Source organism: Mercenaria mercenaria, chromosome 9 (assembly GCF_021730395.1).
Source record: "Mercenaria mercenaria strain notata chromosome 9, MADL_Memer_1, whole genome shotgun sequence".
Classification (NCBI taxonomy): Eukaryota; Metazoa; Mollusca; class Bivalvia; order Venerida; family Veneridae; genus Mercenaria; species Mercenaria mercenaria.
Window position 1 is genome coordinate 82,091,617 of NC_069369.1, and position 144,179 is coordinate 82,235,795.

A 144,179-nucleotide genomic window follows, 5' to 3' on the forward strand; every position below is an offset into this window, starting at 1 on the left:
AAACCTGTTCTCCGAGAGTAACTGCTAACTTCCCTACAGGAATCAGAGGTGGAGGACGAATGATTTCAAACACAATAGCATTTATCAAACCGTCACGGAGAACATAAGACCCGCCGGAGGATCGGACTCACGATCCATTGATCTGCTTAAAGATAAATATTTAAATCTATTGTCTGTCAAATATAGATAATTATTTGAATACCCAATCATTGCGTTATATACACGTGCGAATAGTGAAGATTTTGATATATTGTCCTTAAATTTACAATGTTCAACAGGCCAACGCTAAAGACCACTGCACCATAATGGGTGTTTTCAATGGTAGTACAGATATTAATTATTGTATTTCGACTGGGAAAGCACAGTTTCAGTGAAGTATAATAGTATTGAGAATAATATACATAAAACTTTACAGAATTATCACTCAAAATAGAAAGTCAGATGTCATTCAAACACAAAAACATGACAAAACCCCATAGATTTTATAAAAAAATTGTTGCCTTTGTATGTAACTAAAATTGTTCTACAAAATAAAGTGCACTTACAATCTTTATGAGAGTTATGATAGTCACTGCGACTCAAAACATCGAACAGTTATCCTAAGTCAATCTGTTCACATGTCTGTAACCAACAATGCCAACAAGGATATACTCATAAGCGCAAACATGAGTGGCTTGATATCAACTTTATTTGAGCAAAGTTGTCATGGAAGGCTGGAGTTGAGTTACACAGTATAACACCTTGGGAGCTTAATTGTCTCAATAGGAATGTCCTTAAAGATACGCATTGTAATAAGTCAAAATGTATGTAATTATATCTTATTGTTAATTCGATTGATAGATATCAATCTTTCGGACACTATAGACTCAATTTTAACAAATCGTAAAATAGTCCTTACTTTTCGATATCAGTACTTGAAGTATTAATGCCATTAAATCGAATTAAAGATATTAATTTAAGAAAATATTACATTTCGCTAAAATTCATTGTTAAGAAACATTTTGCTTGCTTCATCCACAGTGACCGTGTCATTCTTTTTCACGTTATACATATACTAATAAACCTCAGTTTGAAAACAATTTTATTACGACCTGGTTATGTTTCCTGCACGGATGTCAACAAACAATAGCTTAAAATGTTTCTAGGTTGAAAAAAGGACCGTTGAATAAGTCGGAGATATATAAAACCTGGTTCATGTTTGTCCAAGTAAAAACGGGGTATAGGTTTGCCAAAATGTAAACCAGAGATATGAAACCTGTCATGTGATGACATAGTGTGTACAGACTTCGAATACATTAAATTTAGTCTAGCAGTTTCTGAGAAATGCTTACACGCAGACCTTTTGAATGTATTCAGTTGCATACTTTTGAGAAAACCTACTTGCATGCTATACTTAGTTAAAAAGAGGTATAAGTTTTCTGAGTAATATGACTTGTCATGTTAGATCACCGCAAAATACAAAAGACAGGTAAGAAATAAATATTATGAAGATTATAGTACTGTAATTATTGTCGTCAAAAATAAGTCACCTATGTTTATGTAGTTTGAATACTTACCAACCTAACATATGTTAATCACTCTGTTAAATATTAGCAATAATTGAGTGATCACAATATGTGACACTATATTATCAACTTGCCCGCTAACATTCTGTAATTTTACATTAATCTGGTGTTCAATCGGTATGCATGTTTCCTATAGTACCAATAGCAAAACTGTTTATTTAAACATGCATTTTAATGGATATATTTTCGCAAGCTCACACGGAAGAATTGAAATATTTCAGGCAAACTCTTGTAATGTACATTTGGTGATTCTACTATAAAGGCCACCATTTTGATAACGAGTTTCCATTTTGAGCCTGTCTTTTAAATTCCTCATCGAACGTGAATTGATTAGTCCGGTGTATACCTGGTATTTCCTCTAAATAAGAATAGTTTCATTAAATATACATATACTTTCTTCTGTGCAGATCTGATATTTCTACTGTAAAATTTGAAAGATAAGGGTTGATTTTCCGAAAACACAGAGCATAGCAAACTCAAACAGAGCTATGCATCGTAAAGTAGACCTGCATCAAATAGAAACTGTAATGGAAAGATGAAGTAAACAGGATGCTTAAAACTCTAACAACATGTACATTATGAATATATGCAAGATGCAAGATGGGGATGGAGTAGAAAAGGGTTGGGGTGCTTGGTGAAATAAAAAAGGAAGAATATTCAAAAGGGAAAGCCGTGCTCCAGAAGCGCCCCAAACCACAGAGTAAATATTATGCTACTGTGCATCAGTAAGATTATCTTTTGACGCTTCTACATGAAAAACAAGATTCAAAGACCAACGTAGATTCTATAATAGGACATCAGTAAACTAACTTGACCTTACTAGGCTGCATGGAATAATACGATAAATTCACTACATTACGGTACATGGATCTTACTTAAATGTATTTTTGCAGGAGCTGTCTAAGCTAAAAGGTAGGAAAAAAGAAAATAATTCATCTAAAGTTCCCACTGGCAATGTTCATCTCTCCTACTTAGAGGCATCTTGACATAGACTTTTCAAACGTTTTTTTTTTCAAATTCACATTTGTTGCCAGAGTTAAATATAAAAATAAAGAAATTATTTTCTCATGAAAACTTGATTTTCCATCAGAATACACCATAGTCGTTCTATAACTGACATCTACAGTTTGTCTTAATAGATCAATCAAACCTGAAACACCTTAAGTGTTCTACTCGTGCACAGCTTGATGTAATCAGGTCATCAGCAATGACATTTTAAATGTTCACATGGTCCCACATGACAAAAGGCCGCTAGAGCTATATATGGATAACCTTTTGAGAAAACTTAATCTTATAAGTCATTTGATAAACACCAATTAGTCTATATAATCCTTACATTAACACCTCTTAGATTCACATGTTTGTTCTGCCATCATGCTTTGAAAATGAATCTGACAACTTCTTATGACCGCTTGTGTGATGTTCATATAACTTGGTCAATTGTATTCTTACACGGACCTTTCATTAGCGGCGAAACTCGCAGTACCAGTGCTTAAATCATTTCTTGTTCTTTCTCAACAAACAACAATATTGCTCATCATATCTGCTTCATAAATCCACCTATTATTTGTTCCAATATTTATAGACATTTTCTGAATGTAGTAGCCCTATTCAAATATTTGATAAAGAGAGACAAAATCTTACATGTAGAATTTGGTCTTTCTGCATATGTTTCCCTTTTAATTGATTCGATCCAGACATGAAATTGATAGTTTAATGAATATATAATTACATAAAAACTGCCTGTAAGTCCAACAATGTTAGACATGACTAGTTTTGTAAGTAAACCATGCTACATAAACCATTAAATACAAACACATTGTGGATTAATGGCAATAGGTAATATTTTAGTATGTAAAATACATACAGATTTATTTACATAATCATATTCAACATCTGTTTTTACCAGTTTGATTAGTTTTAGCTGTCGCCGATATATTAAAACGATCGTTATGTATGATCATGGCTTTCTAGTGGTTTAAAGTTGTAAATGCACAGGAATGAACGGCGAGGGCGTTAGAAAGAACCGTAGTTAATTAGACGAAAAACTACAAAAAAAAACTTGTTTATTTTTATTCTTACATTTTCATTTAATCTTTTGATGAAAATATTGCTGGGATTCATTTATCCGAGTAGCAATGAACCGGAAGTCATGTGGCAATTTCATGTCATAATTGACGTCACAGTTCGTTCTACCGGACCGCATGCAAATCGTTGTTTATAGCAGAATATACTGAGCTTGGCTTTCTTTTTTTTTTGTTTTTCCAATTTTTATTTCACTTCAGTACATTGACATAACGGTAATACATACATGATCATTATATAGATATATTACTTATGAACATTATATTTTAACAATACATAGGCTTTCTTATTTGTTTACTTTTTAAGTATTGTCTGAGGTAAAAATGTTCTTTACGTCAACTATCAAAGATTCATGCACTCCTTCTGCTTCGACCAACATTTCGAAAACTCCCTCTGTATGTAACAGACGCGCGTACGACTATGTTTCCAAAAGGTCTTCCTATAGACTTGATTATACAGTAAACACCGGTTATAGCCAACTCCTCTGGATCCGCTGAATTCATTTGATATATCCGAACATTTTTCATAAACATATTACTGAAGGGTATTTGAATACCAAGCTTATAAACAGTGTTATAAATGCGAATTTATTTGTATTTCATTTTATCCCTCAGCTTTTATGAAGAATAGTAGAGCTAATGGACTCGCCAGTACGTCGGCGTCCTCGTCCGCGTTCCGATTTGGTTAAGTTTTTGTATGTAAGCTGGTATCTCAGTAACCGCTTGTGGAAATGGATTGAAACTTCACACACTTATTGACTGTGATAAACTGACTTACCTTGCACAGGTTCTATTTTGCATTATTTTTACAAAATTATGCCCCCTTTTCAACCTAGAAATATTTGGTTAAGGGTTTGTATGTAAGCTGGTATCACAGTACCCACTAATGGGAATGGATTGAAACTTCACACACTTTGATCACTGTCATGATCTGACATGCACTAAGCAAGTCTGATACCTCTTTTTTTGTTTCTTTTTCAAAATTATGCCCCTTTTTTCACTTAGCAGTTTTTGATTAAGTTTTTGTATGTAATCTGGTATCTCAGTATCCACTAATAGGAACGGATTGAACTTCACACTCTTGTTCACTTTCATGATATGACATGCAGTGAAAAGGTCCAATCACTCCACTTTACAAAATAATGCCCTCTTTTCAACTTAGTAGTTTTGGGTTGAATATTTCTATTTGAACTGGTATCGCTGTACCCACTGATAAGAATGGATTGATATTTCACACATTTGTCCTCTGTCATGAGCTGATAAGCACTGTGCAGGTTCCATACAAATAACCCTGTTTTGCATTTTTACAAAATTATGCCCCTTTTTTGACTTTTGTATTCATTCAATTGACAAGGCTTTCGAGTAGCCGGGCGTTGCTGTCCTCCGACAGCTCTTGTTTTTATACAATTAGCCATTTTTTAGCTCACCAGAGCACAAAGTGCTCAGGGTGAGCTATTGTGATCGCTCACCGTCCGGCGTCCGTCCGTCCGTCCGTCCGTCGTCCGTCCGTCCGTCCACACTTTCCTTTAAACAACATCTCCTCCTAAACCAACAGGCCAATTTTGATGAAACTTCACAGGAATGTTCCTTGGATAGTCTTCTCTAAAGATTGTTCAAAGAATTGAATTCCATGCAGAACTCTGGTTGCCATGGCAACCGAAAGGAAAAACTTTAAAAATCTTCTTCTCAAAAACCAGAAGCCCTAGAGCTTAGATATTTGGTGTGAAGCATTGCCTAGTGGACCTCTCTCAAGTTTGTTCAAATCATGACCCCGGGGTCAAAATTGACCCCGCCCCAGGGGTCACTTGATTTTACATAGAAAAATCTTAAAAAATCTTCTTCTCGAAAACCAGAAGCCCTAGACCTTAGATATTAGACATGTAGCATTGCCTAATGGACCTCTACTAAAATTGTTCAAATCATGACCCCGGGTCAAAATTGATCCCGCCCCAGGGGTCACTTGATTTTACATAGGAAAGTCTTCAAAAAATTTCTAAAAATAAAGCAGAAGGCCTAGATCTTAGATATTTCACATGTAGCATTGCCTAGTGGACCTCTACAAAATTTGTTCAAATCAGATCCCCGGGGTCAAAATTGACCCCGACCCAGGGGTCACTTGATTTTACATAGGAAAACCTTAAAAAATCTTCTTCTCAAAAAGCAGAAGCCCTAGAGCTTAGATATTTGACATGTAGCATTGCCTAGTGGACCTCTACTAACATTGTTCAAATCATGACCCCAGGGTCAAAATTGACCCCGCCCCAGGGGTCACTTGATTTTACATATGAAAATCTTCAAAAAATTTCTAAAAATAAACCAGAATGCCTAGGTCTTAGATATTTGACATGTAGCATTGCCTAGTACACCTCTACAAAATTTCTTCAAATCATGACTCCCGGGGTCAAATTGGCCCCGCCCCATGGGCTTACTTGATTGTACATAGAAAAATCTTCAATATTTTCTAAAAATAAACCAGAAGGCCTAGAGCTTAGATATTCGACATGTAGCATTGCCTAGTGGACCTCTACAAAATTTGTTCAAATCTTGACCCCCCCAGGGTCAAATTGACCCAGCCCCAGGGGTTACTTTATTGTACATAGGGAAATCCTCATAAATTTGCTTAAAATAAACCAGAAGGCCTAGATCTTAGATATTCGATATGTAACATTGCCTAGTCGACTTCTACAAACTTTGTTCAAATCATGACCCCTGGCTAAAATTGGCCCCGCCCCAGGGGTTACTTGATTGTACATCGGAAAATTTTCCAAAAAATTTCTAAAAATCATCAGTTTGACATTTGAAACATATTACTCTGGTGAGCGATCCAGGGTCATCATGACCCTCTTGTTTTCAAATTTTGTGGGCTTGAAAGAACATTTGTTTTTTTTTGAGACAAATAAGAACAGGAAAAGCACAGGTCACAGCCCTCGTTTTGATTGTATAGGCCATTTTCTTCTTGCACTGTGAAATTAAGCAAAATTGAAAAAAAAAATGTGGGCACTTTATAAAATAGGTAATATCTCACTTAATGTTATAGGAAATATCAGGTCTTATAGGTTACTATGAATATGTTGTAATATCAGCATTATATAAGCATAAATGTCAAAAACAAATCTTTTTCAAATTTACATGATGAAATAATTACCCCACTCACTTTTCTTAAATAGAATAAACGACTTAAAATATTGAGTGTAGATTTCAAACATATTTTGCTGCTTTAGTGTCGCACAAAAATGCTTCAAAATTGAAAGAAAAAAGTTGACATCACCGTGCATCGAAGAGATATATTTTGAAAAAATAATTTAATAACTGGTGAAATTTGATATTTTCATCCCTTTTTGTATCACATAATACTTGCTATATAACATAAAGTGCTATGTTGAAAACTTTTATTTCAGGTGTAGCTAATCAACATATATATCAGTCAGACAAATATCAGACCCAAACCATTTGACCTAACATATTGTGCATCTTACATCAGATTTAGGCAGATGCCGGCCAAAAGTAAATGTGATTTGTTTCGCAACAAGTCGATTTCTGTTTGGTTAAATGGTACATTATTAACCATATAATGATGATTATCATTTATTTTCGGCATAAATTATGTTAGAAAGAATTATTCAGAGAAACACTTTTCAAAATGGCGGGAAACAAACAAACAAAAAAACAACAATAAAAAAGCTCGTGCATCCTTAAATGTTATTTATTTGATGACCTTTTTATGCAAACTTCTGACATACTGAGAATTATCAGTGAAATATTTCTCGATATCACCCACTGTGCCGAGGTTTTTAGAAATAATATATCTCTTAAAACATATTCTTTAATTACCCCCCCCCCCCCCCATCCCTTTGTTGCCTTTGGGATTACTGGTATTCTATGGTTATTCTAATAGTCAAACCATATGCAAGTCATGTACAGCTAGAAATCATGTATAGAACAAGCAAGTTATTACACTATTACACTAGAGTTTTCAAAAGAAACGTCACATTGACCGTTACAAGGTGGTGCCCCTATTTTCAACTGGTTGTTTTGTCTGTCTTGTATTGTCTGTTGCGTATGTTTCTTGTTTGTTGTTAGCGTTTTTTCATTCGCCCCGCTCCCCCTATTGTCCTCTCTTTTCTCTTGCATTTATGCTACTTTTTGCATCCACTCCCCCTTTACTTTTGGTAAGTTTTCGTGGCTCCCTTTTGTTTTGGCAGCCGAGTCCCAGGGCGGTGCTTGATTGTTTTTCCTGCGTGTGTGGGTGCGTTTGTGTGCTTGTGGGTCTATGCGGTGCCCTGCTGTTTTCTAGGTGTTGCTTGTTCGCTTTTCTGTGTTATTTGGTTGATAGAAGTTGTGTGTTTGTCTTTGGTGCATGGGTGTCTGCGCTGTTGTGGTTTGCGTTGTGGTACGATTGTTTTTAAGGGAACGTGGCGTTCCCTTGTGTATTCGTCCTTGTTCGGCTTTCCCCTTCGGATACCTGCCCCCTCCCCCGCCCGCCCCCGTCCCCATTTCACCCCTTGCCGTTTCCTTCCCCTCCATCAATATTTAGCATAATTTAATATGTACTTGTTGGATGTTTGAAGCAACCCGTCTGAAATAATTTTCCATTACAGCTTCTTTTTGTTGTGGGCCTACTATGTAAATGCGTGGCTCTGGGGCTGTGGTTTTGGTGCTCTGTGCTTCCGGGGACTCTACCCTTACCTATTATCTTTGGTTGCTTGAACTGGTTTTATGTGTGCTTCCTCTACTTTTCATCTGTTTCCTATAGTCTTGTAGATTATATTAGCAATATCACATTCTGTAGGTTGTCATTTTAAAGATTTGATGGATATTTGACGTCTTGAAATTTCAACATCATCCTTAAGAGAACAATCATTTGAATGTGCTATTACTAATATAATCTACAAAACTATAGGAAACAGATGAAAAACAGAGGAAGCACAGACAAAGCCAGTTTCAAGAAATCAAATATACATCGGATCCCTAAATTATTATCATAAAACATCAGCTGAGGTTGGGTATGCAACATAAACAGGTTTAAGCTCTCCAATAGTATTTTGCCACTGATCGTTCCAAGGCAGGACCCACATAATTGATGTCTGCAATTTCTTAGAGACTGAATGAAAAGGTAATTCAGGGTATTTTGCGGCACAATACACGAAAGTGACGTGAACATCAGGGCTCATGACATGCATAAAGGAAACCTATTTCTTTTCAACCATTTAGTAACGTTGCAAAAAGAAGGACCAATGTTTCGCTTACAGTACCAGTTGTTTACATACATAAAAAATCGTTAAAGAATTAAAGAAGGAAAGAAGAGAATTTGCCTAGCAACGTATGTAATCAACACATTTTTCAGTTTTGTTTTATTCAGTCAGAATTATTGTCAGCAAGATGGGGGTTATTTCAACAGTGTTCATTGATATAAGAATGTTGTTTTTGTTTCTGGATTCGTGGAAGTAATAAAACCACAGAATCATATCAATGAAAGATCCATTATGTGCTTGGATATTATATACTTAGGTCTTGTTTCAGGTATTCATTTCACATTGATGAGATCTGTAAATTCTTTTGTTTTCAAAGTTTGTTTCTGTTTTTCTAATTACGTGTTGCTCATAACAAGCAACGGACTGGATTATATAAAGAAATGATTGAACTTGTGCTGAATTTTAATTTCTTTCGTAGTCTATTAAAAGTGTAATAATAAAATTTAGTGAAATATTAAAATCATGCGCCGCTTGTTCTAACGGATGATAAAAAGACAGTTTAAATTGTTTGAAACGTTTTTTACTTCAAGCCTTGAAGCTTTTTAATGGGACGATGCACCAAGAAGGCGTAATTTGTCTCGCATTATCACGTTTTAGATGACAATGATATGAATTATAATTGTGTGGGACTTAAATGATTTGCACAACCAAATGCTGTTTGTACTTGAATACGAATAAAGTTAAAAAAATAACCATCTTGACAAGTTTGTAATAAATATAGCAAATAAAATGAATCACTGTCGGAACGCAGTAGCATAAGATTGAAACACAATGCAAAGTAGAAATAATTCTGGTCATAGGGTAAACTATTACAAATTTTATTTTAATATTTTGCTCAGATGAGCACGAATGTTCGGGGTGAGCTGTTATGATAATTTATTATCCGGCTGGTCTGTCCGTCCGCATTTGTCTTCGAACGACATCTCGTCGGTAACCATTTGGTCGAAGTTGATGAAACTTGGCCTAGTAAATCCTTGGATGATCCAAAGTTGTGAAAAAAACCTTTATTCCATGAACAAGACATCTTCTCTGAAAACAATTGCTAATTTGGCAGAAATGTTCCTGGGGTATTCCAATACCAAGTTTATTCAAACTGTTCCAAGACGTACAAAAATACGCCGCTAGAAGGCGTGGATACTTTTCGTGGGAAACCTGAAAGTCACATTGTCAGAATATTCTGGTCCGATTTCACAGTAATTTTACAGAAACGTGCCTTTTTTGGCTCTCACTTTTCCCTTTATGTGCGTAGTGGCAACTCCAAAATTCTTCTTATCAGAAACTTCTGGTCGGATTTTGAATAAAATTATGAAAATGTTTTAGAGTCAATAGTGCTGTCAGCATTTTTCTTAAGTTCAAAGCAATATTTTCGTTAGGAAAAAATTGCACAAGATTCCATGTTTAAGACCATAGATGTTCGAACAAGATTTATTTTCCTTTAATTTGTATTTAGATTTAGCCCTTCTTGCCTCTTTCAATTACGCTAAAAGTACAAGACAATTTATAACGATCTTGCTTGAAAGGCTTGATTTACACAATTTATATAAACTCTTAGAAATTCAATTAAGGCACACTTCTCTGTTATTGAACGCATCTCTTAAATAGAAGCAACTGAATCTAATATTTACAAAAAGTTTCTTTAAAACAAAGCAGGAATCCTAAACACAGTTAGTAATGAATACATGTAACCAAATCACACAATTTTAATTTATGGATGTAAACATTTCCGTTATAATTCTTTAAAAGATCTGATAATAGCATTTTTATGTGTATTTCTATATTTATCTTTACAAGACTTACGTTAACAAAATGTGAGTACATAAATATTTAGACCAACTGGAAATGTTACTTTTGTCATGATTGCGGATGCTTTAACGCGTTGATCATATATTATTATCATGACCATGAAACGCACCTAAGCATAGCTTTTCAAACATGCATCAATGTATTTATGGTAAATAAAGGTAAATGAAGCGCAATCCGAAATATGATATGGAAAATATAATTTAATATTGTAGCGCGCTTATTTATACTGAAAGTTATCTAGATCCTCATTAATGCTGTTAAAATTATTATATAAATCAACAAGGATTTTAATAAAGAAAGTGTGTAAATGATGAGACACCCAAATTCAACACATTGCACCATATCGAGAATAAAACGACTCATTAATCGTAATAAATGAACTATTTTACCTGTGCAAATTACAAATAACTTACGAAAGTGTAGCAATTTGTTGCAAAGTAGAATCAAAGCCTTGAAATGTCTGATGGTTGCGGGTTTTGGGTAGATTTATTTTCTGTTTAAATGCCAATCTATAAATATACATGAATGAGAAACAAATACAAATTTAATGTGCCTCATATCTAAGATGAACTCTCCCTGACCTAGCTTGTGATGTAACCATGGGCTGAAATACCTTATCATTGATAGTTCATATAATCTAAATGGTCAGTGTGAGTGGATACAGGTTGAATAAGAACTGCTTGTTCATTGATAATTCATCCGCATTGTTCATGAATGGGGCTATTTTTTGTAGCACATGAACATCCTTTGGATGTAATTTGGAATAAAATAAAGATGCTATATGATTGTCAGAAATACACTTGTAACTTTGGTAGCGGGATAAACCCGCAACCAAAAACAATGTATCCTTCTTAAGCCAATCCATTGCATTTAAACTCAGTTTAAAAGCAGTAACTGAATGTGTTTCTTTGATGAAATTTTGCTTTAAACAAATTTAGACTCAATGCCCACCAAAACCTTTTAAAATTAATATAGTTTCATATGAGGTCCAAACATTTTTCTCGAGCTAAGAATATATGTTAAGAAGCAATTAGCTTATCACTCTATAAGACTAACAACTTTTTTTCAACTTACGTTTATGTCTTAATATTATCGACTTTTATGAAAAAATATATATAACCTAAAATAAATGTACATGTACAGGTATAATTGCATTTCTAAGAATTGAAGAAAATGACAATCATTAAAAGACATTAAGTATTATTAACATATGTCTATCAGAAAATGATACATATTTTGTAACGTAAATATCAGACTTGCAAAAGGTAAGAAAATGTAGATTATTAATCATTGAATTTGGAGGCCTGCAAATTTGAGTTCCAAGGTATGTTTGGCATCTCTACTAAAATAGCTCTCATCAATTTTTCCCCTGGCTGAAAAGAAAAGTTTTATACGTTACTTATGCAATATTTACGTTAGTCATTACATTACCCCTCTGGTTATATCCCAAATATTTTAACAAAAACGCTTGCATTTGAACAAGTTTATGTTGTTATCATGTCTCTCAAATCATGAAAAAACATATTGAATATAGAATGAATCTACCCTGTTGTTTAACTAGAATTAAACGTTACGAATAACACAACCGATATTATCCACGTCAAAGCCATTTATCCATCACGTCTGTGTTAATTAGTTTGTTACATAACATTAGTCTGTGCCCATTGTAAAAAGACAGAAACATAAAGAATACATATCACCTTAAGTCAAGAGTTTCTCTTCATTTGAAGCGTTGTACTTGAATACAATATTCAAAATTTTCTAAACTGGAATGTGAAGTTGTAGTTAGTAAAGGAGATAACTAAAAGATATAAGGTAAATGTAGATTTCTTTTAGTATAGTCAGACATATTTATGAGGGATTTTACCATCTCAATAACGTAAATATATGAATATTATATGAGCCGTGCCATGGGAAAACCAACATAGTGGGTTTGCGACCAGCATGGATCCAGACCAGCCTGCGCATACGCGCAGTCTGGTCAGGATCCATGCTGTTCGCTTTTAAAGCCTACTGCAATTAGAGAAACCATTAGCGAACAGCATGGATCCTGACCAGACTGCGCGGATGCGCAGGCTGGTCTGGATCCATGCTGGTCGCAAACCCACTATGTTGGTTTTCCCATGGCACAGCTCATTTCTTTTTCTTAAAAGAGCAAATTTGAACAATATTTTTCTCAAAATAGCCCCTACAGACGTTATTACCATTGACTACTATCGTATCTAACATTATTAAATGTATTAAATCGCTGTTCAGGAAAACATTTGGTAAATATTTCCAAGAAAAGTCAAAGTAGATTTTCATTGACAATATTACTTTAAAACTTGATTTATTGAATGTTTTGTCAAAAAGTAATGTATTAGAGTGTCTCTCGTAATTTGTAAGGTAACTATGCTATTCTTTTAAATTTTATGTCTCCTCGGTCAATGTGAAGTTTAGTAAAAAGTCATAACACTTTGCTGAATTAACTGTTGTTCAATAAATAATGTACAGCAACAGGTGCCGATTGCATTATAATGAATTTAGTGGCAAATAAAGGAATGCAGGGTAATAATAAGTAATGGCACCATGCTATTTAATTTGAAATATTTTGAAACTTTGTCTCGAACTCCAGATGCATTCATCATAGGGCAGAATTGTTGGTCCAATGTTATATAACTGGGTTTAGAATCAAATTTTATTTATTGTTTCTGATGTTAAACTTATAACGACAGGACAGCGTTCTAAGACTCGTCTCAAATCTGAGTTAAGGAACTTCAGACCCTGTACTAATTTACTAGTGAGACAGAAATCGCGATACAATCAAATAGAACAGGTGTGGGTACCAGTAATTGAGAAATTGCGAAACGTTCAAATAGAACAAGTGTGAGTACTAGCTATTGAGAAATCGCGATACGTTCAAATAGAACAGGCATTGGTACCAGTAATTGAGAAATCACGATACGTTCAAATACAACAGATGCGGGTACAAGAAATTGAGATATCGCCATACGTTTGTGTCTACCAGTTATTGACAGAATACACAAAACGTTTAAATAACAGTCTTGGCTTTACTCACTTTGAAATGATCATGATATTACTAGTATGTTGATTTTTGAGTGATATTTTTGTTTGAACTTCTAGGTCCGTTGTCTATTTTTGTGGTGGACAGGTTTAGTTGTCGGACAGCAGCGATAGTGTCGGGAATTTTGTTTACAGCAGGATATTTTGGGACGGTTTTTGCGCCAAATATTTTTGTTGCAATCTTCACTTGTGGCATTTTAGCAGGTAAAGCAAGGATTTCTTTTTATATACAGTTTACATAATCGTCACATATGCTTTATTAATTCGTAGAATAGGATAGCAAGGAAATTTGCCAAATATTGTGAGTAAAATGACAGAAATCAGAAGTTCAGTTGGCATTTTCATATGATGCAGTTACTATGTGACCGGAATACATGCATATCTTAATTTATAGACATGCACGTCTGAAAATTGGGACAAGAAAACTGAGAGATGATTTTATGGACTATACGTTGATTCATAACATCTTGTTTAATTTCAGGGCCAAAATGTTTAAAACTTAAAACTCTTTATTGGTAGTAAACTGTCGCTGAAGAGACAGCTATTTCATTCATAAATTAATTTCATTTCAGGTTTAGGTGCAGGGATATGTTACACAGCAATCTTGTAGTTGTTGGCATGAGCTTTAAAAGACGTCGGAATTTAGCCTTTGGTTTTTCACTTTCTGGTATAGGTGGAGGACTTTTTGTCTTGGCACCATTGATGCAGTTAACATTGGATTTCTACGGCCCAGTGGGATTTTTTATAACTTTGGCAACATCTGCTGATGTAGTCACATTTGGAGTTATGTATTTTCCCAGTAAACTTGAGCTGTATACCCAAAACATGCAGAAATTGGAAGCGAAATTTAACAATTCAAGGGATGCATCCAGTAATTCTTTAAAAGTTTATTGTAAGGCTCTGTTTATCAAACCAATTGTGTGGCTTTGCATTAGTATGTTTGCTTATGGCACCGGATTATATACTATATATTTATACCTTCCAACATATATTGAAGAGACGGGCTTTACAGGTATGCAAGCCTCGTTCTTTCTTTCATTAAATGGAATTATATCCGTGGTTGCTCGATTGATGACCGGAGCGATTGCAACCATCAAATATGTTGATGAAATATGGTTATATCCCGGTTACATGTTTGTTGTCGCTTTGGTGACATTCATATATCCTTTCATATCAAACAGTTTTGTAGGACAAATAGTGTTTGCTTCTTTAATCGGTTTGTCCTCTGGCAGCTGTTATATTATGATGACACCAGTTAGTATACGGTTTGTGGGTATAAAGTTTGTATCGGCTTCGTTTGGAATTCAGCTGTTTTTCTGCGATATAGGATCGATTGTTGGACCAGTGTGCGCCGGTACTAGTAAGTGTCAAACTATGACATTGATGATTTCATTTAACATATGCAGAATTTATTATTTTAATGCAGAAAATGCAATAATTTATCGACATTCTGTCACTTTAAGTATAAAATGAATTTATTTACATCTTGTATCTTGTTATGTAACATCAGTTTCTCATACCAGAAAATACAACCATTCACTAACATTCTATAATTCAAAGCAGACAAAAGACCCCAATTACTTACTAAAATTCTGTTACTTAAGCAGAAATGCCATTATTAATTGACAGGTTGTTTACGCAGAAATAGCAAATTTACACTTTTTCAAATTTCACGATCAGGAATTCTAGTCGACAACGGCGGGACATACAAGCAGTGTTTCATCATCGCAGGTAATACTACATAGGCGTAGGAGCGACTTCAACTTTGGGGGGGGGGGGGGGGGGGGGCAAACCATTGCGGGGCAGGGGGGGGGGTGCGGCAAACCATTGCGGGCGGGGGAGTGGGGGGGGGGGCAAGAGATCCCCGGTGCATTCATGACAAAGCCTTGTCCAGGGGAAAAATGGGCCATAGGCCCCCTCAAGCCTCTGTGTTTTAGCAATCATTGAGTTATCTGCAGCTTGTAACTTAATCGGGCAAAATATGTATTGTTCTTATCAAGTGTGCCACTTTTTTACATTCTTCTGTTGAAGCCCTGGACATGCAATAAAATAGCGCTTATTTGTCTAATTGTGATATAATGTTGTGGAAGTATCATTTCCCTTGAATGGACAATGAAAAACGTAAATACATAACGTTTACATACGTAAACAGGTTAAATGCGTACATCGTTTTTGCAGACGCTCAAACCGGAACTGTAGTGATTGCGCTCAATATTATATTCTTTTTATAAAATGTAATCAAACAATCCTCGGCTCGTATAGGTTTTCAATACACATCTTATGGAAAGAGAGAAGTCAGTCTGAATGCAAGGAAAGGCCAAATGCAAATCAGAAATCAGGTTGAAAACAATTATATGATACAAAGTAAATGTTATAATAGACTGCAAGTTATATCTCTTTTCCAAAATATTGGAGGGGCTAAACTATAGTTCGGCCCCCCTATCCTAGCTTTGGGGGGGGGGGGGGGGGGGGGGGGCTGGCCCCCGCCCCCCCCCCCCCCCGGCTCCAACGCCTTTGTATTATATTTAACATTTCTAAATCATAACTATTAACCACTGATAAATGAGAGAGTTTAGTGGAACGGTTGGTGCATTCAGGAGCTTAGTATCGTATGAATTTTTATGCAAAGACCAAGATTCGAACCGGCATCAATATGGCAGCAATCAGGCCACCATACCGTTTTGTAACAACTACAAGCCCCAGTATCGGACTCGAGGGTGGTTCAAATAAGGTTGGATCTGTTATCAGAATTGAGCTTAAAAGATTAGTACAAACTAAATATGAATCAGTCCGTAGATAATTTAAAATTATTGTCATAGCATCATTTTCCTGTTATTATGGAAACCATAACGGATTATATATTATTAATGTTTTCAGCAGCAAGCATACTTGTGGCAGCAATTTCTAGCGCTTCAACTATTGCCTGCATCTCCAAGCCTATAGAAAGTGAATACACTGACAAACATGTGAACACTGAAGCTGGCGAATTACTCAATGTAAATGAAAGAGAAACAAATTTTTAATCAAAAATTACAATGCGATAACATTTTTTGAGGGAAATGATTTATATACAGCGATAAACAACAGTATCACAAGTAAAATGATATTAGCCTGAAAGCGATCATCTTGCAGCATTTGTCAAAATACAAGAGAAAAAATACAATTGATCTATACAAATGAAGCGTGCATCCTCTGAAAACAATTTTTTTCCTATTTTAAAGTTGCCGGTTAATATTTTTAAGTGCGCATTGATCAAATGGACTGAGAAACTATTTTTAATATGATATTCTTTTCTGCCGATTTTAATAGAGATTTTAGCATAAAAAATAGTAGTAACATAAAATAATGCTGAAAATCTAATTTTAAATAAGAAATCCTTAAAAAATACATATTAATAACTAGATCTACCTATGCACGTGCAAACTATGTAATTTTGCAGGTGCACCCCAAATCTTGGTCATTGAAAGAGTAATTTCCATTTTAGTTTAAACTCATTTTACTAAAATCTGCATTTTCGAACTTGACTAGTTACAACAACCGTTGCCACGGTAATGCACACCGCTACATTTCTACGATCGAAGTTCTTGTACTTAGATCTAATTGTTTTATCATAGATAAAAAGTATAAAAAGTATTATGGGTATATTAGGCTACGTGTGGCAGATATTTTGAAAGATTCCTCGTATAAGGTAAGCCTTGCTGGGTCCAAAATGTTCGAAACCGAGTGTACGCTGCTAGTCGTATACTGCACGCAAGTTTATAATAACACGAAAGGAGATACAAAACATCAACTTATTACTTCCCTTTATTTGCAAACAAGCAGATATAAACCGATATTTTATGTAGATTGGCAATATATTATTTTGGTATTTATTAGAATTAGATAAGTATAATTTTTTCCTCAATAGCAGAAAAAATGACAAAATGTTACGTACATACAAAACCTTATGAATTTTTAATAAAATGTTGTTATATAAGAATATTTTGAAAATATGTTGTCACGCTGATCAAGTGATGACAATTAGTATAACGCTCATCTGAGTTTTTTATACTTTGCAAATTTTGAAGTTCCACCCGACACGGGTGGGCAAGAAGAGGGGAAAAATAACATAGGAATTCACATCGAAATAATAAAGTGCAGGTATCAGCAAATATGAAACAAGGGTTAATCTATTGTTATATGTATGGCAAGTAAATATGAAACAAGGGTTAATCTATTGTTATATGTATCACACCCTATTACCTGATGTCCACCACGCCGAGGGATGCGGCTGCCACAGAGGTAGGAAATCAATAACGATGAATAGTGGTGTTAGTTTTTTGAGCTTTATTTTTGCATTTCGACTTTCTATGAAGATATTCTGGTGCAGGCATATGTGTAAATGCCTAAACATATTATATGATTAATCCTGGTCGCCAACTTTGCGAAATAAAGAAGTATTCAGCTATTTAAATTGGACGTTTATTAAAATTGATGCGAAAATCATATTCAACGGCCCAATTCGAAGTGTTAACAAAATAATTTGATCGGGTTTACCTCACACGTCAAACGATCAATCATCTGGGGATAATCCTGGCAAGTTTCAAGTCTGTCCGTACGTCTACACCGACGTTATGACCCTCCAAAGCGACCCGGGTATAGCCACGTATGATAAACTTTACCGCAGAGGGCATTTTTAAATGATGCCCATCCCACCGAGGAGTCAAAATATAGGATATCGTTTACGACAGAGGGAAATTTTATGTAAAAATGTCTATTTTGGCTGTTTGTTTTGCTTTTGAGACCTGGGAGGTCATGGAATTATTTGCAGTATGCATTGTTTATACTTGTGTTTAATAATGGGCGATTTTCAATGGCGAACACCGCTGAAACACGGTGGTAATCAGTCTAGATTGAACTTCATTCTATCTCCGACGTTGTTTTGCTACTATAAATCTTCGTTTTGTAAACTCAATTTTGTTTCAATTTCTTTTATCATGAAATATACAGAAATAATGATGTCGTAAGTCCTGATGGTATCGGTACTTGCGTTCTTGCTGGATTCAGTATTGAATTTACGGTTTATATTAAATGATAAATCGTTTTGCAATCAGTCTAGATTATATATATATATATATCTCCTACATTGCATACAATCTGATACTGTACAGGTAAAGAGTTGTTTTGCCACTGAAAGTCTTCGTTTTGTAAAACCATTTTTGTTTCTTTTTTATCATAATATACAGACATTTGCTGCCAGCAATGAAATCCTAAGTCCTGGTACTTACGTTCTTGCTGGATTCAGTGTTGAATATAGGTTAATATTAAATATCAAATTGTTTTGCATTATCAAGCTTTCATAATGAGAGGCTACTGATAGTAACATAGTTCTACAAAAAAGATCCGTTAGGCTAGAAAATTTAAATATATTTGTTGTCAGTGGCATAAGTCAAGTGATCGGTTCTAAATAAAGCTGTTATTCATTAATCGTTTACAGAAATGTTCTAAACAATTTATTTTGTATTCAATTTCAGAACCAAAGATGAAGGCATACACGTGCTATTACTGTAACAATGATTTTGAAGTTAACACTGGAGTGATTGACCATTTAGTTAATTGTCATGTCAAGAGAGATCTATCAAAATGCAATGGAAATAACTAAACCATCTGTTATTACCGAGTTACTATCTGAAATGAAGATTTCATTCTGATCGATCTCTCTTGAAAACTTTAAAGATGTATTCAATTTTGATATTTTGCCCTGTAACTTCGATACATTGCCACACGCTGATCACTAGAAATGAATATTTCACCTTCATTTGGAATCACGTCGGTATATGTTTTCTGTCTTATATCCGTATTCCAGTTCCATGTACTTAAATGGTCAATCACTCTAGCGTAAGCTGCAAATCAGTGTCTTTGCTTTTTTTAAACAATTCTCATGCATTTCAAATACATATGTTTAAATATACTACTCGACAAACTGTGTTTAACTATATGATCTGATGTGTATTTAAATGAAAGCTGTATATAATAAATGCCAAACGATTTAATATCTAATATAAACCGTAACTTCAGCACTGAATCCTACAAGAACGCATGCACGTATCAGGACTTAAGATATCATTATTTCTGTATATTTCATCATAAAAGAAATTGAAACAAAAATGAATTTACAAAATGAAATACAATCTAGACTGATTAACACTGTGTTACAGCGGTGTTCGCCATTGAAAATCGCCCATTATTAAACACAAGTATAAACAATGCATACTGCAAATAATTCCATGACCTCCCAGGTCTCAAAAGCAAAACAAACAGCCAAAATAGACATTTTTACACAAAATTTCCCTCTGTCGTAAACGATATCCTATATTTTGACTCCTCGGTGGGATGGGCATCATTTAAAAATGCCCTCTGCGGTAAAGTTTATCATACGTGGCTATACCCGGGTCGCTTTGGAGGGTCATAACGTCGGTGTAGACGTACGGACAGACTTGAAACTTGCCAGGATTATCCCCAGATGATTGATCGTTTGACGTGTGAGGTAAACCCGATCAAATTATTTTGTTAACACTTCGAATTGGGCCGTTGAATATGATTTTCGCATCAATTTTAATAAACGCCCAATTTAAATAGCTGAATACTTCTTTATTTCGCAAAGTTGGCGACCAAGATTAATTATATATGTTAAGGCATTTACACGTATGCTTGCACCAGAACATTTTCATGGAAGGTCGAAATGAAAAAAATTCAGCTAAAAAAACTAACACCACTACTCATCGTTATTGATTTCTGACCTCTGTGGCAGCCGCATCCCTCGGCATGGCGGACATCAGGTAATAGGGTGTGTGTATGGCAAGTAAATATGAAACAAGGGTTAAGCTATTGTTATATGTATGGCAAGTATTTTAATGCGAATTTGTGTGGTCCAAATTGGTTAACAGAAAACGGATAATTGTTGATTGTGTGTGTTATATAACACGTACGGAGGCATTTTCTTTCTGATCTGGTGCCAGTGGTCCAATCATCAGTAAATGCAGTTATTCGTCCTGCGGAAGTTCGCAGTATCTCTAGCTGTGTGGTTTGTGACATTATCCTGTTGAAACAGAGTGATATTGGCATTAGTTTGGGATGACACGTGACACCGCACAACACTTTTGTATATGAACAAGGAAAACAAGGACATTCTGAAGTCAAAGTTTCATGACTGGTACAAGAAACAAGATCTGGAACGGTTAGATCATGAAACCCGTGAGAACTCTTGTGCGGACACTAGAACATCTGTGCTGGAACCCGTTCATGCAAGGTGGTTGATAGAAACTCACGCAGTAATGGAACTTAAACGTGATGTCATTGTGAGAGGTTTCACTAAGGCTCGACTGTTGTAATAATGTATATTGAAATATCGTTCAGTACTATTAAACTGTAAATTTAAATGGCAGGCCTACAAAAACACTGGTCAACTATACAGTCAGACGGTGACTCCTGACCATATATTGGAAGAAGAAGACGAAACCCGTTCTCCGCAAGTAACTGCCAACGTTCTCACATGAATCAGAGGTAGAGGACGAATGATTTCAGATACAATGTCTTTTATCAAATCGTCACGGAGAACATGCGTTTCGAACAGAGTTCGAACTCACGACCTCAAGATCTTGTAATGAGAAAAAGGGTCATTTAAACAGTAGCTCGATCTTGGCTTTTGTATTCGGCTCTCGTGGATTTTGCATGGAGTGGACGGATCACACTCAGCGCTTGTGCACCTCGAGAGATCCGATCTGGCAAAATCCACTCGAACCGAATACAACATCTCATGGCCAGATCGAGCAAACCTTACACGTAAGAGGAGGTAATACTTAAATCTTCTTATTACTTCCCTTTATTTGCTAAAATTTAACAGTATCGGACATGTTGTTACAGGTTAGTAATGATTTGCACTGGTTAGAAATTGTTGCAGTAATGCAGGGTAAGAGTTAATGACTGTATAAAACAAAAACCTTTTTGTAAAAACAAAACTTAAGGAAAGGAAACATAACAAAACAGAAATAACTTAGCAAGAAAACTTAACAAAACAGAAATATGTCCGGATGAGCAGATGAATATTTGGTTACGCACACCTGTTCAAGTGGTATGCATACAACCCGATGGTGCTGTACTTATAGACATAATTATAGGACATACAGTAATTTTCCAGGTTTTGGTGGTGGTAGGCCTCAGGTGCCCTTCCGTGCATTATTTCATAATGGGTCAGCACCTGGGTAAACCACTGACCTTCCTTTAGCCAGCTTGATGGCTTCCAACGCCCCGAGCGAGGCTAGGATCCACATCTATGAGGGACAAATGATTCGAGGTCAGTGACCTTAACCACTCGACCATGGAGTCCCCGCGTTTCGTTTCATGGTGGAGTTAAAGATATATTTACTACATTTGATATCCCTCAGAATGCAAAGAATTATCGTTACATAATATTGTGTCAAATAGTCCTCTTTATTTAGAATGTCGCTACTTATTTCGGCACACAGATGAGTTACCGATATACACAAAATGTCGAAAGCTAAGAAGTTCTCTGAATTATGGTCAAATTTATGTCTTACTCTGCGAATATATTAATGAAGTATCGATAGACAGTGATTGATGGTTCCGTATGGTGCTAGCTTGAACTCGACATCTCCTGTTTATTAACAGGGATAATTTAATTAGGGATAACATAAAACAAACGTTAGAATAAAACAATTCTAAATTTCTACTGAAGCCGGTACAGTAATGTGAACGTTATTTGCCTGTTTGCTAAAAGGGTAGAACATGCTATGTACTTATCACAATAAAACTGATATATAGTCTAGATTTATGATTACTAATCTATTATAATACAAAATTCTTGATAGAAAGGTGGTCACTGCATTAAAGGCTTACTTTTGCAATTCTTTGTTTTCTTACGTTGAACAACGCCTCAGCCATTCTGTAAGAAGTCAAGTCAGTATCTAGGTAGGAATAAAAGCACGTCATTGAGTAAGGAGAGAAACTGCGTGGTTATAACAAGCGTGAAAAGTTTGGCTACAAGATTGTACGGAAGTCAGAGCGGACAGAGGAGAAGCACAGAAAAAATAAGGTAAAATCTTATGCACAAAAGAGAAAATAAACAGAAAGAGTTTTCTAATAGGATCTACTCAAAAACTTTTCTAATCTAACTCAGTACGGTTTTATCTTTCTGTTATTATATTGTTCAAATATGTACATATTTCGAATAAAGTTGGTAACACAAATCCATGATCAGTGAAGTTATATAAAACATAACAACGATACCAATCGGATTTAAGTTCATTTAGCCATGACGGATAAAATAAGAAAACCATAAAATAAAAACTTATAAAATGCTTGAATTTTGGTTTTTGCTCCTATGTGGCAAGGAGTGCCAACTGCAGGATCAAATAATTCTGAGGCCAACTTCACGCTCGTTATTCGGACTTGAGCAATAGTTTTGACTATTGACCGGCTAAATAATTGGTAAGTATATGCTATTTCATTGCAAAATTATACTATCTTCACCGTTTTATTCACATGCCAGAACGACAAATTCTTCACCAAGTGTGTTGGCGCCCCTACCAGAACGAGAAGTGTCTGAACTGTCATACTGGTGCGCTAATTCGTTCTTGGTAATAGTGCCTCACTTTTTCATTTATTTGTATACAGTTGAATGACATATTAGAAACAAAATACGTAGGAGCACACTCTGAATCGGTTATCCCAGTGTACGCGTTACCTTATATATTTTAAATCCATCAAACGATCTGAAAACACCAGTAGCACACATTACACGTTGACATTCATGAGTGTCTTCATATCTGAATTACTATTTATATAAGGTATATTCATAACAAAAATGATATAACACAACGATATTATTGCAAGAACACTTTTAATAACACACGTATTAGGCGTGCAGAATTACTCACTAGATGTCGACGTACTCCATAATTATAATACGGTTACTTTTATATCATGCATGGCGACCCTTAATTTGGCGCCGTACATGAGCTATGAAATAGTGCTTCCCTGTTTCATTTACTTATTTATACATAAAAGACATATGAGAAATAATACATTATAGAAACCGTACCCTGAATCGGTCATTCGCGGCGAAGAACAATTATCTCGTGCTACACTCCAGTCTCGGACTCTCGTATATTAAATATAATAAAACATGGTTCTGGTACATATCATTTCTTAATATCGACGAACTTCTGTTTTAAACCCCAAAATTATCCAGTCCTACATGGCTTAACTGAATTTGCGTAAATATTTCGTTATATTTTGGTCAGTTGTAGTCAATTTAACGAAGTCTTGGAACAGCCAATGACAATTCGTAAATACTGAGTTACTTTCCTTTTTCCATTGACTCCATTTGTAATTTATCAAAACGAAAGTAGAATAAAGGAATATGTCGTAAGACATTCAATTTACAGACATAAATTTTATAAGGCTTCTTTTAGTTCTGGCATCCAAGTTTATCGGACTTGACTGTTAAAGCTGAATTAGAAAATATAGTGAACTGTAAAAACTGTCAATAATAAGCCTATTGAACTATTGAACTTTAAAACGTGTACTCTTGTCAGCTTGTCATTTTCCGAAAATAAAGCCATTAAAGGTTAATAAATAGGAGTGGAGGACAGTACAATTTTACGAAAGGTTTGGTGTAAACGACTCGAGAGCAACAGGTACTTCTGTTTATAGGCATCATTTCACATTTACATATAGATTCAGTAGATGTATATTCAAAACACTTAACAATAAAAAAGGATTACTTCCGTTTTTTTCGGCAGAAAATGCAGTAAATTTCTCGAGAGGATTAAAAATACACTTTGGTATGTATTCAATCAAATTTATGTTTGCAAACAAGTATTGATATCATAAATATATAACAGGTAAAATTATACCAGAACACTGCTTATTCACCGGAGGACTAGACACTTCCAAAAGGAAATACTTCTACTTTTTTCTTTTTTAGTTGGCATGTGATGTGTAGTTTTAGGAAATTCACAAAAGGCAAAAATTGAGAAAGCAATATAGTAAGTAGATCTAGATCTAATTTTCTTTTATTTTCAGTGTTTATAATTAAAATTAAATTAGGTACTTCCTGGTGTATATTTGCCATTAGCATAGACACACGAGACAGAAATTAACATTTGTTTATATATAGTATACGCACATAATTGTATTCTACAAGCAGGGGTGTAGCGCGATCTGTTTGGATATTACTCTGGGGAAGGGTGTGATCCTGTCCTACAGCAGGGTTGGGGTTGTGGGGGAGGGGGTGCGGAAGCACCACTCAAGACATCTGTACAACAAATTAATAGAAATGGTGGCTTTTCTCTTGACTTTTTATACAATAATTTATGCTTCTTCAGGCCAAACAAAATATCCACAAAAGGTCAAATCTGAAACAAGATCAATATTTCACATAAAAGGACACACATTAGACAATTGGAGGTCAGAGAGTGCTGCTGGCATTTTGGGAATACTTGGATTTCGGGGTGTAGATTATCTATTTAGAATCTAGTAAGGTCGAAATTTAAGAGATGACAAACTTTTGTTCACCTTCAAATCTTATTTGTTGTACATCTTCTCTAACATAATTATTTAATAAGTATCAGGAAACAGTCATAAGTAGATCTAGTTGCTCTTTCCGCATCATATGGTTAACAGGGAGCTGATCATGTTTTTCATTTGACTACAATAACGCACAGTTATACTCAGAACCAGGCAGTGTTTTATATTAAGGAAACCCACTGGCTATATAAGTCATTATATTTCACAGGAAAAATAAACAAATATACACTTAACAACTTTTCTAATGCTACCAGTAGCCTTTTCACAATAACTTTAAAACTTATAAATTTCAAAGAGAACTGAATAAATTTTCAGGAAATTTAGAACAATATAAGACATCGGGCTATATTCATAGACAATACTCCAACTCCATTCATTGAGTGCACTCAAATAAATTGCCTTACGGTGGAAAGATTCGAATTTTATTCTTAAAGATGAGTGACAGTGGAGTAATCTCCTGAGAGTGAGTGAAAGTTGAGGGAGGTCCTAAGGGACACTTGGGTGTTTCTCAAATATATTACAATGCAAGTTTAGATGATAAAATCACAATATTTTATTTAATTCATTTCAAGGTAAAATAACAGTGTCCTTTATGTACTTAAAGCAAAAGTATATATTTGTGTAAGGTATTATGGAAAAATATATCATGCTCTTTTTTCATACATTTTGTTGAGGACAACGAAAATGCAAAAAATCAACAAATAAATAGAAAGTAAATTTACTCAAACGATTAAAAATAGATGTAGAAAATTAAATATACATCTACAAAACCTAGCCAAACAAGGGTCATCAGTCACTCCCAGAAACATTTGTCTATGGCATGCCAATTGTCCAATAAAAACTAGGATTAATGATCGTTAAACAAGGTTTTTCGAACATAAATCCAGGTTTTTCGAATACTAACCAGTATTTTTGAGCGAAGGATTACACGCCGTAAAACATAGTTTACACTCATAAACATAGGCTCATGCTTATAAATCCATGTTCACAGTTGTAAACATAGGCTCGCGTTTGTAAACTATGGTTTACAAGCATGAACCAGGGTTCATGAGCGTAAACATAGGATAACGACCATAAACATAGTATAACGACCAAAATTCATAGTTCAATCGAGAAACCTAGTTTCAAATGTAAACCAAGGTTTACAGTCAATATATTAGGATTATAAAATCAACTATGAATTTCGGGTGTGAACATTGGATTACAGCCATGAACTGTAGTTTACAGGCGTGACATATATGGCACTTGTCCAATAATTATGTGAACCCAGGATCACAGTCGAAAAACTAGGATTAAACTAGGTTTTTCGAATGGAAAAGCATGTTAACATATTCTTTCGAGCGAAAACATAGGATAACTATAGTTCACGCTCATAAAAGTAGGTTCACATAAAAATTTGTAAACCCAAATTTACGGTCATAAACATAGGTTCACGTTTGTAAACTATGGTTCACGCTTGTGAACCCCGGTTCACGCCTGTGAACCCCAGTTCACGCTCGTATACATGAGATAACAACCGAAATTCATTGTTCAATCGAGAAACCTAGTTTATTGAATATAAACCATGGTTTATGATTGATATACTAGAATTATCAAATCATCTATCAATTTCGAAACTTTGGTATATGAGCGTGAGCATAGGTTTACGTTCGATAAACTAATTTTCTTGAACAAAACTATGATTTTTTGTCGTAAACATAGGTTCACGTTCGTAAACTATGGTTCAGGCTTGTGAACCCATGTTCACGTCCGTAAACATAGGTTAGAAAAACCTAGTTTATCGATCGTTTATCCTAGATTTTCGACAGTTAACCTGGGTATACGTAATTATTGGACAATTGGCATGCCATACACGTCAGACCGACAAATGTTTACATTTCACAAGCTATTAGTCTTTCACTTTATTTTAGCAAATGTTAGATTAATAACTCTACTTCCTTGTTGATTTACCTGTATTGGAATATAAACAGTGCCAAACTGCCACATTATCATAGTTTATTGTACCCCCCCCTCCCCCGACAACAAAGTTGTAAGTGGGGGTATACTTGTTTCAGGTTGTCTGTCTGGCCGTCTGGCCGTCTGTCCGTAGACGCAATCTTGTGCGCACAATCTCTCCTTATCCCCTTGACAGAATTTAATGAAACTTCACACAAGTGATCAGTACCAACAGTAGTTGTGCATGGGGCATGTTAGGTTTTTTTAGAAAAAAATCTGCAAAGTTATGGGACTTTGTTTTTTTGTTACTATACTATATACATAGACACAAACTTGTGCGCACCATCTCTCCTCATCCCCTTGACACAATTTAATGAAACTTCACACAAGTGATCAGTACCAACAGTAGTTGTGCATGGGTCATGTCAGGTTCTTTTAGAAAAATAATTTGCAGAGTTATGGGACTTTGTGTTTTTGTTACTATACTATATACATAGACACAATCTTGTGCGCACCATCTCTCCTCATCCCCTTGACACAATTTAATGAAACTTCACACAAGTGATCAGTACCAACAGTAGTTGTGCATGGAGCATGTTAGGTTCTTTTAGAAAAAAATCTGCAGAGTTATGGGACTTTGTTTTTTTGTTACTATACTATATACATAGACACAATCTTGTGCGCACCATCTCTCCTCATCCCCTTGACACAATTTAATGAAACTTCACACAAGTGATCAGTACCAACAGTAGTTGTGCATGGGGCATGTTAGGGTCTTTTAGAAAAAAATCTGCAGAGTTATGGGACTTTGTTTTTTTTGTTACTATACTATATACATAGACACAATCTTGTGCGCACCATCTCTCCTCATCCCCTTGACACAATTTAATGAAACTTCACACAAGTGATCAGTAACAACAGTAGTTGTGCATGGGTCATGTTAGGTTCTTTTAGAAAAATAATTTGCAGAGTTATGGGACTTTGTGTTTTTGTTACTATACTATATACATAGACACAATCTTGTGCGCACCATCTCTCCTCATCCCCTTGACACAATTTAATGAAACTTCACACAAGTGATCAGTAACAACAGTAGTTGTGCATGGGGCATGTTAGGTTCTTTTAGAAAAAAAATTTGCAGAGTTATGGGACTTTGTTTTTTTTGTTACTATACTATATACATAGACACAATCTTGTGTGCACCATCTCTCCTCATCCCCTTGACACAATTTAATGAAACTTCACACAAGTGATCAGTAACAACAGTAGTTGTGCATGGGGCATGTTAGGTTCTTTTAGAAAAAAAATTTGCAGAGTTATGGGACTTTGTTTTTTTTGTTACTATACTATATACATAGACACTATCTTGTGCACTATTTCTCCTCATCCCCTTGACACAGTTTAATGAAACTTCACACAAGTGATCAGTAACAACAGTAGTTGTGCATGGGGCATGTTAGGTTCTTTCAGCGACAAAAATTGCAGAGTTATGGGACTTTGTTTCTTGTTAACATACTATGTACATACAGTCTGCATATGCAATCTTGTGCGTGCCTAATCTACCAAACCCTTACACACAATTTAATGAAACTTCACACAAGTGATCAGTACCAACCCTAGTTGTGCATGGTGCATGTTACATTCTTTTAGATAAATATTCTGCATAGTTATGAGACTTTGTTTTTTGTTACTATACTGTAAACATACAGTCTATATACATACAGTCCACATAATTACGCAATCTTGTGTGCGTCAAATTGCAATGTACTGTGTCAGTGCATGCGGGGGGTACATTCATCACCTTTAGTGATAGCTCTAGTTAATATCTGTCTTTCATTCAGTCTGTTTCATTATTTGCTTTGAAGTTAAGTAGTAAAGTAGATATCGGTTAATTCATGCTGACATATAAACATTTCCTCAAATCTAATGTCATAAAGAAAGGCTACAGTGCTTTAGGGTATAGCGAATAGCTAACTAATTTTTCCTACATTCCAGTGTAAAGAAATGAAATTCAGTAGTTTTTTTCTGTATATCAGACTGAAAACAGCTATTCTTTTCAAAACATTCAGCTTCTAATAGAAATGCATGTGTTTATTCTCTCCATGTCATTGTTTACATATGCGTTGATTTAGGGTGTACAAGATAGCTTTGGTCATTTTTCCATTATTACTTTAAAGTCCATATCTAAAAGAACTTCTCAAGACTTTTTTTACTATAAATCAGAATAATAATGTATCCTTTTTTCAAAAACATTCAGCTTTTTAGCTTTTCTGAGCAATGCTCAGGTGATTTTTTGTGATTGCTCGATGTCTGGCGTCCGGCGTCTGTCGTCTGTCTGTCATTTAGCTTGTGTATGTGATACAGGCTGTGTTTTTCAATTGATCTTCATGAAATTTTGTCAGAATGATTACCTTGATGAAATCTAGGCCAAGTTTGAAAATGGGTCATCTGGGATCAAAAACAAGGTAACTAGGTCACTAGGTCAGATCAAAGAAAAACCTTGTGTATGCGATAGAGGCTGTATTTTTCAATTGATCTTCATGAATGTTGCTCAGAATGATTACCTTGGTGAAATCTAGGCCAGGTTTGAATATGGGTCATCTGGGGTCAAAAACTAGGTCACTAGGTCAGATCAAAGAAAAACCTTGTGTATGCAATAGAGACAGTATTTTTCAATTGATCTTCATGAAATTTGGTCAGAATGATTGCTTTGATGAAATTAAGGTCAAGTTTGAATATGGGTCATCTGGGGTCAAAAACTAGGTCGATAGGACAAATAAAAAAAAAACGTTCTGTATGCGATAGAGGCTGTATTTTTAGCTCACCTGTCACATAATGACAAGGTGAGCTTTTGTGATCACCCTTCGTCTGTCTTCTGTCACCAGTCCTTGCGTGCGTCCGTCAACAGTTTCTTGTCTGCACGATAGTGGTTTCATTTATGAATTTATTTTAACCAAACTTGCACACAACTTGTATCACCATAAGATCTTGGTTCCTTTCTTGAACTGGCCAGATCCCTTTATGGGTACCAGAGTGATGGTCCCTGAAAAGGCCAAAATTAGCTATTTTGACCTTGTCTGCACAATAGCAGCTTTTTTATGCCCCCCTTCCAAGAAGGAGGGGTATATTGTTTTGCAGATGTTGATCGGTAGGTCAGTCGGTCGGTCGGTCGGTCGGTCTGTCTGTCTGTCTGTCGGTCGGTCGGTCTGTCAGTCGGTCGGTCGGAATGTAGACCAATCCGTTTCCGGATGATAACTCAAGAACACTTGGGCCTAGGATCATGACAGTTAATAGGGAGGTTGGTCATCACCAGCAGATGACCCCTATTGATTTTAAGGTCTGTATGTCAGAGGTCAAGGTCACAGTGACCCTGAATAGTAAAACGGTTTTCGGATGATAACTCAAGAACACTTGGGCCTAGGATTATGAAAGTTGATAGGGAGGTTAATAATGACCAGCAAATGACCCCTAATGATTTTGAGGTCAGTATGTTAAAAGTCAAGGTCACAGTGACCCTGAACAGTAAAACGGTGTCCAGATGATAACTCAAGAACGCTTAGGCCTAGGATCACGAAAGTTGATGGGGAGTTTGATCATGACCAGCAGATGACCCCTATTGATTTTGAGGTCAGCATGTCAAAGGTCAAGGTCACAGTGACCAGGAACAGTAAAATGGTTTCCAGGCAATTACTCTAGAACGCTTGGGCTTAGTGTCAGGAAAATTGATAGTTAGGTTGGCCATGACCAGCAGATGACCGCTATTGATTTTGAGGTCAGTATGTCAAAGGTCAAGGTCACAGTGACCAGGAACAGTAAAGTGGTTTCCAGGCAATAACTCTAGAACGCTTGGGCCTAGTATCAGGAAAATTGATAGTTAGGTTGGCCATGACCAGCAGATGACCCCTATTGATTTTGAGGTCATTATGTCAAAGGTCAAGGTCACATTGGCCAGGAATAGTTAAAACGGTTTCTGATCTTCTTGTCCAAAACCATAGGGCCTAGGGCTTTGATATTTGGTATGTAGCAAAATCTAGTGGTCCTCTACCAAGACTGTTCAGATTATTTCCCTGGGGTCAAATATGGCCCCACCCCACACACCCATAGAGACTCAAATAGAAAAAACTTCGAAAAACCTCTTGTCCAAAACCACAGGGCCTAGGGCTTTGATATTTAGTATATGACATCATCTAGTGGTCCTCTACTAAGATTGTTCAAATTATTCCCCTAGGGTCAAATATGGCTCCGCCCTGGGGGTCACATGGTTGACATAGACTTATATAGGGAAAAACTTTGAAAATCTTCTTGTCCAAACCACAAAGACTATGGCTTTGATATTTTGTAATGTAGCATCATTTAGTGGTTCTCTACCAAGTTTGTTCAAACTATCCCTCTAGGGTCAAATATGGCCCCGCCCCAGGGGTCATATGGTTCATATAGACTTATATAGGGAAAAACTTAGAACCTTCATGTCCATAACTTACATCATGCAAATTTGGACCACATGTATATTTTTGAGTGGCAAGATGAACCTTGACATGAGTTGACCTTGATCTTGACCTAGTGACCTACTTTCACATTTCTGCAGCTACAGCTTTCAAATTTGGACCACATGCAAATTTTTGTGTACCGAAAAAAACTTTGACCTTGTTATTGAGCTAGTGACCTACTTTCACATTTTTGAAAGTGAAGGCTTCAAATTTGGACCACATGCATAGTTTTTTGTTCCAAACTAAAATTTGACCTTGATTTTGACCTAGTGACCTACTTTCATATTTCTCAAGCTACAGCCTTCAAATTTGAACCACAAGCATAGTTTTGTGTACTGAAATGAACTTTAATCTTGAGATTGACCTAGTGACCTACTTTCACATTTCTGAAGGTACAGGCTTCAAATTTGGACCACTTGCATAGTTGTGTGTTCCGAAATAAAATTTGACCTTGATTTTGACCTAGTGACCTATTTTCACATTTCTCAAGCTACAGCCTTCAAATTTGAACCACATGCATAGTTTTGTGTACCGAAATGAACGTTGATCTTGAGATTGGTATATTGACCTACTTTCACATTTCTGAAGCTACAGGCTTCAAATTTGGACCGCATGCATATTTTTGTGTTCTGAATTGAAATTTGACATTGATTTTTACCTATTACCTACTTTCACATTTCTCAGGCTACAACCTTCAGATTTGAAGCACATGCATAGTTCTGTCTACTGAAATGAACTTTGACATTGAAATTGATCTACTGACCTGCTTTCACATTTCTCAAGCCACAGCTTTCAAATTTGGACCACATCCACATTGTTTTGTACCGAAATGAAATTAGACATTGATTTTGACCTTGAGCTAGTCTTGAAAGTTGGAACATTCAAAAATGGCGCAGTGGATGGTGCCAAGATCACTCTGTAATCTCTTGTTAGGTTAATAGGTTAAAGGTCAAGGTCAGATTAAACCAGAATGGTAGAACTTTTGTTTACAGTGAGCATATAATTTCTGTTCCTTGTGCAATTACCGAATGCATCATTGGGGGGCATTTCGTGTTCGACGAGCTCTTGTTTATGATTTGATTTTTACCAAACTTGCACACAACTTGTATCACCATAAGATTTGGGTTCCTTTTTTGAACTGGCCAGATTCCATTATGGGTTCCAGAGTTATGGCTCCTGAAAGGGCTAGAATTAGCTAATTTGACTTTGTCCGCACAATAGTAGCTTCATTTATTTGAATTTAATCAAACTTGCGCACAACTTGTGTCACCAAAAGATCTCGGTTCCTTTGTTGAACCGGCTAGATCCCATAATGGGTTCAAGAGTTATGGCCCCTGAAAGGGCCGGAATTAGCTATTTTGACCTTGTCTGCACAATAGCAGTTTCATTTATGATTTGATTTTAACCAAACTTGTATACAACTTGTAAGTAATACCATAAGATCTCAATTCCTTTTTATACGCCCGAAGGGACATATTATGTTATCGCCTCGGTGTCCATCTGTCTGTCTGTCTGTTGTTTGGCAATTTCCCTTCCGCTCTGTAACTCTTGAACCCCATGAAGGATTTCAAAGAAACCTGACACAAGTGTTCACCTCATCGAAACGACGTGCAGAGCGCATGTTTTGGATGGCTCACTTCAAGGTCAAGGTCACACTTAGGGGTCAAAGGTCACATGACTTTGTTTTGTGTGTATATTGCTCTGCATTTGCGTTGCATGGCAGTGCTCTTGTTTTTTATTTGACAGATCCTTCTTTTGTTCACTTACAATTATTTTTTTTAGTTACTTCCCTTTTATTTTAAATAGCTTATTTAGTAACTTTTTTTATTACTGGCCGTAAGGAAAAACCGAGACAACTTTTCTGTGGTACATCATGGATGGTACCTCCAATTTTTAGGTGTATTTTGACACATCTCTACCTTGTAAGTTTTTTTTTCTTTTTGGTTAAATTTCTTCCCTTTGTTGTTGATCTTGATTATGATTCTTTGACCTTTTTGTCCTTATATAATAATAACAGTTGAGCAATATAGGACCATTATGGCCCTCTTGATCAATTGAGTTTGATGAAATTTGGTTAGAATGATTGCCTTGGTCAAATCTAGGTCAAGTTCAAATGTAGGTCATCTTGGCTCAAAAACTAGGTCACTAGGTCAGATTGAAGAAAATACACTTGTTTACACTTAAGAGACCACATTTTTATTCCAATCTTACTGAAAACTGGTCAGAATATTTGTTTCCATTAAACCACTGGGTCAAACATGTTTACACTGTTATGGTGTGTTTCTCAGGTGAGCGACCTAGGGTCATCTTGGCCCTCTTGTTAAATTTCTATCAAATAGTTTTCATTCACTGATGTTTTTTTACATACACACTGATTTAGTCAGTAACAGATAGCTTCGATTTTCATTTGATGACATATGAAAAATAACACAACAAGCAAACTTTAAAATGTATGTCAGAATGTCTGTCTGCACAGGGGTCAAATTTAACAATAGTTTGTACTAGCTGAAATTAGCTAGTGCCCTTTTTGATCACTAGCTAAAATGAAAAGCTACCGGCTAAAGTTAATAATATTTAATTACTCTATTAATATTTTACTGACCAAAACTTACTGACTGATCTCTGTTAGTAGCTAGTCACAAACAAAAATGTTTTCTATTGTTGAACAATAAAATATCATAAACATAAATGATAACGTTCCTTTCATGAAGAAAAATGTGTACCTTCAAAACAATTAATCTTTATTAAAGCTCTGAAGACGTTTGCTTGTCATATTATTGACTAGCTGAAATTAGCTAGTACATTTCAAACCCACTAGCTATTTTAAAATTCCACTAGCATTTAGCTTGTATGCTTGTCTAAATTTGAACCCTGCTGCAGAATGATATGAAATTGTATACAATAATTAAAGTCTAAATGCAAAATTTATCAACCTATCCTCTGTACCTTAAAATCCGCTATACCCTGAAGCACTGTATATTTATGTCTCCCCCAGGAGACATATTGTTTTTGCCCTGTCCGTCCTTCCGTCCGTCCGTCCGTCCGTCACACTTCATTTCCGAGCAATAACTGGAGAACCATTTGACCTAGAACCTTCAAACTTCATAGGGTTGTATGGCTGCTGTAGTAGACGACCCCTATTGATTTTGGGGTCACTCTGTCAAAGGTCAAGGTCACAGGGGCCTGAACATTGAAAACCATTTCCGATCAATAACTAGAGAACCACTTGACCCAGAATGTTGAAACTTCATAGGATGATTGGTCATGAAGAGTAGATGACCCCTATTGATTTTGGGATCACTCCGTCAAAGGTCAAGGTCACAGGGGCCTGAACATTGAAAACCATTTCCGATCAATAACTAGAGAACCACTTGACCCAGAATGTTGAAACTTCATAGGATGATTGATAATGAAGAGTAGATGACCCCTATTGATTTTGGGGTCACTCCATCAAAGGTCAAGGTCACAGGGGCCTGAACATGGAAAATCATTTCCGATCAATAACTAGAGAACCACTTGACCCAGAATGTTGAAACTTCATAGGATGATTGATAATGAAGAGTAGATGACCCCTATTGATTTTGGGGTCACTCCATCAAAGGTCAAGGTCACAGGGGCCTGAACATGGAAAATCATTTCCGCTCAATAACTAGAGAATCACTTAACCCAGAATGTTGAAACTTCATAGGATGATTGTACATGCAAAGTAGATGACCCCTATTGATTTTGGGGTCACTCCATTAAAGGTCAAGGTCACAGGGGCCTGAACATTGAAAACCATTTCCGGTCAGTTACTTGAGAACCACTTGACCCAGAATGTTGAAACTTAATAGGATGATTGCTCATGCAGAGTAGATGACCCCTAACAATTTTGGGGTCATTCTGTGAAAGGTCAAGGTCACAGGGGCCTGAACATTGAAAACCATTTCTGGTCAGTAACTTGAGAACCACTTGACCCAGAATGATGAAACTTCATAGGATGATTGGTCATGCAGAGTAGATGACCCCTAACGATTTTAGGGTGACTCTGTTAAAGGTCAAGGCCACAGGGGCCTGAACATGGAAAACCATTTCCAATCAGTAACTTGAGAACCTCTTGAGCCAGAATGTTGAAACTTCATAGGATGATTGTTCATGCGGAGTAAATGACCCCTAATGTTTTTGGGGTCACTCCGTTAAAGGTCAAGGTCACAGAGGCCTGAACATTGATAACCAGTTCATATCAATAACTTGAGAACCACTTGACCCAGAATGTTGAAACTTCATAGGATGATTGAACATGCAGAGTAGATGACCCCTATTGATTTTGGGGTCAGTCTATTAAAGGTCAAGGTCACAGTGGCCCGTTCATGTAAAATCATTTTTTTGGAAATAACTTGAGAACCACTTGACCTACAATGTTGAAACTTAATAGGATGATTGGACATGCAGAGTAGATGACCCCTACTTATTTTGAGGTCACTTGATTAAAGGTCAAGGTCACAGGAGCCTGAACAGTGACTTGAGAACCACTAGGCCAAGAGTGTTGAAATTTAGCTGGATGGCTGGACATGCCAAGTAGATGATCCCTATTGCAGCCAACCATCAGTGTCTCTTTGACTTTCGCTCCTGACCCCTATTAACTTCTTGCCTATAGGACTTTGCATTGGGGGAGACATGCACTTTTTTACAAAAGCATTTTCTAGTTATTAATTCTTTTTTTTAGCTCACCTGTCACACAGTGACAAGGTTAGCTTTTGAGATCACGCTTCGTCCGTCGTCAGTGCGTGCGTGCGTCAACAGTTTCTTGTCTGCATGATAGTGGTTTCATTTATGATTTTATTTTAACCAAACTTGAAGATCTTGGTTCCTTTCTTGAACTTGCTAGATTCCATTATGGGTTCCAGCGTTATGGCCCTTGATAGGGCCAGAATTAGCTATTTTGACCTTGTCTGCACAATAGCAGCTTCAGTTATGATTTGATTTTAATCAAACTTGCACACAACTTGTATCACCATAAGATCTTGATTCCTTTTTATACGCCCGAAGGGACGTATTATGTTATCGCCTCGGTGTCCGTCTGTCTTACAGTCTGTCTGTTGGTTAGCAATTTCCCTTCCGCTCTTGAACCCCTTGAAGGATTTCAAAGAAAGCTGACACAAATGTTCACCTCATCGAAACGACATGCAGAGCGCATGTTTCGGATGGCTCACTTCAAGGTCAAGGTCATACTTAGGGGTCAAAGGTCATATGACTTTGTTTTGTGTGTATATTGCTCTGCATTTGCGTTGCATTGCAGTACTCTTGTTTTTATTTGGCAGATCCTTCTTTTGTTCACTTACAATATTTTTTTTTTATTACTTCCCTTTTATGTTGCTATAAATAGCTTATTTAGTAACTTTTTTATTATTGGCTGTAGGGGAAAACCGAGACCACTTTTCTGTGGTATAACAAGGATGGTACCTCCAATTTTTAGGTGTATTTTGACATATCTGTACCTTGTAAGATTTTTTTTCTTTTTGGTTAAATTTCTTCAACTTCTTGTCCTTAAGTGCAATAATAACAGGTGAGTGATATAGGGCCATTATGGCCCTCTTGTTTTTAAAATGACATCGGAAACATTTATTTTATAAATGATATATTTGTAATAATTGAATTTTTCTGGCTTTCGGAAAACACCAACAATTAATGGCATGGATATAATTCAGTTGTAATAATAAATTTTAATTTTAGCGAGAAAAAAACCAGATGTATTTTTAAGTATGAATTTCATTCTACTAATACAGATAAGTAGACTGACGGACGGATGGAAGGACATATTATAAAACAAATGGACGGGTTGAGGTACAAACATAAAGACAAGTAATAAGATGATAACTTGAGACTACAAAAATAATGATTAGCACTTCTGCATACCTTTGATGTTATTGTCATATGAACCGTTGTAATCCACTTTATCCATTTTGTACAACGAAACCGTAATTACTCAGGGTTAAGATTGAGTGGGATTTATGAATATGACATTCGAACTCCACTCACACTCTGGCAAGATTTTGGGCCATATTGTAAAACTAGCCCACCATCATCAGATGGTGGGCTATTCAAATCACTATGCGTCCATGGTCCGACGTCCTTCCGTCCGTCCTTCATTAAAATATTTATTGTACTAAGAAGAAGCATTTCTTTTAGAGAAAATATAAAGATTGTTTTTGTTTTTTTCGTAGACGCCAATTATGAAAAATTGTTTGAAGTCATTTTTAGCTCACCTGAGCACAAAGTGCTTGGGGTGAGCTACTGTGATTGCTCACCGTCCGGCGTCCGTCCGTCTGTCGTCCGAGCCCACGAATGAACATTTGTTGGGTAAAGAGGACAATAGGTAACGGTAAATTCTATTCATTCCGTAGTATTTATTGGGTACTTTTTGTAGCATATTGGGTACTTTTTAACAAAAGAAATACCCAATAAAGGTCCATCTGTAGGAACATCCGTCCATCCTTCTACACTTTCCTTTAAACAACATCTCCTCCTAAACCACCAAGCCAATTTTGATGAAACTTCACAGAGATGTTCCATGGATGGTCCTCTTTATAAATTGTTCAAAAAATTGAATTCCATACTGAACTCTGGTTGCCATGGCAACCGAAAGGGAAAACTTTAAAAATCTTCCTCTCAAAAACCAGAAGCCTAGAGCTTAGATATTTGGTGTGAAGCATTGCCTAGTAGACCTCTACCAAGTTTGTTCAAATCATGACCCCGCCCCAGGGGTCACTTGATTTTACATAGGAAAATCTTAAAAAATCTTCTTCTCTAAAAACAGAAGCCCTAGAGCTTAGATATTTGACATGTAGCATTGCCTAATGGACCTCTACTAAAATTGTTCAAATCATGACCCCGGGGTCAAAATTGACCCACCCCAGGGGTCACTTGATTTTACATAGGAAAATCTTCAAAAAATTTCTAAAAATAAACATGAAGGCCTAGAGTTTAGATATTTCACTTGTAGCATTGCCTAGTGGACCTCTACAAAATTTATTCAAATCATGACCCCGGGGTCAAAATTGACCCCGCCCCAGGGGTCACTTGATTTTACATAGGAAAATCTTCAAAAATTTTCTAAAAATAAACCAGAATGCCTAGATCTTAGATATTTGACTTGTAGCATTGCCTAGTAGACTTCTACAAAATTTGTCCAAATCATGACCCCCATGGTCAAATTGACCCCGCCCCATGGGGTTTCTTGATTGTACATAGAAAAATCTTCAAAATTTTCTTAAAATAAACCAGAAGGCCTAGAGCTCAGATATTTGATCTGTAGCATTGCCTAGTAGACCTCTACAAAATTTGTTCAAATCATGACCCCCGGGGTCAAAATTGACCCCGCCCCAGGGGTCACTTGATTTTACATAGGAAAATCTTCAAAAATTTTCTAGAAATAAACCAGAAGTCCTAGAGCTTAGATATTTGACCTGTAGCATTGCCTAGTGGACCTCTACAAAACTTGTTCAAATCATGACCCCCGGTTTCAAAATTGACCCTGCCCCAGGGGCCACTTGATTTTACATAGGAAAATCTTCAAAAATTGTCTAAAAATAAACCAGAAGGCCTAGTTCTTAGATATTTGACATGTGGCATTGCCTAGTAGACTTCTACAAAATTTGTTCAAATCATGACCCCCAGGGTCAAATTTACCCCGCCTCATGGGGTTACTTGATTGTACATAGAAAAATCTTCAAAATTTTCTAAAAAAAAACAGAAAGCCTAGAGCTTAGATATTTGACCTGTAGTATTGCCTAGTGGACCTCTACAAAAGTTGTTCAATCTTGACCCCCCAGGGTCAAATTGACACAGCCCCAGGGGTTACTTGATTGTACATAGGGAAATATTTATAAATTTGTTAAAAATAAACCAGAAGGCCTAGATCTTAGATATTTGATATGTAACATTGCCTAGCAGACTTCTACAAACATTGTTCAAATCATGACCCTCGGGGTAAAATTGGCCCTGCCCCAGGGGTTACTTGATTGTACATCGGAAAATCTTCCAAAATTTTTCTAAAAATCATCAGTTTGACATTTGAAACATGTAGCTCATATAACTCTGGTGAGCGATCCAGGGTCATCATGACCCTCTTGTTTATCAAATCCGTCTAAAGACTGCTTTTACCTGTACCCGTGAAACCTCATAGGATAGCTGCCTGTTGGTGGTAGATGATCTCTATTGTTTTGATGGTCAGTAGAGCAAAGGTCAAGGTAACAGTGACCTTGATACTGAAAATGGTTTCCGCTCAGTAACTAAAGCTCAATTTGGTCTGACTTAGGTTACCTTCTGTCAAGGTGTAGGACAGTGTTTCTATTTAAAATATGGTTATTGATTTCATTTAAAACTTTACCCTAAACTGTGGTAACTTGCACGGAGACAGTTACATTTTGGTTTGCTGGCGTCAGTGCCACTGTAACCCATGAGATTTAAAAAAGAAAGAGACATTTTAGTGAAGGTATCCGTTTTGAAAAAAACTTGCTTAAAGATATAAACTTTAATCTGTCCTGCGGTTGACTGAATTTACTTGTTTTCTTTCGCATTTTAGATAACCATTGGAATTATTGCATTTAATAATCCAATTATTATTATTTGTATTTCAGTGCCACAACATATTCTATTTTACTGATTGAAAGTGTACACAAATTTTGACAGATCTGACAATTAAGTTAAAAGCCTATAAAAGAGACTTACGTAATAAATGCTGCTCTTTGCATAGACTGTACCAATTTGAAATGCAGTGTAAAGGAAATATTGAAATATTAGATGAGACAAAAAGTGAGGTGTTGTCATCATGTATCAGAAAGAACGAAGATATTACCAGACTGAAGGGTAATGTAGAGATTATTGATGAGACAAAGGAGAGAGAGGAACATGCAACAGAATCTTCAGGAAATGGAAATGAAGCTTGTAGAAATTCAGAAGGTTCCAGTGTTAATGAGAGCAAAAACGAAAATGTAGAGAATGGGGAACAAACAGGGCAAGAGAATAGGAGTACAGATACAAGAGATAAAAATCGGACACAGGACAAAGATACAAATAACAACACTAAATTGAGTACTGATAAAGAAAGTAATGGAACTGATGATTGTATCATTCCACATAGTAATGAAAATAATAGCTTCAGTTTTGAGGGTAAAGGTATGTGTAGAGAAATTTGTGAAGGAGAAAGCTACATCAGGGATGCGACTTATGCTTCAGAAAATGAACTAAGCAATAATAGTAATACGGAGAACAATGAATTAGCAGATGGTCGTGAAAATGAAAGAATGTTAATGCAAGCCAAATCATGTACCACAGAATCAGGTGCTGCAGCTATGAAAGGAGAACTCACACCTGGGTCAGAACATTCATCCAATATGTCATTTGAAAAAGCATCTGATGTATATGCTGACTCTTGTGACTTTTGTAAAAGTAGTTCAGACTTCATGTGCAAGTTTTGCACATTCTTTTACTGCAAGAGCTGCCTTGACAGAGTTCATCCAGCCATAGGACCATACAAGTCTCACAAAGTCATTCCAGTACAATCAGGGGCCAGAGTAGAGCACCATAACAGATGTAGAGATCATGGTCTTGTTGCACAGCTGTTTTGCTATTTCTGTGAGCTGAACAGATGTACTGAATGTGTTAAAACTAGATGCAGACTCCATTTCAATGGAAGAATTAGTGCAGCAGATATTGAAAAAGAAAAGGTTAGTATCATTAACATGTAATGATCGATCATGTTGTCCAAACATACCTTACTTTTTACAAGCTTGTATACTGTTAAATCATTAAATTTCGTGGGCATGAAATTTTGTGGTTTTGGTCAAAACGGCAATTTCATGGGGATATGAATTCTTGGATATCAACTTTTGAACATAAAATGAACGGGAATTTTACTTGTTCGTTTGGATTAAATTTCGTGGATTAACTCAACCACAAAATCCATGAAAATTAGTCCCCCACGAATATTAATGATTTCACAGTAAGTCTTATTGTTAAACCTTAATCACATTATGAGGTTGTATATTAAAATTAGTATTCGGACCTTCCTTGCTTTATATTAGCTTTTATCTGTGTCTGGTTACACAAATTGTCACACTTTATAAGCTTTTAATTCTTTCTTCACTTAATAACATTGAATCAGTATTGGTGTTCCAGCTTTCCTCACTTTACAAGCTTGTCTTGGTCTTGTTGTTCAGGCTTCCTTCACTCTATAAGCTTTGTTCACAATTTCTTCAATTTATTCACTTATAAGACTTGAACTGGTCTTGTTGTTCAATATTTCTTCACTTTATAAGCTTGAATCGGTCTTGTTCAAACATTATCGCTGCAAGTGTGCCAGATATCGGTCATTTGCACGCCAGGTCAAATGACATATGATGTTTTTACAAGATCTAATATACATTTTTTCTATGAAACAAAGAAGACGGAAACTGTGTTATTATACATAACAAAGTCACTGTTAGTACATGTACGCCACAGGTATAACCTTCATAGTTGTGTGTTAGAAAAGAAAACCACACAAGACAAGCAAATATTTTGTTGATGTCATCAGGGATGTAGATAATAAACAATCAATTCCTGTAAGAAGCAAATAATATATCTTTAACAGATTCTTTTCTTGTTTGTCGGTCAGATACATAGTGTTATATAATTTTTCACATCTGAACTCTAAACAGTGGTTTTATTCAATGACGAATCACTAGATCTAGATGAGATAATTGAGCCGCACCATGAGAAAACCAACATAGTGCGTTTGCAACTAGCATGTATCCAGACCAGCCTGCGCATCAGCACAGGCTGGTCTGGATCCCTGCTGGTCACAAACGCACTATGTTGGTTTTCTTATGGTGCGGCTCATAGATTATTTATTAAACGACACATTATAGTGTAATCATGCAATGGTTATACATGTATATAACCTTCTCGGCACTGCAAATAAAGCACGTACAGACTAAATGTCACTAAGGCATCAATATAATATTTGATTTACTTGCCATCTCATTGAAAGAAATTTGTTTTATTTGTGTTTCAGGAATTATTGGTTGAAGAATTAGAAAAGGCCACAGCTAAATTAGGATTTTTAGAAAAGTATAAGGAGAATGTACAAGATCAAATAGATAATATACAGGTTAGATTTAAGCTGTTCTGTCAAAAGAATTATGATTTCCATGCTGTAGGAAAGAGACAACTTTCTGAGAGAATGCCATAACGGGGTTATGACCATTTGACAATTTTTGACAAGGGGAGGGAAATATAACTTCTAACAGATGTTATGGTGGCTATGGGCTTGTTTTTTTTAAACAGCTCCAAAAAAGTTAGCTTTAGAAAAAGTGTTAAAATTTTTAATCTGAATTGCATATCAATTGTGTGGGCAGTAAGTTTAGCACTTTTGAGTTGACAATGTTCTACTAGGACTATCGTGTCTCTACTTGTTTGAAATTATACATTACTTAAGACAGATGAGCCGCACCATGAAAAAACCAACATAGTGCATTTGCGACCAGCATGGATCCAGACAAGCCTGCGCATCCACGCAGTCTAGTCAGGATCCATGCAGTTTCTTAATAGTTTCTCTAATTGCAACAGGCTTTGAAAGCAAACAGCATGGATCCTGACCAGACTGCACGGATGAGCAGGCTGGTCTGGATCCATGCTGGTCGCAAACGCACTATGTTTGTTTTCTTATGATGCGGCTAAAGTGATGCTTTACAGTTCGCAGGAATGCTACGGAGGGAACAGATAAGACAGGAGTTTGTATCTTTCCATGATCTACTGATACAGAAAGAAGCCAAGATGTTGCAACAGTTGGATAAGGTTCATACTAATTTTTACCTCGACTATTCGAAGAATAAAGAGAGCTTTCCTACTCACCATGGTGTCGGTGTCACACCTTGGTTAAGTTTTTCTTACCAGTAATCTCAGTTTGTCATATAGCTTTAAAACTTTCAACACTTGTGTACCTTCACCATGTCTAACCTTTAGGCAAGAGTGCTTACTTTGTCAAGGATTTTGACTGAATTATGGCCCCTTTTAACTTAAAATCTCGTACCAGTTCATATTTTATGTACACTATTTGAAATTTCCTTTTGAAACTTCTATCACTTGTTGATTATAACAGTCTTTATCTTTTGGCAAGAGTGCATAACTCTGTCAAGGATTTTGAGTGAATTATGGCCCATTTTACTTGGATTCTGGTTCAGGGTACGTAAAAGTCCATTTTAAGTCAAAACCTTTTTGACGTGTGGTTTTGAAAGTTTATACTCTTATCTGTTAGAACAATCTCTACCTGTAGGCAGGCAAGAGTACTTAACTCTGTCAAGTATTTATGTCGATTAATGGCTCTTGATTAAAAATGAAAATGTGTTTGGGAAAACCGGAATTTTGAGATAAGCGAATACAAGGTATCGAGTTTCAACTGTAAAAGATGTTTACACAGTGAAGACAAAAGTCGATTTTTAGCCCACCATCATCAGATGGTGGGCTATTAAAATCACTCTGCGTCCGTGGTCCGTCCGTCCGTCATTCCGTCCGTCCGTCCGTCCGTCCGTTAACAATTTCTCGTTATCGCATCTCCTCAGAAACTACTGGGGGGATTTTGACCAAACTTTGTCAGAATGATGTATTGGTACCCTAGTTGTGTCCCCCTGAAAATCAGACTGGTTCAACAATTTATGAGTGAGTTATGGCCCTTTGTTTATTTCTATAATTTACATAGATTTATATAGGGAAAAACTTTGAAAACCTTCTTGTCCAAAACCACAGAGCCTAGGGCTTTGATATTTGGTATGAAGCATTATCTAGTGGTCCTCTACCAAGATGATTCAAATTATTTCTCTGGGGTCAAATATGGCCCCGCCCTGGGGGTCACATGGTTTATATAGACTTGTATAGGGAAAAACTTTGAAAAACCTCTTGTCCAAAACTACAGGGCCTAGGGCTTTGATATTTTGTATGTGACATCATCTAGTGGTCTTCAACTAAGATTGTTCAAATTATACCCCTAGGGTCAAATATGGCCCCACCCTGGGGGTCATATGGTTTACATAGACTTATATAGGGAAAAACTTTGAAAATCTTCTTGTCCAAACCACAAAGCCTAGGGCTTTGATACTTGTAATGTAGCATCATCTAGTGGTTCTCTACCAAGTTTGTTCGAATTATCCCCCTAGGGTCAAATATGGCCCCGCCCCGGGGGTCACATGGTTCATATAGACTTATATAGGGAAAAGCTTTTAAAATCATCTTGTCAATAACTACAACATTCAAATTTGGACATGTATATTTTTGAGTGGCAAGATGAACCTTGACATGAGTTGACCTTGATTTTGACCTAGTGACCTACTTTCACATTTCTGTAGCTACAGCCTTCAAATTTGGACCACATGCATAGTTTTGTGCACTTGAAAAAACTTTGACCTTGATTTTGACCTAGTGACCTACTTTCACATTTTTGAAGGTACAGGTATCAAATTTGGACCATATGCATAGTTCCGTGTTTCAAAATGAAATTTGACATTGATTTTGACCTAGTGACCTACTTTCACATTTTTGAAGGTACAGTCTTCAAATTTGGGCCACATGCATAGTTTTGTGTTCCGAAATGAAATTTGACCTTGATTTTGACCCAGTGACCTACTTTCTCATTTCTCAAGCTACAGCCTTCAAATTTGAACCACATACATGGTTTTATGTACCGAAACAAACTTTGACCTTTACATTGACCTAGTGACCTACTTTCACATTTTTGAATGTACAAGCTTCAAATTTGGACCACATGCATAGTTCTATATTCTGAAATAAAATTTGACCTTGATTTTGACCTAGTGACCTACTTTCACATTTCTCAAGCTACAGCCTTCAAATTCGGACCACATGCATAGTTTTGTGTACCGAAATGAACTTTGACCTTAAGATTGACCTAGTGACCTACTTTCACATTTCTGTAGCTACAGGCTTCAAATTTAGACCACATGCATAGGATTGTGTACCGAAACAAACTTTGACCTTGACATTGACCTAGTGACCTACTTTCACATTTTTGAAGGTACAGGCTTCAGATTTGGACCACATGCATAGATTTGTGTTCTGAAGTGAAATTTGATCCTTGATTTTGACCTAGTGACCTACTTACACATTTCTCAAGCTAAGCCTTCAAATTTGGACCACTTGCATAGTTTTGTGTACCAAATTAAACTTTGACCTTAAGATTGATCTAGTGACCTACTTTCACATTTCTCAAGCTACAGCTTTCGAATTTGGACCACATGCACAGTGTTGTGTACGGAAATGAAATTTGACCTTGAGCTAGTCAGTAAGTCTTGAAATTTGGAACACTCCAAAATGGCACATTGGTGGGCGCCAAGATCACTCTGTGATCTCTTGTTGACAATTTTCACGTATTTTCACGTTTTTGCATTGTAGTTAAATTCTTTCAGTAAAATATTAAGATATAAATAAGTCGATAGTTCAATAAAATGATAATAATGATAATAGATGCCAGATAGCCACCTATATATATGACATTCAAATAGAGTACCACAGTAGATTGGCAGTCTACAGTCTGGCTTAGACAAGTATATTAAGTAGTAAAGTTCACTTGATCCTCACTGCTGTTGGTTCTAAACCTCACTTAGGGATGGAATTCTTTCGTGTGAGGAAGTCATTTAGCTGGCTGCTTCCGGATCGTTGGAGATTCTTCTAAGGTGCCTGTTCGTGGCTAAAATAATTCCCGGATGGGTACCTGGGGTCTTCCTTCACCATCAAAAGCTAGAAAGTTGCCATATGGCCTATAAGTGTGTCGGTGCGACCTAAATTCCAACCAGAACAAAACAAACATGATTAATGTTAGAACTATAAACACCAACACTCCTTATTCTGTTGCTTTGTCTTTATTATGAGCAGGATGTTGCTGAAAGGGTAGATAACGTGGTGAACACATTACAAACCAGTGTAAGAGCTCTGGAACTTGAAGATGCTAGGCTTACTACTACAGTGACAGAACTTGTGCAGTCGAGGGACGATGCATATTTTATAGAGGTAAGTTATAAACGTGATTGAAATCACAAATGATATTTAGAAAATTGAAATTTTTTTTGTAATACATAAAGTAAGACCTAGGTGGTCTTCCAGCATTACTTAAAACAGACAGCATTGTTTCATCTATTAAAATTTCTCACTCGAGTGAACACAGGTGAACCTAAAATGCTGAACTGTGAATTTCTTGATTTGTTTATTGTTTCACGATTATCCCGATCTTGAAAAGCATAATCGCCAATATGAGAAATTCTGATTGAACTATAGTTTTCACTCGAGCAGAGCCATACAGTGATAGGAATAATGCATATAACACATGGCATCTGCCTTTTCTCTTTCACCTTAAAGGTAACATATTTATCCAATAACGTATTTAGAACTGCTGAAAGAAGAAAGCATATCTTTTATATTAAAAATCTTCATATATACAGCGCATCTTCTGAAAATTTTCATTTAAAATACTTGAAAAAAAATTTGCTTTTTCAATTTTGAGAATATTTCTCGAAAATTAACGGTTTGAAAATCGAAAGTAGAAATTGTAGCTTTCTTCATGGTGGTTAAGATGTAGAGTATTGGACATAATACCAGCTATCACTAGTCATAATTGCATACTAGTAAAAGTTCTGCTTAAGAGTCAGAGTAATTAATATTATGTATTAATGTTCACTTAAAGATCCACCAAATTGTAACTGCACAACTGCGAAAGATTGCTTCACCATTTGGAAAGTCTGAAATCAGGCCATCGCCTTTGACTCTCTAAAAGGATTACATGTATGCTAATGGTCAGTTAGGAACAAAAAGTTTATGATTTGAATTTTCATATCGTTTCCCAATTACCAACCAAACGTTGTGAAAGTTTTGCTTCTAATCCCAGAAATAGACGAATGACACTTCATATACAGCCATAGCAAACATTAAGTAATTGTGTAGAAAAAACAACATGTATATACGCCTACTTTTATTTGTTTTCAGGAATATGTGAATGCTAAAGACCTGTAAGTACAGTAAGACATTTAAATGATATGTAATATAAAAAACAGTGTTTTGTCAAGAGGTGGTCCATATGTTATTTATTTCCTACAAAATACATCATATTTAAGGGAGTTCCCTGGCCAACTTGCTTAGGCTGCTGACTTCGAACTACTTGCCTACAAAACCTTGCTAGTGGGGTTGATTTCTTTCATGTGAGGAAGCCATCCAGCTGGCATATGGAAAATGGGAGGTTCTTCCCAGGTACTGGCCATTGGCGGAAATAATTCCCGGAGACGCACCTCACTTCGTCTTCCACCATCAAAGGCAGGAATAACAATAATTGGGACGGTCGATGTGACAGTGAACCTAGCAAATGTTTTGGTAACTTACTTAGTAAAAATGAAATCAAAGAAGCTGTTGCTAATGTCTGTAAGTAAAGGAATCCTAAATATAGTTATTGGTTATTAGCTTTGTAATGGGAAATACGCACGAGTTCTTCAGCAGAAATATTGCGCGACTTTAAGAGCGCAATATTTTTCCGCTGAAGAACGAGTGCATATTTTCCGATGCAAAGATAATAACCTTTTTATTACATACGCATCTACACGTATAAATATTGTGTAAATATCATAATTATGTTCAATAGCCTGAATAGGATTGACAGTACTGAACTAAATAGAAAAAATTAGTGCAGCAACACACACTGAATTACGTTACGCACCCGATATGAAATTCAGGCGTCAGTGTATGGAAAAATATTGACGTTTCTGGTACCAGTGTAACTTAACGTGGAATAGAAACGAGTATGTAATAAGCATTACTATTGTTATGGTGGTTAATTTTGATTATCTAAATATTTAAACGGATCTATGATTGTAGACATAATTTCAAATAACACATTTTAATTTGTCTATTTTATAATGTTCTTCAGCTGCCACGAGGTTGATGGCAAAGTGAGAGATTTTAACAGAAATTGGGCCAAGAACTGCACCTTTACACCGAGTCCGTTACTTGACAACAACTTTACCATGATTGTTGAGAAGAAGCAGCTGTCAGAAAGACTTGATGCAACAAGTATGTACCTGTATTCATAACATCTACGGTACTAGCTTTGAGCAAACTTTATGTAGTTTCTAGAATTGGAGGGAGAAATATTTGTACAGCATTACATTTATTATGCTTCCGGAAGGGGTAGCATATAGTCCATGATATTCCCAACTATAGTGCCATCTTAGAGTATTTCTCGGCAACCACTGCCTAGAATTAAGTCAAAATTCATAGGACTCCTCACTCTTTTAAGAGGAGGTGCGCATATTTTCTTCATTATCCGTTGGAATGAGTGCAGATATCGTAGTGACAAAGTGAGCTATTGTGATCACCCTTCGTCCGTCGTCAAACCGTGCGTCCGTCCGTCAACAATTTCTTGTCTGCACGATATTGGTTTCATTTATGATTTTATTTTAACCAAACTTACACACAACTTGTATCACCATAAGATCTTGGTTCCTTTCTTGAACTGGCCAGATCCAATAATGGGTTCCAGAGTTATGATCCCTGAAAGGGCCAAAATTAGCTATCTTGACCTTGTCTGCACAATAGCAGCTTTATTTATGATTTTATTTTTACCAAACTTGCACACAACTTGTATCACCATAAGATCTTGGTTCCTTTCTTGAACTGGCCAGATTCCATTATGGGTTCCAGAGTTATGGCCCCTGAAAGGCCCAAAATTAGCTATTTTGACCTTGTCTGCACAATAGCAGCTTTGTTTATGATTTGATTTTTACCAAACTTGCACACAAGTTGTATCACCATAAGATCACGGTTCCTTTCTTGAACTGGCCAGATTCCTTTATGGGTCTAGAGTTAAGGCCCCTGAAGGGGTCAAAATTAGCTATTTTGACCTTGTGTGCACAATTGCAGCTTCATTTATGATTTAATTTTAACCAAACTTGCACAAAACTTTTGTCACCATAAGATCTTGGTTCTTTTCTTAAACCGGCCAGATCTCATACTTGGTTCCAGAGTTATGGCCCCTGATAGGGCCGGAATTAGCTATTTTGACCTTGTCTGCACAATAGCAGCTTCATTTAAGATTTGAATTTAATCAAACTTGCACAAAACTTGTGTCACCATAAGATCTTGGTTCCTTTCTTGAACCGGCCAGATCCCATTATGAGTTCCAGAGTTATGGCCCCTGAAAGGGCCAAAATTGGCTATTTTGACCTTGTCTGCACAACAGCAGCTTCATTTATGATTTGATTTTAACCAAACTTGCACACAACTTGTATCACCATAAGATCTCGATTCCTTTTTATACATAGCCCGCAGGAACGTATTATGTTATCGCCTCGGTGTCAGTCTGTCTGTGTGTTGGTTAGCAATTTCCCTTCCGCTCTGTAACTCTTGAACCCCTTGATGGATTTCAGAGAAACCTGACACAAATGTTCACCTCATTGAAACGACGTGCAGAGCGCATGTTTCGGGTGGCTCACTTCAATGTCAAGGTCACATTTAGGGGTCAAAGATCATATGACTTTGATTTGTGTGAATATTGCTCTGCATTTGCGTTACATTGCTGTGCTCTTGTTTTTATTTGGCAGATCCTTCTTTTGTTTGCTTACAATGTTTTTTTTTAATTACTTCCCTTTTATCTTACTATAAATAGCTTATTTAGTAACTTTTTTATTGTTGGCTGTAGGGAAAAACCGAGACCACTTTTCTGTGGTACAACATGGATGGTACCTCCAATTTTTAGGTGTATTTTGACATATCTGTACCTTATAAAATTTTTTTCTTTTTGTTTTTGGTTAAAGCAATGGTACTCAGGTGAGCCATGTAGGGCCATCATGGCCTTCTTTGTCGTGGATATCCTGATTTTATTTTTTATTATACCCTATTTATCCACACATTGGATATAAAATAACAGTAAAACCTTATTATCAAAGTTATTCCATTTAATTTTTACCTATTTATTTTATCATGAACACAACCTTCCGTAATTACATCCAACTTATTTTGAGTCATTCTCAGTCGACACAAGTCATTCTATTTATATAAGGCTTTCCCGCCAAGAATAATATTTAAAAATAAAAGAAAGGCATGAAAAACATGAAATACATGTTAAATGTAATCCACAAATATAAGTGCCGACGGAGCACTTAAATAAAAGAATAGGGTCCGCCGGAAAATGTAAACAATATATTTTATAGAATCGCTAAGTCTGCGACACTCTTGTTGTATTTCTTGTTTCTTATTTGATGTGCTAATTCATATTTTCACTTATATTTACAAACATGCTTGATACATACACATAATTTTACAATAATCTGCAGAAGATAATTCAAAGATAATTTATTTCCTTCAATGAACATGAAGACCCGTCAAGTAACCGCGGGAATGTGGGAAATTCATAGTAGGCGAAACAATGAATACTCACTAATTTTGTACCACTTTATGATTAAGTGGACCAATTTTTTCAGTTATGAAATAATATGAAAATAAGTTGGTTACATTTTATAAAATCATTCGCTTGTCATTGGATAAAAAAATGTTTGAACTAGATCTATAAACTGGGCTTTAAATCGGGGCGTGTTAGAATTCACAATAAATGTTAATGTTATTCTTACGGAAGCGTAAACTTGCTCAGATCATAATTACATGGTTCGATTTGATTTCCAGATAAACAAAAGAAAGTCAAGCTCTGTATTTTCTGCAACAAATAACAGTTGGCATACAGGCCAGTAAGAGAACATTATGACGTCAGTTATGACGTCAGATTGCCACTCGTCGTCCAATAAATGAAACCCAGCATATTTTTAAATCTTTATGCCCCCAGCATCTACTGATGCGGGAGGCATATAGTGATTGTCCTGTCTGTCCATCTGTTCGTTCGTTCGTCCGTCCGTCCGTACCAGGTTAACCAAATGGGATCGTTTCGTCTAGCATCAATACCCCTTACTAGAATGAATTGATACCAAGCGTATGCCATAGGTTATTCTGCTATTACTCAATCACTTACGCCTTACAGTTTAACCCGTCCTTTCAGTGAAAATCTGGGAAAGCATTTGTTGAATTTTTTGTTGAAACCAAAAGTTCTGCCATGAAATTATTGCCTGCACCTGTTTTTAAATGGAAAATATCTACATTAATGTTGCTTTTCGCCCTGTGAAAATGGCTAAATCTAGACTTGTCTTACCCAGAGAGAAAGATGTCGTTTCTTACATGATATTTGCCTTGTTGATTCAGAGTATTTAGAACAAAAAAATTAGGACATATTTTAATGAAAATAGCAAGTCAAAACTGTAAACTGTTGCCTGAAAACATTTGTTTATGATATTGCTCTGTTCTTCACCATTTAAGTACGTGTTAAACCTAGATGATTTTCTGCAGTTTTATCTAAAAGTTCGGAATACTAAATGTAACTTCGTTGTCGGCCTTTTAAAAAAAATATTGTTATTATAATTTAAATACATTGTATTTTTCACACATCAGTTTTAAGATTAAATTTATTAAACTAATTTTTGGAGTTTAAACAACAATTTCGTTTGAAACATTCCCTACGTTCAAGAAGAATTTTTGTTTCTGTATGTAGAAATCTGACATTATAAACAATAATTATAATTATGGCTCTACAAGATTAAGAAAAATGTCAGCTTTCTGTTATTTTCCATTTTTTAAAATTCAAAACCAACAAAAATCGGCCCTTTGATAAAGGTTTGAAGTTACCTGGTAAAATATTTCTTCAGGGAAGTGAGCTCGAGTTAAGCATATCACCACATGCAATCGCATGCTGTTTTTGCTTCAGAATCCCTTTAGATCAATCTCTGATCATCTAATTATCGCCACTTAACATGTGACTGGTAAACCCTTTGAACAATAAGTGTTATAGCTCCATGATTAACATGAGGTAATATGCTAATTACACGCTAATCGATAGTGGCGAAAACAAAATATCGATCGCTAACGACTGGTCGATATTTACAGGTATGGACGACAGCATAATACAGATAAATGTATTGATTTATACGGAGTTTCTACTCCCCGTATTAGACCTTCCTGGGTCGCCCCAAAGATATTTAGTTTGTATCTTATTTCAGTGAAATAAAAGAACAAAGACTAATTGTACTGTCGTGTTTATTTATAGTGGAACTGCCGCAACTTAAATTCAAGGAAAGCACTTTGTTCATAGACAATGAATGCAAGATGATAAACATTTCTGATTATCTGGAGCAACCAGTACCCCCAACGTCGACGGAGTTGTCTTTCAGTTTGCATTTATCAATGGATGGAATAGTTGTATACAAGAAAATCACGGAAAAGTTACAGGTAAAATTTACTGGGATTTGAAATTTGCTTTTTCTGCTAAATTCGACGTGCATCATACATTTTACAGACAAAGAAAAAATAGTTTAATGTTATGCTGTACTTGGAATTTCGGGTAGATTATGTTTGTATGGATTGTAAAACGAAACATGACATAAAAAGAAAGAAAAGTAGATCTAGTTCCGACATTCCTGCAGTAACAGTTATGTTTGTAAATATTATCATTTCAGAAATACTTGAACTTTATGTAAAAGTATAATTTAATATGGTTTAGATCTACCATTTTTGTTTTAATTTAAGCAACATATGACAACATATTCTTCTAAAACAAAGACGTAGGTAATGCATATTACTTAAAACAGTCAAAGCACAGGCAAAATACAGAAACAGATTTAAAGATTTTGATCTATGGAAGTTGAAATGCATGCCATATTTTTAAGGATATTTATACGTATATAACATCACTTAAGACTGTAAGTCCTGTCAGATTTTTTTTTTCAAATGAGGATGCCGTGCCCCTTACAGGGACCACTAGAACTAGAAATAGAGATAAAATATAAGCAACGTTTTCTTATGAACCACTTGATGGATCCTTATGAAACTTAGTCGATAGCGCCATTATAAGGTCCTAACTGGACGTTGTTGAAAAAGGATTCTTAGCCCTTTTTAAGGACAGATAAATTAAAAATAGACATACATTTAAGTTAAATCTTCTCATGAACCGCTCGATGGATCTTCACTAGGCTTGGTATATACCATCATTTTAAAGTCTTCTCCAAATCTAATTCAAATCGGGATTCCTGGTCCTTTTCAGGGCTACTAGAGCTTATAATAGAAATAAGACGTCTTTTCATTGACCGCTTCATTAAAGTTGATCTGTAGAACCATTGCAAGGTCGTGGTTTAGTATTGTTGAGGATGCTATGCCCATTTCAGGGACCACTAGAACTAAAAATACAAGTAAAGAAACGTCTTCTTTAACGGCTCTTAATGGAACTTGGAACAATATTTTGACCCCATGCTTCCATCATTTCTTCGTTTAGTCAAGTGCGCTGTCAACATACAGATAAAAATATAGAGACCTTAAACGATTTCTTGTCACGGACCACTAAATCGATCTTCATCAAACATTGTCTGTAACATTTGATCATTACAAGGTCTCCTCCAACATTTATTCACTTGGCTTCCAGTAAGAAAAAACGTTTAATAGCCTCTCATGAACTGATTGAATGATCTTCATGAAACTTGTTCTGTCGCATCATTAAAAGGTCCCCTCAAAATTTGATAAGTATATGCACTTGGTCCTTTCTAGGACTGCTAGATCTAAAACTTGAAAACCCATTAATAGATTTTCATAAAGTTCGATCTATAAGAAGAAATGAAGAAATTTGTACCGAGACCCTATAAAGAGATACTATCGAAAGGCTTGTCCAAATATCTCCTCTTACATTTTCCGGTCCAATCATCAAGAACAATATCACTATGAAGTGAATATGCACATGTTGTCACTTGACACGATATATGTGAACTGTACCGGCTACAAGAGTAATGACCCTTTAATATCAATACAAATGCTCTATTTGCTTCACATTTAACTCCTGTAACGGTATTCACGTGACCTAGCCCAAACGTATTGGATCAGGCATAATATTCGTGTTTTATTATTTCTACAGAAAATGTTTGTCGAATTTTATTATTTGTTACTGGACATTTTAATGGCGTTTATTTTTAGCTCACCTGTCACAAAGTGACAAGGTGAGCTTTTGTGATCGCGCGGTGTCCGTCGTCCGTCGTCCGTCCGTGCGTCCGTGCGTCCGTAAACTTTTGCTTGTGACCACTCTAGAGGTCACATTTTTCATGGGATCTTTATGAAAGTTGGTCAGAATGTTCATCTTGATGATATCTAGGTCAAGTTCGAAACTGGGTCACGTGCCATCAAAAACTAGGTCAGTAGGTCTAAAAATAGAAAAACCTTGTGACCTCTCTAGAGGCCATATATTTCATAAGATCTTCATGAAAATTGGTCAGAATGTTCACCTTGATGATATCTAGGTCAAGTTCGAAACTGGGTCACGTGGGTTCAAAAACTAGGTCAGTAGGTCTAAAAATAGAAAAACCTTGTGACCTCTCTAGAGGCCATATTTTTCATGAGATCTTCATGAATATTGGTCAGAATGTTCACCTTGATGATATCTAGGTCAAGTTCGAAACTGGGTCACGTAGGGTCAAAAACTAGGTCATTAGGTCTAAAAATAGAAAAACCTTGTGACCTCTCTAGAGGCCATATTTCTCAATGGATCTTCATGAAAATTGGTCAGAATGTTCACCTTGATGATATCTAGGTCAAGTTCGAAACTGGGTCACGTGGGGTCAAAAACTAGGTCATTAGGTCTAAAAATAGAAAAACCTTGTGACCTCTCTAGAGGCCATATTTCTCAATGGATCTTCATGAAAATTGGTCAGAATGTTCAGCTTGATGATATCTAGGTTAAGTTCGAAACTGGGTCACGTGGGGTTAAAAACTAGGTCAGTAGATCTAAAAATAGAAAAACCTTGTGACCTCTCTAGAGGCCATATTTTTCATGAGATCTTCATGATTATTGGTCAGAATGTTCACCTTGATGATATCTAAGTCAAGTTCAAAACTGGGTCACGTGGGGTTAAAAACTAGGTCAGTAGGTCTAAAAATAGAAAAAACCTTGTGACCTCTCTAGAGGCCATATTTCTCAACGGATCTTCATGAAAATTAGTGAGAATGTTCAGCTTGATGATATCTAGGTCAGGTTTGTAACTGGGTCATGTGCGGTCAAAAACTAGGTCAGTAGGTCGAAAAATAGAAAAACCTTGTGACCTCTCTAGAGGCCATATTTTTCAATGGATCTTCAAGAAAATTGGTCAGAATTTTTTATCTTGATGATATCTAGGTCACATGTGCTCAAAAACTAGGTCAGTATGTCAAATAATAGAAATAATGAGGTCATACTCAGTTCAACACTGGGTCATGTGGGGATAGGTGAGCGATTCAGGACCATCATGGTCCTCTTGTTCATTTTCAGGATTTGGCATTGAACACATTGTCAACATATCAGTTGAAACGTGGTAACCGATATCTATTAAAAGTGACACCAATGTATACACGTCTTGCTAATGGTGTAATGTGTTCAGATACAATTACCTGGCAGGGGAAGCCATGTCATATGCTTATTGTGGTTAACAAGTTTCGACCAAGGCTGGTCAAAGCTGTCAGCAAGAAAAAGATGTCTAGACGGGCTGTAAGGAGATGAAAATGTGCACTGAATCACTCAGACAAATTCTCACTATCACAGGGACATACAAATAAAGACAGATTGTTAAACATTTCAAAAGTAAGAGGTGATACAGAATATTTTCCAAAAGTATAATCGTTTACAAGTTTGGACCAAAGCTGCCAGCCAGTGCTCTCATCAAGAGAAAGATATCTAGGCGGGCAGTATGGAAATAAAGATGTGCACTGAATTACTCAAAAACTCACTATCAAAGGGGCGTAGAAGAAAAAGCGTTTGAACATTCCAGAAGTAAGAGGTGAAATAAGAATTTGCCGAAAAAGTCCTGTGGTTTAGTGTGTATCAGATAGGTATTAGTTAACAGTTTCCTGTTTATAGATGTAATCGTTATTAAGTTTGGACCAGAGCTGCCAGCCAGTGCTCTCAGCAAGATAAAGATATCTAGGCGGTCTGTATGGAAATGAAGATGTGCACTGAATCACTCAAAAACTCCCTATCAAAGGGACATACAAATAAAGACAAATTTTGAACATTTCAGAAGTAAAAACTGAAACGGAATGTCTTCCGAATAACACTTGTTAAGTGTGTAAATTGTTATTTGTTAAAGATTTTCTTTTTAGTACAAATGTATAATTATTAACTCACCTCATCAAAAAGATCAGGGTGAGCTATTAGGGTAGGCAGATGACAGGCGTCTATCGTCCATCGGCTTGTGTCCGTCGCCAAGCCGCAGCATCTTTAGTTAAATATCTCGCACTGATCAAATGATCAAAATTTCACAAGTTTGTGTGTAGTATCCTGTCATGGGCATCTCAGCATTTTTTTTATTCATATTATCCTGATTAAACCCTTTTAAAGGCCGACAGAGCTAATAAATAAGAATAAACCTTCAAACAACTTTTCTCACGAACCGCTTCACCAAGGGTCCCCAGAGGCCGAATGGAAAAGAACGGGGACTTTCAGTCTCTTGCCCCACACCGTTGTGAGTTGAGTTGTAGAATTTTTTAATGTCAGGAAGTCATCCGACTTGTTTACGAAGGTTAGAGGGTCACTTGGTATCTTCATCCACCATCGGAAGTTGGAAATATGATCACATTTGTGTCTGCGCGATGTTAAACCCAACAAAATAATCTTCACCGAACTTGGTCTGCAGCATCCTTTTCTGGAAGTTTTTAAAGTTTGTTTAAATAATTTCGATTGACATTTTGACCACCAGGGCTTTAAAAACGTAATCAAAACTTTTTTTCACAATAACTGCTAGATAGTTCCTTTTACAGAGACATCTGAAGTTTATTAAGATGCTTCCGTTTATAAAATATCGTGGTTTAGGGGCCGTTAGGACTATAGATAGAAAAAAAACAACTTTAAATATAGTCCTATTCAACAACATGTGTATGTGCGTGTGTGCGTGCGCGCGTCCGTCCGTCTGTGCGTGCGTCCGTCCGATTTGGTCCGCACCATAACTTTGACATGCATGGACCAATCTTGTTTATATTTGGCATAAATGTTTACCGCAATTTGAAGGCCTGTCATGCGTTAACCATATGTTCCTATCTCAAAGGTCAAGGTTACAGTTGGAGGTCAAAGGTCAAATTGAAGTTTGTCCAGAGCATTTCCTTTTTCATGCATGGTGGGATTTTGATGTAACTTGGCATGGATGTTCACCATTATGAGACGGAGTGTCATGCGCAAGAACCAGGTCCCTAGGTCCAAGGTCAAGGTCACACTTGACAGCTTGCGGGCTCGACATTCTGCCCGTGGGCATACTTGTTAGTATTATAAGATGTCTGCAGCCAGTCGGCCTCAGTTTCATAACAAGACATCTCGTAAACAATCTATCTATTTTCAACCCAATGTCACAGGACCTTTTCTTGGACGGCCCCTTCAGATCTAGGTAATTCATTCCGAATAAGGTTTGCCGTTAAACTGTTGGTTTATTTCAGAGTCACTCACGGGTAACTTGCTGCCATATTATTTCAGGAAAAAGAAAGGGGAATGGCAGATTTTCTTATTTAGTAAAAGAAATTGATATTTTTCATTTCAAAATGGTTATTTTATGGAAAAATGTTTTGGGTGACCGACTACCAGACTTCTTCCGATGTGCTCGTAAACAACCATGATTGGTGTAGATGTGTTTGTATGTTTGTGATGCGTAAATAGTGGGAACTGTAAACATATACGTGTCTGGGAACTATAAACATATTCATGTCAAAACCTGCTGCCGTGAGTTAAAAATTATTTCACATGTTTCTTGGTTTATTTTTTACAAATTATTCCGATGTATTAAAACCATTAATAGTCACTAGAGCTTGACAAACGGCATTTCCTCCCAGATAGTAGACCGAATTTGAAATTTGGCACAAATGTTCCTTAGGTAACCAATATCGTTTCAATTATTCTAATTGGTCAGAAAAAAAACTTCCTAATTATATGATCTGATTTTGAAATAAGTGCAAAAAATATTCTTTGTGTGATCAAAATTGTAAAAGCCATTTTCATCAGAAAAAAAAAACAAAACATTACTGCCATGGTGCGGGGATAATTTTCTAAATGCTTTTTGGATAAACTCTGTCCCAAAACTGTAACCCGTTTCAGCCATGAATCTCAGGTGAGCTGTGTTGGGACATCATGATTCTCTTGTTAATCATTATTACCCCATATTTCAGCAGTATTAGAAGGAAGACACATTAGTCTCAAGGAGTGATTGTGTTGTCAAAATGTTAATGTGATTGTGTTGTGTTTCTGAAGAGTATTTGTTAAATAAAACAAAATTTGCTGTAGTTGATTTTGATCTCTCTTGTGATCCCATATTTACATCTAAACCAATGTCCTCTGTAAAAATTTTCTGCTATTACTTTACTTTGTGTTAACAACGACAGTACCCATCTTATGGTACTTCATTACCTCACCGTACTTGGACTTGGTGATGTTACAGTTCGTGGTCCTATAGGATCTTGGCTCCCAATTAGTGGTCTTTGAAAAAACAAATCTCCTTAGACCTGTGCTATGGGGAGTGAGAGACCTTGTACATTTAAATCACTTTTGATTGGATTTTCACCATACTTGACAAAAATGTCTTTATCTGAACCTTACGATTATGTTCGCCAAAAGTTTGCTACAAGCAGGCTTGCATAGATTTCTAAAATTGGTTCAAATAGATTCGTTTGCTTGTATATTTGCAGCCAGAGCTACAACTAGAAAATACATTTAGATAATTTTTCTCATGAATATTTATTTAAAAAGGGTTTTGTGTAGTATTTAGAACAATCACAGTCCACAAATTTCAACAGTTAAGTTGTCACCCATATGAAATTTCGAGAGCAGTTTTTTACAATTTTAACTCAAGCTGGTTACAACGGGAGGATGATGGTGGCCAGATGGGTAACAGATGTGCGTAAGACTTTGAGAGGGATTTAAACAATCATTAGAGCTCACATGTTTCATTTTTACATAGTCACTCTCGAAGCCTGGCTTGAGTTAATACATAACTTGAATTCTTAATAGGAGCGGTACTTTCGATCGCAAACACTGCAAATGCATATATCCACATTGAGAAGCCAATATTTGTCTATTTGTTTCAGTTACAACCCAAGTTCTGAAAGATTTCCCGTGAGTCTCTTTGAATGCAGTCACTGAAATGTAAACTATAATTTCCGGTAAACACTATTTGTATAAGGAAGCACAATATGATGCACTCATCCCTTGTATTTAGCAATAAAGTACTTACAAAATGGCTTGCCGGTCAACGTTTAAAACTATTAGCTCTTGACCGACATGTATATTACTTACAGGTATTAGCCATTCAGTGTATTACTGCACATCATCAGAAAATCTTCAAATGTTTTTACCCAACAAGACAGTGATGTAGTAATATACACTTCCACCTTGTGGCCCCATGTGGTTCTGGGACAATCTGTGTATGAAAAGAATTGGAACCACTGCCTTACCCTTGCATGATCGTAAGAGGCGACTAATAGGGTCTTAACACTTTGTTTTGCAGTAACTCTGTGATTCCATCAGGTATGCAAATTTTGATTCCATTTTTTCCCCTGTGATGGATCCCTGTGGAATGAGAAGGTACAACTTCAATGCCAAAGAAACATCGTAACGAAATAAACATATGATAAATTTATGACCAAATAAAAGATCATTTGGATGGAAAAAAAACACTACTTTTGTAGAAATGTTGGTTTATCCCCGTCGATAATGCAACCAAGCGCCGTAAACAAGGCTGTAAAACTCCACTTCCGGTTCCCGCTGTTAGAGCTACGTGATCCGACTCGACTCAATTCCATCCGGGAAATAAACACCAAAGGACGCCCTTTTGGGTTTCGACAAGGTTATAATATTATATTATCATTACACATACATATCTGACGAACATGAACAAGTTTCGTAAGTATCTGGAGACATTTAAAACAAAGTTAGGCCTGATAGTATATGGGGGTATGTTTTCAAAACCTGTTCATGACTCAAGGGCATACCTAGGGCGATAAGAATTATACGCACGGGAAAAGGGCTTGCTGTTGGAGGGGTTGACGCCCTCCCGCCTGAGGGGGTACTGCTTAGGATGTTACTTTGACAAAAATATGATACTAGTACGCACGTGCGTATAGACTAGTACGTAACGGTAGTTATGCACTTGCATGATGATGATTATATACTACTATAAGCTTTTCACAGTGTCTGTGATTTTGCTTGACTAGTTGGATAAAATGAATATTCAAATGTTCATCTATAGTGATTAGAAATACCTGGAGATGACTTGAAATAGCCACGTTCACGGAGGTAAGAAAAACATTAAATGAGCCGTGCCATGGGAAAACCAACATAGTGGGTTTGCGACCAGCATGGATCCAGACCAGCCTGCCCATCCGCGCAGTCTGGTCAGGATCCATACTGTTCGCTTTCAAAGCCTATTGCAATGAGAGAAACCATTAGCGAACAGCATGGATCCTAACCAGACTGCGCGGATGCGCAGGCTGGTCTGGATCCATGCTGGTCGCAAACCCACTATGTTGGTTTTCTCATAGCACGGCTCAAATATTAAGTGAAGTAAACGATATTTAATAAATCAGATGTCGTTTTATTGACAATTTGATAGTCTATACGTGAATACATAAAACGAATTATACATGTTTAAGATTTAGTGACTTTTTTATTTTCTGAAATTTAGTTTTAAATACCTAATCTACACTGTATTTCAATAAATGATATTAAATCATTTTCGGAAAATTGAACAGGCAACTTTGATACTATTTGGATAATGATAATGACAAATAGATCAATAGTTTTGTAGTTGTTCGTTCCGGATAGCGACATAAACCTTGTATTGATCACATATAGATAGTGTAATTATTGCTTGATACATTGATCAAGATTAATAGGATCTAAGTACCTGAATGTGATTGGAATTGCTATTTTATTGATGTTTCTTCTTTCTTGTGTTGTGTTTCTTTTTCTTTAATATAAATAATTGCAGATCAATATTCCTCCGTCACTTGAAAAAAAAACAACACAAAGATACGACTTTGTCAATCCAAAATAGGATATCTCATAGCGCAATTTACCGTACCCAGTACGTGGGAGTGTAGGTACTGCAGCCGAGTCAGTTTTCAAGAAATACGGACGTAGTATGTAAAAGTTTGTTTTTATTTGATATTGCTGCATCATGGATCTAGCTGGATATATTTCTTTTGAATACATTTCCTGCAACACAATTTTAACGAGTATTTTTTTGTTGTTGTAAAAATAACGAAAACAGTTGACAAGTGTAAGCAAGATTGGTCTTGTTTTTATTCGTTTGGTACAGGTCAAGACCGTCTTCTTGGTATACATACTTAAACTGTAATATATACGACTCTTGCTATCATTGTACAGTTATATACAGCAACATATGATATATGTTGAGTTGAAATGAAATGGCAAAGTTACCTGAGTCTTTTAAAACTTGCACTGGAGTTCCGTACTGGGTGCCGACTAGTTACCGGATAGGAATATGTACCGGACAAACATAATAACGGCTTTATTGCGATTATATCGGAGTTATCGGATAATTGGAAATCTTATCATTTTGTTTTGACTGTCATATTTTCAGCATTGATTGACAAATAAGTGTTAATGATGAATATCGTACCAGTCCTCACCTATGTTTACAAAACTGCTGTCCCCTTTGAGGAATTGGAATGGCAGTGCGCATGCGCAACTTTTTTATTTTTAGGGGTACCAAGTGGGACTCGAACAATCATAGTACAGACACGACAGTTTTCTTTTTGATTCATTCCTCACAGGCAAAAGAGAAATTGGTTCATATATTGGTAAAATACTGTTTTTAAAAAATGACTCAATGTCTGCATCATTTGCTTGACCATGTGTTGAATACTGCAGTATGGATGACTTGTGGCCATACAACACCTTGCTGTCAGTTTCTTTATAAAATGTTTATATCAGCATGTCCTGTAAACACACTATTTTTTTAAAAAAAAGTTTATTTAAAATGAAATGGGAGGATGAACCACTTCACGATTTCAGTTCAAGGGAAACAAAACGTACAAGAGCACTTATAACACCTGCATTAGTGAATGCCCTTGTATATCATATATACCTACCACACTTCAAGCCTCATTTGTATTAAACTATATTTATTGATTTCTTGGTTTTCCGAAAAATCACAAGATTGTTTTTTTTTTTCGCTCCGTATGGCGGCATAAGCTCCTTTCTACAGATAGAATTTCTCGTAAAAGGCGAAGGAAAAATTCCGACTGGTCGGCATCCAGTAGGCGTCTCTCGATAAGTACTGCGTGTATTTTCTAGTTTGCAGCTTAACCTTTATCCTGCTAAATTTCTAAAATGAACTGGTCCATCATTCAGTTTTGGCAGTAGCACTTATTATTCAAAGGGATGTTCACTAAAAATTTACCGACTGATCTTAAGATAAGATAAGATAAGATAAGATAAGATGTATTTAACGTCAATAATACATAAACAATTTCAACTTGTATCCGACATATTCTTGGTCTGCACTGGTCGCATGCCGCCAGCAGGTTAAAGGAATCTTGTGTCGTGCAGCTTAATGGTGTCCAATGCCTGATACTATGGACTCTGCATTTGCCGAAATGACTCCAATGCTACTGAAATTATAGATGTGTTTTATCTTGCTTTATGGACAAATATTCTAAATAGACAATCCAGACTTTGCTTGGAACTATTTTTTTTCTTAAACGTTTACGCCGTAAAAAGAGCATTTTATACTACAACTAGCATTCTTCTCCAAATATTGTTACATTTTACATAATACCCCATGATTTGTGCAATTTCTAATACCGGGTTTTACCTCCTGCTTAATTGCATTAAATACAAATCAAAGTACGGGAATATAATTATGTATCAAAATTTCCGTAAGAGTCTAAATATATCATACTTGCTTCTTTTTACCCTTGTTTATAGACAGTTTTCCAGTGTGTTGATGTTTGCTACTTGTTTTGAGCTGCGAGGCACCCGTGCTCTGTGCTCCGAGGTACCGGACACGGTAAAATACCCTACAAGGTATTTGTTATGGATTGACACCGTAAACACGGTTGTTTTGTATACAAAATGTCGAGGACCCGGGAGACATAAAGTGTTTGAACTGTCCTTCTATGTCTCAGCGCCCTCTTAATTTGTTCTCATGTAACTCAAATAAAACTTTGTATACATTACTAGCATAGGTTGAACATGCACATATATTGTCGGGACATTTATGTCCGGTTATTTATAAAATGTCACAGCTACATTTGTAAATTTTGTACTCATATTCTCCTACAGTTTTTATCCAGCTCAACAGAAACACGCTTTAACGTGGACGTGCTCATATTGTCAGGACTTTCACTTTTTTTTATTATTGTCTGGAGTTATACCCCAGCTTTGGTCTCCACAGTATTACAACAACATATGCACCTTGTGTACTTAAATACAGTTCCCATCAAATTCAAATGGAACTTAGTGGGCACCATCAATAAGCAATGGATATGCGCATTTGTTACAGCACACGCGTCTTTGCAAGCTGAACTGATTAAGAAAAGTGAGCAGATTTTGTTGACACACACACAATTTTATTTACAAAACGAACCGTACTGATAATTGATCCAGTTATAAGTACATCAGCTTCTTAAAAATTATTGTCCCATGTAGTTTATTGTTCTAAGTCGAAAGTTCTATGTTACATAATCTCGCTGTAAATCTTTCACAATCCTCAAACCCTCAAACTAGCGAAGTATCTAAACTCCACTTTTAACACCTTACTCTGTCTTCAGTTTGCTTCCCATTCGCTGTCTATGCAAATTAAAGCATTTTTCTGAGTATGTATGCTGATTTCCAGAGCTGCATTACAGTTACATATTTACAAGTATTTTAAAATATCCAAACGTTCATCATGTACATATATAAACGTTAACAACAGATGTACAGGAAATCATTACTGGGTATTATTTATATATAAATGATTGAACAAAATAATTAAGGTCAAATCTGACACTATGAGACACAAATTCTGTTGTGGTTCAGTTTGCTGAGCATTTTCAGAGGACATTTGTCATGCAATATTGACGTCATTCTTATTTCACTTCATGTTTTACACTTTTTATTAACCATTGGTAATATCTTAATGTTCTCATCTATTAATTATTTTATGTTCATGGTAAATCCATGAAGTGTACCAGTAAATACTTATTCTTAACTTGTTTGTATTGCATAATTTTCTATAAGATAACTTGTTTTAGCATGAGATGTTACTGATATATGAAATCAAACGAAATGGAGCGGAAAGGAAATATTGATATATTAGATGAAACAAAAGATGACGTGGTGACACCCAGAAAAACTAACGGAGAAAGTGACAGACTAAAGGGTAATATAGATATAATTGATGAGACAACAGACATAATTTGTGAGAAAAACGTGAAAGATGAACATCTTAAAGTATCTTCAGGTAATTGCAGTAAAATTGTTATTGATCCTTTAGATGAGGGAAAATATCAGATGGTGACATCCAATCCCAAGAACAGTAACGATAATATCGGACTAAATATTAATGTGTGTACATTTGATGAGGAAAAAGAAAAAGTTAAACATGTAAAAGAATTACCACAAAGTGACAGAGAAACTGGCAGAAATTCTAATCATTGTGCTAAAGATGAAAATCAGTTTGAGCAGACTTCTGGGGAAGGAGCATTCAAAGGACATGTAAATAATGAAACAGATACAACAGCTAAAATCTGGACACAACAGAAAGATAGAATTTTAAATGTTAATAAAGACACCTATGAAAACATTCTGAACCCTGACGTTGATAACGGTAACATCAGCGCAGACTGTGAAGAAACATCTGCAGACTTCAGTCAAAAAGAGCAGTTCAATAAGGATCATATAGAAAGTTATGTCGATAGTTTTAAGCACAAAAATCTTAATGATAAACAAGAAAGACGGTTGAACCCCTTTGATCAAAAACGATCACCAGCTGTTTCAACTACACATATGAAAGTGTCATTGGAGCCTGAAAGTTCTTCTGTTGGTCCGGAAGAGAAAGCGTCAGATATTTGCTCAGATCCATGCGATTTTTGTGAGAGGACCTCAGATTATATGTGCAAGTATTGTAAATACTTCTACTGCAAAGAGTGTCTTGATAAGCTTCATCCGGCGCTCGGGCCGTATAAGTCCCACCGAGTCATTCCAACAAATGGAGGAATTGTAATTGAACATCATGAAAAATGTTCAGACCACGGTTTGGTAGCACAATTATTTTGCTCTTACTGTGAACAAAAACGGTGTGCAGAATGTGCCAACACAAGATGTTACCTTCATTTCAAGGGAAAAGTGAGTGAGGCTGATATTGAAAGAGAAAAGGTACGTTTTGTGATTATGAAAGTTGGAAAATTCACTGAATCTTATCAAATTTACTTGTGCGTTGATAGTGGACACCCAGATGTTTATTGCTCAGTCTGATAGAAGTGTGGTACAGATAAATGGTTATTAGTTCAGAATTATAACAAAACGCATACACAATTTAGAAAAGAAAAAAAAACTCGACTGTTATTATTACATATCATTATTATATGTTTCTAAGACAATTAATATTGAACTGCGCTATCCGATTACATGCTAAAACAAAGAGCGTAAATACGATGTTCATAAAAGCTTTGGCTATGTTTAAACGAATAACACAAAAATGAATTTAACTGGCTTTTGTGCTGTTTTCTTCTAGGCAATACTGGTTGATGAATTAGAAAAAGCAACTGCGAAGTTAGGATTTTTGGACAGATACAAAGAGAAGGTGGAAAGTGAACTTGATAATATTGAGGTATTGTGTAAACTGTTTAGGCATTACTTATTCTATTGTGCAATATGTTTAGATGTAAGGATTATTCCGTCAGATAGGCAATATGTCTGTATTTATTGTAGTCACTCTTTATGTTATTTCCAGTTTTAATAGCGGTATCGATGACTTAAAAGAAAATGCATTGGTTTTGGCTAAATCAGAATCTCTTACCTTATGTCAATGTTCAACACTATAATTATTTATAATAATAATAATAGATATACAATCTGAAGGTCACACATTGTTATGTAGGTGTTCATTTGTAACATTTAACTGTATGTTCTTGTCAGTTTGTTTGATTTTGCTTTAGTCTGTAATATAAGCGTTTAAAATGTTTAAAGTAAGGGGAACAGGCACATTTATGTAAAGTTTAATAAAAATACGTTATTGCAGATATGTTCATCAATTTCATTTTCAGATCACTGGGTTACTTAGAAGAGAACAGATAAAACAGGAATTTGTGTCTTTTCATGAGCTTCTGATACAGGAAGAAGCAACAATTATAGAAAAGTTAGATGAGGTATCTAAAATGACACGTTTCATAGCGTTAAGGAATTTCAGAAATTACTTACTATTGTATAAAGCCTTGAAAATATCCAAGAGAAATGTCCACAGTCTTTTGTTTATTTAGCTTCATGTGTTCTTGTTTGGGTACAAGCCAGTAATTGTTTTTCATCTTTATCTTAACTATTTGAAATTTTCAGTAAGCACAGTTTTTGTTTCGCTCTTTCGTCGGCAGTCGCGTCCGCATCACAAAAGTTACACATGTAAGCAGGTAACTATAAAAACTACTCCTTTGAAGTAAATTTATGTATTGCATTTAAAACAGTTTTATTTCTCAATCCCATTTTAAGCCAGTCTTTGGTATGGTATGAATCACCGTTAGTCAAGTTTAATTATATTGTTGAGGGTAAATGCCACATTTGCTTATAATTATATAGTCAAAAACGTTCCTACAGACAGAATTTCTTTAAACTTTGTGTACTGACTGAGAATCAAGTTTAAAACGGAAATATGTATTAAAACCCATAGGTACCAAGGTTTGATCTTGAATTATCTGCCCTTGAAAATCAGAAAGTACTAAAAATCAAATTTTTAAGAGCAAATAATTTAAGATCAAGGCGAGGAAACTGTGCTTCTGTTTCAGACTTCATTTGCAGTCAGTATACAAGGTTTAAAGAAATCCGGCCCATGGGAAAGACCAGGACTTTGCTGTATTTTTTGTCATGTTCATAGTTAAGGACATTTGCCACAGTGTCGGACAAAATTTTCTTACATACAGAATTACTTCTTTAAACTGTGTTTACTGACAGAGAATCAAATCAAAAACAGAAATATGAAATAAAACAAAGCCTTGGTCATGAATTATTCAACATTGATTTCTGGAGCAAAAATTTATATTTTACGGCTTTGAAAATGTATCATGTCCTAAAACATCTGAACGAAACAATTCGTTAGCGACGTTGAACTCAACTTTGACAATGTTTATTGACTTTCTGATATTCTTATAAATAAACTAGCAATAAAATAAATTCATACCTGCGTAAAATAAAAACAAATTCATCTTCTTGAATAAATCAGGACATGCTTTATTTCCACATTTTTAAACATTTGATTCAGACAACTAGAGGCGGGTACTGTCGAACGTGCTTGTAATTTCGATCACTTTTTTCAAGATTTGATTAAAATGTACACGTAAAAGCAATGGTTAAAATAAAGTCAACAGTAATTTGTATCCGTTTTTCTCGACAAGAAAGAACACGGTAGCATATATAGTTAAGTTGTAATAGACCAGATTGTATTAGTGGCATTTGTACCGTATGGTGTTTACGAAATCTCAAAACTTAGGTGACCAAACTTGTAAGGATGTCAGTATGATATCCAATCAACAAGTTATCTAAAAATATCAAATTTGTAACTTATAGACATGTACAGTTCATGTGAAGCAACTCTTGAATTCATGCTAGGCATGTTTTGTCGACCACCTATTTAAACAGCATGATTCATCGACAGTATTCTCAACATTTGATCACTTCCTCTTTCTAGAGCTCTAGAATACCTATCCTAAATACTAAGACTATTCAAGAATTGAATTACTTTCGATAATACTTTGACGACCTTATCTCATATTGACATGACAAATGAAATATATACTAGTATCATTCCTTCTTTAAGAATTATTATTAAGTGTGTAAACCTGCATAAGCAATATGTCATAATGTATACTTTGTAATTGCTATGTCATATAACCTCGTATGATACATAATTTTTTTTTTACCATTTGTAACCAGTTATTAATTGTAGTTTGGACCTACAGAGCTGTTGAAGAGTTTCGAATTGGTCAGAGCACATTCCTTAAAAGTAACAATGACGTAGCATCATGACAAAATTTATGTCACTCTGTATCTCACTAAGAAATGATTGTAAAATGCAATGTTCATTCTTAATATTTATCTATGAAAGTTGCAAAGACTTTGACTGGCAGGTAATTAAATTGTCATTGCTCGTGAATCTGATAACCTGATCTACTTTCAATATTTTTGTGACTTACTTCAAACAGGGATAGATTTTGGCTAAAGCAAATGTAATTTTCCTTCCCTTAAAGCATACAAGTACTATATTGTTTAAAAGTATGCATTATAAACCAATATATTGCCTATTGACATAAATGGTGTACTTTGAAAAAACAAAGGTGTTCGGAAAAGAAAGCAGGTGTAATTGGATTTAGAAGCTTTGTTCTGTATTGCAAGCAGTGTACCTGATATAACAGTATCGTATCTTCTTTATTATTGATGATACTTAGGACGTTATTACACTAAAATTATCAACACTTTTAATTTAGCAAGAAGCAGTCGTCTAAACTATAAAGTAAAGATCTATTTCCGAACAGTACCATTTTAAGCTTAAGTGTTTGGTAATACCCTCCCCCGTCCATAGTGCTGAAAATTTCACTTTCAGTTCCAAACTCAGAGAGACTTTAATCTGTAAATTCACACTGTTCCAAGAATCATGTTTAACACAAAAACCTTTGCTTCTACTAGATTGAAATAAATACCTTAAATTATGCAATATTAAGAATGCACAATAAGTTTGTTGTCTCAAATGTATTATAAACGCTTCCAAGAATCGATCACAGGCAGAGTTAAGGTAATTTCTAACTGAGAATACAAAATCTGTTTAGAAAAAGTCATGCAACATTAAAATTGAACTCTATGGATTCTAATAAAATTGAATCTGGAATGGAACTGATGTAAAAACTAGTTCGTCAGTATTGGCGAAGCCAAGTTTTAGTTTTGTTATTAGGTCTTTGACGTGAAAACAAAAACAAATATTAAGTTAGTGTTGTCGGGCAGTTTTCATAATAGTTGCATGATGAAAGTACTTCTACTTCAATGCTGTGACCGAATAATAGGAAGTCTTTATTACTTGTAGTCTCTGACTTCTTATAATATGTTTCAATCTTTTTAATTGTGATGAGCCTTAAAATGTCTGTATTTTCATCACTGTTGATCAATATCTTGTTTTAGGATATCCAAGAAAGAAGGGACCATGTGAGGGGTACTTTGCAAACCAGTGTTGCAACTCTAGAAAGAGAGGATGCAGTGCTCTCTACAACGGTTACAGAGCTAGTACAGTCAGAGAACGCTGCTCAATTTATTGAGGTAACTTAAATTTACAGTCAAATCTGTGACCATAAATAATGCCATTTAACCTTTGCTATGAGACTACTTGTCAAAAAGACCACGTTTTTCATTTTCTATGGGAGGTCATTTACATACAGGCTTGACTGTATATATGTATAAAACATGAATGATTTCAACATTGTATGACACATGTCTCATCATATCAAACAGTCCAAAGTAGAGGCGTAACTCCAAACAAGTAGTTGCTTTGCACGTAAACATATGCATAGTTTGCATATCCACTTGATGCTGATAATACATACCAACTTTTTTTAATCGAGTTGAAGCTGTAGTAGGAGTTGTGTACACTACGTACAGATTTAATTATAATATCAGTATTCTAAAAGAAGGGCGTTACACAAAATAAATTATTGGACAGTATAATTTTGCATTTCCAGTTGATTTTTATGATGAATACAAAGTTTCATTTGAATTGTACGGAAACTTTGGGAAGTGTTCTGTACACGATGTACAAATCAGTGTAGTTGTAATGTTGTAATGCTCATAAACGGATACAACTCAAGAACATTTATTCAGACTATAAGGCCCCGCAATTGCTCTTGGTTGGTGTAAACCTGTGTTCATTTGAATTAAACTGCAAGATTTGAGTGCACAAGGTACAGCTGTCATATAGAAGTTGTAATAGTGTAAGATACACAAACAGGCAGATCAAGAAAATGTAATTGGGATGAAAGTCCCAACAGTTTTACTATATGCACATATCCACTTCATGTTGTTTTTTGTACACTAATAGAAGGAGGAATCGAGTACATAACTAACCATGTTGTTGTATCATTATGAATTAAAAAGGGGCATAACTCAAGAAAACATAATCATATAGAACGACCCGTCAATCTGTACATGTGTATGACCTCTTCACGTTGATGATGTATTCTGAGTTTCATTTGAATCAGAAGGAACTGTAAGAAGAGTTTAGTACATGTATAAAAACAGTTTGATGGACGGACATTTTAAACACTTTTTCTATACCGGAGACGTAAACATGGGTTTAATTTAAAACCAGATCAGAATACAAACAGGACACGTTTAAGACTTATTTGTATTAGTCACATACATGATGATTTCAAAGTTTAAATCACCGAAGACGAAGCCGGGTGGGTAAGATCAATGACCTCGAACTACATTCTGCTCACCATTTTTGGGTTAGAAACTCAAACTGGTCGTCATTTGAGGAAGCCGTCTAACCAGCTTTTAAACGTCAGGTTGAAATACCCAGGTACCATTCGTGCCTGAAGTCATGCCCGGAGGTATTCCTAAGTAAAATGCTGGAGGTTGCAATATTAATTGATGAGCTTTATCGGTGTTATTTAAATCCGATTTAAATATGAATGTTATAGCTTGGCAAAACGACCCCTTTACAATGTAATGAATGCATAAACCATTTTGGGATACATTATATAATACTGTCTCGACCGGAACGTAAGTGGATATGTTACTCCTTTGTGGTTTAGTATGTTGCTATTCATGAGGTAAAATTAAAATGTAAATTACTTACCGATGGAATAAGGAAAATCCAATTCATCTGTAGATCACTAAGCTCACTGCACTCAAGGTGAGCTTGTGATTGCCCTTTTCTTGTCGTCGCCTGTCTTCGCGATTTTAGCCCAATCTTAATGAAACACAGTCAGAATGATCGCCTCGGTGAAATTTTGGACGAGATAGAAACTGCTTCATCTGGTTCAAAAAGTAGGTCACTAGGTCCAGTGATATAAAAAACTTTTTTTCTAACACTCTGGATGCCATATTTCCATGTAAACTTGTTAAAAAAGTCACTAGGTCAAATGATAGAAAACAACTTGTTAACAATCTAGGTATTTTTTTTTTATCTAATCATTAAATATTTATCAGAGTGTTTGATTTAGTGAAATCAAGGAAAAATTTGAACTGTGTTATCTGGATCAAAAACTAGGTCATTAGGTCACATCATAGAAAAACAATGTTAACATTCTGGAGATTCGAAAAGGAGGATATGGATTTAAGGTAAAACGATTTCACTAGGTTAGTTCATTTAAATATCTTGTTTACATATTAGAGACAACATTTTTACCTGATCGTCATGACATTTTGTCAGCATGTATTGTTTTTACAAAATATAGGTGAAGTTTAAACCGCGGTCAAAGACAGTCAAGAACTATGTCACTGAATCCATTAGTTAAAAAGAACTTGATTGATGTTCTACTTGATTTAAACGGAGCAAGGGAGATTACTAAATTTTGTTTTAACAAAATATACGTCAGATTAGATACTGGTTATCTGGGGTAATAACTAGGTCAGGTCATTATATAACATATTTTAACATATGCGTTTCTGCTTTCAGGATTGTGTAATGGCAAATGATCTGTAAGTACAGTTTTACAAATATACAGATGAAACAGAACTTGAACCCTGACGATACAATAATGTTAAATGCATCTCAAGAATATCTCTATGTACACGCAGAAAACTGAAACAGATACCGTACTAAAGTAGTTGCTAAAACTCATTTTTGCTCGACATAAATATGTTGTTGACTTAAATACTATACTTACAAATAATGCAATGTTCTTTTTAAAAGGTGTTCACTAATGTCATAAATAAATGATACTGCGCTAGGTAACACAAAGAATAGTTGAATGACGAGTAAAGCATCGGTCTGGTGTTGAAAAATGACTCAGTTTTGTACATTTTGTAACGGTTGGGACGGACGAAATTAAGTTCTGTACTTTCTACAAAATGTTGAATAAAATTCCGGTCGGTCAATAGTTAGATATTTGCCTCACAAACGTCTTTGAAAAAGAATACTAATATTATTTGACTATGACATGTTTAGATACAGATATGCACATGCGTAAATAATTCAAAAAAGCTGTGTTTTATACATTTTCGAAGACATTTGCGAAGAATATATGATATAATTTAATTCCCCAATTATTGCACAAAGAACGAGAAATCTTTTTAGAAGTAATACTATCTCATGTCACGGTTGTAGGTCAAGTGCGTAGCAGTTTCGGAATGAAAACTTTCACCATATAGAAGCAGCATTTATAGCCGAGTGGATAGACAACTGGTCGATATTGCGTTCAATGGCTCCTTCGATGCAAATATATAAAATTATTAACATGATAACCAAATCGCTTGTGAAAAAAAAACATTATGACTTTTCAGGCGCTCAATAAGTAATTATTTTCATGATTTTAGAGACCGGTTTATTATGTAATGCAGGCATGTGAATAAAAGAATGGTACTAATATTGCATTTAATTTCAGATACAGTTGCAATACTATGTTAAATCAAAATTTAAAGGAAGTTGCCCTTAAATATTACCTAATTTCAGAGTTTTGTTTGGATTTCTTTAGAGGACAATTATTATGTGTTGCACAAGTAACTAACAATTATAAATCATCAATAAAACTTTATGATGGAATCAGATTAAGGTGGTTCTTATATTATTTCTAGTAACAGAACCGGTGAAGTCAACTTATAATGACACCCTTCTGAAAAGAACAGCTAGACTATAAATTTTGTCACGGTATTTCTGAACCATCAGCTTAGCATTTGATTTCCTGAATCTCAGTAATTATAATGAGTTAACTGGTGTAATATTGCTTTTATTTACTCAAAATTTAATGATTAATTTAATACATGAAATGGAAGAATGAAGCAGATCATCCCTCGATCTCTTAGTGTGTCCTTAACACAAGACCACAACTAAACTATTACCGAATTCAAGTAATAAATTAAAAGTACAATTATAACTTTTTAGCAGTTTAATGTCACAAGACGCTTTTCTACCAATTCAGGTTAGGTTTAATTTTGCAATATTTGGCATGATTAAAAGTTGAATGCCTTTGAAATAAAGAAAATCAGACATAGGTACCCAAAATTGAACATTTTAGGTTGCGAAGGGGACCCTATTTCAAACGTTACAAAAAGTACAAAAACGAGACATATAGCGACATCAAACCAATAATTTAATAGCCGTTCAATCATTCCCTGTGTTAGCTAGAACAGTCCCTACCAATATGATTTAGACGAAGAAATCTTCATTTTAAAATCAGTTATATTACTTTATTATATATTCAAGATGCAGTAAGATTGATGATACAGTAAGCAAATTTGACAGAGCCTGGGCCAAAAATTCTACATACAGTAGAAGTCAAATTCTTGACAACCAGTTTAGCATGTTCCTTGAAAAGAAGCAACTCCTAGAAAAGCTTGAAAAAACAGGTATTAGTCTTAAATGAATTCTGTCTGCATATACTTTTATAATTTGTCCATTTGTTACTGAGCCCCCATGAGTGGTGGGGGCATATATATTTGCTCTTGTCTGTCCGTCCGTCCGTCCTTCCGAGAATGTTGTGTCGCGCCTAGCTCCAAAAGTATTTGACGTAGAGTCACAAAACTTTACAGGAATGTTGGTCAGCATGTGTAATTTTGCACCTGGGGTTTCGCGTCCGGATTCATTCAGTCGTATAGGAGTTATGGCCCCTGACTTAGTAAAAAATTGGTCGTTTTAATGTTGTGTCGCACGTAGCTCAAGAAGTATTTGACCTAGAGTCACCAAAGTTTACAGGAATGTTGGTCAGCATGTGCAGTTGTGCACCTGGAGTTTCGCGTCCGGATTCATTCAGTCGTGTAGGAGTTATGGCCCCTGACTTTGGTGCATAGGTGTCTGCGCTGTTGTGGTTTGAGTTGTGGTACGGCTGTTTTTGAGGAGCATGGCGTTCCCTTGTGTGTTCGTCCTTGTTCGGCTTTACCCTTCGGGTTTCTCCCCCACCCCGGCCCCGTTTCGCCCCTTGCCATTTCCTTCCCCTTTATCAATATTTAGCTTATATTAATATGTACTTGTTGGATGTTTGAAGCAACCCGTCTGAAATATTTTTCCATTACAGCTTCTTTTTGTTGTGAGCCTACTATGTAAATGCGTGGCTCTAGGGCTGTGTTTTTGGTGCTCTGTGCTTCCGAGAAATCTACCCTTACCGATTATCTTTAGTTAAAAATTGGTAATTTTAATTTTGTGTCGCGCGTAGCTCCAAAAGTTTTTGACCTAGAGTCACCAAAGTTTACAGGAATGTTGGTCAGCATGTGCAGTTGTGCACCTAGGGTTTCGCGTCCGGATTCATGCAGTATTGTAGGAGTTATGGCCCTTAACTTAGGAAAAAATTGTCATTTTAATGTTTTGTCGCGCGTAGCTCCAAAGATATTTTACCTACAGTCATTATTTCACTACACAAGACCATACTTCTTGTCCAGACTTACTAAAAAGAAGGTTTGTGAAACATGCATGTTAAAATGTACTTGACCTAGAATCATAAAACATTAGAGGATTGTTTTATAGCCTATGAAGTGTTCTCTTTAGGATTTTACTCAGCTAGGCCAGAGTTATGGCTAACTAAGTGAAAAATACACATAAGTTTCTTAAAAGTTTGTGTTGCAAACATCTTAAAAAGTGTTTAAGCTGAGTCATTAAACCATGTTACAGTGGCAGGAGTGGGGGCACCTGTATCCTATGGACACATATCTAGTTGTCTAAACTTAACTTCTAAAACGAACGTATTATTTCATTCATTGCAGATACTTTACTTTTATGCTCAAATATTCTTTTGGCTGAAGCAACGAAGATATCAGTTTTTATTTTACCGACTACCTACAAATGCCTGCTGTTCCTACCTCAACACAGGTCTGTTACACTGTGCAAGTACTAGTTAGTGGAAAGCTAGTGTATGAAAAGAAAACGAGAGACTTTCGGGTAAGAAGTATTGCATATTACAAGCTTACTGAAAGGCAGTATTCTGTAAAAAGTAAACGAGGGACGTTTGGATAAGAAGTACAAGTTATTACAAACTGATGAAAAGAAAATAAAACGAGAAACTTGTAGGTACGAAATATCATAAAAATCTGTATATAATTGAAAACGAGATGATTTTTGTAACAAACTTTATGAAATCGTGTTGATTTGAAAAGGACTATTATACGTAACTAATGATAAAAAAAGAGAAACGAGGTACTTGAGGGTAAAAAGAATTAAGGGTTATTGTAATGGAATGTGCTTGTTAAGGACAGAAAAGAGAGTGTTACGGGTAAGAAGTATTAACTGTTCCTTGTAATTGAAAAATGTGAGATTTGTTAGTTAGAAGTATTGATTATCACTAGTAATGGAAATTGATTTTCTGGTATACGACAAGAATTTGAGATTTGATGGTAAAAAGTATTAAATTCACTAGTTATTGAAAGTTAACAAAGTGAGAATTGTGGATAAGAAAAGTAATAGAAGGTAAAAGACAAGAATTTGAGACTTGTTTGTAAGAAGTAATTGTTACTAGTAATGGAATGTTAAGAACGTAAGACGTGTGGGTAGGAAGTATTGGTGGCTTCTAGTAATGGAATGTGCTTTTATTCTACCCTCATACAAGATATAGCACAAAATCGGCCTGCCTGATAAACTTTGCTTTATCTAGTCAGTGTCAAGATATCACTTCTGTGGGAACTTTTGAAATCACATATTTTATTAAAATTTTGCATTGAAACCGTCACCATTGTATTGGAAATGTCTGAACTTAGAAATTGAGAGGTCAAATCAAAGGTTTTTATCCAGAAACAAAAATGTTATTGTTATTTTTCACTTTCACAGCACATTAGTCGGACATTTTGAAAACATATTTTTTTTTTCGATTTTTTTCATTGAAACCGTTATCATTGTATTGGAAATGTTCTAACTAAGAAAATAATCGGTTATATCAAAAGTTTCTATCCAGAAACAAAAAAAGTTATTGCATTTTTAACTCACCGTATTAATTGCTACTTGTAATAGAAAATTAAGAAAAAGTGAGGCTTTTCAGTAATAAGTATTAATAAGTACTATACCATGGCCGAGTGGTTATGGCCGCTGACTTAAAATTACTTGCCCCTCACCGATATGGGTTCGAGTCTCATTCTGGGCGTTGAATTCTTTATGTGAGTAAGCCATCCAGCTGGTTTATGGAAGGTCGATGGTTCTACTCAAGTGACCGCCCGTGATGAAATAATGCACGGAGGGGCACCTGGGATCTTCCTCCACCATTAAAGCTGGGAAGTCGCCATATGACCTATACTTCTTGTCAGTGCGACGTTAAACCCAACAAAACAAACAATCTTAAGTTGAAATTCAAAATGTTGTTACTGTTGAGATGGGCAATGTTTCAATATTTTCAGGATATCATTCTCAACACTGAAAGTACCATAAGATTTGTTGCGGGAAACCGGTACTTGTTGAAAGTATTTCCAGCCTACAAGTGCTTTATTAGCAGCATAGAACAATACAACAACGAAGGAAATCCTACACATTTGTTTATTGTTACGGACTATATGTTCAAAGCTCAGTCACCAAATTCAAATGGTGATAGATCGTTAATTATGGCGAATCATCAAAGGCTGTTATTACGTAAACATCACAAAGAGCAGTCATACAGAAAACTACGGACTGTTTACAGTTGTGCTAAGAAAAAGTTTGCTGTAATAAATACAGGAGATCAAAAGTGGTTAAGCTGTAAACCCGGGGTATTTAAAACATGTAAAACGTTTGAACAACGCGATAATGAAGATAACAAGTGAAAAGAGGCTAAAACAGTGGCTTTCTTTACGAAAGTAGCAAAAAAGAAAGGTTTTAAAGAACGCAAAAGTGGGGAGTCTGTTAGAAGAAAACCTAAATGTAAAGACGCTAAGAATGTAGGAACAAATTTTTTCTGCAGTTAAGATTTTTTTCATACTCTGTATATATACGAATGTGTATATAAAGCAGCATCGAAACTGGTCTTATTGGGTTAGTGGACTTGCTGTGGTATTTGCGTGTGGTGTAACAGGGTCTAAGGGTTCGCACTTACAAAACTACAGCAACAACAACAACTGTTCTTTTCAATAACTACCATTTAATATTCTACTATTTTTTACGATAATATATGAACCTCAATGTCTTTCTTCATGACTCTTTAATATAGTCTCTGTTATTTTAAATAGTATCTAATCTTTAACATAAATACTTCAACGTTAATTGCCCATATTCTAAGCTAACCTTTGGTAATATATGCAGTATCGAGCATACGTATCTAAAACCTAACTGAGTACCAGAATGATACTTATATCTCAAAACTTCTGCTTATAAAAGAAATGATTTTGTGTTTTGAGTCGTGCGACATGATCAAAAGACTGGTTGCTCATAATTATCCTGACGTGTAAATTATTCAGTCAGCTGTCAAAACGATTAGTAATTTTGAAACATACGTTGCTAGACAATGCATAAACTGGGCGAAAGAATGTAACCAGTCAGTTATTACACACGACTAGTTTCTAGACCAGAAAGCTAAGTGAAAAGGAATGTAAATTATTCTTCAAATACATGACTTATTACTGACCGAAAAGCTAACTGAAAAGAATGCCTTAAAACTGGAATAATGGATTCTTTAAAACATTATACAACATGCGCGCTCGTTTGTACTACTATGTTGGTCTGGTATATTGTGGTGGAGATTCAGTTCGAATAAATTCTCTCTATCATATAAAAATTTATAATGCGAACATGTATCCTAGCGAATCTCACGTATGTGAAAGTCAACTGTTCTGAATTCAATTATATCACTTAATGTAAACTATCCCTATATATTCAGTGTATCCTCGAGATCCAGTTAACTTTCAGAAACAGAAAATATAGCTTCTCTGGTCCCAATCAGTTAAAAAGTCTAAAATGTCACTGCTGATTTGTGAGACATGAAAACAGCGATTTGAGTATGTAGGGATAATACACGTTTTTTTGTGTATTAACGTCTGCAGAAGGCCGCGGGATTGTTTGTGACCGAGACCGAAGGTCGAGGTCACAAACATATCCCAAGGGCTTCTGCAGGCGTTAATACACAAAACAAACGTGTATTGTCGCTATTCTTGCATAAAAACATTACACGACGACTAAATGCATTATTTTCATATGTGATGACTTGACGATTCCGGTGCATTTTTTATTTACCATTCTTGATGTTCTTGGAAACGGTAAACATGTTTTAAATATCCCTAGCCGGGGCACACATAACAACACTACTAAAAGCGTGATTTGAAGGTTTTTGAGCATCTTATTTTTATTTTTAGTTATTACAAACGTTACATTACACATAATTTTGCATATAACTAAACAATTTGATAAACAGGAACACAATTATTTTAAGAATAACAACTTTACATTCGAATTATTTTGAGTACGAACAAACAGAATACGGATGAGTACGAGGCTAGTGACTAGCTTTCGAGGTTTATTATATGAATTCTGCAAACAATCAGGTAAAAAGAAACTGACTGATACTAACAAAAACCATTTATATAATACCTAAAAACGGGCAATAGCACAAGTTAAACGCGATACTTATTTATTAACAGTTATTTACAATAACTGAACAGACGCTTTGTAAAGGGAGTAAACTCTAAGAGAAGCTAGAGCGTACATTGATGGGGGCAGTACGTTTGGGGTTGGAAACTGATACAGCTAAACATACTATGGATTGCATTGTATCTATAATGCTTCAAGAAGAGGTTATTATGGAAGAAACAAGATGCAGATGCCAAATATCAGTCTGCGCAGAAATACATACATACGTCCCTGGCAAAGCATTTCAAAAATAAAAGTCATGTATTAACAGCACGTGAATTGCCTTGTTTGCACACGATTTTTCTCCCGTTTATACATGGGCGGATCCAGTGAAAAAAGTAGTTTTTATGCAAGAATATATGCAAATGTTGAACCAGTATGAATGCGTAGTACAATTCGGGCTTGTTACATTAGAGATGATATCGACTTTCTTTCCCACATTCCATCAAATACAACTGAAGATGCAATATTAGTTTCATTTGACGTCACAAACCTTTATACAAATAGTTCACACATGTTAGGACTAGAAGCAATTCAACATTTGCTAGAAAAACATTATGATTGTATTCATAAAATATTTGCAAAGGAATTCATCTTAAACGGCATCAAAACAATTTTGGAAGATAACAATTTTTCATTTAATGGAACATTTTAATTATAATCAAATCAGGGGAACAGTTATGGAAACTAAATTTCACCTACATTTGCAACATTGCAACATTAATATTAGGTTACCTGGAAGAAAAGCTTTACACAATCTTGGAACATGCGACAGACACATTTGCTACATATATCAAAAAGAACTGGAAACGATTTCTAGATGATTGTTTTGTCATTTGGACTATAAATCAAAAATTCTACTTCAGCATTTTCACATCTTGTTAAATAATTTACACCTAGACATAAAATTTACAATAGAAATAGGGGAAACACGATTATCTTTTCTTGGATATTCTGGTAAATTCCAAGAGAGACACTACTTCAAACACAAATAAAAATCACACAAAGACACAATATCTTACGTATCAACATACTATATACAATTATCAGAAATAATTTACCTACAGTAATGTCAGACACTAAAATGAAAGAGGTAACTAATCAAAATCAAATGGCAACCACCAAACCTTAAAAAACTATTGACAAAAGCTACATATATTGTCTATTATTGTAATAATCCATTTATTATACTTCTTGCAAGTTGCTGACGATCGTTTTATCAACCTTCGCATGTGACCATCAGTGGTAATGTAACAGTTTTGAACCTTTACTAGAGTTATGTCCCTTCCGTTTTTTTTCATAGTACGCAGTAAATATCCTTTACACAAAACGTATTTTGTGTTACTAATTACCCATTTTATACTTTCATATACATAATGTATTAAAACATATTTGTTGTCACATAACTAGTAGTCAGTAGTAGTCAGTATGCAGTTCATTAGCCGTAGGCCTAACATTACTGTCATAAGTTATATCAATTCTACCTATCCAGAGTTATACTTATTATCTCCCTTCTACCTATCCAGAGTTATACTAATTATCTCCCTTCTACCTATCCAGAGTTATACTAATTATCTCCTTCTTACCTATCAAGAGTTATACTAATTATCTCACTTGGCCCTTCCCATGAACTTTGTTATGTCATCTGCTGTCAATGTTTTTGTTTCAAATGCTTTAAGATGCAACTTATAGGTTGCTTTAAAGTACATTTAATGACATTTATTGAACACTGTTGACATATATGTAATGAAACTTTTTTATATCTCATCCGCCATTTTTGTTGTTGTATAAACAATAAATTCAATACTTATAGGTTATTAGATTTGTATCGAGAAATATGCACGACTTTTACAGCGGAAATATTGCGCGACGTTAGGAGCGCAATATTATTCCGCAAAAGAACGAGTGCTTTTTTCTCGATGAAAATCTAATAATCTTTTTATTACATACGCATTTATACTTATTATTATTATTAAAATCATATAAAATTGTTCTTAAGCCAGAGTAAAACTGATAATATCGTCGTAAAAGAACATTTAAACGTGACGAGATACATAAAACTAACGTCACAAATGACGTCACGCACCCGATCACTGAAACTTAACGGAGTTTATAAATGAGTATGTAATAAATTATCATATATAGATACAGTCCTAACATCATATAATACTTTATGAAATATTTCTTAAGTTTAAACATATTTATTGCATGAATTTCACAAATAACAATAGTACAGTAACCATTTTGCATGCAAAGAATATTGACGAAAGCACATTGTACTTATAAAATATTTCTTTCAATAATTTACATATAATCGTCTGTGAAATTAATAGAATTTTAATTAATCAGTTTTTAAATGCGATGTGTCTCTTTAACTTTTTGATAATATTCAATATTAGGAACAAAATAATACGAATTATGTCCAACTTCTCCCGTTATGTCTTATCAACTGCACCAATGTTGATATGCATAAAAAAGCAGATGTGTACGGCAATTATTTTTAAAAGAAATTTTTCATAATATTTTGAATTGGACCATGGACATGAACCTTTGAATACATCGGCACAATGAATCTATTAAAGAGGGTCTCCGTGCCCGAGTGGAGTGGGTAAGGTCTCGGACTTCAAATAACTTGCATTTCACCGATTGGGGTACGAAACCTCACTTTGGTAGAGGAAATCTACCAGCCTACTTAGGGAAAGTTGATGGTTCCACCTAGTTACCCGCCAACGCCTGAAATAATGCTCGAAGTGGAGCCTAGAGTTTTTCTGGGACCTCCATCATCAAAAGTTAGAACATAAAGTTTCAGTCATTGCCTCAAGTATCTAGCTGTTGTGGAATTCTGCAAAGCTGTAAATGTGGAAGCTCTGCGTGTTTTCCACTGATAAGAAAAATGTAGGAAGTACTTCTGTCGTAAAAGGTTTCTTTAAAACCCTGCCTAATGTGAAGATGTACTATTTTTCTATTCAAGTGTCGTTTTTGAAAGATTTGTTATAGAGGATAGTACATGAATGATTAATTAAACGAGTTGAATAAAATAATAAAATGCGAGGCTCTGTCTAGCATTTATTCAGTTTTATTCAACGAGTTTAATAAATTCAATGTGGAAAGTCACAAATGTAATATTCTTTTTATCATTTAGCTTTTCCTGTCGAAACATCAATTCTAACACGATCAGATTCATTTTCTCTTATACTATAGACGATGTCGGCGTCAAAGCTTTATTACAGTTTAAAATTTGTATATCATTTTTATGTAATGGCTAAATTGCACTCCCGCAACGTCAAGCATGTAATAAATATTCATATGGGAAAATTAGACCCATCGATTTTTCACACGAGTGAAAATATTTTATATAGCGCAAAGAAGGAGCCCTTTACCTTATTTAAATTCATGGAAAAAGTATTATAGGTATTTTAGCTTTGCAAACGATGTGATAATATTCAATGCATTGTCTTTCTTATGAATATTTTATTTTAAAAATGAATTTAAAAGAAAATGGTCTTTTTTGCGTATACTTTATGTCTGTCTATCTACAATTAGAAATATAGTAAAATATGGATAATTTGCTGAAATTTCTTCTGTTTAACAAAGAATAAATATATTCTTATGTGTGCTTAAAGACCTTTGCAAACGACTTAGTAATCTATATTCATTTAGCTATTGTTTCATACTAATTTCAGTTTTCTAGGTGAAGAAGAAAATGGTCTTTTTTAAGCATTTTGCAGATGAGTATAGATTGTTTTTTTCCTTATCGGAAAGACTCGAACATTCTCGTATGTTTCCGTCAATTCTTACGGAATTTAAGCTCCTTAACGGTAAAGACTGATATCTTCTCACCCGCTAAACAGCACACATGTACGGATTTATAAATTAGTGGACGCTCCATAATATGAATTGTTTACAGCCAATAGTCAATTTTAAACAGCTTGAGGATCGAAGTTCAAAATTTAAAAAAGAAACGTTGAAATTTTAGGCGGCATATTTTGGGCAAGTTAGAAGTAGAAATTCAAAATTCAAATTTTGAAAGGATGATGTTGAATTTCGCTTACATTGAATTTTGCACAGACTCGGAAATCGAAATTAAAATAAAAAGAATTCGTCGAATTCCGAAACAGAATTGAAATTAGATCCAGCAGGATGACCAAAATTCAAATATTTTGAGGAGAGCGGTCGTCCAGTGAATAATGTGTCGGCCGCTCAACCCAGGGGTCGTGGGTTCGGGCATCCGTGAAAGGGGTCACGACCATGACTTCTCATATGACACCAGTACTGGGTTTTCCCGGAAGCTGGCTGGTTAAAATATAGTTTCACATTCAGAAAGGTTGTATGTAGTAAATGCCAATCTATATCCGTCCTGGAAGCACCAAAAACATCATCCTTTTTGGGGTGAAAACTATACCCGTGGCATGATATTTATCTTTTTTATTATTATCATTTTTCCTAAGCTGCCTCTATGGATAAAAGGTGACGGGGTATTCACACCTTAGGCCCTCTGTATGACCTCGTTAAACTTAAAATACAAGTACATAAAGACGAATGTAAACAGATTTTCGTACATTCAAATATGACTTTATATCGTGAGTCAAGTGCGTATACAATACCATGTTTAATCAGTCTTAATTGTTTAAAACCCTATGTAAAAATATCATGTTTATATATATGTTCAACTACATATTTTTGCGTTACATGTAATTATAATTAATTACATGCACTTATATATTTATGCTAGCTCGTATATTTTGAAACGTGTACAAACGTAGCGAATTTAGTAAAGTTAAAATTGAACAGTTGAATCTGTTACTTTTTTAGCCCGACCTTTCGAATAAAAAATAGAGCTTTTGCACTCGCCCCAGCGTCAGCGTCGGCGTCGGCCTCGCCGTTGGTTTAAGTTTTTTTATAAAGTAAAACATCTCTAATACCAGCTTTACTGGGACGAAATCTACTCAAAAGTCCAAATCGTCGTACATAACGAAAGGGTTTGCTCAGTCCCGTATCATTCCCTCCCTTCTCAACATTTCTGCTTGAACTTCATGCTGGAAATTTAAATCCATGTCTAAATATTCCGCCTCCATCTTTTCTTAAACCACCTATGCCCCAGGTTTAAAATAACAATAGAAAGATAAGCCATTGCTGACACCGCTCAAATTAGAAAAATCCAATCGAAGGTTTACTTTTGTCGAGCCCCGTTATTCACGTGCTGACTTAAGCGTTGTAAATATATCCGACACGGCTTAAGTCGGAGCTTAAGTCTTTACTTAATAGTTGAAAAACTGGCCATAATATTAGGTTTCTATTTTCTAATCTATCTTTGCAATCACTGTAAATTAGACTTAACAATATCCCTAAATCCATATGATCAAAAGTATTAATGTAACGGTACATTGGCGAAGAAGGGTTAGACATCGGCCTGAAATACGGAGTAGGCCGAAAACTAGCGAACAGTCTCGACAGCCGATTTACCCATAGGCCCCATCTAACGGTATCCTTATGGTATAGCATTATATAGTAAGAAAAGAAAAGGTAGGACACTTCCGAAACACCAGATCTGGTTCGAAGCTAATATAGAACGGACGGTTCAAACGATACACTTAATTAATTGATATTACTGTAATAAACCTACGGCATAAGTTTAACCTTTATCACTAGTGTATTTTTAAAGAAATAAGCGATTTTCCACGAACTTCAGATTTCTACACCTTCCCTGCTTGTATACATCCGGTTTGCAAGGGAGTGAATTTGTAGTCCTTACTGCGGTGGTCAAAAATAAACCTTCGATATCGAAGGTATAAAATTTCGTGAAAATAAATTGAAAAATTTATATTCTGTACCGGCTTGGTCCGATATAATAATGTTGTGGCCACGCTTAGCAGCGCTCCTTAGTTCGTCTAACTGAATTGACATTTTTGTTTATTATTGTTTGCCGCTATTTTTTCATTTAGTTCTATTGAAGTAATGATGATGAAGGTATATAGCCGAGGTATATCGATTTTTCCCGGTATCTGTCAAACTATACCTATTAACCAATGAAATCGCTGAGAATATTCGCACCGTAGATCCGGAAACAGCGGAGCAAAGCAAATGTTGGACTCGATTCAAAATGTAAAACATGGATTTTATAGCTATAATAGGACTTAATTGAACATTTTTTGTTGTATATTTGTTAAAATTAATATTTCCAACTAATGTTTAAATTTTATTCTATTGAAATCGATCATATATTAATGAATAAGAGAATATGGGTATTCGGAAGTGTCCTACCTTTTCTTTTTTCTTACTATATAAATGCTATACCATAAGGATATCGTTAGATGGGGCCTGTGGATTTACCTGGCCAAACGTATTATCGGCTTTTGTGGTGATTTTCACGATGGGTCTAATTTTCCCATATGATTATTGTTTATGGATTCAGTTTATCTTAATCATTTTATTTCGCTTAACTTATTCATTAGTTTGTATTTTCAATACTGGCCTTGTATAGCGTTATTCTTCCTTAGTGTATTATCAGAACGATTTTCTTTTTTTTTATATAAATAGTTACCTTTGACCTTTCGTTTGATGTATTAAATTGTAAGCAATTTTGTTGTTAGCTGTATGTGCGTTATCTACTCCTCGAATCAAGTTTTTTTCCTATTTTGCGCCTTGTCCAATTCTTATGTTGCCTACTTAATAAAGATTTTAGTCCACGCCTGATATAATGCCAGGAAGGGTACCTGGTAGCTGAAAAGTCGTTGTCCGTATGATAGTGTGTGTCCTGCAGATATGTCACATATACAGATGCATCCCGACTGTATTTTTCTACCTTTCCCTCTCCCACTTACCGGGATAGTATATTCACAAATTAAACAATGGACAGTTGATATCACTGTAGCCAGTCGTATATGTTTGGCTTTACAGCGTCTGCTCTATTTTTGTTTTCTTTTGTGCTGGCGTATAATCTCAAAAATGAGCGGGCGGTGGACAAAAAATAAAAATGTTTCTATTTAATTTTCTTGAAAACGAGTATTGACGAATATAACATCATTTTGGTGTGGCCCTATTATCAAAAGAGGTAGAGTTATTTGGGATTTGGTTTGTACCTCAATACTTTTAGAAGTACCTGCGGAACAACAAAGGTGCTGCGTCGTCATCGGAGTGCCTATGGTACTTTTTAAAAATTAGCATCTTTCGAATTCGGAATTTCCTTGACATATTTTATGTTTTGACAGATCGAATGTCATCTATATATATAATTTACGGCAGCAGTATCGATACGGTATGGCTCAACGGGAAGAAATGAACCCAAACAATCGCTGATGTGAATAATTTCTAGGAAAGTAATCAGTTGCCACTAAAATTAGCATGGGTATATAGGTAATATACAACTACATCCCACCACATTCCCCGTCGGCGAAATATGGCCTTTTTGTGTCAGTTCGCCGTAAAATTTAACTCGCTCACATTCCCCGGTTTTTAAAAGAAATACCCTGTTATTTCAAATCGGTTTATGCTTGCTTCGGTTGCACGGTAAGGGAAATAATTACATGCAGTATGATGCATTCAAGTTGTAGGTATTGCTTCCCTTATATGAACCATGAAAGTGGCTTTCCACTAAAACAAATGTGAATATGAATTTGAAAACTGTCTTCCATGTTTTACAGAGTGGTTCAGCATTTATCACTTTGAGTTTATCAAGATAGGATGGTGACTCGGCTTCTGTTTGTGTAACAACAAATACAACTGTGCCTTAAATCTATGATGAACTATATGTGACCTCGCACAAAGCTATTTAAATGACCAGCTGGAAAGCAGTGATGTAACAATGGGTGTATTAGAGTAAATAAATGTATTAGCTGCTAAACAAATTTATCGTTTCATCAAGGTTAAATGAACCGACTTTCAGATGGTGGACAAAGAAGAAAAAGGGAAAAAAATGATATCAGGATATTATTGATAAAGTTCTTCAGAAGGCTTTGGAAATTCGTTACTCGACAGATAATATGATATGGAAATGCATGAAAATTACTTGTTTTTATTACTTTTTTCCATTCAAAATAAGAAAAGGTTTTCTTAAGGGTTACCGAAGCTATAATGTCTTAATTATAACTGTCCTAATTATAAGATCATATACAAACTAACGTTAAAATGATAAGAGCGGCAACCCGGGTCCGATTCCAGAGTTCTCTCTTTAAGATAGTTTAGAAACAGGATCAAAGCTCATGTTATAAGCTAGGACCAAACTTCAGTTTTAAAGACAGGTCAAAATAAGACAAAACATAGCGTCCAGACTTGACCGTTTTAGGTTTTAACTTTTTTTGTATCATTATACAATATTTAACATTTTAAATTAACACTGTAAGCTTTAAGTTACTTTGTAGTCACAACAGATATACGTGTCGCTTGGCTCATGTTTCCATAATTGAAGACTTTCCATCCACAATTTTGTGATAAGACTTTTCCAACGGATTTGGCATTGCCATTTTTATGACCTTAATGAAATACAAGGCAGAACATTATCCCCTATCACAACGTTTTTTGTAACCATGACATCAGTGACAAAGTATCCTATATCTTGCACTTATTTTCATATCAATGCTTCGTTAGCATTACTAAATAATTTTATATTTCTTATTTTATCTAGCTTCATAACATAATATTTTTAAAGCAAGTAACATATTTTTTTTTTCATTTTCATTCATTTAAACACATGAACAACATACTAGTCTAATGATTAAAATACATTCAGCAGTATTCATCATCTGACATCCCTACAAAAAAATCATGTTTGACTACATTTATTATGCTCATAACTATTCTTGATTACATTTTAAAAGCTGAAACTTTGTACCTTAAATGTCAATATTAAAGCTTTTGAATGTTTATTTTCAATTTTATACATAAGTCGCGAAATTCGTTTCCATCCGAAAATAACTTCGCATATAAATATACCAGAATGAAAACAAAATGGGAGAACGGGCTATTCATAAATGACCGTGGTTATTTACGTAAGTCATCAGCTGTCATCACATTACATTCCAAATGACATTGCAATAATAACACTCTCTAAAAGCTGCAACATTTCAGCAAATAAAAAAGTCTGAAGTTATTGAACAAATTTTCGGCTATCAATTTTGCACGGTAACTGACAAGTAACGTCATTAACGTCATGGCATTAATGACGTCGTATTAAGGTATTGGACCCGTAATAGAGTACCTCCTTTTTGACGAGTATTCAATTCCTACTATAAACCTACTTTGACTGCAATTTTCAGGGGTGCGTAGGTTCAAGCCCCACTGGGACCAATTTGTTTTCTTCTAATTTTCCTTTTTTCTAGCAGTTTTTACTTTTTTCAAGACTTATTATTGATGTTTTGTACAAAAGTTGAAACTTTTTTTTTCATTTAATAAGCGATTTCTTGCTGTTCAATGTGAATTTAACTCAGAAGGGGTAGAGTTAGAAATCTTTAAAAATAATGAGTTGCATGTTGTAAAACTTCTGTATTTTGCCTTCATTCTTTAGATTACATATTGTGGAAGAAATATAGGTAGGTTTTACTTCTGCCCCAAGGTTATTTTTGCATGAAGTGAGCAAAATCCAAAACAGACCCACAGGATTCGACCTTAATTTTTCAGTGTTATAGTTGGAATTCTGTCTCATTAAATCCGTTTACTTGAGACACCCTCGAAAAAAGTTATATTGACATTTTTATTTTGTGTTTTATAATTTTTTACCGATAGTTTGATGTTTCTTTTATCAGAATTAATGCTATAATGAATTCTCTGCAAATGTTTAAGATAGTGGCCATCACGTTGAAATTTGTCCCTATTTGTACTTGAGGAAATACCATAAATTATACAAAATTTACAAAAAAAACGGCACGGTAAAAGTTGTTTAAAATTTGCAACACAGTGCGAAACACTGTTAACGTTAAGAATAAACTAAGCAATTGCCATTTTTTAAACATTACTATTAGGGGTCCAATACCTTAACTCCCTGAGGCCGATATCATAATATACATGCCGCGGCGAGATAAGAATTACCACCTGACGTCGAAGAACATAATCTGATTTTCTCATAAGCACACTCGCAGGCACTCAATTGAAATCATGCATGGAAATATTATTAACATGGGTGTAAATTAAACTCAACTTATAAAATCTTTCAAGTTTAAACAAATATTTATATTCATCCGCTTCCGTCCGTAAGTTATATCCAAATAGAATTATAATTTCACTTCGAAACATTCATCATTTTTACACACCTATTGCGTTTAATAAATATTTGAACTTTTCCGATTTTATTACTTTTTCAAAATGTAAACACATTAGATTCCAATAAATAGAAATACATTATTAACACCGAGTATTTACATCAGCATTACTCAAAATTAACACCCATTTTTGAGTGAATATCGATGGTTTATTTTGATGTATAATTTATTTCTAAACATGTACACAAACATGTGTGACACGCACTGAGACATTTAAGTTGTAATATTTGCACCTATCTTTGAAGAATTATTAAATTTACAAAAGCGTTTATTTACACACATTTTTATGACATTGTATGAAACATTTTTGCTGTGTCATTTTTATCCATTTGAATTTAATGCGATGAAAGTGTACGGATATTTCAGCTTTCTAAAAGTTAACATTTTCTGACCATTCATTTCTCTGATAATGAAATTTCATCGTCGGAATCATCATCCAACGGACTGATACGTCAAAATCAGCATGATAATGAATATTTTCTTCAGTTTAAGAAAATTCTCGGGCAGCCGACATTATTTTAATCTTTAGAAATACAGTATGAACGAAACACAGCGGAGTTCTTTTTTATTTCCTTTTAATACCGAAAATTTACAAACATTTATTTTAACAAGGAAACTAATTATTAGCATAATTAATAATTATAACATCTAAGAAATAATAGCCGGTATGCAAAATAATTTTGCTTTTATCAGGATTATCAAAAATTAACAAGTATGTGACGCAATCAGCATGATCTCGGTGCCGCGACTAAACTCGTCAATCGCCGTCCTGGGGAGTCCTGATAACGCGCGTATAGTCGGATATCGACGCTACAGGGGTAGAAAATATAGCGCCTTTAGTCGCATTTCGGCCCCAAGGAGTTAAAGCAATAATATGTTTTGCAGTGTTCAAGAGGTACTTTACCCTTTATTTCAGAATAATTTCGCAATTTAGCTTCGGATTGGAGAAAAGTTTATACATTCGTCCATAAAGATGAATATACAAACACGTAGTCTCACTGGCACCAGAACAGAAAGAAAATGCCTCCGTACATGTTATACCTTACCCCTAGGTATTCTATATTATAAGATGACATTTGTAAAAAAATAAAATCTGGCCAGATATTGGTGGAAATGGGCTACTTTGATTAGAATTTAATAGAAAATGACAAATTATTTGCAATTTTGTTGAAAATGAGGATAAAACCCAAAAATATCACATTTTTACTGTTTTGAGTGTATTTTTTTTTTCAAAAACTGAATATTCATAGGGTACTGATTGCTATTTTCTGGCCAACAGAGGTAAAAGTGAACATATTTAACAGTTTAAATGTGTAATTTGCATGCAGATCAGAGTATAAAATGTCAAAACAGGGCAAAACAAGGCTGCATTTAGGGTAACTGCTTCAAAATTATGTCGCGACAGCTGTTTTTGACAAAATCTGACGCTTTGTCTTGTGGTACTGAAAATGCCGTAAAAACTTGGAAACTGTTGATATCAACTTAAAATCTTGTATTTTTTCATGCATTTGGGTTTCTTGTACATTTCAAATGAAACTGGCACAGTGTCAGAGAAAAAAGTTTTTCTTATAGGCATACAGACACTAAATAGAAAAATGGCGCGAAAACAAATGGTAGTCGCATAATGGCGGATACAAATAGTCCTCAGTTTGTTTTTTTGCTCTGTAGAGCTATTTACCTTATTTTCTTTGCATTTTTTTTTGCTAAAATCACATGACAGATCTATGCTTGACATGTAGGTAGCATTTTCATAATGAAATAACAACATGACAATTTTTTTCATGGAAACTTAGATCATACACCACCAGTATAATTTGGGGTCTCATTTTTTAGCTGATTTTGCAGTTTGTGTGTTTGACTGAAATTATTTTTCTTGCTTCAAACATGACCCCCACTTTTCTTTTGATTTTTAGTTAGCACTGACAATATTCTTCAAGAAAATGTAAGTTACAGACATTTAAAATGGATCCTGATGTGTGCTGCGGTCATTGGAAATAGATCAATTTTATATAGAACAAGATTTGGAAATAGGTCAATTTTATATAGAATATCTTATTCTTAAATGTCTGTAACTAACATTTTCTTGAAGAATATTGTCAGTGCTAACTAAAAATCAAAAGAAAAGTGGGGGTCATGTTTGAAGCAAGAAAAATAATCTAAAAAAATGAGACCCCAAATTATGCTGGTGGTGTATGATCTAAGTTTCCCTTAAAAAAATTTGTCATGTTGTTATTTCATTATGAAAATGCTACCTACATGTCAAGCATAGGTCTGTCATGTGATGTTAGCAAACAAAATTGCAAAGAAAATAAGGAAAATAGCTCTACAGAGCAAAAAAAAAAACTGAGGACTATTTGTATCCGCCATTATGCGACTACCATTTTTTTTCGCGCCATTTTTCTATTTAGTGTCTGTATGCCTATAAGAACCATGGTCATGAACGGGAAAATATACTAACCCGTTTCAATCGTTTATTTCTCAACTGAAACGCCCAGTTCGGTTAATGGGTACCTAATATATTGAACAAGCGATAATTTATCTTCTAACGTGCACCAGTCACACTGTCTCAAAATTGTATATTGCTGAGATTATCCACATATTTTATGCTTTCGTCAACGTTACAGAAAAAACTTGCGTGACCTTCCCTAATGAACATCCGGTCTAGAGGTCACGGCAGTGTGCACATGTTAGGCGAAACGTAAACAAACAAAAACAGAATTAAAAAATTCACAATTTTACACTAAAATTCGAAATGATGAATGAAATTCATCTTGTGTATGATTTTTAATATGAAATCATACATTGGTCTACATCGGTTCTGCTTATTTTATTCATTTTGCACATTTATGCTGCATTTCCACATATTAGCGTGTAGTAAAATGACGATTGACATACATTTTCATAACAGCCAATCAGAATGATTTTGTAATCACCAGGGAAAGTCAAGCAAGTTTTTTTGTGTAACGTTGAAAAAACTATAAACTACGCGTTGTTTTTGTAAGATAAGAAATATTGAAGAAATGTGACCTGTACACAATGGAAGATAAATTACCATTTGTTTGATATCCATAGTACACATTTACCGAACTGCGTGCTTTAAGTATGAAATGCCCGATTGAAACAGCTTAGTATATTTTCCCCTTCATGACCATGGTTCTTATAGAATACCTAGGGGTAGGATAGAACATGTACAGAGGCATTTTCTTTCTGGTCTGTCGCCAGTGCGTAGTCTGTTATAGATGTTATCATAGATCTAAACTGTCAACATCTGCTTCCGGTTGGACATGCGCACATCCAAATTTTCGAGTTTACAACATTCTTTATAAATGGGAAATACTATTTATGTGAACGAATATAAACGCCTGTATATGTCACTATATTTAAGATTTTTGCAGGACGTGGGTACGGGTGTAAGTGTCGCCTGTATGGGTCTCGGAATTAAATGCGGTATATACATGGCTAGGCGGAACTTAATGGTTGTCATTTGCCATTGGCATTCTGAATTTTGTGATTACAGTGTTGCCATTGATGTAGCAAGCGATTCTTGCTATTCTTATTTTCTTTATTACTAATCTAGGTACACATAATTGTATCTACCATAGAAATATGTATATAAATCAAATTACAGATGACTGACTTTGAGCTACACAGTATGTATCTTTGCCATTTAATATCCTATCCATGCAGACAAAAATGTAATTATACTCGTATTTTCAAATTATGTTCATTTGTATACATGGGGGTAGTCATAATACGTGACTCTAGTTACATTCCCTTTGTGACTCCGTCCAGGGTCACAAAAACAGCTATCAAACCAGTCATCATGAGCTCCATGTCAGTCAGCATGAGGTCAATTACACCAGTCAGCCTGAGGTCCATGTTTAATCAGTCCACTTGACGTCCAAGTTAAGTCAAGCAGTCAAAAGTCCATGTAAAAACAGTAAGCATGAGGTCCATGTTAAACCAATCAACTTAACGTCAATGTTAAACCAGAGTCAGTCAGAGGTCAGTGTTAAACCAGTCAGCTTGCAGGATGACGTATGTTTAGCGGCTGATTTTCTGCAGACTAATCTTTACATGTATCTGCAATGACACTGAATAAAATGGACTTACAGTAACAGCAGAAAATATAAAATCGATGATACAGGTCAGTTGGTGACTTTCTTTGGACATATCCCTAAAACATGCACATGAAACACTTGCTAGACCTATTCCGAAATTGTTTTTTTTTTTACATTAAATCATCATTGTGTTAATAATCATATTTTTCATTTTCTTTCAATTTCAACTGTTTGCTTTACGTGAGCCACAATACACAATATCTGTTATCAGACAGTATCCGTAGCATTGTCTTTCAGATACAGTAGCCTTCAGTACTGCGTAACATTGACCTCAAACTGTGTGGTTTAACATGGACCTCAATCTGACTGGTTTAACATTGATCTCAGCTTGGGTGGCTTCACATGGACTTCAGGCTGGGTGGTTTATCATGGACTTCAGGCTGACTGGATTATCATGGACCTCATGCTGACTGGTTTATCATGGACCTCATGCTAACTGGTTTAGCATGAACCTCAAGCTGACTGGTTTAACATGGACCTCAAGCTGACTGGTTTAACATGGACTTCAAGCTGACTGGTTTAACATGGACCTCAAGCTGACTGGTTTAACATGAACCTCAAGCTGACTGGTTTAACATGGACCTCAAGCTGACTGGTTTAACATGGACTTCAAGCTGACAGGTTTCTCATTGACCTCATGCTGACTGGTTTAGCATGAGCATGAACCGCAAGCTGACTGGTTAATGATGCAACTCAAGCTGTCTTGATACACACGGACTCTAAGCGGACTGGTTTATCATGTGCCTCAAGCTGTCTGGCTTAACATGAACCTCAAGCTGACTGGTTTCACATGGACCTGAAACATGGACCTCAAGCTGACTGTTTTAACATGCACCTAAAGCTGACAGGTTTCACATGGACCTCAAGCAGACTGTTTTAACATGGACTTCAGGCTGACTGGTTTATCATGGAAATCAAACTGACTGGTTGAACATGCACCTCAAGCTGACTGGTTTAACATGAACCTCAAGCTAACTGGTTTATTATGGACATCAAGCTGACTGGTTTAACATGAACCTCATGCAGACTGGGTTAACATGCTCTTCAAGCTGACTGGTTTATTATGGTCCTCAAGCTGACTGGTTCAACATTCATTTCAAGCTGATCAGTTTAATATTCACCTCAAGTGGACTCATTTAACATGCACCTCAAGTTGACTGGTTAACCACTAACCTCAAGCTGACTGGTTTCACATTTACTTCAAGCTGACTGGTTAAACATGGACCTCAGACTAAATGGTTTAACATGAACATCAAGCTGACTGGTTTAACATAGACCTCAGGCTAAGTGGCTTTACGTAAGTCTCAGGCTGAGTGGTTTAACATGGACCTCAGTCTGACTGGTTAAACATGGACTTCTGGCTGACTAGTTTAGCATGGACTTCAGGCTGACTGGTTTAACATGGACGTCAGACTAACTGGTTTACTTTAGACATCAGGCTGCCTGGTTGAACATTGGCTTCAAGCTGACTAGTTTAACATGGACCCAATCCTGACTGGTCTAACATTGATCTCAGGCTAAGTGGTTTAACATGGACCTCAGTTTGACTGGTTTAACATGGACTTCAAGCTGACAGGTTTAACATGAACCTCAAGCTTCCTGGTTTAACATGAACCTCAAGCTGGCTGGTTTAACATGGACCTCAAGCTGACTGGTTTAACATGGACTTCAAGCTGACAGGTTTCTCATTGACCTCATGCTGACTGGTTTAGCATGAGCATGAACCGCAAGCTGACTGGTTCATGATGCAACTCAAGCTGCCTTGATAAACACGGACTCTAAGCGGACTGGTTTATCATGTGCCTCAAGCTGTCTGGCTTAACATGAACCTCAAGCTGACTGGTTTCACATGGACCTGAAGCATGGACCTCAAGCTGACTGTTTTAACATGCACCTAAAGCTGACAGGTTTCACATGGACCTCAAGCAGACTGTTTTAACATGGACTTCAGGCTGACTGGTTTATCATGGAAATCAAACTGACTGGTTGAACATGCACCTCAAGCTGACTGGTTTAACATGGACCTCAAGCTAACTGGTTTAACATGGACATCAAGCTGACTGGTTTAACATGGACCTCATGCAGACTGGGTTATCATGCTCTTCAAGCTGACTGGTTTATTATGGTCCTCAAGCTGACTGGTTTAACATTCATTTCAAGCTGATCAGTTTAATATTCACCTCAAGTGGACTCATTTAACATGCACCTCAAGTTGACTGGTTAACCACGAACCTCAAGCTGACTGGTTTCACATTTACTTCAAGCTGACTGGTTAAACATGGACCTCAGACTAAGTGGTTTAACATGAACATCAAGCTGACTGGTTTAACATAGACCTCAGGCTAAGTGACTTTACGTAAGTCTCAGGCTGAGTGGTTTAACATGGACCTCAGTCTGACTGGTTAAACATGGACTTCTGGCTGACTAGTTTAGCATGGACTTCAGGCTGACTGGTTTAACATGGACGTCAGACTAACTGGTATACTTTAGACATCAGGCTGCCTGGTTGAACATTGGCTTCAAGCTGACTAGTTTAACATGGACACCATCCTGACTGGTCTAACATTGATCTCAGGCTGAATGGTTTAACATGGACCTCAGTTTGACTGCTTTAACATGGATCTCAATCTGACTGATTTAACACGAACCTCAAGCTGATTGGTTTTACATAGACCACAGTCAGAATGGTTAACCATGGACCATAAGCTGACTGGTTAAACATGGACCTCAAGCCAACTGGTTTAACATGGACCTCAGAATGGCTGGTTAAGCATGGACCTCAGGCAGACTGGTTTTAAATGAACATCAAGCTGACTTGTTAATAATGCACCTCAAGCTGAGTGGTTTAACATGGACTTTAGACTGACTGACTTAACATGAACCTCAAGCAGATTGGATTAACATGGACTTCAAGCTATCTGGTTTAACATGCACCTCAAGCTGACTGGTTTAACATGGACTTCAAGCTGACTGACTGGTTTAACATGCACCTCAAGCTGACTGGATTAACATGGACTTCAAGCTGACTGGTTTATCAGGGACCTCAAGCTGACTTGTTTAACATGCACCTCAAGCTGACATGTTTAACATGGACCTGAAGCTGACTGGTTTAACATGGACTTCAAGCTGGCTGACTGGTTTATCATGGACCTCATGTTGACTTGTTTAACATGCACATCAAGCTGACTTGTTTATGATGCAACTCAAGCTGACTTGATTAACATGGACTTCAAGCTGACTGGTTTCACATTGACCTCAATCTGACTGGTTTAACTTGGATCTCAGGCTGACTGGTTTTATATGGACCTCAAACCGACAGGTTTAAATGAACCTCAAACTGACTTGTTTAACGTTGCTCTCAGACTTGCTGGTATAACATGGGTCTCAGCCTAACTGGTTTAACATGGACCTCTGTCTGACTGGTTTAGAATGGACTTTAAGCTGACTGGCTTAGCATGGACCACCAGCTGACAGGTTTAACATGGACCTTAACTGGTCTAACATGAACATCAGGCTAAATGGTTTGACATGGACCTCAAGCTCTCTGGTTTATCATGGATCTCAAGCTGGCTGGTTTAACATGGACTGAAAACTGACTAGTTTAATATGGACCTCAAGCTGACTGAGTTAGCATGGACTACCTCAGGCTGAGTGGTTTAACATGGTCCTCAAGCTGACTGGTTTAACATGGACTCCTGGCTGACTGCTTCAACATGCACCTCAAGCTGACTGGTTTATGATGCAACGCAAGCTGACTGGTTTAACATGGACCTCTAGCTGACTGGTTTAACATGGGCATCAAACTGACTGGTTTAACCTGAACCTTAATATGACTTGTTTAACATGGACCTCAGTCAGTCTGGTTTATCATGGGCGTCAGGCTGATGATTGGTTTAACATGGACCTTATACTGACTGGCTTAACGTGGACCTCAGGCTGACTGGTTTAACATGGGCCTCAGACTAACTGGTTTAACATAGACCCCTTGCTGACCGGTTTAAATGGACCTCAAGATAGCTTGTTAACATGGACCTCAAGCTGACTGGTTTAACAAAGGCCTCAGGCTGACTGGTTTTAACATAATAGGTTTAACATTAACCTAAAGCTGACTGGTTTATCACGGACCTCACGCTGACTGGTTTAACATGAACCTCAGACTGACTGGTTAACATGGGCCTCAGACGGACTGGTTAAACACTGTCCTCAAGCTGACCGGTTTTAATAGACATCAAGCGGACATGTTTAACATGAACCTCAGAGTGACTAGTTAAGACTGGTTTAACATGAACCTCAGGTCGACTTGTTTAATATAGACCTCCAGCTGATTGGTTTAATGTTGACCTCAGACTGACTTGTTTAACATGGACCTCAAGCTGACTGGATTCACATGGGCCTCAGGCTTATTAGTTTACCATGGTCCTGAGCCTGATAAGTTCTTACTCCAGAACCAGCTGTTACAGACAAGAAAAAAACTTACTATGTCCTTAATCTAAAACAGTAGATAAGATATAGTAGCGCATTTTCTTAGTCGCAACGTTAACGTGACGTCATATTAGCATAAAGCGTGTTTTAACAGAAACAAGCATATTTGAACTGGAAGTCTCAAAGGTCAGGAAAGTATTCCTGCTACACACTCATATGCACCATCTATCCTCTTTGTACTTTTTTACAATTATAAATATTTCCATAATAATAAAAACTGTATTGTATAGGCATCTTTTGAAAATTTAAGACGCTTTCGCATAAACAAATGCTGTAACCTTAATAAAGAAAATAGCGAAAGCTTACACTAATTGAATCTTTGGTAACTGGGCTAGAATATATCATTCTTAAATGCATTGCCTTGTCGATTTATTTTCATAATCTGAATCGGACGACTTCGATGGCTCTTTGCCATTTTGGATGTGTTAATAACATGAGGTTGCTAGCGTTCGATCATTGCTAGGTTAATCTGAACATCAGTACTGATATAGTATAACTTTAGAACGTTGTGTGATTTGCCTGATCCTTAATGTAATTGAGCTCTAAGTTAATAGCATGTGAAAATCATTGGTATACGAATTATTTAGGCATGATTTTATGCATGACATATATAGCTTTCAGTTGCTCTACGGTTCAATAAAGGGCATTCAATGTAGTTTGTCAGCTAGTCTAAGACATAGTTGCCTTAGCAATTGCTCAAGATATATATGGCGTATCACCATATCTCGACTAACTTTTTAATTCGTCTACATTTCCCGTTCTAACGTTGTTTTACATGGAAGGCACAAAATATTAAGGGTTCAAATATAAATGCATGTGGCATATTGAAAACAAAAACCGTTCGTCCCGCGAACCATGCCTGTTTCATTCTGCCCCACCAATCTAGTCATACGTTCCGCCAGCTTAGATGACAAATGACTGCAGGCTGACTGTTTAACGCCACTAATATTTTGGTGTAAGATACGCCGAGCTTAAAAGAGTTCCGATGTCTATGTTTTGAAATTCGGCTGCATCGCACAACTAATTAGTCGCTAAACTGTATATATTGATATTTTATTTACTTAGAAGAAATGTAAATACAATTTATTCTTAGAATTCATAAAGGTTATTCAGTCACAGTAGGAATAGATATCGAAAAACAAAGAAAATTAACACAACTTCTCGACAGCGATGCTGTAATGTATAAATGACCTTAACTAAACAACACGATGACTGTTCATGATTTCGATCATTCAAAGCGTCTTAAGCGGTTTATTTCTTTAAGGATTGATTTTTCTACTTTACGTATGTTCGTTGCAAAATTATATGTTTTCGTATTGATTTTGCCAAAAGTCAACACTCGCAATATGTAAAATTTAACGATAGTTCACCATTTAAAAACGGAAAGAGTGACCTTAAGTTATTTTACTTACTTAATGAAATTTGAAAGGGGGGAATATTTTATTGAGATTGTAATATTTATTGTTATTTTTTGTATTAGTAATGTATACACATATACAAGCTATATTTACAGAACATGAAATTAACAACCAGAGATTTCCTAGAATATGATAACAAGAGGTCCAAATGGGCCTGAATTGCTCACCTGAACAACCTTAACCATCTGCCTTTACTTCTAACTAAGTTTGGTGAAAATCCTTTAAGCTGTTCATTAAAACAAAAGTTTTTTTTCTATATTTTGCTGTCACGCACCAAAAACGCGCAACCATCAGAAGGAATCATTTAAAGGTATTTCTATTTTTAACTCTAGTGGCCCTTTAAAGGGCTCAAGTGCCCCCATTTGAACACATTTGACATAAGACCTTATAATGATGTTACAGACTAAGTTTGCTAAAGATCCATCAAGCGGTTCATGAAAAGAAGTACTTTAAAGGTTTTTCTATTTTGAGCTCCAGTGGCCCCTAAAAGGATCCAAGTGCTCCCAATCGAACAAACATGGCAAAGGACCTTTTAATGATGCTCAAGACAAGGTTTGATGAAAAACCATTCAGGAGTTAATGAGAAGAAGTTAGTCATAGGTATTTCTATTTTTAACTCTAGCAGCTCTTAAAAAGGGGCCAAATGTCTCCAATTGAACAAATTTGTTAAAGAACCATAAAATGATGCTACAATTCAAGTTTGATGAAGATACACCAAGCGGTTCATGGAAAGAAGTCATTTAATGGCATTTCTAGTTTTAACTCTAGTGGCTCCATTAGAAAGGAGTTTATAGTGATGCTGCAGACCAAGTTTGATGAAAATTCATTGAGTGGTTCATAAGAAATAAGTAATAAGTAATTGTTAAATGGTAATTTTATTTTTAGCCCTAGCGGGTCCTAAAAGAAGCCAACTGTCCCCATTTGAATACAACTGAGAGGCTTTCTAATGATGCAGCGAGCAAAGTTTGATGAAGATCCATTAAGTGGCTCATGAGAAAAGGTATTTCCACTTGCCAATCGAATAAATTTAAGGAAGGACCTTATATTGATCCTCTAGACCAGATCTGATGAAAAGCAATCAAGCGGTTAATAATAAGAAGTTGTTGAAAGGTATTTCTATCGAGCAGCCCCGAAAAGGGGCTAAGTGCCCCAAACTGAACAAAGTTGGTGAAGGACCTTATGATGATTCTAAAAATCAAGTTTAATGAAGATCCATAAAGTGGCTTATGAGAAGGAGTCGTTTAAAGGCATTTCTAAAATTGGGAGAAGACCTTATAATGATGCTACAAACCAAGTTTGATAAAGATCCATCCAGCAGTTCATGAGAAAAAGTTGTCAGAAGGTATTTCTAACTCTAGCCGCCCCTAAAATGGGCCAAGTGCCCCCGTATGTATAAAATTGGGAGAAAATCTGATAATTATGCTATAAACCAAGTTTAAAGAAGATCCATCAAGCGGTTCATGAAAAGAAGTCGTTTCAAGGTATTACTAATTTTAGCTCCAGCGGCCATTAAAAGGGGCCAAGTGCCTCCATTTGAATGAATGTATTAATGGTGCAGACCAAGATTGATGACGATCCACCAAGCGGTTCAAGAGAAGAATATCTATAAATGTTTTTTTTTCTATTTTTAGCTCTGATGGCCCCTTAAAGGTGCCAATGTAAACCATTTGAATGAACTTATATATAGAGGTCTATGCCAGAATGCTACTGGCCAAGTTTCGTGTAATTCTGACCAGTAATTTCAGAGTAGATGTTTACAGCAAAACTGTTGACGCAGGACGATTTAAGTTGGACGCCGGACCATCCACCTATACTAATAGCTCATCCTGAACAAAAAGTGCCATTGATAGTACACAGACTTCTATCTGCTAAAATATTTCATCATATGACCCTTATTGTCTAACATGGTATGCTTCAGTTTTTTTTATCACTTTTCCTTTTTGTGTAATAGGATATGCTTTTGGCACCTTGTTGCAGAAGTACTGTCTCAAGCTGTGTCCATTTGGTCTGAAATTAAAAAAAAATTGTAAAGAAGGTATATACATTTCAAACCTTAAACGTACGTTTATAAATATGCACTAAATAAGAAAAGTTTGATAGCCGATGTACATGTTGGTATTAGCCTTCATGGGTTGACAATATCTGCTGCAATTTTCAACTGAATGTGATATTAATTCATTATTCCGAAAAGGTCTTTTCAAGGTTTAAAAGCATTCAAAAGTATACTGCTTTACTGATGTATAGAAAATAGCGGCACGAACCATAGTCTAAAATACACTCCAGGCTGTTCCTATTTGGTCTTTGTGAGGTCAAAAAAGTTTACCTTAAGTTTGTCCAGGTAAACTTGTGCGTAACAGTCAAGTTTATGCGGTTGTTGCGCAAAAATGTTCTGGAGAATCTTTAATGAATCGTTGTGATGTAAAGCTTCAGCCATTGCAGATTCCGTGCTCTGAAAGGAAAACAGAAATTCGCAAACAATATGTAAATAAAGCAAATAATGCGGTTAAATAGTATGCCTAAATATGGTTATTATGTTATAAAATATCGAGTACGTTGATGAAGTACTATGGCATTATGAAAAAATCTATCTTGCCAAAAATTAAAACATCTGATAGGTTAATGTGTCGAGTTTCAAAAAGCATAAGTCCACCGTTACGTTAAATAATAGACCAAATTATAGGTGTGAAGGTAATGAAACAACAATGATAATGAAAATTAAATATTTCTTAAAACATAAACGTCGGTTTTGCAGACCCAGGTTAATTTATACATCTAATTTTTAAGTTCAGAAACAAGAACGCCATGACGACCTTGGATCGCTCACCTGAGTTACACCACTTGCTTGAACAGTTTCAGTAGATGATTTCGGTAGAGTGTTTTCTGACGCGAAAGGCGTGTGTATGCGTGCATGAGCGCGTGTGTGCGATGCCATAGGATACTAAGAGAAATGTGATCACACCCCACTGGCGGCCATGTTTTTGAGCAATCAAAAATAATTTGTGCACTCTTGTAAACTCTTCAGAAAGGGTCACCAAAGAAAAATTTGTGTGAAATTATTCTAAAATTGGGCCTGATGTTTCTGACAGTAACAATTAAACATTTTTAAAATTTCCACAATATACATACAGGGAAAAGTAACCACGCCCCTTGGCGCCAATCTATTTTTACAGAATCGAACTAATTTGAAGAATCTTGGTAGAGGGTCACAAAATGACCATTTGTGTACAGTCATTTTAAAATCGGATCTGCAGTTGGATACAAATAGATTTTTAAAGTTTCCACTCTATTCATGTAGGGAAAAGTGACCGCGCCCTCTGGCGGCCATATTTTTGGACGAAACGGAGAAACAGACTTGGTAGAGGGTTACAAAAAGACCATTCATTTGAAATTATTTCAGACCAGCGGTTTAGGAGATGTCGTTCGAAAATTGGTTCCTATTTTTAGCTTTAGTGGCCAAAAGAAGTGCAACCAAGTGGAACGGTTTGAACAATTTTGGAAGAAGACCGCACAAAAACATCCAGGTCAAATTACATTAACTTCAATCACACAGTTTCAGTGGAGATGTTTGAACGGAAAAGTTTTGAAGAAAAGTGTGGACGGACGGACGGAAGAACGCCCGACGGTGAGTGATCAATATAGCTTATTCCGAGCACTTTGTGCTCAGGTGAGCTAAAACATATAGGCAACCTGGGAAAACAAGTGAATGAAGTCTTGCCATGCAATACAAATTTCCCTACTGGAAGTCACCAAATTTTCTCTACTGCAGTAAAACATAATGAACTGATATCTGTCAATCATGTATAAACAATATTACACTATATGAGCCGCGCCATTAGAAAACCAACATAGTGCGTTTGCGACCAGCATGGATCAGTCTGGTCAGGATCAATGCTGTTCACTCTCAAACCCTATTGCAATTAGAAATACTGTTAGCGAACAGCATGGATCCTGACCAGCCTGCGCGAATGTTATGACACAACACCTTGACTGAAATTTGCATATACAAAAATCTACAATTGTTGACTGTTTTATAACATCTATCAATATAAGAAAGTATTTAATTTCATTTTAAGACTGGTTTGAAAATATGAGAAACAACAGCTGTCCATAAGACAGCGCGCTCCACTATTCGGCAATTTGACAGTAAAATGAATTTATGTCTCAATAAGAGACCTCTACTTTAAAAGGAAGATATACCAAAATAAAAAGTTATATCCAGAAAGCGAAGATAGATACCGAAAAACTTAAGTATGAAAAGGGCATAATTCTGTCAAAAATACAATGAGAGTTATGGGGATTGTAACCACCCATGCAGATGATGATTTTAAAGAAATGTTTTTAATTTCAAGTCAATATCTTTTAAAGTACCAAAGTTATGTCTCGAAAAAAAATAACATGAAAATAATTCCAAGATAACAACTTGGTGACCTTGACCTTGGGTATAATTGGCCCAGCCCCTGCACATACCTTGTATGTTGAACAATGTTTATGTGAAGTTACAGTAAGATATAAGCAATAGTAACAAAGATATGACAGAAAAACAAAGGTTGCCGAAAAACTTTAACCTTAAAAATAACCTAAGTTAAACACCTTGGTGACCTTGACCTTATGTATAATGGGCCCAGCCCCTGCACATACTTTGTTTGTATGTTGGACAATGTGTATGTGAAGTAACAGTAAGATATAAGCAATATAGTAACAAAGATATGACAGAAAAACAAAGGTTGCCGAAAAACTTTAACTTTAAAAATAACCTAAGTATAGCACCTTGGTGACCTTGACCTTGGGTATAATGAGCCCAGCCCCTGCACATACTTTGTTTGCTGAACAATGCTAATGTGAAGTTACAGTAAGATATAAGCAATAGTAACAAAGAAAACGAAGGTTGCCGAACAACTTTAACCAAGAAAGCTCACGCCGATGCCGACGCCGGAGCGAGTAGAATAGCATCCCTATTCTCCGAATAGTGGAGCTTAAAATGTAAGAAATCATATTAAAGGGAAGTAATTCTGAAGAAAATACACAAACATTTTTTTAATTGCGTCCATATGACTCACGAGCTTATATAAAAATATTTTCAGACTGGACAGGAAAAGATCAATGTTGACTTTTGACCTTCAGGCGTGACCTTGAACTTTGTGCTAGTGGTCTGGGTATTGTACACGGCACATTGTCTCATTATGAATAACATTTGTGTCAAGTAATATCAAAGTCCCTTAATTGAAGAAAGTTATGGACCAGAGCAGAAAAATAAATCTTATTCACTTTTGACCTCCGACAGTGGCCTTGACCTTCAAGTTAGGGATTAGAGTTTGTGTCAGACATGTTGTCGCATTATGGAAACCATTTGTGCCAAGTAATATTAAAATCTCTTCCTGGCTGACAGTTATTGACCATACTAAAAATATCGACCTTTGACCTCCAAGTGTGACATTGACCTTTGAGCTAGGGGTCTGGGCGTTGCGCATGACTTACTGTCTCATTATGGGTAACATTTGTGTCAAGTAATATCAAAGTCCCTTGATTGATGACAGTTATGGACCAGAACAGAAAAATAAATCTTATTAACTTTTGACCTCCAACAGTGACCTTGACCTTCAAGTTAGGGATAAGTGTTTGCGTCAGACATGTTGTCTTTTTATGGAAAACATTTGTGCCAAGTAATATCAAAATCTTTTCCTGGCTGGCAGAGTTATCGACCATACTAAAAAAATATCGACCTTCGACCTCCAAGTGTGGCATTGACCTTTGAGCTAGGGGTCTGGGTGTTGCGCATAACACATTGTCTTATTATGGGGCACAAATGTTCCCCATGGGATCATTGCGGGCTGTCCAAAAAGTGCAAAATTGATGATTTTGGCGTGTTATTTTTAATGGATGGGGTACAACTTTCGTTTTGATAGCTTTCTGTATTCTTGTACGGGAGTTCTGATTTTGTGATTAATTAAAAGCACAAAACATGCACACAATTAATAAAGTGGCCGCCACTCTGATTCTGCACAATAGGGAAGTGCAATATTACGACTCGCTACATGTAAGCCTGGCCGTGCCCAAAATGTTCGAATCCAAGTATACCCTGCTACCTTAAGACTGCACAGGAAAAAGACCCTGTTGGCCCTTGACCTCCAAGTGTGACCTGGACCTTTCAGCTCAGAGTCCAGGTTTTGCGAACGTCACGTTATTTCATGTAGGTGAATATTTGTGCCAACTGATTTTTAAGTCCTGTGTTGCATGACCGGACAGAAAAAAAAACCCTATAGACAAGCTAAATTTCGGGTGTTGCGCATGACACGTTTTCTGATTACAAGAAACATTTATGCCAAGTAATATTGTAATCCGTTGATTGATGACAGAGTTCTGAACCAGACAGGAAGCAGACCCTGTTCATGCAATGTTAACATCTGACTGCTAAGTGTGACATTGACCTTTGAGCTTGGGGTCTGAAAGTTGTGCACGACACATTGTCGTATTATGGGGTACATTTATGTCAAGTAATATTAAAATCGCTTTATGGATGGCAGAGTTACGGACCAGACAGTGTCACAAATTGACATACGGACCTTATTTATCTGTAGTGTAAATGCAGGTAGTGCATCATCTTTTTGTAAATTTTTGAGTTATTGAGGTAAATGTCAGATTTCACGCATAAAATACCTCTAATGTTTTTCTGTATTTCATAACTTAAATTTCCATGTAAATTTCATTAAATTCGGTTCAGTAATAAGGAATTTAATATTTTATAAACTTCAGTAATTTATGTTTTTATCCCCAAAACCACTATAATGGGCCTCAAATTGTCAATTTCAATCCGCGCCAAAGTAGTCAGTTTTCCCGGCTATATCGTGAATCCCGTGGAAATACAAATAGTCGGAGTCCACGGCTTAGCCGTAAATCCCATGAAATTTAGTATTTGGCGGGACATTACCCTTTAAATAGACTGGACTAGATATGCCTTGCGCACACCACCTTCCGACATTATAGACGAATCTATGTCTGATTAATTGTTCTTGCTAGAAATTTATGCTCGATCGAGGTAAGAAATTTATTTGTTAGATTTTTGTATGATTTTTGTATTACGATTTTTATTTGGTAAATTTTTGTTCATTCTACAGAATTCTGTAACATTTACTTTTCGGCATATGATTTTAGCTAGTTTCGGTATGTCAGGATAATTTATTAAATTTTTCAGACTTTTGTAAATTATTTCGAAAGAGGAATCTAAATGTTTCGTTTATATAAGATGTAAAATTTGTACTGAAATTTGTAACATGATATTTATAACGTACTATGTTTTAAAAACTTATGTCAAACATTTCGTTGTTATGGAACGCCGATATTGTATTGCACTGTAATGTATAAATCTATATGGCAAGTCTAGTACTGTGTATGTAATATATTATTGTAATTTGAGATATTATGCCAGTCTATAGCATATACATACAATCGTTTTGTTGTATGGCATTTAATGCTATATGGATGCCAACTATGATATAACGTTTGATTTACATTGAATTTTGTTAATTTGTAGTTGTAAATAATAGCTGCAGTTTATCGTTTCCGTATCTATAATGTTTCATCATAAACTTTTCATATCTTTTTCATACAATGTTAGTCTTTTAAGTAAGTAAGTTTTGTAATAATGGAAGTAATTAGTGACGTATTTTAATCACGTGACGTCTGAACTTAGTAGCACATATATTTTGTATAAGTAGCACGTATTATTTATGGGAGCCTACGGAGGTATGGTGTACCCAAAGGAGCAGTTTTATGCCCTGACTCATTTGTTTTGCTATGGTGCTTACCATATGTTATATATTTTAGCTTCTTCCGCCAGACGATTTTACCTGGTGATGTCATAACCCGGAAGTACAATGCCCGAGGTTCACTTGTCTTCACTCGCCTGGATGTGATTTTCCCAGCGCAGAGCTTTCGTCCCATGGTTGTGCCGTAAACCGCAAAGACGCTGATTTTTGTTATCCTCTGAAGTCAGCTCAGGGATGCAATCACCTACCACCATAGGGAGCCAAAACCGAATCAACGTATTCACGGTTTAAATGGACTTGATTTAAAGATACGTCATATATTGTTTGTGCTACTTAAAGTTCGCATTTAAATGAAAGAACTGTGCCACGTCACATAAAATGGAAGTGTCGGACTTTGTATCTAGAGATACTGAACTTTGATTTTTTTTCTTCTTCCTTTTTATAAACAGATTTTTTTTCATATCATCTATTCATTGTTCATAATCATCTTATGTAAATGAATTTGTAAATATTGTAAAGGGTGTTGATTTGTTCTGATGGTTACTGTCGCCGGTACGGCCCGTCCTGTCAGACAGGAAAAAAGCCATCTTGACCTTTGACCTCCAAGTGTGTCCTTGGCCTCTGAGCTAGAGGTCCGGCACGAAGCGTCTTATTATGAGGGACATTTGTGCTAAGTAATATCAAAATCCTTTGATGAATGACAGAGTTATGGATCGGACACGAAATTCCAGACGGAATGACGGATGGACGGTGAAGCGCAATCCTATAGTCCCCGAAACGGGTTTTCAACCAGTAGGGGATTCATGTAACTGACGAACATGTAATAGCGCTCAAATATGAACGTCAACATAACTTATATATATTTACCTGCAACACGTTCAGGGCATTGTCAATATCATCTTTTGACATATGGAGGAAATCAGTCACCTCCTGAAGGACTTGTGATGCTTCACTTAGTTTATCTGAAAACACAATTTAGCATTCCAGTGTCGGTCGCAATGATGAATATGTCACTAACATCAAATTACATTTCTCTTTCTTCACTGGACAATCTGCAAGAGTAAAGCGGGTATAGTGGGTTAAGGAATTATGCATGACCGATACTTTACAGAATACGCTATAGGTATACCTGTACTGTTCTTCAATGTTGCAACTTCAGATTCCAGTGACGTTCTTTGGCCGTCAAGAGAGGCTTTCTTCGATCTTAGTGTTTGGACTTTGTTTCTCTTAGCCGCTGCCTCATCCCGAAGACGTCTAGCGTTTCTCTCGCAATCTTCAGCATCATTGATGTTGATCCCCGTTTGAATGCCCGCATCCCCAGTACTATACTGGCTCCACCTAATAATAACAATTCTAAGTTTATTATTTGTTTAGGTATAAAGCTTTTTTTTAAAAAGGATTTGTGATAGTCTATCATGTCAATACATTTAAATAGACATAGGAATACATGTAGGCAATTCCTACCGTGTATGCTTCCAAAGATATTCTAATATGAACATTCTATTTATTCATAGAATGCTGCCCTTAAACAATTGATTTTATTTATTTCAAACTGTATAAAAACTGACACATTTTAAATTTTGGTAAAAACTCTTACCTGTAACTGGCGTTAACATCACACCAGCAAGTCCACCAAAGATGCCCCCGATTCCAGCTCTATTTTCTTTCCTCCTAGCAGCATGCCTTAAATCACGAGCCCTTTCGACTAATTCTGCTGCTCCATTTTCTGTAGTACAGGCCTCATCATGATGCGCCTTTATACTGGCATCTAGATTTTCGATTTCAAAGCGAATAGTTGATATTTTTGTACGCCTTGTGAACAATTCAGATTCGTGCGCTGTCTTCCGTCCTCTACATGATTCGACGTTGCTATGAATATCTGCCTGAAGACTAATGATCTGCTGCTTATTTGCTTGCAGCGCTCGTGTCGCAGCATTTAAAGAACTTTGCATATTTGTGATCAAGACGTCACTTGGAGACAATGACGTCATTAAGAACGATTTATCTAAAACCCGAGAGCCTTCGTCAGTCATGGTTTCTTTTACGGAGTTTGCAGCAGCGATGGTTCTTTCCGAAATGTCTTTGATATTTTCCTCGATATCAGCATCATAGCCCAACTTTAATGACAGGGGACTCAATTTTGCCGACACAGCCAGCAGTCGCTGTAAAAAGGACAATGAGCACACTAATAAGACCTTGTATTAATAATCAGAAAAAACACGGCAATCGTGTTTTGGAAAATTATTGAAATATAAAATACTCACGGATTATAACATGTTAAACAGGAAATGAACAATGTCCCTTAGCAATTTTGGCATAACATATTCCTTTCAGTTCCGATAATTTCTTCTTTGCGGTATTTGATTACCTAATTTTGTTAAGAACAACAATATAACAGAACAACATATCATTTTTGTCGTGTTGGCGCCCATCCCCGCCTCCCCGACGGCACAAGAGCATTTTGTAGCTCCGCGTACATAAATTCACGGTTGATCGCTCTAACAGTTTATGAGAAAGGCAGTTTAAACATTTTCTTTAACCAATTTAATGCAAAGTCTATATTCGTGAATGGGGATAAACAATTTATATGTTTTTATTCTCTACTTTGATGTAACGTACGCAAACATTAGATAGTGATTTATTATTTCTGTGAATAAAAGATTGATAGGGTATTCAGTACTAATATCACGAGTGTGTAGTAAAAGTGATTTGATTATCCTTTTCCGAGGCAGTATTCTGTGAAAAATACGAGAACTAAAAACATTGCTGAGGTATTTTATTTAAACAAATAATCATTTACATTGCTTACTGAATAAACATGCTTCTCTTCAGAATTTTCCTGCGATATCAGACAAACGTCTTTGCTCACATTTGTTGAAGAGAGATCGTCCTTTGAAGTACTTGGTTCAGCCTCCATGAGCAATGTTGGTGTACCGGTATCGGAAATCTTCTTTCCGGAATATGATTTTTCTGCTTGTTCCATATTTACAAGTGAGATTTCCATTTCTGTTTCGTTAACTTCACAACCATTGTCGTTTAATACACTAGCATTGTTCTCTGTTTTGTCATTGTTTTCAGCCTGGTTTTCATTGTAGTCATCCTCATCTAGTTCTGAGTACTCGGAATCTAAAAATGTGTCTTTCATTGTATTATTGCTATTTTGAAAACTTATATATACTTATATATACTTATATACTAGAAGCCATGTACAAAGATTATTATTATTATTATTATTACTATTATACCAGATTTTTTAATAGCGCCCTTTTCATGATAAACACATTCAAAGGCGCTTTACATATAGCAACTGCAGCCACACAGGGCGCGAAATCATCCTCTACTAGTACAGACAGCGATCTGACCAGAGGGACAGAGTGAGATAAAGCCCCCAGAACAGACAGAGAGAACTTTTCAGATTCAGACGTGTCCGGCTAACTTAGCCCAGCTTTTTTTCGAATAGACAGTCTGGTTCTTTAACGTGCCCAGTGTATAGCACCGATACACGCGAAGCTGTCTTTCCTGGGAAGATCCAGTACAGGCTTTTAGTTAGGTGGGAGACACTCAAGAGCATCTCAGAAATTTTCAGTGCCTGGACCGGGATTCGAACCCCGTACCTCTGGATGGACAGTCAAGCGTGTTACCACTAGACCACCGGCCCACCTATATTGTACCTTTTTGACATTCTTTAACTGGGGTCATTTTAGAAAAAAATACGAGCATCTCTTAAATGTTTGTGTATATCTGCAGTTAATTGTTGATAAAAAAATAAGAACTTAACACTGTATTTGATAGAATGTATATTTCGACGTACATACAGACTGGGAAAGTGTATAGCAGAAGTTTTGCGTTGCAAAACTGTTACAGAACTGTAAACAAACATAATCTAGATTTATCCCCCAAAATTTCTACTCTGAATTCAGAAGTAAGGTTATTTTTTCTTATTTAGCATGGTAGCTGGTGAAAGTCCACAAACTACCTAGTTCCTGTGCCCGCGAAATGTTGTATAAACCTTCCAGTCGATAATGATTCAGCAGTGTATCAATGACGTTATAACACTAAAATGGCTGCCCTTATGCTTAGCCATTTTCTTAAGTTTATAACTACCACAATTTATAAATAGTGGTCATATGTAAGTTCGCAATCTAAATGGTTGTAGAAGTACAAGTTTAACTGCGAGAGTAGGCCTAACTACAGGGGTATTTTCGGACATGCGAGTGGTTTCTTAAATGTTGTACTTGTTATTTCAAGTGCACATTTTATCTTGGCGATCGAAGCAATATTTCATGCATTCGAGAAAGAAATTGCACTCAAAATGTGATGTCGAACGCTCGTTCGCTCGCGATGTCAAGCGCTCGAGGTCTACAGTAGAAGTATTAAACACTATCTCCGGCATTCTCATCCATCATAGTAAAGGCCATTTATGAAAAAAGGGGAAAAAACTCGCAAAGAATTTATTTTTGGTGAAAGCATTATACAATATGTATGTAACAGCATACTGAAAGTATAGAATGTTATCATGGTGCAAAATGCATTTTTTGGGGTAAAAAGTTTAAAAATATAATTGAAATTGTGAATTTCTGGAATCGGCCCATAATGATGTCAATATTTTTATTAAGAAAGCAAAATTTTGCATGGTAGTAGACAATCATAACACAAAAATATTAAGCTCATGACTATTTAAAAAAAAAATCCAATATGGCCGCCAAAATCCAAGATGGCCGCCATTAAAATCTCATTTCACAGGAAAACCGTTTAAGTATGTCACAAAGTTCAAATAGTGTGAAAAATGACCAGCATCATAGAAGATACACACATTTTATTTCAAAACACACAAACTTCAGTCTTAAACAAATTCAAGATGGCTTCTCAATTCCAAGATGGCCGCCACAGGGTCATTTAGACAATACAGACCCCGAATAAGAAAATGCCCCTAAAAATGGTTTGACTGAAAATATTTTTCTTGCATCAAACATGACCCCCATTTTTCTGATTTTTATTCAGCACTGACAATATTCATCAAGAGAATGTAACATACAGACATTTAAAGTAGGTCCTAATGTGAGCTACAGCCATTGGAAATATGACAATTTTATATAGAATAACGAAGAACAGCTATTTAGTGTGCTGTAACATACAAGGGTACATTGGTAAAAATTGAAATCTTGCCAGATGAGGATGGGAAATGTCTACTTTGATTAGAATTTGATAGAAGATGGCAAATTTATTGAGTTTTGCATAAAATATTGATAAACACAAAAAGACCACATTTTCAATGTATTTGTGTGTATGCACAGTACTTTTTCTCAAATTTTGGTATCCTAACAATTGCTAATTTCTAGTAGTTAGAGGTACAGTTGGACATATTTTACAGTTTAAATGTGTAATTTGCCCTGATATTGTAGCAGATCACAGTAGAAAATGACAAAACAGGGCAAAAGTAGGCTACAGTTATGATAACTGAATTGCCATAAAACCTTAGAAATTGTTGGTATAAACTAAAACCTTGTATTTAGGTTGTTTGTACATTTCAAATGAAACTGGCACAGTCTTAGAGAAAAAAGTTTTTCTTATAGGCATACAGACACTTAATAGGAAAATGGTCAATAAATCGTAGTCGCATAATGGCGGAGTCACATAGTCCTCATTTTTTGCTCTTTAGAGCTATTTTCCTTATTTTCTTTGCAATATTTGCTGAAATCAAATGATAGATCTATGCCTGACATATAGGTAGCATTTTCATAATAAAATAATAACACTACAGAATGTGTCATGTTGACTTAGATCATACACTACCACTATAGGGATCTCATTGTTTAGCTAATTTTGCAGTTTGTGTGTTTGACTAAAAATATTTTTTCTGCATCAAGCCTGACCCCTGCTTTCCTTTTTCATTTTATTCAGTATTGACAATATTCTGCAAGAAAATATAAGTTACAGACATTTAAAATAGGTCCTGATGTGCCCTGTAGTCATTGGGAATATGTGAATTTTATAAAGAATAAAAAAAGAACAGCTATTAAGTGTGTCATAACCTTTAACAAAAACATTAATTGAATACATTTTACTAAAGTACGATTCGCAATAGCATAGAAATCTATATCATAACAACACTTCCACATGGCATATGTAAATATCAGGATACGAGTTATATGACACAGGAAAATGCTTACGCCTTTAGTATCTAGAACAATGTAATGGGTCCAATCGCTATGGTGACTGTCCTATGTTAAAACGTAGAGCTGGTGAGACCATATACAGTACCGTATAAATATTTTTTTCTCTGGCTACCTCGCCTAAATGATTCATGACTGTAATGATTTCAGGGATCAGGCGAATCACTCAATGTTTCAAACTAACAACCTTCAACTAATGATAATCAGCTCAAACGCCTATAGGCTGGGAATACTGTGTTTGACTTTTTTGAAGTTCCTGTCAGCCAATGTCTTTGAATCGACAACATACAAGTGTCCTTTCGCATAGATGTTCAGCCGGTGTTCTCTTACACGAAGCTGCAACCCAATATGATTGCCCTAACTCCTGGATGCTCAGCGCTTATATGCTATAAAATACAGCATTAAAATGACCCCCAGTGCATTGGCTGTACTTCGCCGATAACGTTGAACGTCGTTCTCTTCCTGATTCAGAAGATTACCTGTGTTCTCTTACATGAAGCTGCAACTCAGTATGATTGCCCTAACTCCTGGATGCTCAGCGCTTATATGCTATAAAATACAGCATTAAAATGACCCCCAGTGCATTGGCTGTACTTCGCCGATAACGTTGAACGTCGTTCTCTTCCTGATTCAGAAGATTACCTGTGTTCTCTTACATGAAGCTGCAACTCAGTATGATTGCCCTAACTCCTGGATGCTCAGCGCTTATATGCTATAAAATACAGCATTAAAATGACCCCCAATGTCTTGGCTGTACTCCGCCGATAACGTTGAACCTCGTTCTCTTACTGATTCAGAAGATTACCAAACCAAACGTCTCTGTCTCAGATTTCTGATGACCAGCCTGTATTTGCTATTGTCTGTCCCGTAAAGGTTTATATTTCTATGTGCTGGTCTTTATACTCAAAACCCAGTTACAATACTGCAACTCTTCTTTAGTCTCAAATGTCTTTTGTTTATATAATTTATCTGCCCTAACAGTATAGCTGCAACAGCTCTTTTTCAAGGTAATAGGATAAATTATAAGTTGAATCCTTGATGTGTGGATACATAATTACTTCAATTACATTGTAATTCATCTACTTATCTATACCCTAGCAGAGGTGTGCTTTGACTGGTGCTATTAATGGAACTTGTTTCTGACTGGTCCAAATTTGAACATATTTTACATTGAATACATGAGTACTTGATCTAACAAATAGTTGGTTCTCGTTTACTATACGATTGTATTTAACATATTGTGTTATGCTGAGATCCAGCTATGACTGTTATTAACCCAAGTCGTTCATAAGGTTATAACACATTAAATAGCAGTTCATCTTTATACTATATATAATTGACATATTTTCAATGGCTGTAGCACACATCAGGATCAATTTAGAATGTCTGTAACTTACATTTTCTTGATGAATATTATCAGTGCTGAATAAAAATCAAAAGAAAAGCGGGGGTTATGTTTGATGCAAGAAAAATATTTTCAGTCAAACACACAAATTGCAAAATCAGCTGAAAATGAGACCCCAGATTGTAGTGGTGGTGTATGATATGTTTCCATGACAAATTCTGTCTTGTTATTATTTCATTGTGAAAATGCTACCTACATGTAAAGCATAGATCTTTCATGTCATTTCAGAAAAATAGTTGCAAAATATAAGGAAAATAGCTCTACAGAACAAAAAAAAAAAAAGAAGAAAAAGGCTGAGGACTATTTGAATCTACCATATTTTTCGTGCCATTTTCCTATTTAATGAAAACGAAAATTAACTGTAAACACCTTTTAATGTAATTTTGCCTCAAAACTATGATTATCATATGGGAAATGATATTACTAAGAAAGAAAAGTACCCATACTCATATATTTTGTTAATAAATAGGGAAGTTATCGCTGCTTTACGACAACTTCTACTGCCGAATGACTCGGCAATTTTATCTGTATACTTCACTGTTGCCTCGTATTGAATCTGCTGGCAGTATGTTTTCCATCTTAGGTAAACTACATACTGTTACTAACAATAAACAGCTTATTATATGTAAAAGCAATGATATGAGACAATTTGACATAAAGTCGGCGACAATTCTGGTTTAAATGTCGTTTTTATGGCGGCCATATTGGATTTAGGACGCCATTTTGTTTTCTTCTAAATTTCTAATTAGTTTACATTTTGCACAATATAGTAATCTAATGTAGTGCCAAAGTTGAACCTCGTAAGATGCATAAATCAGTTGTTATTAGCCGATTCCAGAAATCCGCAGTTTCATTAACATTTTAAACAATTTAACCCCAAAAATAGACATTTTGCATCATGATACTTTTCTATACTTTTTATATGTTGTTGCATACATCTTGTATTATACTTACACAAAAAATCAATTCTTTGCGAGTTTTTTCCTTTATTTGGCATTTTGGCCATAAATGGCCTTTACTATCAGAGATTCGTCAGGATCCAAAAACGGACTTGGGAACCGTCGAATGCGAGAATGCTTTCGGAATAACGGCATTGTTATGGACTTTTCACAAAGTTCTGTACTACTAGGCACTTTAATGTTAGGGGTCTGATATCTCGTTAAGAATATGGTAATAACCATCTAGAGAAGTTTCATTGTGTTCTTCAATATTAAAATAATGATAACCTCTCTGCAAAAGTTCTCTGGATAATATGAAGTAGTTATTCATATAAGAAAAGAGTCATTATTAAAACTTAAAATCGACTAATATTAGGATACTTTAATTATTAAAGATCTTATGTATACAGTCGATGTGACAGAAAAATGTGGATTTAAGTAGGCACTCCTGTGTTAGACGTTATAAAATCATGAGCGAATGGTTAAAGTCATTTTCCCCTTAACGATGTTGCTCAACACTTTGCTACAAACTAACTAACGATAGGTCGATGGTTCCATCCGGGCGACGGAACATGCCTGAAATAATACTCAGATTCAAACTTATTTCATACTTTTTTACATATCCAAATTATACTATACACTGACTGGTTATAAATACTGTCTTTTTTTAACTGGATCACTGACTTCTTTCATATATTACAATGCAAACCATTATCATGCGACTTTACGAATTATTTGCAGTTCTGATAAAAGGGCGATAACTTCTATAAGAGAACTGATTTTAACCTGCAAATGATAGAATGCAGTCATCAAAATCCACAAACACTAACGGTATTTACAAATGATAAAATGCATAATCTTAGATATAGATTTGAACTTTAAAACTGGCCAATCACAAATTGATTTGATTGTTTAAGATCCTTGGGAAGCAATAACAGCAAACAGGTAAATTGATAGTAGGCTCGATTTGACTGTGTCTGTTAATGAGTGGTTATAAAATACGCAACGCCTCCATCGGCTTGAGCGGAATTCTACTATAATACACAATGAAACGTTGAAAGAACTAAATCACCCCAAAAAAATGACCAGAATAATAACAAAACTGAATCTAAAACCTTTTTGTCATGCACTATTTTAAGACTAGGTACTTGATATGTTATGCCAATTTTCTGTAAAGAATGTGTCTCTCTGTCTGTTTCCTGATAAGTGATATTTACTTGTTTAATGAAAATGAAACACTGATGTGCAATTTTGTGACAAATAGCGTTTTAGTTATACCATATAAAATTTCCTGTAAGTGCTTCTTTTACCTTTAAAGACATGGAACAAAAATACTATATTTACAATGTACTTCAGTTGGCTTCCTATGGAAAGAGTAAATAAACGTAAAAAACAGTTATAATATGAACCTTTATATTCACGAGTTATTTCAACTGTTAGTGCTTCGCCATGGTGACTTGATAGGGACTCGGCGATGCGATCGGCACTGCCAGACCATTTCGGACTGTCATTCAGGGAAAAAAATCTATATAATCCTTCTGCCGAGGAAACAGTTACTGGAATGGAAATTCCTTGGTTTTCGCCACTGTTATCATCTGCTGAAAATCGCAAATTAAAAACAAAATTTGCATCATATAATTGGTGAAAGTGTTTACATGTAACCAATTTTGATATTTGAATACTCACCTTTGTACAATACATAACATATCTGTAAATATTTAGTGCATCATTCTTCATATTACATCAGGTGCATCACAGAAATATTAGTGGTTCGTTTTGCCTACGGACCATTACAGCATCAACGATTTTTTGACATAATTTTAGCTGTACAAGTTGCGCACAATTGAATATAGTTTCGAACCATTGTTGCTATTTTACTTTACGGCATCTTTAAAGGATCAAGATGCCTTTATTGGAAACGTGGATGCCACATTTTCCGTCATGAACACAAAAGCTATTAATATGTTGTTAAATCCTATTTTCGATAAAGTCTTCCTTTTAAATTTGTCTAAGGTTTGGGTATTGATGAATATAGTAGAAAGTTTATTTGAATTCAATCGTTATAATTTTAGCTGTACAAGTTGCGCACAATTGAATATAGTTTCGAACCATTGTTGCTATTTTACTTTACGGCATCTTTAAAGGATCAAGATGCCTTTATTGGAAACGTGGATGCCACATTTTCCGTCATGAACACAAAAGCTATTAATATGTTGTTAAATCCTATTTTCGATAAAGTCTTCCTTTTAAATTTGTCTAAGGTTTGGGTATTGATGAATATAGTAGAAAGTTTATTTGAATTCAATCGTTTTGGTTATGTCCATACCTCACTATATGGCTCTAACTGTAAACATATTAAAAATAGCACTTTTCTGACCATGTAATTGTGCATATCATCTATTTGGACAGCTGTTTCATTAGTTTTAAAGCCTTGTGGAACTTTAATTTGAATTGAAACGGCGTCCGAGTAGTGTCCACCTTTGCGAAGATTAAATGCCACGTATCAGAATGTATGTGTGATGAAACAATAGGAATTCTTACGTGATTTGGATAGACAAAACGACGGCAAAGCTACAGTCACACATACGGATATGTCCGTGCGTTGAGGTACGGTGCGGATAAGATTAGTCTGTGGGTGTATAACTACGGAGCAGTACGTCTTAGTACGGGAAAAATGGCGAGAAACAGGAAACAAACAAAACAATACAGGACGCAAATAAGTACGGATAGGTACGAGGTACTACGTTGAATTACGTTTTACTGCGCCTTGCAACTTGCCCAGCGCACGGACGGGTCTGCGGTAAACTACGTTGAACTATGCTTAAGTACGAGCAGCCTCGGATAACTACGTTCGGCTACGGCGAGGTACGTAACAGCACGGATAACTACATTTAAGTACGTTTAACTACGGATGAATAAGTTTCAGTCAAGTTGGACTAAAGTCACGCTCAAATGGCTACGGTTCGCTCAAACTTTTGTGCATGTTCAAAAGTTGGAGAAACTTGCAAGTTTGGAATAAGTTTTGAATACGTTTTGACCACGTTTTGGTACGGATTAGTACGAATGACTACTCTGAGGTACGGCTCAGGTACGGATCGATACGGATTACTACGTTTCTGTCCGTAGCTAGACGTAGCTATCCGCGCCGTATGTGTGACTGGGGTATAAGGTAACTCTATATTGTTTTATTGTTTTAATTTATGAGTTGTAAGCTACAATATAGATAGAAGAGCCATTTTAAGAATATCAAACTGGAAGTTAGAAATAACAGCAAACGTTTAAGGTGGTATCAAGTTTTGAATTTCCAGTGAATGATAAAATGATAAAAAACAAAGAATATTCATTTCTTTCAAAAAATCGTTATGTCATGATTCAACCAAATAAAATCTTGTTTCCTTTTTTTCCACCCGAACACAATAGAAATACTCACGTGCCTTCAGTGAGCTCAACAAAGCAATTTCAAGCATAAATATTGATTTGGAATGTAAAGTAAGCTACACACTACAATGTCCTACCAAGAAACTTACAAAAACGATGCATATGCAGAATAGAGAGACAAAAATAATTCTGAAGGAACGTGAAAACTAATGACAAAGTTTGACAGGTGTATGGTTACTCATTACCTAATTAAGTTTGCTGTTATTTTTACCTTCCAGTTCGATTTTCTTAAAATGGCTCTTCTATATTGTAGCTTACAACTCATAAATCAAAATAATAAAAGAATACTAGTATATCGTTACCTTACTGTCGTTTTGTCTATCCAAATCACGTAAGAATTCCTATTGTTTCAGTCATTTGTCACTAATTACAGCAAGTCACAGTGTTGCAATCATACAAAACACATTCCTTATTTTCACATAGATATTCAGGATTTATCTAATAAGCACATGTATTGGAAAAAACAATTTTGATACCGATTGTGTATTGCAATAATACTAAAATATCTCAGCCGTGACGTGTCCTTAAGGCAAGAATAGTTTTAAAATTACCAACTGGTAATAGAGTATTAATTTAATGTTAATGTTATTTCAAAACTAGATAGTTATTGTAGATATAAAACTTTGTTTTGAAAAGTATTTAGATGCCATATCAAAAGACAACCTAAGAAAACAAATGACTAGTTTACGATTACGTTCACATAGTCTAGAGATATAATTAGGAAGATATGTAAATGTAGAACGGGATAACAGATTGTGTAAATTATGCAATCAAAATAGCACATTCGAATCCGAAATAGTTACACCATGAAAGAGAATCTAACCTGCGAAAATGGATTTTTCCGCAGTATAGATTGACATTCCAGCTACACTACGGACTGTAGTAATGACGAATTAGTATTAGCTGTTAGTTATGATCGTCATCAAATAACTCCATGCATAAGATTTATTGTGTTTTAGCATAAGCCAATTGATAAATAAACTGTATTCTGTTAGACAACTCCTTAATGATGCAGTAACTTAACTGATATACATCGTGTATTTTATTCCTTTCTGTTCAAATGATAGATCTGTTAGGGTGCATGGTGTATAGACCAAACTGCAGACATTTAATTGCAATTTGTAAACAGACAATAGTGCACTGAGGCCCGTCTTGTGGTACTGTTTTCAAGGGAAAAACATGATTGGAAAAAAGTCTTTAGCACATGTCGTTACTTTGTATTACCCGGACTGTTTTTCCTCAGATGATATTCGCTGTTTTTTTTTCGGAAAGAAACTAGCAATTATTATTTTAGGAGTGAATAAGGCAAGGAAATGACGCCTGTGATGCAATGAAACCCAAAAACAAAAACTAGGATCCTATGCCTAGACAAAGGGTTTAATACGAGAGGCGTTCCAAAAATAAAGCAACTGGGTTTAAAATAATTTGTACTCACTTTGGCATGCCAGAATTTCTGTCAGAGATTCCAGAGTGAAGTTTGCATGTATAGCGATTGTTTCAAATAGCTCATTTGTCATATCTGTAGAAATATTGCTGAGGATGTGTCGGAATGCTTCATTTTCAAACACTTCGATGGCATGCAGTATACCGGAAGGTGATGCACAGCTCATTGATATAATAATGCAATGTTTGTATACGTCTACATTGACGATCCCGTCGTTTTTAGCCACCCAGTCTAATATTCTGTCTATTTCATGCCGTACAATCGGCAGACCAGATGAATCTACAGCGTTTTCAATTGCCTCTTGTAAAACCTTGAAAATGTCATCCTCAGCTTTTTCAGACTTCTCTCCATCCTTACCAGTTGTGAGAAGTTTCAATTCCAATTCTGAAAGAAAACGTCCACTGATTACTATGCATGCTTATATTATAAAAAGACATTTATCCATAGTCACTATTGCATCACTGCAAGTTCAGAAAAAAAACAGAAACAATATATATCAGTCAATAGAAATACATCTTTACTCGTTACTGTAGTAAATATTTATAAGTGTTCTTCCCATGTACCTTCTCACTGTCTAAAAGAATTTGCTCTATAACACTTACTGTATTCAAACTAGTACCAGGTATTTAACGTTCAAACACTTTACTTACATTGAAGTTCGGGTTAAAAAAATTACAAGTATCCTGCAAAATGTTTCGTCACTAATGAGATTCTGTAATTTCATCCCTGTTAAAATGGTTCACCGTTCTGCAATCCTGTTTTTATCAGCTAACCAGCTAACTACAACATATGTTATAGTCGGGTAAATTCTAACTTGATTACAGGCAATGAACACTATGTGCACACTTCTGAGCCGCCACAGAGAAAGGCTAATAGAAAATATTAAGCATATCCATGTATTGCCAAAAGAAACATCAGTACGAGGAAAAACAATCGTTTTCAATTCTTGCGGACCACTTGTTTTAATGCCTTGTCCTTCCGAGTCATACAGTCATTGGACGTCGCAATAAGAACTATTTGTTTACAGAGTAAAAGTTTTCCAAGCAAAGGATGGACAGGAGTCCATCTGATTCACGACACACGGTATTAAGGCTTTCTTAGCGTAGTGTATGTTGTAAACCATCCTCCTTACTAACCTGGCATACGTCCACGCGACTTTCTGTTTGTTTCCAATGCTTCAAGTACAGAACTATATACCAGTGTCTCCGACAGATACAAAAAATAGATTATCTAACTGTATTTAAAGACTGGGCAGAAAGATTAAAGAATGTGTTTCGGTAAAAGAATCTTTGAAGACTTGCAATATAATTATCTTTGATCAAAGGCTGTACTTCAGAAATCCAACCCTAATGACAAAACGTTTTGCAGGACCGTATGTAAACTTGACAACATGTCTGCAAGATTTCTAATAGCAAAGTAAATAGAAATTAGCATCATTACAGACTGCATACCAAAAACTTTTTATTTAAAAGTCGAATGGCAATTGAATTATATATGGTAATTAAGCTGAATATATTTAGTCTACATAACAGATAACATTATTAATGCTTTACTTAGGGTATATATCTTTTCTACTGAAATTATCATTAACGTAACAAAAACACACACAATAATACACTTACTGTGGTTTCTCTTCAAGATTATTCCCTCCCTCTGCATTTGCCACAGATATCCTCTCAATTTCAAAATAGTTTCTGAAACATATAGTAGCCTGATAATTAATTTCACCGAAATAACCCTTTGCGAAATATTTCTGACAAACAATAGCTTATGCTTATGAAAGTTATCAAATTCATTGGAAACACTAGTCAACGTGTAAGAAATAAAGATATGTGGTTCTACTGATATAGTCACCCGGGTTGCTAAGCGATGATAGTAGTAAGCATATTACCGAGACGGAGTGGCGTGGAGAAAGGTGGTGGTGAGGGGGTTGAAGATTCACGATGGTTTCTGTGAGATTGTCATGACTGCTTAAGGATTACACAGACAGATGAAGACAACTTTGTCAGATAACTGAACATCATTTTATCAGTAGCAATTCTAAAACCATCGAACAAACAAAGCAGAACTCTCCCATTAAAGGTAAAAAAAAGAGCGAAGTCCCTTGACCACAAACTATAAGAGATGACGCTGAGAGAAAATAAGAATATAAATATGCTTGGTGAAAGTGGGGAAGTGTAAAAAGGGGATAGGGATTCTTTAGATATGCTACATTCTCCAAAAAGATTTTACAAAGAAGATATTTGATATTTTATGTAAGTCACAGAAACACTGATAGTTACTAAGTGTTTAGGTGGGAACTAGCCTAAAAGAATAAATGACTGATTAACCAATATACCTTTATGAACATCAGCAAGCGTTTTTATATTTGTACCACTTTGCCGAAACGGTGTAGGTATGTTTCTGACGATCGGCTACCCCCGTGTCGACTTTTACATTCTTCGATAACTTCATTCAGTTTGATTCTGTCTTCTTTATGCAAGCCTCTTGATAATGATTTCAAACTGCCAATAAGGTCCTCACGACAGTCCGCTAAACTATCGCTGTCTAAGGATAAATGAGCTGTTTCTGCATAGTTTTCTCGTGCATTTTGTATTGCTTCTATTTCGTCTCTATCTTCACTGGAGAGATTATCAAAGATAAGCAATATTACTTTTGCAATGAGGGAAATGTCCCATTCTGTTAAGGGGCTTGCTTTCGGATACAAGTAGTCTATAGAATGTTCATCAGTAATAACAGATTCAATATTAACCTTTTTTCTCTTCAGCAACGTGTCTAAACAAGCACCATGTGTGCTTAGTTCCCTGTCCATGACAGCCAAAAGAATCAGCTGCCCACCATCAAACATCAGCCTGATATATCGCTCATACCGTCCAGACTTGTCTTTGAAATAAGCGTCGAATTCTGAAAATGTGAATTAAACGTGGCAAAGATTAGAGCATCTTAAAATATAAGGCCATTTCGAAGAAGCTGCAACATGACAAAACGTAACTGATTCACTACGACGCAAAAGAAGTCACGCATCGAATTGTAAGATATCCATTGCACATCTTTCACTGAAATATCTTACCGTCTGATATTTACTTCAACTGTGGAAAATCCTTATCAAGTGTATCTAACATATATATGATATATAGCATATTTTGTAAAGTAGAGCTATATTCTCTATTATTTGTCATGCAGTAACAGTCAATTAATTTAAAACTTCCAAAAACTGTATGTAATGTGATAAAGGTGGTAAGTCACATTTAAACAACAGTTTATGACATTTTTTTCCACTTTTCGTATATATTTTTAAATATTCATTAAATGAGCAAATTATCCATTTCATAGAGTTGCATCCGTATAAGAAATGTACTGTAACTCCACCTTGGTCGAGCAATCAGCGGAGTAGTAAAATCAAATTTTGAAAATTTCTGCTGACAAAACCAAAGTTGTATAAAGCTTAACTGGATAAAAATACATATAAGTGTTACGGATCAAATGTTAATGTTTTGAACAAATACATTTCTTGACGAAATAGTAAAATATTGAAAATATTAAAAATATAAAAATTAATATTAAAAAGTGTCAATAATATGTTTACAGAAACTATATGTATAACTGTTCATATCTTAAATCTAGGATACATTTGAATTTTACGGTGATATGTCTAGGACATGCATTTATTTTTGTTTTAAGATTAAATTATCTCGTGCGCATGACATCTAAAAATAAATGCATGTCCTAAACATACCACTGTAGAATTTGATATTTTTCCTAAAAACATTCCTTATTTTTACTTACACTCAATAAAAAAGCTGATGAAACTTACAGATCACATTAGGGCTATAGTGGAAACATTCATAAACGTTCGTGAACTGAATGGGCTAAAAGATACGAAAAGTTACCATGTGATAAAAAAAAAGTTTTGACAACATAAGTAAATTTACAAACAAGTAACAGTTTCGTAAATCTACAAATATGTCTGTATGGAATGGATTTGTGTTAAATTTACGAATGATAATAAATGAAATCAAGAGGCACGGGTGGGCCTAAATTGCTCACCTGAAGAAGGCCTTAACCATTTGACATTGCTTCTGATAAACATGATAAATAAAGAAGTTGTTTAAACATTTTTTTTTCTAGTTCTAGGTCTGACAGCCCGAAAAGAAAAACAAGAACAACCATTTAAACAAAAGTGAGAGATGTATGTATCAAGAATGCTACAGGTCAAATAAGGAAGAGTAAGGATTGGTCCGTTAAGCCGTTTATGAAAAAAAAAATTTAAATGTTTTTTTCTCCATTTTTAGTTCAGGCAGCCTAAGCGTAACCATTTATACAGATAGGAAAGAAGTCTATAAAAAGATGCTATAGACCAAGTTTGGTGAAGATAAATAAGCAGGTTCAAGAGAAGAGATTTTACAAATGTTTTTTCTTCTGTTTTTAGCTCTGGTGGCCCACACAAAGGACTAAGGGCAACCATACAAGTGAACAAGTTTAAGAGAGACCTTACACTAGTGCTACAGACAAAGTTTGATGAAGATCCATCAAATAGTTTATGAGAAGAAGTCATTTAAATGCCCCTTTTTAAGGCTCTAGTGGCCGCTTCAATGGGACATGTATCCTCATATGAACAAACTTGAAATAGAACAAGCTTTATAAAGATCCATCCAACGGTCCATGTAAAGCGTTCATTTAAAAGTGTTTCTATTTTTAACTCTACTGGCCCCCTCAGATTGGCCAGGTACACCTATTTGAACAAATTACGCGTAGTGACTCTTGCGAAAACGTGCTTGTGCACAATGGAAGATAATACAAAAGAACCACGATGACCCAATATCGCTCACTGAAAGTCCCTTATTCAAATCAGGTGCTAATAAGAAAACTTCTGCTAAACAACTTTGAAAATGGAGAAAATTTGCAGTTTTGCAATAAGGCCTTATCAGGACAACTAAACTAGATCCGTCCCTGGCAGCCATGGTATTTAAACAAAATAGCAGAACTTTAGTTGTTTCGGAGGCAAACACATCTGACCATTTTACTATTTTTAGCTCTTGCAGCCATATGTTTGACAAATCAAAATATTATGAATATTCTTAGGCCATACCAAATTGAATAATAGTTCGTCAGAATTTTTAAAAAAAGAGAGAGCGAGCGAGCAAGCGAAATTTTTATTATATTATTTTTTTCTCAATTTTGACTTTTTCAGAGGCGGGTAGATTTTACTTGGAGCGAGCGATTTTTTTCTCAACTAAGACGCTTTAAGAGGCGGATATGATTATAAATGAAGTTAACATTTCTTTAGAAACAAGCAAATTCAATGAATTGGTATCCCCCGCCGAAAGGGTTTGTGGTGTTAAGGTGAAGAAGGTGTAATGAGCGGGATTTTCAAAAAAAAAAGTTACATCCTAGATAACATACGTAGATAACAGCAAAAGTTGATCTTCACCCGATGTACAAGTATTGAGAAGATCAAATGCACACTTTTTGCGCAAATGACGCCGAAATTTCACCTTTAATTGTGACGTTGCCGTTTTCATGGCGATTAATTTAGTCTCGGGGGATTCATTTTATTTAAAAAGTTTCTTTTTTCCATTTTACATAATATGCCAGTCGAAACCTACACGGTGATGTAATTTTCAAATACATACTCCCGCTATTCACTGAAGGAATGCTTATTTTATGCAAAAATCATGCCAAAATCTTTCTATGTAATTATTGTTTTCAAGCGGAATGACTAAGTAGTGTACAAAAACTGGTCCATAGAAATTTTTTAAAAACTAATATTACCTTTTAAATTTATTTTACTGTAAAATGAGCAAATAAAAATCAGGGGTCACCGACTTCGTTTTCGCAGTATTGTCATAAACTTTACCCTACCCCCATTTTCTCGTGAATTTTTCAAACATTAAAAATCATAAGAAAATCATTTGATAAATCAATGAAATATACCTCTACCAGATAAATGTTTGCCCACAACGACACTGACTGCACGCGAGTTTGTTAAGTGATAAGTTTGAGGCTGATTCTTTCCGATTAATTAAGTTGTAGCCATAAATCTTAGCATGTGTTGTTCCAAAATCTGACCTCTACGAAATGACGTTTCTTGTATAAACTGGGAGCATGCATTTCCTGGTCCATAGAATTTTTTAAAACGTTACACAATTATTTTAAAGGCATTTCTCAGCAAAATAACGAAAAAAAAAGTCCTTGACTACCGACTTCGTTTTCGAGCTATGGTGCTATGGGCGGCGTTTGACGTTGCGCATTTTCCCGCTTTTTTCTGACGTTACGCAAACGTCCTATTACTAAAACTGTGTATGCTGTTTGCAAATAGATATTTAGCAATTCCGTTTTAAAAAATCTAATATTTTCTAAAACATACTTTCATTCTTGTATTTCCAAATCATTATATTTCATAGTTGTCTTTATCACGTGAATATATGTGGTAATTTTCAAGTTACCTACTTAGATTGTACAATTGTGAGACAAAACACAATTAAGCAAGTGCATATACATGTACATATACAAATATTCGGTCGGAAATAATCTGAATTTTCATTGTGTTCTGTGGTGAAAAGAAAGCCGTACATTTTTTTTTGCATGCAATGTTAGGATATATTTCAAGAAGATGTGTAATAAGTATAATATACGGTGCAACTGGTGGTAAATGATTTCTTTGCATAGAGAATGTAACATTATGAAATATATCTTTTTATGTGCCCTATCCAAGTTATGTTTGGTCGGGGCAATTAGTGTTCCCCTCGCCCGTCCGTCCGTCAGTCCGAAATAGTGTCGAACATATCTAAGAAAGTATTGACCCAGAGTAATCAAACCTTACAGGATTGTTATCAGTATTTCCATTTGTGTATATAATGTTTTAAATTGATCTCACACAGTCAGACCGGTGTTATGGCCCTTGACGTAGTCGAAAATATACATAAAATTGTGTCGCATGTATCTTATTAAGTGCTTCAAGATTTTTGTTACATTTATTTTAAAAAAATGATAGAGAAATGAAACCATGTAGGAATAATATGCAGCATGTAAAGTTGTAACATATTCAGGACTGAGCGACCGCCAAATACTTGCTTTTGCTATAATTTATCTTTTGGAACTATTGCATCTAAAAAAAACCTGCTACAGAGATGTTGTCAGTAATAAATGTTGAGCAATCTGATACCGTTAGGGAGTTCGAAAACAATTACAGTTAAATTGCCGGTAAATAATTACTACCTACAATACAAAACAAAACAAAACACAAACCTCAAAAGTTTTTCATAATTTTATATTTTATCCATTTGATAGACTGCTATGGTTGTATGTTATACAGCAATGATATAAAATGTCTAATTGATAAATAAAACTTATACACATCAGCAGTCTTCAAAATATATATGAATTTTGACATGCCTTTCATAATTCTCTAGTGTTCCCATTATCATATAGAAAAGACTTGCACATTTAAGTATGTTTTCCGACTGCTTGCGAACCCGTCGCGCATCTTTGGGGTTTTTTTTCCGGAAGAATGCTCCGAAACGAGGCTATAATTTATGAATAGATGCAAACACCAACATAGTTTTAGAAAACTAGGAATTCAATTTGAAATTCAAAAAAACACAGTAAAATAATCTTGAAATAGCAAGGTTATCAACCACAACTTACAAGTTTGAGGGGAACATTAAGGACTCGAAATAAATTGTATATTTATTAAGGTTCAGACGCAAAACAAATTCATCAACTTTTTATACATAGTTGATTAAAATAAAGAAAAAATATGACACTGTCAATTTGAAACTAAAAAAAAACACAGGTAAGATATCTTGAACATGGCTGAGGGCAAGGTTTGTGCACTCACAACTTAAAATGTTGAAGGTTTGAACATTTAAAAAAAAAAGGAATGGAAATATATATATGTATATATATAGATATATGTATATATTTATTTTTTTAGGGGGGTGGGGGTGCAGGGGAACGGGAGAGGAAACAAAATTTCACACGTTGATTATAAATATTGATTGAAAATTAAAAATGAAAAAAAAAGGTAAAAGGGTGAAGTTGGGAGGGGGGGGGGGGTGGGGGCGGGGGCAGAGGATGCATGATCAGTGGTGGGCATGACTGGATGGAGAAGTGAGGTGGGGGAATGGTACAACTTGGAAGGTTTTAGCGGGGGTGGGGGGGGGAGTGTGACCAAGGCAAGTGGGTGACCAGGTGTGGGTGCGCAAGTTCACATGTTTATAATAAATGTTCACAGAAAAGAATGAAAGAAATTTAATGAAATTCTACCAAATGGTAAGTTTGTTATGTACAAATATGTGGATTTTTATACAATTAAAGGGCAATAACTCTAAATTTACATATAAATCCGAACGAAATTGTGTGTACACAACCACATTATGGAAATCTAAATTCTTTTAAAGTTTCATAGTTCTAGGTCAAATATATCAAAGTTATGCAGAAATTGCCATATTTATAGTACCACATATAATGATTTAACACTGTAATGGAATTTCGTAAGGTGCTAATTTTCTATATAACTCCTGATATGTCAGGTGACACGAGGGCAATCTGTCTTGGGCGGACGGACGGACAACGCAAAACTATATCCCTCCGACTTTCGTCGGGGGATAATAACACAGAAATCAAACATTTACAGTGTGACTAACAAAGAAGATACCTTATTTACATATTATAAAGACTACATGAATGATTTTGCAAATAAATTCTTGCCGAAACACACTGAATCACTTTGTTTTTACTGTTTATTTGCAATTAATAAAGAATAAGTGTATTTTTTAAAATTTTGATTTTCCTATATCAATCTGAAGGCGTGCCCCTTTAACGGCAGAGGATGAGAAATATTTAAGACCAAATGGGCACCTGTATGGAATCACACAGCTTCTGAAACCCGGTTAGATGGCTTCGACACATGAGCAATTTTGTGCCCCTAGTGAACCTCGAACTCACAGAGGTGTGGGGAAAGTGATTACCAACTTGACCAGTGAGACCAAACAGAGTAGGACATAAAATGCTTTGACATTGCCAGAACCCAAGAGGTGGGGGGGGGGGGATAATTTCTTAACAGATCAGGCTAGCTCAAGTGTTTGTGGCAGAGGTTCATCTCAAGCAAAATGATAACAGATGGACAAAGAATGATCCCAATATGGCCATTCTTACAAAATGTTGTTTGCTGTGCTTTCATCGACCTAGAATTTTAGGTCTCTCAGTCAATACACTGCCAACTAAGATACAGACAGGGAAAATTGGGGTTACAATAGGGCAGATATTGTCAGGAGTAATTCTTATATTTTACGCGACTTATTTGAAAAGCTAAACCATTTTTGAAATTGACTAAATGCATTTTGGTAAGATTTGGGCTGAGATAAATTAATGGATCGGTCAGAGATCTGCAAACAAACATTCTTTTTAAGATAGCACTCAGCTTTGGCTTTAGATCTAACAAACTGAACAAATGATAACAAATGGTTTGAAAAAATTATATCTGAACAATATTTCTATGTTTAATCCGAATATAAGTAATTGCTTTCTCGTGCATGTCTTAAAGTAGGGCTAGGTTCAACAATTCGCAGTATGAGCCCACTTCATCACCTAGCGGAACATCGAAGGCCATGTATTGCACTAGCACGGATCTAATGTTTATTCTAACACTTTTAATATTTTCTTTACGTGTATTGTCTTGTCGATTTAAACACGTTTAGCAAAATGACTACGTTTGGCTATTCCGGTTTACTCCGTCCATTTACGCTTAAAAAAGGATTCCAGATAAGTATCCCTTCCTGCTGCTGAACGTGTTAGAATAGAAATAGATTTTAATTTTGCGTGCTTTGTTGGCAAATAAAACACGTTTTAACGTTCAGACGCGTCGTAATTAATCACTCAGATCTTCGGCCTTCGTTATTAGATTACTACGCATCTGAACTCAAAACCGTGTTTTATTTGTCAACAGAGCTTGCAAACATCTATTTCCCAAACAACACCATAATTCCTGTCTTTTTGAGTTTGGGGCATTCGCTACATGTATAGTGGACGCATAAATTCCGATCAATATCACTTTGACGCATTAAAACGGCGATGTATTGCCATTATCATCCCGGACCGCGTAATCAGAAAAAAAATTGGTCCAACAGTTTCTGACAAGATACATATAAGTGACCACGCGCGACCATAATAGTAATTTGAACACTCTTAATAGAGAGTCACCCCAGGATTGCTTTAATATCAGACCAACTATTTCACATAAGTTTCCGCTCTGTATATACAAAATATATAAGGAAAAGTAATCACGTGTTTTTGATGAATCCAAACAGTTTGAAAAAAACTTGGTAGTTGTCAGTCAATAAACATTTGTGTTGACAAACGGACGGGCGGACGTTGTGATCTCAGTATTTCACGTTTTGCTCTGGAGAAATAAAAGTACTAAGCATTCAATTGATATAAAACGAAAAAATATATACCTTTCGTAGCCTGAAGAAGTTTTTCAACCTGTATATAAATAAATGTAATAGATGAGGACAGTTTGTAGTTACTCCATTTCGTAAAATATATAAATATATTATCCACAACCCTCGTTTCGGGCTCGGTTCTATTTTCCTCAGGTTACCTTTGTTTGGATCTGTTATAAATGTGGTTAAATTAATTATACATTTACGAAGCTGAAATAATTACTTATTCTTAACATCCAAAATGTTCATACATGGTCAAAGCAATAACAACTATGAATGTAAAAATGCATAACTCAAATTTTAAATGAAAAGAATCACAATTGTAAGTTGAAATGTATAGAACATAGATGTGTGTTTACCTCTGTCTGTATTTCATTTATTTCTTCCTGCCACTCACTTAATAAACCGGCATACTTTTTTCCATCGTCTGCTTCCAAACTACAATGTTTGTACTCGAGTATCTTCTGCTTCATAGCCATTTCTTCGTCGGGATTTACCTGTCGGCAAATCCTTAACAAGATTTCCTCTAACTCCGCCCAGTAATGGTCAAAATGAAACTGTGTCAACTGGGCTTTTGGGCGATGACAAAGTACACTGTTCCTTAGCTTTCGTAAGCGTAACAGATCGGCAGCAATTGAGCGATCTGATTTACTTGGAGGTTTTCGCCAACCATTTCTAGGCGCTGGGAAATCAGCCGCCGGGAATATTGAACTACTTATCAGAGTTATCAAAAGAGCAATATCGAACTTCTCCGGATTTGGAAATGCAGAGGTCACCAATAAGTATTCTTTCGGGTTAAGAATTTTATCACATTTCAGCTGATCTAAAATTTTTCTTGACTCTGGATGTAAAAGGAACTGAGCTACGTCTTCTCTTGGCTTATAGTGATAAAAAACCTTCAGCACTGTCTCTGTACCAAGATCGATGTACATAGAGATGATGCGGAGGTAATACTCCGTGTCAATAGGATTATCCGACATATCAAGGGCCTTCCTGAAATAAAACTAGTAACATTTCATTTCAACATAATTAACTAAATTATTATAATTTTTGTCGCTCTACCTGTCGCTCATTGCAGCGGTCTTCTTCGCATGTCCGGAAGTAATTGACAGTTGGAGCGCACGGCAAAAATACGCAAATTATTGCATGTCCGCACGCATTTAGAGTATGTGTATATACAACTAAAGATTAGGATGAGTAAAACTGTGAAAAATTTCCTGATCAGAATTGATTTCAAAACCTTTGTAAGAATACCTTTCAAATTCAAGCCGAAAAAAAGCAACACAAGTCCTTTAAATAAAATTTGTACACAAAATGAAATTAAAGCTGACATTAAAAAAATTTAAAAAAAAACTTTCGAATGTGGCTCCCCAGTATCTTTTGCTAAGCAGTCTATGGAAATTCAACCTGAAACCCTGAGTTAAATGTCTCTGAATATAAAAAAGGGGAAAAAGAAATTCGCTAGACTGAAACAGAACACCAAAAGTTTCGTTGCGGGGTCAAAGCAAAATAACGAGGTAAAATCACAAGTAGATAATTAAACCCAGACAAGGATATAAAAACTGAAATGTCGTAAAAAGCACAAAAAAGCTTTCGATGGGAAATTGGTAAATTGTTAAAATTAGGTAAAGGGCCGGGACGAAATGTACCAGACTAGAGACCTTTTTGAAAACGCTAAAAACATTGAAACCGTCTTGAACGTTTCTCTCGCAAAAACAATATTGTATCCTCATTATTCGGAAAATCGAAACGAAAATGTATTTGGTATCTTTTAAAGACTTTGCTGTAAAGGGTCGGTTTTCCATACGCTGAAAAATGAAGGGCCCCATCGGACCGGCAAACCCCATCACAAAATGGCTTTTTCCGGGTCCCAGACAAGTCATTTTAAAGTGTCTCCGTCACGTGATAAACAATTTTTTTTAAAGAAATCACGCTTTAAACTAAGGGTTTTTGCAATTTTTCTGGGGATGATATGACAGATATGGATTTTAAAAAAACGAAACTTCTTTAAAAGTTGAGAAAAAAGAAAAAACCGTAAAAAACCATGGTTCCAAAAAAAAACCATTGTTGATGGTAATTAATTAAACCAGACTAGACTGGGACAATACCCATCAAACGCTCATCGAGTAATTTGTACAAAGAAAAGGGTAGGTGTATGGAATGTTAATTCATGGACCGTAAACAACTGTAAATTTCTAAAAATGTTTTGTTAAATCTTAATCGGGAAATAGGGATTGTAGAATAAAAGCTCGTATTATAAAAATAGGTTTTTGAAAATTTGGACCCTTTTTGACCTTTTAAAAATCCCCGGTCCAAACCAACTAAGCCGGACAATTTAAAACCCACGGGTTTTTTAACTTTACTTTCTTTTTCCCCCCGTTTTTTGGGAAAACCCCCGGGTTATAAATAACAAACATATTACTTTATTTTCGTTTTTTTGTATTTGGGAAAAACCCCGGGTTATAAATATGACTATTCCTTTACTTTCTTTTTAACGTATTTTGGGAAAAATTGGGTTATAAAAACTGAGTTTTATCTGAAAATGATATGGGATTTACGTATTTTTCTAAAAAGGGTCGTATTTTCAACCAAACCTAATCGATTAACCCCAGAAAATTCTTTGCGACTTTTTAAACATACAACGATAGAACAAAACAAGGAAAACGTTTACAAGTAAGTCTTTTAAAAACCATTTACGCCACTATGTTCAAGCTTTGCGATCTTGAGGGGATCTCTTTCATAACTTTAGAAATATTATTTGTTTTTCTTAAGATAAAATTTTTCCCGCTTTACTTTTTAATTTCTTTAGATTGTGTTTCTTTTTGGGATAAAAATAAACAGCAGACCTTTTAAAAATTTTGAGGAATAACAACTCATTTAAAGATAATTAAAAAAGTTTTTGATCCCAAGAAGGGGCTAAAACATTCAGTTCAAAGTATTAAAAAAATTGGTTATCATGTAAGCAACAAAGCGACAAAAAAGGGAGTAGTTAAAAAAAAAGTTAAAGAAGAAATTACGAAATCATTCGGACAAGAGGGGGTTTTAAAAAATTTTTTAATGGGATTTTTCAACGAGGACAAATGTTTGAAAGCATTAGAAATTTAGCAAGCAATAACAGAAACAAAGGGAAATATTGTTTATTGACACATAAATTGGATTTATTATTAAAAATTTAAGATCATTTGCCCCAAAAAATTGTAATCTGGGACTTTTTTTCATCGCAGAGGGGACTACACAGTTCCTACTGTCGAAACCTGCTTTAGTTTATGAATTAATTGAAAACTAAAAATTTTTTTGAAGTTGCTTTAAACATGGGAATTAATCAAAAAAAGGGAAAAATCGGAAATATGACAGGTTGAATTGGAACAAAATCACTTTTTAAAAGTAGAAATCTAGTAAGGATTCCCCTGATAATGTTCACATTTATTTATAGTAACGTTTACACTGAAACGCACGTCACTTTCCCTTCCATGTTCAATTTTATTTTTTAAAATTAGTGGGAAATTTATGTACAAGTTCACATTTTTTTATATAACGTTTACACTGTAACGCACGTCATTCCCTATACCAGTTTTAATTTTATTTTTAAAAATTATGGGAAATTTTTATATTCTATACTTTTATTATAGTAAATTTACCTGTAAACCACATCACTTCCGTATACCATGTTCAATTTTTTTTTAAATAGTGGAATTTTTATAATCATACTTTTATTTATATAAAATTTTCACGTAAAAACACATCCTTCCGTTCAATTTTATTTTTAACATTATGGAATTTCTATAAAACTAACATTTATTTATAGTAAAATTTAACGTAAACGCACTCACTTCCCTATACGCTTTTTTGGGGGTATGGAAAAAAATTTATGGGACATTTTTGTTAGTAGTAAAGAATATTACTTCTTGGTACTTTTAATACATTTTTAACTCATTTTAATTAAAAAAATTTATAAAGTTTTTTTTCTTTACCGATTGTTTACTCTCAGGTTTTATACAAAAAATCATACAAAGGTATTTTTTCTTTTAAAATTTTAATGAAAAATAAAAATAAAAAACCCACGGTGTATTGTTTTTTTTGGGAAATTTTTGCTGTTTTAACTTAAAACCCCTAAATTTTTTATTCCTTTGGAGGGAAGTCCAAATGGATCGAAATATTTTTTCCAAATAAAAACCCAATGTTTCCGGCCAGCAGAGTCCCAAATTTTAAAAATTCCACACCGTCTTTACTTTTTTTTTTAATAAATTTAAAAAATTATTTCTACTAAATACACCCTAAAGTTTTTCCGGGTTGTTTTACCCCTTTTTCAATTTCAAAGTTAGAAAATTTGGTTTTTTTTATAAATTTTATTTTTTTTTACTATGGAATTCGTCGTAAGGTCTCCGTTGCGAATCAATCGATCCCTGGGCCTGTCCCCTTTCCATAAAAAGATGTAATCAAAGTTTCTAGAAGCAGCCGCATACCAGGAACCCCTTTTGTTCTGTTTTTGTGTTAATTAATCACTCCGATCCCACAGTTGCTTTCTTTGTTGGGGTTTAAGATTGGTGAATTTCATTTTTCTTATCATTAGCTTTTCTGAAACTACCATTTCCCCAAAATTTTACTAAAACCGACTGGCGCCCCGACAAAGCGCCCAGCCCTAGGGGGCTAAATTTTTTGAACATTTTCGATGCCATTGGAAGAATTTTTTTTTTCTAACAAAAACCCGCCAAACTCTAAAAATCCGCCATTTTGACCTTGACGGACATTTTTTTTTTTGAAATTTTAATTTCTAATCCCCTTTTTATTTGAACAGCTTTTTTTAAAATTTTTTTAAGTGTTTTTGTTTAAAATAAAGGGAATTTCCCGAATTGTTCATGTTTTTCTAAAAATTTTGGGGTTTTATTTATAAGCTTTTGCTAAATTTTCTTTTGTCCATCTGTTAGGGGAACTTTTTATTCATTAATTTTATTCATTATATATAATTTATTTTATTTTTTTTAAACAATAACAAGTTCATTTCCAAAAGTATTTATTTCAACTTTTCCTCATACAAAACAATTGCGTAAACACGAATTTTCTGCCGGGGGAAAATTTAATTTTAAATGTTAATGTAATAGCAAAGGGTCTTCTGTTTACTTTCCTTTTTATATTCCAATTAAAAAAGAATAAATCCAAACAAAATTTTAAAAATTTAAACTTTTAAAAACTTCCAGTATCTTATTATTTTTTTTTTATAATAATAATTAAATTTCATCATCGTATATTTTTGATATACTTGTGTATTTTGTTTTTTGGGGTAAAAACACCATTAACCCACTTTAAAACGACAAAAGTCAAAGGCAATTTTTCATTTTCTGCATTAATTTTAAATGTATCAATAAATTGGATTAGTTCTTTTGAAATTTCTTTTACGGGCGTTTTAAAAACAAATACATTTGGTTTTGTTACACCCGCGTTATTCTAAAAATTATGTTCGTTTTTTTGTGTTCATTGATGGTCACCATTTTTCCCCTAGGGATGCCATCTTGCTTTTGTAAAACTTTCAGAAAATTTAAAATTTAAGTCCAAATTCATTAAAAACCAAAAAGTGGAAAACCCTAGAATTAAATTTTTTTACAATTACCTACCCCTCAGCCATTAGCTCTAAAAATTAATTCTTTATCATCTTCACTGCAGTGTTATTTTAATTTGACTTGGGGGTATAAAATTTGTTTCAAAACCCTGAAAAAAAAAATAAATTTTTTAAGGGGAAATTTTTGCATTACCCTTTACCCCTTGGAGTAATTCCTTTTTTTGAAACCTGAAATTTTTATCACGGGAGCAGTATCATAGTACTAAATAAATAATTTGTTTGTTCCCGTTTGTTTTTGCATAACTTCAAAGTTCAACAAACCTTTAATTTATTTCTTTGTACAAATTAAAATATATCAATTTTCCATTTTTTTTAACCACTAACTGGCGTTTTAAAGAAGTGCATTTTAATTAGAGCAATTTGGTCTCCCCACCCAAAATTATTACCCTTACAAGCTATTTTCTTTAAAACTTACTTTAAAATAAGCATTAAACCCAAACAAAATAGAGCTTCTTCATTAATTGTAAAAGTGATATCCGTTTTTTTTTTTTTTGCTTAACATTTTTCCCAAGACAGTATTAAGGCGTATCTAATGAATAGGAGTTAAATTCTATCTTTTACAATTTTGTTTTGTTCTAAACAGGATATATTATTATTTTTTATTTTTTATTAAAGTTAAAACTTTAGTTTTTATAAAATTTAAACTGCTAATACGTTTACGAGGTTTTAAATTCAGATCCCACAATAATCATTTTTAAACTTTATTAATATCCTCCCTTATCATTTTTATTTCTATTTTTATTTTTTCTGTTATTCTTTCTTGTAATTCCTTTGCAATTTAAAATTTCCAACTGCCGAGCAGGTTTCTTTTTAAATTTTTTAACAAATCGCTTTCCCTAAATTTTTCCAACCCTTTTGTTTCCCAAACCTTTTTTGTTCCACTTTCAAGTGCTGCTTTTTCTGCTGTTTTCCAAAGCATTTTTTCCAGCGTGCTAATTGAAGATGCAGACTGAACTGAAAACAATTTAGTTAAAGTGTCAAAGATACCTGTACCATGTATGATTTTTCTCTCCGTGTGAGCATCAACAAAATAAATATTTCTTCTTTATTTTATTGTCATAAACTTTCTTGTACATTATATAAAACTAAAATTTATTAATTATTTAATTATATTAATTTAAAAGTTTAAAACTTTAAGTTTTAATAATTTCTTTTTAAAATTAGTGTAACACTTAGTTTCAACTCATTACAATGAGTTTATTCTAACAAATACATCCGTAATATACATAATCTAATTGAAATTAGTGAATATATTTATTTATTTCAGAATAACCAACTTCTTAGTGTTTCTTTTGTTAAATGGATAAGCTTCTTGTTTTAAATCTGGCAGTACTTAAAAAAGCATAAATAATATTCACTGAAAAATTACTATCAACAGTGAAGTTAACAATAATGATCACAATGAATGTAAATTGATCCACAGAGTTAGTTGTATTTGGTGTTGTAAGTTCCCCCATTCAGTTTTGTTTACAATTTTTTCTCAAATCCAAGCAATGTATTAACATCTTGATTTTTCTAAATCCAACATAAATTGATCTTTAATTGAAATCAAAAACATAACACTACTTAAATCAAATTCCAAACTTATTGAGCAATTTCTGATTTTATCAAATTCATAATCCCCATTACTTATTAATGTATTCCTAATATAATTTATTAATATCTGTGTAACTGTAAGAACCATATTTTAAATATGATATCTTTCCAATCCCTTACGCATTATTATAACCGAATTCTTTATTATCAATATTCATCACTAATATTCATGCCAAGAGTAGGTCATGAGTGTTAATACTATCCAAACCAACAACATAATTTTTATTTTTTTCTAAAATTAAAGAACGACTAAAACTGATTGTGTAAAATCACTCGAGTATCTTTGTTAATTAACTTTCACTGTTTCAGAACTTAATACCATTTTATGTTCCATTTATTTATAATGTAAAATTTAATTCAAGAAAAATAATTTTTTATATAACATTTCATGTTCTTATTGGTAAGAGTGAATCCTATTTAATAGTTTATCAATTATGCCTAATACCTTAATTTTTTTAGTTCTTCATTATTATTATTTCCAGCATTAATGAACCACAAATTAACTCCAACTCATTAACCAATTCTATTTGGATTACATGGACAAACGACATAACCTTGTCCTCTAATTACTTTTTTTAAATTTCATAGATCTTTTATTGATAGGCAATCCTGATTTTTCTGTTAACCTCTTTAAATATTTTTCTAGAATGAATTGAATTTTTTTATATTGTTATATCTTTTTAATTAATCAAATCTTCAAATCAATATCCACTTCAGTAATTATTAACTTCTATTTCCAGTATACTTTGATCCTTAGCAACCAATTTTGTTTTGTCCGTAAAGTTTATTTAAGTAATAATTAAATTACCAAATTGTCCATTGGTGAAACTTTATATATGGGTTTATGATAACTTATTCCTCTTTTCCCATAAACTTTTTTCCTTGATTAAGAATATCTTAATCGTTTATCTCTATATTTTCTTAAATTTCACTTGGCTATAATTATTTCCTTTGCTTCCAGATCGAGATTTGTGGGATTTTTCTTTCTCGTTATTGAACCAGAATCAATTACCCAATTTTTTTTATATCCTTTGATGCCTTTCTATGATATTTTCTACTTCTTCTCGGGGGCGAGTCATTTTTTCATCGGATCTTTAAATTTGCTGTGAAAAAATCAAACACTTCCTTGTGGTGTATTATATTTTTCACCTAAAAGTTTAAATCCAATTTCTTTAATTAAAATCAACCTGTAAATTCTTTGGTCTTGCCTCCAATTCTTCTGATTTTTCAGTTGTAACTTTAGTTTGTATCATCAGTTGTTTCAGTTATTCCCATCTTTTTCTCTTCCATAATCTTCTAAATCTTTTTAATTTTATCTCCTGGTTATCCATCTAACAGGTTCATCCCCCCAATCTACTGGTATATATTTCTTGTTGTCTTTAATTTTTTCAACTTTTCAGGAGACCCTGTAATTGTTGCGTTTATGGAATAGCTGTGGTAACCTTGAATGTTTGTATATCTTTTATTTCATCACCTAATAACGCTAATTGTTGTTTTAACCAGGTAATGCTTTTAACTGACTTTGCTCATTTTTCTTTTTGACTTTCTATTTCTTCAGTAAATTGGCTTATAAATTTCAGTGTACATAATTCCCGATTTGTAGCTTTTTTTTCCCTTAATTTTTTATCTCAGTATTACTTCTCTAAGACTCTCATCTTTGCCCACTAAGTTTTTTTCTAATTCTTATTTCATTAAGTTTTGATTGCATTTAATACAAACGTACGAAAATGTAGATAATGTAAATATAATGTAAAATAATGTAAAATAATGTATTAATATATATAAATGGGAAATTCAAATTATGATACAAAAAGAGCTAAAGTCTAATAACTTTAAACAACAATAGCCTTATATGCCAGATTCATGTTTTTAGAATGTTAGTATACTATGTGGATCTCTGGATCTTGAAAAACAAATACATTAAGCATATACTTCTAAAACCTCTATATATTATGATAAACTATACCTATATGCTAAAAAACCAAGAACAATCTAAATATCCAGATTTACTTAACCAATTAAGTCAAATTGCAAAAAAATTTACAGTAGATCCACATGAAATACATGATTATTCGGGGCCGATTCCAACCAATTGAACGCTTGTGAGAATCTTGAATCAGAAAACAAAAAGTAGTAATATTTGATGAGTTTGTATGTGAAGATAAACAAGGTCAGAATGAAAATAACAAAATACATTATTCAAGTACGTCACAAAAACTGTTGTGTTATTTATTTACAGTCATCCTTACTATAAAACACAAAAGATTCGAATTAACTGTTTTCACATTATATTTTATTTAAAGTCAGGTAATGCGAGAAATTGATATGATTTGTAATGAACAAAATATTAACCCTAATCTTTTGCTAATGCAACAAATCAAAATTATATGATTTCTTATATATGGACAAACCGAGGAAGTTTTTTTAGAAAAAACCTTTTACTGGTAATAATAATGGAGTTTTTAATAAAAGAACAAATAAGTGCACCTGACAGTATAATAAAGTTAAATTTGATATTGATTTAAGTGATTATGCCACTAAAAAACAATTCAAAAAAACTAAAAAGGAAACGGAATCGATCGTCACAAAATAAGGAACTTGATTAAACAATGAACAGAGCAGTGGATAAGGAGGTAATGAAAATAATCAACCTAGATATCCAGATAAACCCAACGAAGCAGTTTCAAGACGGTTTATGTTTAAAAAAGTTACAAGTGTAATAGATGACTATAATCTTGAAGATATTCAAAGTAATAAACAGACACTAGAAGCACAAGTAAAGAATATTGAAGAATTAATAAAAGATTTAAAAAGAATAACGAAGTAATAATTTCACTCCAAGAAAAAATTGAAAAAAGAAATGGAAACTTTAGATAAAACATTAAAAGAACTTAGAAGAGATCTGACCAACAGATGAGCAAATAATAGAAGTATTTAAGCAAAACATTGCCTATAGTATCATGGTCAAATAAAATAACTAAGGACAGTATGATTAAACTATGAAGAACTAAAAGACAAGATTAATGAAGCTGAGAAAAAGTTACAAAATATGTAATCAGTTAGGAAATCAAAACAGAAGTAAATAACTAAATACTGAAAGGTAAAAGGGAAGCAAGATTTTACTTGATACATTTCAAATAAATTTGCAGAATATAAATCTGAACTGAAAAGGCAGCTTCACAAAGAGGTGAGAGAACCATGGGACAATCAGCATTAAGATACCTTAAAAAAGAGCTCAATTCTAAAATAGATGACTTTAAAAAAAACAAATTCGAATTTGGATTAGTACTGTTGACAACCGTCATAATTTAAAGTATGCAGACTTAATAAAATTACAAAAAAAATTACATAGGAAGATATTAATGAATTTAATGCTAAAGCTGAAAAACAAAAAAATGAACTGGACTTTGTAGTTGAAAAAATCAGTTAAACAAGAGAATCAATTACTGCTAATGCTAAAGCCAATTAACACAATTAATGAGCAGCTAGAAAATTTTTAAGAAACAACTTCGTTTCGGAACTTGATTAGTAACTGTTTGACACACACGCCACAATTTTATAGTACGCGGAATTAAGTACACTTACAGAAAATGTTAGAAAAAGATATCAGCGAATTTAATAATAAAAATTAAAAAAATAATAAATGATCCTGGACTCTGTAGTTGAAATCTCAACTAAACAAGGAAACAATTACGCTAATACCCCTCAAGAAATTTCTACTAATACCCAAGAAATTACAAAAGTAAAAAATGTCTTTTTAAAACACGAAACACAATTAGCTAGAACAAAAGGTGATGTTGATAGTTAATCTGACTTTGAAGTGGCTTACAACAAAACACTTGATGATTTAGCTGAAATAATTCTTAAACTTATAAAGAAAGATAGAAAAGATAGGGAGAGAAGAAAAGGAAAAAGAAATAGAAAAAGTAAAACATGAAGTGGTTTCTTTTGAATATAACAGTTTTATGACTCAGATCCAAGTTTAAATACAGCTTCATGAATACATAAAAATGAAAAGTATTTTTGTCCGTCTCCGGTGCCTGGATACATTCATCATATGAAAATATGGAGCCGGTCTGAACAATTAAGCATTTCAGTAGGAATTGGAAATATCGTGAGATTATAGAAGATTTTTATAATACAAAATAACACAAACATAAAATACTGTACCGATAACTATTAAAAGGTGTGTTTTTATAGTCGAAAAAACCGGAATTTAATAATAGATATTAAGATTTATTAATCGGGGGTCGGGTTTTAAAGAAGAGAACTTAGGAAAAGCCCAATATCGTATATTATATTTTGGTGGTGGAATGCTGGTTTTGATTCATTTCTTAGTATATTTACCAATAATTCAAATAAGTAGCCGAGGACTTTGAAATTGGATCGGACAAAACAATATCTGAATGTAAAGAAAAGAAATAAAAGTTATCTAAAACACGGGGACAATGTTTTTGACATTCATCCTTATGACAGTTCATCATCTCAGAATAAAATTTTAAGCTTTGACGGATAGTTACATCAGATTCTACATAACGGATGAATATGCATTTATGATAAAACAAACTTTTGATTAATCTTTAGTTTTTATTAATTACCTGTATTTGTAATTAAACTGGAATAATTAATATAATGGGAATAATTTAATAATATAAATGAAAAAAGTAAATAAAATAGAAAAACAAAAAGAAAAAACAAATAGAAAGACAATTAATAAAAAACCTCCATTGTTTCTAACATGTTTTACTCAAGATACCGGTAGTGGATGTATTTTTCAATGGAAAATCTGTAAATGCTAGTCCTGTTTAGTTCAAAATGTAATAATGTAAGAATTAATTTAATTGCATCTTAATTATTCTTGTTGATGCAATAAATTAGATAAGAGGAGAAGCTAAATTACAACAAAAAATAAAGAAAATGTAATTCTTCAAATTTCAATGTAAAAATAACAGAAAAATGAATCTATATCTAGAAATTTATGGCTATAAATTTTAAAATAAATGATGTTTTTATATTATTCCTTTAAACTTATGAATATTCAGTTAACATTTAGGGTTTCTATAATTTAAAGAGTAATTTAAGAGTTAATTTAAGAATTAATTTAAGAGTTAATTTAAGAATAAGCTAATGTATCAATACCATTATCAAGGAAGATATCTTTAATTCGTCATAACATGATAAAGATGTTTTAATAAACATAACGGGAAAGATTTGTTTATCAAACGAATACTTTTTAAAGAGTGTGATTATTTTGGGTTGAATTAAACAAAGTATCTAAAGTTTGTAATTTTTATGAACAA

General features: G+C 35.0%; 4 protein-coding genes across 12 annotated transcripts; 3 read left to right on the forward strand and 1 right to left on the reverse strand.

Moving 5' to 3' along the window:
- Positions 1-14,355: 14,355 nt before the first annotated feature.
- LOC123546330 (monocarboxylate transporter 13-like) lies at positions 14,356-16,790 on the forward strand. The gene is made up of 3 exons (XM_053550675.1): positions 14,356-15,127; positions 15,397-15,498; positions 16,645-16,790. The coding sequence occupies exons 1-3, from the start codon at positions 14,356-14,358 to the stop codon at positions 16,788-16,790; spliced, it is 1,020 nt and encodes a 339-aa protein (XP_053406650.1).
- A 7,369-nt stretch (positions 16,791-24,159) lies between these two features.
- On the forward strand, positions 24,160-59,153 carry LOC123547600 (uncharacterized). 4 transcript variants are annotated; one of them, XM_053551884.1, is made up of 10 exons: positions 24,160-24,464; positions 24,755-24,815; positions 40,397-41,485; positions 42,814-42,909; positions 43,494-43,595; positions 46,683-46,817; positions 47,787-47,809; positions 48,718-48,860; positions 52,933-53,114; positions 56,167-59,153. In XM_053551884.1, the coding sequence occupies exons 3-10, from the start codon at positions 40,529-40,531 to the stop codon at positions 56,392-56,394; spliced, it is 1,866 nt and encodes a 621-aa protein (XP_053407859.1). In that variant the 5' UTR covers positions 24,160-24,464; positions 24,755-24,815; positions 40,397-40,528; the 3' UTR covers positions 56,395-59,153. The 4 variants fall into 4 exon arrangements, with proteins under 4 accessions (XP_053407859.1, XP_045190767.2, XP_053407860.1 ...); XM_045334832.2 differs by lacking the exon at positions 24,755-24,815; XM_045334833.2 differs by lacking the exons at positions 24,160-24,464; positions 24,755-24,815 and adding an exon at positions 24,474-24,611.
- A 2,409-nt stretch (positions 59,154-61,562) lies between these two features.
- LOC123547601 (uncharacterized) lies at positions 61,563-80,090 on the forward strand. Of its 5 annotated transcripts, XM_053551887.1 has the most exons (10): positions 61,792-62,006; positions 63,820-63,918; positions 65,130-66,252; positions 66,611-66,706; positions 67,143-67,244; positions 70,252-70,386; positions 72,746-72,768; positions 74,492-74,634; positions 75,982-76,156; positions 77,599-80,090. In XM_053551887.1, exons 3-9 carry the CDS (start codon positions 65,149-65,151, stop codon positions 76,110-76,112), a joined length of 1,734 nt encoding a protein of 577 aa, XP_053407862.1. In that variant the 5' UTR covers positions 61,792-62,006; positions 63,820-63,918; positions 65,130-65,148; the 3' UTR covers positions 76,113-76,156; positions 77,599-80,090. The 5 variants fall into 5 exon arrangements, with proteins under 5 accessions (XP_053407864.1, XP_053407863.1, XP_053407862.1 ...); XM_053551889.1 differs by lacking the exons at positions 61,792-62,006; positions 63,820-63,918 and adding an exon at positions 61,563-61,777; XM_053551888.1 differs by lacking the exons at positions 61,792-62,006; positions 63,820-63,918 and adding an exon at positions 61,563-61,724.
- Positions 80,091-99,244: 19,154 nt separating this feature from the next.
- On the reverse strand, positions 99,245-123,699 carry LOC123547603 (uncharacterized). Of its 2 annotated transcripts, none has more exons than XM_053551892.1 (10): positions 123,563-123,699; positions 122,847-122,918; positions 121,216-121,608; positions 117,752-117,937; positions 110,636-110,952; positions 109,424-109,988; positions 108,956-109,164; positions 108,694-108,788; positions 102,387-102,512; positions 99,245-102,070 (listed from the first exon to the last, which is right to left on the reverse strand). In XM_053551892.1, the coding sequence occupies exons 2-7, from the start codon at positions 122,881-122,883 to the stop codon at positions 109,031-109,033; spliced, it is 1,632 nt and encodes a 543-aa protein (XP_053407867.1). In that variant the 5' UTR covers positions 122,884-122,918; positions 123,563-123,699; the 3' UTR covers positions 99,245-102,070; positions 102,387-102,512; positions 108,694-108,788; positions 108,956-109,030. The 2 variants fall into 2 exon arrangements, with proteins under 2 accessions (XP_053407867.1, XP_053407866.1); XM_053551891.1 differs by having other exon boundaries at positions 99,248-102,070; positions 117,752-117,940.
- Positions 123,700-144,179: the final 20,480 nt, after the last annotated feature.

Bases quoted from the DNA above. Each gene is read 5' to 3' on its own strand.
- LOC123546330 (XM_053550675.1), top strand. From the start codon at position 14,356: ATGTTACACAGCAATCTTGTAGTTGTTGGCATGAGCTTTAAAAGACGT. The intron at 15,128-15,396 runs GTAAGTGTCAAA...ATTAATTGACAG, and splicing joins ACCAGTGTGCGCCGGTACTA to GTTGTTTACGCAGAAATAGC. The intron at 15,499-16,644 runs GTAATACTACAT...TAATGTTTTCAG, and splicing joins GCAGTGTTTCATCATCGCAG to CAGCAAGCATACTTGTGGCA.
- LOC123547600 (XM_053551884.1), top strand. From the start codon at position 40,529: ATGCAGTGTAAAGGAAATATTGAAATATTAGATGAGACAAAAAGTGAG. The intron at 43,596-46,682 runs GTTCATACTAAT...TATTATGAGCAG, and splicing joins TGTTGCAACAGTTGGATAAG to GATGTTGCTGAAAGGGTAGA. The intron at 46,818-47,786 runs GTAAGTTATAAA...ATTTGTTTTCAG, and splicing joins ACGATGCATATTTTATAGAG to GAATATGTGAATGCTAAAGA.
- LOC123547601 (XM_053551889.1), top strand. From the start codon at position 65,149: ATGAAATCAAACGAAATGGAGCGGAAAGGAAATATTGATATATTAGAT. The intron at 70,387-72,745 runs GTAACTTAAATT...TTCTGCTTTCAG, and splicing joins ACGCTGCTCAATTTATTGAG to GATTGTGTAATGGCAAATGA. The intron at 72,769-74,491 runs GTAAGTACAGTT...TATATATTCAAG, and splicing joins TGTGTAATGGCAAATGATCT to ATGCAGTAAGATTGATGATA.
- LOC123547603 (XM_053551891.1), bottom strand. From the start codon at position 122,883: ATGCAGAGGGAGGGAATAATCTTGAAGAGAAACCACA. The intron at 121,609-122,846 runs GTAAGTGTATTA...GTTTTCTTTCAG, and splicing joins AATCTTGAAGAGAAACCACA to AATTGGAATTGAAACTTCTC. The intron at 110,953-117,751 runs GTTCATATTATA...ACACATTTTTAG, and splicing joins AATAACTCGTGAATATAAAG to ATTCCGAGTACTCAGAACTA.